The sequence below is a fragment of the Dermacentor andersoni genome, chromosome 5 (genome assembly GCF_023375885.2).
Source record: "Dermacentor andersoni chromosome 5, qqDerAnde1_hic_scaffold, whole genome shotgun sequence".
In the NCBI taxonomy this organism is placed as follows: domain Eukaryota; kingdom Metazoa; phylum Arthropoda; class Arachnida; order Ixodida; family Ixodidae; genus Dermacentor; species Dermacentor andersoni.
This window is the reverse complement of record NC_092818.1, coordinates 92666105-92810283: the sequence shown is the minus strand read 5'-3', so window position 1 is coordinate 92810283 and position 144179 is coordinate 92666105. Positions and strand designations below refer to the sequence as shown.

The 144179-nt window shown below is 47.7% G+C and overlaps 2 protein-coding genes, 1 long non-coding RNA gene and 1 pseudogene across 8 annotated transcripts; 1 reads left to right on the top strand and 3 right to left on the bottom strand.

The window, feature by feature from the left end:
- Positions 1 to 2859: 2859 nt before the first annotated feature.
- Positions 2860 to 44209, bottom strand: LOC140218364 (uncharacterized). 2 transcript variants are annotated; one of them, XM_072288090.1, is made up of 6 exons: positions 44051 to 44209; positions 35912 to 36148; positions 34266 to 34305; positions 31259 to 31330; positions 17548 to 17619; positions 2860 to 3315 (listed from the first exon to the last, which is right to left on the bottom strand). In XM_072288090.1, exons 1-6 carry the CDS (start codon positions 44052 to 44054, stop codon positions 2898 to 2900), a joined length of 843 nt encoding a protein of 280 aa, XP_072144191.1. In that variant the 5' UTR covers positions 44055 to 44209; the 3' UTR covers positions 2860 to 2897. The 2 variants fall into 2 exon arrangements, with proteins under 2 accessions (XP_072144191.1, XP_072144192.1); XM_072288091.1 differs by lacking the exon at positions 17548 to 17619.
- On the bottom strand, positions 12478 to 16796 carry LOC140218363 (uncharacterized). The gene is made up of 2 exons (XR_011894641.1): positions 13532 to 16796; positions 12478 to 12749 (listed from the first exon to the last, which is right to left on the bottom strand). It is a non-coding gene; the product is annotated as an uncharacterized lncRNA (long non-coding RNA).
- Positions 44210 to 46319: 2110 nt separating the features above from the next.
- LOC140218490 (uncharacterized) lies at positions 46320 to 132855 on the top strand. 5 transcript variants are annotated; one of them, XM_072288222.1, is made up of 8 exons: positions 46320 to 46496; positions 56873 to 57106; positions 89785 to 89824; positions 90559 to 90603; positions 100306 to 100353; positions 112178 to 112470; positions 113198 to 113392; positions 132719 to 132855. In XM_072288222.1, exons 2-7 carry the CDS (start codon positions 56905 to 56907, stop codon positions 113386 to 113388), a joined length of 819 nt encoding a protein of 272 aa, XP_072144323.1. In that variant the 5' UTR covers positions 46320 to 46496; positions 56873 to 56904; the 3' UTR covers positions 113389 to 113392; positions 132719 to 132855. The 5 variants fall into 5 exon arrangements, with proteins under 5 accessions (XP_072144323.1, XP_072144321.1, XP_072144325.1 ...); XM_072288220.1 differs by having other exon boundaries at positions 46321 to 46496; positions 56870 to 57106; XM_072288221.1 differs by having other exon boundaries at positions 46493 to 46578; positions 56870 to 57106.
- Positions 78940 to 79631, bottom strand: LOC140218394 (uncharacterized; annotated as a pseudogene).
- Positions 132856 to 144179: the final 11324 nt, after the last annotated feature.

Sequence of the window (144179 nt, the reverse complement as noted above, 5' to 3'; positions counted from 1 at the left end):
AAGAAGCCGTAAAGAATGGACGCAGCCTCAAATCAGTGAGAAGGAAACTTGGCATAGCACGCACGAAGATGTATGCACTGAAAGATAAGCAGGCTAATATCATTAGCAATCTAGAAGATATAATAAGAGCAGCGGAGAAATTCTATACTGACCTGTATAGTACCTAGAGGACTCAGGAGAACGCTATTCGAAATAATAATGAACAGTATACAGGAACTCCTCCTATAACTAGAGATGAGGTCTGACGGGCCTTGCAAGGCATGGAACGGGGGAAAGCGGCAGGAGAGGATGGAATAACAGTCAAGTTATTCAAAGATGAAGGAGACATAATGCTAGGAAAACTGGCGGCTCTCTATACGAAGTGTCTATCGACTGCAAGGGTCCCAGAAAACTGGAAGTATGCAAGCATTATATTCATCCACAAAAAATGAAGACGTTAAAGAACTGAAAAATTATAGGCCCATTAGCTAACTCCCAGTATTGTATAAAATCTTTACCAAAATAATATCCAATAGAATAAGGGCAACACTAGACTTTAGTCAACCAAAGGAACAGGCTGGCTTCAGGAAGGTATACTCTACGATGGATCACATCCATGTCATTAATCAGGTTATCGAGAAATCCGCAAAGTACAATAAGCCTCTCTATATGGCTTTCATAGATTACGAAAAATCATTTGATTCAGTAGAGATACCAGCAGTCATAGAGGCATCGCGATATCAAGGAGTACAGACCGCTTACGTAAATACCCTGGAAAATATCTACAAAGATTCCACAGCCACGTTAATTCTACACAAGAAAAGTAGCAAGATACTTATAAGACAAGAGACAGAATCTCTCCAGTGGTACTCACTGCGTGCTTGGAAGAAGTAGTCAAGCTATTAAACTGGGAATGTTTAAGAGGAACGACCAACGATGAATACCTCAGCAACCTTCGGTTTGCCGATGACATTGTTCTCTTCAGCAACACTGCGGACGAGTTACAACAAATGATTGAGGACCTTAACAGGGAGAGTGTAAGAGTAGAGTTGAAGATTAGTACGCAGAAGACAAAGATAATGATAAATAACCGGGCAAGAGAACAAGAGTTCAAGATCGCAAGTCAGCCTATAGAGTCTGTGAAGGAGTACGTTTACCTTGGTCAACTAACCACAGGGAACCCTCACCATGGGAAGGAAATTCACAGAAGGATAAAAATGGGTTGGATCGCATAAGGCAGACATTGTGATCTCCTGACTGGGAGCTTACCGTTATCATTGAAAATGAACATATACAATCAGTGCATTTTACCGGTGCTGACATATGTGGCAGAGACTTGCATACTGACAAAGAAGCTTGAGAACAAGTTAAGGACCACGCAAAGAGCGCTGGAACGAAGAATGCTAGCCATACCTTTGAGAAACAGAAATAGAGCGGTTTGGATCAGAGAGCAAACGGGTATAGAAGATATTCTAATAGACATTAAGAGAAAAAAATGGCGCTGGGCAGGTCATGCAATGCGCAGATTAGATACGCGCTGGACCGTTAGGGGGACAGCATGGTTAGCAAGAAAAAGGAAGCGCAGTAGAGGAGGGCTAGGTGGTGCGATGAAATTAGGAAATTTGCGGGTGCTAGTTGGAATCGGTTGGTGCAGGACATGGGTAATTGGATATCGCAGGGAGAGGCCTTCGTCCTGCAGTGGACAAAATAGGCTGATGACGACGCATATAATGTTACTGCTTAATAATTTCAGCAAGTTTCAACTGTATGAAAGTTTTCTGCTTGGCTTCTTTGATGAACTACTTCCCTTATCACAGCAACGCAGTGTACCGGCCGGAGCTAATGGAGTGCGCGGAAAATGGCTCAAAATTCGAACGCCGCAATCGCCACGCCATGTGTGCCCGGACAGTTTTCATCGTTTGCATAAAAAAAATTAAGTAAGGCGTGGAGCAACCGCGCAAACTGAACTATTGACAAGAAAAGTACAGAGTTTTCGCTGTTTGTGCTTCTTAGTTCGACATCATGGCAAACTGCAGACGGTCCGTCGTCCCATTCTTTAAACATATGGGCGTGTGCTTCTGCGCTATAGGATTTGTTACCGGCAAAATATAGCAGTGCGGATCGTGCTTGGTATCCGAGCTGATTCCCAGCACGTTGTCCAGCACCCCGTTTATGTCGTCTACGTCACAGAAAGTAGCATGAGCACCATGTCGTAGATATCGGCCAAACTTTTTGTTTCATTCTATTGTGCGCTAAGGGGTGACAACTAAGTGAAACGCTCTCTTTAAAAAAAATTATGCGGATCCCACGCACTGTGGGAATCGACGTAAGAGAAGCTTTCTGCGCTGTTTACTTTGATTGACGATAATTAGCGGTGATGTTGACGGCGAATGTTCAATTTCTTCAGCGTTTAGTTCAACACGAGAGTGGTAAGTTGATGGTACAGGTTACTTTGCGTGCACCACTGCTGTTTGTCCACGTAGTACACAGAACACATAGCGAGACGTGTCTGCTTGAGGCGTTTTTGTTCGCAGCTGTTCATAACCTCCGAGAAGGCTAGTATTGTAACTGCCTCACACGGCAGATCTTATCGTGGCAGCAGTGTGAAACTTGAATGGAATTATGGGACTGGGATGCTACAGGGTAGAGAGCTAAGCCGCGGGTGCAGCGAAGACCAACATTGGTGCCGAGTTCCGCCCCACATGGGAGGTGAAATCGGGAAAATGGACCTTGGGTTTATATAGCCATTATGTTGGTTCCAAATATTTTTGCGGAGATCTATCTATTGAAATGCATCGCACTGCACTTATCAATTCTGTAAGTTTAAAAAGATTTGTTACAGGGCCGATCTTATGGCTACTGTTCGGCAAAGGTGGCAAATTTGCTGTCTCCGATGTTTATTTGCTCGCACCGTTCGATCATAGAATGACGCAATCGTCCTTGGGGGGTGGCTGACACATTCTTTCTATCCTTTCGGCGCTTTTCCGCTGTGCTTCGAGCATATCGGCAATACTTTTCTGGACCAACTCGGTCGTCTCCGAATTCATCTTGCGCGTCTCCGCCATGTTGAGTTGCACCGCACGCATCGCCTCTTGGTTCATCTTGGTCGCGGCCTCCGTGGTCTGCTGCATGGCCGCAATTGTCTCCCGCTGCATTCTTGCCTGGTCCGTAGTTTGCTTGGTCACCGTCGCCAGTGTGTCCTTGACCATCGAAGATGTCTGCACCATCGTATCCTTCACGCTTTCCAGGAAGTCCTTCTGCATTGTTTGCATATCCTTCATCAACTTCATGTTCTGCTCATTACCATCCTTCTGCATTTCTGCAAGCATCTTGAAACTGGAAAAGGCAGAAAAGAAAACGGATCGAGGCATGCTATGAGCTTTCATCCATACCTGGCCCACATAGGTTCATGCTCACATAAGCATCGTAAATGTAAGCCCACACTACCACATATGCCGGCAGTATAGCGAATTGCTGTATATGAAGATCAACGCCGGCAGGAACCGCAATGTCTTTAATTGTAAGAGTTCATTTAAATTACGAATAATTAAACTGCGCTCAGTTAACTTATTGATTTCAAAGCCAAAGCAGAACCATATGAAGATCCTCTATTGAACTTGCTTTTAGTTGTTAAGAATGCCTTTTACATTCGTACGAGGTATGTTAAGTGCTGGAATTCAAAATAAGGTTCAAGCACATGTAAAAGGTTTGTGCTAGGTCTTTTATGTAATATAATACAGCAACGCAAACACCGTTGGGTACCATCGGTGTATACGGGTACACGCCCGGCTGCTGTGATCTCCTTTGAGTCCGCTGTTGTAGCCGTGCTCTTTGCCGCGTGGAAACATAGTTACCGTTAAGTGGTGCTAGTGTGCTGCACTTGCGTCGCCCGCCGAGAGAGCCATCGGCCTTTTTATGTTATTTTTTCGTGTCCTAAAGGATGCCATATTGCAAATCAGTTCTGCAGCATCCCGCAAGGTGGAGGAAGTATCATGACAGGGAAAAAATTGTCATCCATCCTAATGTAGCACGAAGGTATAGAATGTACCTTTGTGCTACATTAGGGTAGATGACAATTTTTCTCTTTGAAAGGATGCCATGTATAGTAAAGGCAAGTCCGGACACACTAGGCCCACCTGACACCTACGCTAACATGACGACATCGATAATCGGCCGACTAATGTGTAGACTGTCGTTGAGAGGCATTCTGTCACATTCTGTCACAACGCCCCCACCGTGACCCACGACAACGAGTCGTCGCAGTGTGACAGGCTTTCGTAATGGCGACCGAACCAGTCTGCGGATTATCGTTCGGTCAGTCTCTGTGAAAGCGACCACAGAGCGAAAACAACACACCGACAACGCGATATTGTATATAATTATTCGTGCTCAAGATGAATTGAAATTTCCGAAGTTCAAGATCGCCAGCGCTTGCCAGCCGTCAGTGCCGAGATAGACCAGATGTCGAGTTTGTTTAGCGGAAGGCCTACCAACAGTCGACAAGTTCGTGCCCGTACACCCACTACGTGCGGGCATCGGTTCGGTCACGATAGGCCGATACGATGCTGATTTTGGTCTCCAGAATTCAATCTAGTTCAGTTCTGGCGAAAGCGATATTAAATGGACCGCTCTTCATTTTGTACGGTGTGTACATAAAGTGGCGACATGCCACGGAGAGCGAGAACCTGCTACCGAAATCAGGGGCGCGTGAATTTCAGGTCACCGCATCATAGTTTTCATTATATCTAAAGCGAGCGACAAGCGGTGATCGTATACCTGAAAATGTAAAGAAATTAGGCTCGTGCGCTGCTTTGATCGCTATTTGCACAACGTAGAAAGTTGTGGCACGATGAGTGGCCGCCGACTGCATTGCGCGTGATCTCCATGCATTTTTTCCTTGAATACACGAGTGTTGTGATGCATTAGCGTAGCCAGGGTTCGAGGAGGGGGGGGGGGGGTCGAAACCTCTCCCTCCAAATTTTCTGAAGAGCCCTCTTCGACCTTTCCAACGGGACAGAAAATTTCAAAAGGTGGGCTCCGAAAGAGTGACACGGACCAAAGGGAAACCTTGAATGTGAAAGCGGGGCGATGGCTGGTGGCGGTCCGAAGGTGGGGAGGGAGGTGTTTTCAAGGGGGCGATCCCCTCTTTCCTGCGCAGAACATTGCGGCCCCCCTCATGGCGCACCTCTCATTCCGGATCGTGTTAACCATAACTGCTGAGGGGGGATCAGCGCTAAAATTCCACACAGAGAGCGTGCATAAAACTTGGGGGCATTGTTGCTCTACACCAGGCCTTCGCGTCATCGAAGAGCTTCTCATTTCTGTTACTTGAAGGAATCGTCGACCACGCTGAGCAGAAGAAAATCATTCCGAAAATAATGGTACTTGGTTATCTATGATAGGCATAATAAGCACCCCCCCCCCCCTTTCTTTCTACTTCTGTTTCTTTCTCTTGCCTCTGACTTTTATTAAGCAAATAAACTTGAGCAGAGCTTGGTGTTAGGCTAGATTGTACACGCTGCTAAAAATGAGAACGGGGCAAGATATTTAGGGGACGCTTAAACTTCGCCTTAAAAGTGGAACGCGATAGCATTCAAAGATCCCTGACTGCTTCTCACGCTTCCCGCCAACTGGAGCGTATGTAACCGTAATGTTTACCGGAAAACGCTGGTCGCGAACGCTATGCTCGAAGGCGGGCTTTCTGGTATCTTGCGTGGGCCGCGATGCGACGCAGGCGAGCGCCAACTGGAGGTATTGCAAGGTACCGGGCGCGCTCCTCCGTGGCCCCCGAGACACCCGCGCGTTGGCGCGCGGAAATGGCAGACGCCACGGCTGGTTTGTGAATGCTAGAAACGCTCGAAAAGGGGTTTCTTTGAGTTTTCGCGCAACAGAATTATGTTTTCTCGTATAGTCAAATTACATTCCGAGAGCTATTATGTCTGTAGTATGTGAGCAAGTCATAGTTTACGATTTTTCTACGTATTTCAGTTTGAGAAATTCAATTGGTCCAGGAAATTCCATAGGTCCCATGGAGCGCCTGGGTATGGGAGCTTCCAAAATCTTTTCGCTTTAACGCTGTCCCACAGAATAAAGAGTCAACTTTAGAGAAGAGAAACTGTACCTTCCGCTGTGGTACGAAAATAAGCAGCGGCAGTGCATGGAACTTACTTAAGTGGACGTCATATGGCGCTGCTGAACCAGGAAGCGGAAGTGCGTTTTTTAAGAGCAAAATCCAATATGGCCGCTTTTCACCGGTACCGTACGCTGGTACTAAAGTGCAGTAGAATACTTTAGGTAGTAGAAAGAGCGGCGGTCAGCGCGCGAAGCTCTTCAAGTTAACACTACCAGGTGGCGCTAGCGGCGCCACCTGGTAGTATTAATTTGCTAGCCAGAAACCGACAGTAGCCAAGCAGCAGCAAGCATGGAAGCTTTCTTCTATTACTGCCGCATATATGCGTAGTACTCCCGATGCAAATGTATTTATTTGCTTATGAGCAAATTAATCGAAGTAATATGATTTTAGCAGGGCTAAGTTTTCGTCAGATTACCTTAGCTGAGCAGACGGTGCAGGGCACGAAATGCGCGAAGCTTCGCGTTTACTTCAGTAACCAGTAAGAATTCGCGCTGAACGGTGACGTCTGAGTAATTTTACTGGCGGGTTAGTACGAGCAGCTCTTGCGACAGGCAAACAGCACGTTCCGGGCGCTTCGCACTCCCGCCAGTTCTTATAACAGGCGCTCGCCTCTGCGGCACTAGCAGACAGCATCGCCAGTAATGCAGTGAAAACATCGGAATTGTGCCAATGTTAACTGCACCTATTATATGTTACTGATCTAAGGTCAATGCCAGGTGTTCTGCGCGTTTTTTGTTTTGGAGTACCCGGTACCTGGGGTCGCCGACCTCCCCTCTGGTGTTGAGATTTTGTCTTGCTTCTCAAACATGCAGGACAAAGCTATCACTTTATTTAGTTCTGAAGCAGATAAAGTCATAATTGAAGAAAAATCACTTTTACACACCAAATGTTTATTTAAAATCATTGGTTCAAGACAAGCGAAGTAGGTATAATCACAATACAATTTGTTCAAAGCTGGTGTTTGAAGACTGCTCACACGAAAGCGTCAAGTAACGAAATAAGGTTCCCTGAAAACAAGCAAACACGCTCATGTGCAGCGGCTTAGCTTTAGGTAGTTAGCGGTTTCACGTTTCTGGCACCTGGCGCGATTAAGAGCCTTTACAAAGAAGCGTAGACGTGTGGTCACATAGAAGGCAACCATTTGCGCTGTCAGCGACTCGGAATGCATGATTAACACATTCAAGGCTTTCTTACTGCTTTTTCTTTATCAGATTAATAATGTCCATGACACTGTCACGATCAAGCTCATGTAAGCTGAAGCAACTAGTGAAGAGGTCTTCCAGTTTACAGATGAACCGGAACAGGCGGCCATGAGGGTACAGGAGACCACCTTTTTTCTTCAGCCTCGTGTAGTCAGCAGCAGCCAGCAACTATACACTCTCCTTGCTCGTAAGCAGCAATGTGCGGCAATCTTCACACTTTGTTTTGAGAACAAACTTCCTTGCTACATATCCACAGACGTAAAAAACTAGTCTTGCATCAAGCTTGCCAACAACGCATGGGCCATGATCTGGAACAACATTATTGATGTCTTTGATGTATTACTCTGCAGCAGTTGCCATCTTCAATCAACCTTTCAATGAGGTCCTGCTTGCTCTGCTTACTAGGGCCTACTCAACCTGGCTTTAGGAGGGACGTCAGTACACCTGGCTCCGCATTCCCATTTGACACAGACTTGGCTAGCCCGTAGAAGCTTAGGCCTCTAACAGTTATTAGGAACTGTTGCGGTGTGAAATGACTGTTGCACCCTGATGATTGTCTTACGATGCCAAAGAGGTTTATGGCGTCTTGACTCAGCTTCGATCTCATTATATAATTGTAGCCAACATGTCTTGACAAATAATCAAGTACAGATAAAACACTAGACGCAGTAACTCGAAGCCCCACTGCTGTAGATGTGGACAGGAAGCCCCCTTGTCCCTTAGCATGAAGTTCCCACTCTGAGGTAGGCCAGGAAAGTTAGCAACTGGTCCTCAGCAACAGATCCAGACCGCAGGGCTTTGGCAGGGAACCGAGACGTCATAATTTCACCCAATCTCGAATCATTCTGCAGTACAAATGTATGATAAAACCATATGTAAAATACTGAAGACAATAATTTGTTTCACTAAACAGCATTGTATTCTCTTTGATCGCAGTCGACCAAAGAGGGCTTTCTTGCTTAGAAAACAAGTTCATCGAGAAAAGGACTAACCCAAAAAATGTGAGCACTGTCTCTAGGGTTCCCCAGTTTGCTTCAAGCTCGGCCTTGTAGAGGCGGGGGCCATTGAGGACAGTATCACTAAACAGCTGAAATGCATAATTTACCCTCATTTTCGCAAAATTATTCGAGTTGACGTGGCCGCTTCTGATCCCGGGCATAGCTTGAAGAGTAACATTAGTTCCATCGAGATTCAAGGCTTCTCGCATAGGCCGAAGCGACACCTGTAATACACATAAAATATATATTTCTTTCATGACAAATACTGTGCACATGACTGCACATATGGCTCAATGCTGCTTGCTCCGAGCCCTTAGGAAAAGAACAAAAATGGAAAGCTGCTATTACCTCGCCTGCTGGGGTGTTGAAGCTCGGCTTCAGGAGTCCATTCCTAAGGCATTTTACCAGATGAGGGAAGTCGGATACAAAATCAAGTGAGCAGCTGGGATCCACTGGATGCTGCACCTTGTCCCTATTGAACGTTGGAGTTGCCCGAATGCCCATGAGCGCCCACATCCTCCTATTCCATGCAGCGCCATCGCTGGTAATAAAATCAACAAATAGGCCTGCTTGTTCAGCAAGGATTACAGCCTCTGTCATGATTTTTCGCTAGTAGGCTTTCTTTCACATTACTGTGTGTAGCAAACACGGCGGTAATTTGTGTCCAACCGCCACACAAAGCACAAAGACAAATACCATCCCGTGGTCACACACTGCATGTTTGTCACTGTCTGGGGCAAAAGCACCCAAAGCAACGAACCCATCAATGTGGCCACCAGGCATCACAGAAAGGTTCTCTGAAAGTTTCATTTCGTCGACCAAGAGTCCTCCGTGTTTCTTGAAGACATACATTGAGCTCGTCTTCTCCTTTAGCACACTGAAAACCTTTCTGCTGAATCCAAATCCTGACCTGTGTTCCCTAGTGTAATTGCGTAGGGTGACTTTTGGTGGAAGAACAAGGATCTGCTGTTTGCGCATATCTTCATACAGCTTTGGCCCTTTCATTTTCATAATGATGCATTCCAGCATCCACTCCTTCGAGTAAACCATACCTTTCATGATTTTACGCTTTGCTGCTGCAAAAATGTGATGGGCTGCTTGCTTTTTGCTTAGGTAGCAGGCTTCCTATTTTTTTTTGAAAACTTCTTCAGTATTGCGACTGTTATGGCCCTGCATTCTGAGAATATGCTGCCTCAGCGTACAGACATGAGAGAAGGCGCTTTGTCTTTTGCCGGAAAAATTTCAGCAAACTTCGAAGGTTTTTCTTTCACTGGTGTTCGCATTTTTTACTCGGAATCTTCTTGCCTTGGGCCCTTTTCTGAGGTAGCGACATGCCAGACGGGCAGTACCTGTAATTTAAAGACATAGGATGTGAAAGATGCTACTTACAAAATCTTAGCGCTATGTGCTCTTTGCTACAATGTAGTTTCTGCAAATTATTGGTAAAGCAGGCCTTTGGTGGTGTAATTAACAGGCGCATTAGAAAAAGAAACCTTAAAACCAAAAATATGATCATAAAAAGTATATTTAAAAGTAAAGTCATCATAAAAGTGTAAATTACAAAAGTACAGCAAAAAAGTATAGTTTCGGCATGATAAGCTTCGATTAATGTACGTTATTTTTTACAACGATCTCCCTTGCTGATTAAAAGTAATTTCATTACAACCTATATTATCTCGAAAACCAAATCTAGCTGCTTACCTTTGTCAGTAACAGTCCCTGTACAGGACTTGCTGAACACACTATCTTGTACGAGGAGTACAGAAGCCTTCAGCCGGTCTGTAAGGTGTTTAGCCTAGTCGTTGGTGTACTGCTGTCGGTCCATCGCTCCTTTGCAAACAATGGCAAACTCTGTTTGGTGAAGAACTTCTCGAGCTTCTACCATGGACTTCAACTTCTTTCGCTTTTTTGCCATGAAAATAAGGGCGAGCGAAGACCCGTTTCCTGTCGTCTGAAATAAACACCAGCAGCTTCTCGTGCGCGACAAGAAATTGATTTCTGGTCACGGTATAGTTGTAGCGCACACAGCTCCCTCAAAATCGGGCACATTAAGTCTTGTCCACGTGCTCGGAAGGCTGAGTTTGTCAGCAATTTTCTGCAATGAAGCAGGCTCACTAGGCTCGTTCAAATTCGGGCTCACGCTCTCGTGTTGCACGTTTGTGCCGTGTTGACAGGAATCGTGAAAGTTATGCCTCGACAAGCGCACTTTCTTGGCCGGTGCCAGGTGCCACAGCACAGGCAGCTGGACGCTTTCTCTCTCGTCGTTTTTTGTTGAACTTGCTTGGAAAGGTAGGCCGGCAAGTCAGGCAGCAAGTTTGGGGCCGCATCAGCGGTCAGCCCAGGTTTGCCACGAGGAATCCTCACCTCTTTACCGTCGATTTTGTGCACATAATCCCGCACGATGAACGGCGTATCGAAATGTCTTTCGCACGCCGCCGACGTTTCCGAGAGTGGCTCGTCGCTGCGGTGCAAATTCCTCTCCCACTGCTTTCGTTGGGCTTCATCTTACGGGGCTCCAAACAGCGACTACGTCCGTCCGTTGAACTCAAGGAAACCAGGGTACCAGGTTTTACCACCTGGCGCGTAGCAGTGCGTGTCCGCTCTTTTGGTTTTTCTTCTCCATGACTGCATGCAAACCACTGTTTAAGCGTAGGACGCAATGCAGGAAAGTATCATCATCATCATCATCCTGGTTACGCCCACTGCAGGGCAAAGGCCTCTCCCATACTTCTCCAACTACCCCGGTCATGTACTAATTGTGGCCATGTCGTCCCTGCAAACTTCTTAATCTCACCCGCTCAACTAACTTTCTAACTTTCTGCCGCCCCCCTGCTACGCTTCCCTTCCCCTTGGAATCCAGTCCGTAACCCTTGATGACCATCGGTTATCTTCCCTCCTCATTACATGTCCTGCCCATGCCCATTTCTTTTTCTTGATTTCAACTAAGATATCAATAACTCGAGTTTGTTCCCTCACCCATTCTGCCCTTTTCTTATCCCTTAACGTTACACCTATCACTCTTCTTTCCATAGCTCGTTGCGTCGTCTTCAATTTAAGTAGAACCCTTTTAGTAAGCCTCCAGGTTTCTACCCCGCACGTGAGTACTGGTAAGACACAGCTGTTATATACTTTTCTCTTGGGGGATCATGGCAACCTGCTGTTCATGATCTGAGAATGCCTGCCAAACGCACCCCAGCCCATTCTAATTCTTCTGATTATTTCAGTCTCATGGTCCGGATACGCAGTCACTACCTGTCTTAAATAGATGTATTCCCTTACCACTTCCAGTGCCTCGCTACCTATCGTAAACTGCTGTTCTCTTCCGAGACTGTTAAACATTACTTTAGTTTTCTGCAGATTAATTTTTAGACCCACCCTTCGGCTTTGCCTCTCCAGGTCAGTGAGCATGCATTGCAGTTGGTCCCCTGAGTTACTAAGCAAGGCACTATCATCAGCGAATCGCAAGTTACTAAGGTATTCTCCATTAACTCTTATCCCCAATTCTTCCCAATCCAGGTCTCTGAATACCTCCTGTAAACACGCTGTGAATAGCATTGGAGAGATCGTATCTCCCTGCCTGACGCCTTTCTTTATTGGGATTTTATTGCTTTCTTTATGAGGGACTACGGTGGCTGTGGAGCAGCTATAGATATCCTTCAGTGTTTTTACATACGGCTCGTCTACACCCTGATTCCGCAATGCCTCCATGACTGCTGAGGTTTCGACTGAATCAAACGCTTTCTCGTAATCAATGAAAGCTATAGACGAGAAAACCATGGCCAGGCGGCGCTACTGCGCCTCCTGACAGCGCCCCAATGTGGAAACGCCAAGCAGCGCGGTCGCGTCGTGGCGCAGTCTCCGCTTTGTTTACATTGTGCCGTCCGCGCTTTTCTTCGCTGCTCGTTCTCACGGCGCTCCGTTTTCGACGGCGGCAGATCGCCTGCTTGCGCAACAGCGATGCAAGGATTGCCTTGCGGTTTCAAGAAGATTGCCGACGCCGACAGCTTTTTTTCGTGGCGGCAACCTCACGATAGGGGAGCGTCTGCTTCCAAACGTGTACGGCGTTGAACAAATTGTGGACGGTGATGCGAGAGTGAAAGCCAAGTGCGTGTCACAGGTGTCCGAGAAGATCGTAGACGACGTCGAGTTAGAGGTACGCACCATGTTCAGAAATTTAGCCACTTTTATTTCATTACAACATAAGTCACACTGGCAGCAGGAACCTCTGTTGTCATACTACTCGATGACTGCAGGTCCATTGGGCTGCTTCTTGACGGTTCCGTCAGTTCTCAAAGGCATGTTCTGGAGTCTGTTTCACACGTGTATTGCTGCTGCTCAAGAGCTGTGTCGCTGCAGTACGAAAGCACATGTCCCGGTGGTGCTGACTGCTGAGAAGACTGCTGTGATTGCCATTGGTCTGTTTGGCGCCGCTTCCATCTGCATCGCATATAAATGAAACAGTATGTGTGCCTATTTGTTGTGGGGATTAAATTACTCCCAATAATATGTTTGCAAAGGTAACGTTCCTGTGATTGTGTGCATATATTATTCTACAAGAGTGGTACCACTACAAGTTATGATACTTGCACACTTAGATACTTAGAAAGCATGAGCAAACAACAAACATAACGCGCACGTCTCGAGCGGCTGCTTTCCGATCTGCCGCTTCCCGACGCACGCGACGACCGCGGCTTGCATTAAATACGGTCTGCTACCACACAAAAGTAGCGCGCGGCCCCTTTCGTTACCTGCACAACTAGTAATTTAAGTTGCAGCGTTTGGAAAAGGGAAATAGTTCTCTTGAGCTCGTTCATGCCGATGGCGAGGGAAGGCACAGTGCAATCAAATAAATTCGGGGGTTCTAAGTGCCAAAGTCATGCCAAAACCACGAAATCATTATGAGGCCCGCTGTAATGGGGAGTCTCAAGAATAATTTTAACCTCTGGGGGTCCTTTAACGTGCACAAAAATCAAAGCACGCGGTAACAAGGGTGTTCTTGCATTTTGCCCCTATCGAAATGCGGCCGCCGTGGCTGGGAATCGAGCACGCGTCGTAGAGCTTAGCGGCGCAACACGCATGAATTTACCGCTAACAAACGGCGGATGCCACCACAATTCAACAACGCGACACGACTAAACAAACGGCCGTGCACTAAAAACAGGCACATGACTACTCCGCTTTCAAAATATTACACGCGAATGCGAAAGTATGAGACTTACTTGACTCGGCGCACTGCAGTTATCCATGCTTGTCGTCTGTCCTTCTCGTACCACTTCCCAGGAAATCTGTAGAACTTCACGGGCGGCATACGACCTTTCGTGTTTTCGAGGCTGCTGTGGCAATCAACAACACATCAGTATTGCGTGCCACCTTTCCTGGCTGATGAGGTCGCACTCGGCATCGCAAAAACCACGCGCACGAGCGCTCCCGCCGTACAGAACACGGGCGCGCGCTAGCGCAGCGACGACCCTCGAAACTTCCATCGGTCCGCTAGGGGAGCATTCGGCGCTGGTGCCGCGCGGGCAAACTTTAGGTTGCCTCGTCTATATATAAGGGTTGGTTATATTCCGCACATTTCTCTATCACCTGATTGATAGTGTGAATATGGTCTATTGTTGAGTAGCCTTTACGGAATCCTGCCTGGTCCTTTGCTTGACAGAAGTCTAAGGTGTTCCTGATTCTATTTGCAATTTCTATTTGCAGGAAAGTATAAGGTGTCGGAAAGACTGTAAAAGAGGCAGAAACAGCGTACGTGCACAACCTGACAGCAACCTACACGTGCTACTGCGGCACTGATCTCCTCGGTTTTTAGACGCCAGCGCCACGCGCGGCGGTTAACAGACATGGCAACAGCTCTCTCGTATGCCGCGCCGCGCTCTTTCCACTACCAAAAGTATTCTAGTACACTGTACTGGTTCGCGCCATGTTTGCCCTGCCAGCTATGCTGCCGCGAAGCTGATGCGTTCTAATTGCCAGGAGGCCAAAGAGCATCTACTGACGCCCATACAAACAAGCCACAAGTGAGTGAACAGAACGTGCAACTTTATTGGCAGAAGACAAGCAGTGTACATTCTCCTGCAATGCCAGAAATAAAATTTGCGTGTCGAGATACGCTGCAATCATTGGCGCGAGCTCGTAAACGGCTCACCGTCGTCGTCGCACATGGCGGTCTGGTAACGAGCCACAACCAGCAGCGCAAGTAGAATGGACGGAGTGTCCCACATGTTTGCAGCGGCAGTTGCCATTGAAGATGAGCAACTTGGATTGCGAAGCAATCGGGTGATGCAGGCATCTTCTGCCGCAGCCAACACCGCGACATGGACTACCCGGCATCTTAGCGTTAACTCCTTTCCAACCTGCACGTTTCTTTTATTTCGACGGCCGCCAATGTGTGGCTCACACTTGGTGTCCCGCGTTGTCTCAATATGGACAAGTCGCTTTCGTGGGCATTAACTTCGCCAACCATTTTTGCGGGCCTTTCCACCCATACGGCTATCAACTTCATACACTTCAAACCATGTAAGCACGTACGCTGGTCCCCGTTCGTGCCTAATCGCGGCCGAGAAAGGGAAGAGGCACAATTTGCCAATGGCTGCAGCAGGAAAGGGCGAACAGAGAGCACGAATCAGGCTGTGTGTAAATTGGGTGTCTATGTCGTTGTGCAGACTGCAGGAACAAATGCTTGCTTCGAGAGACTGCCTTCCAATGCAACTGACCAGGCTACCACATCCGAGAAGCATAACACCGCGACCATAACCAAGTGAGATAACAGCGAAGTTAAACAGCAGTCAAGCACCGCACAAGTCTCAGACAATACATTATACATTGGCTACGAATCATATGGCAGCAGTGAGCATTAACGTACACACGTCTCTTACGGTACATTCAGCCGCCTACTTACAGGCATTAGTGCTTCCCTTCGTCGCACGTGGTGGTCTGATTGGACAGAGTGTACGACCTGCTTGCACCAAAGTCGCCGTTAACGACGAAAAACTTGCATTGCGAAGCAATCGGGTGAAGCAGGCATCTGCAGCCGCAGCCTACACAGCGACATGGACTGCCAGGCATTTTAGCGTTGACTCCTTTCCAACCTGCACGTTTGTTTTCTTACGAGGGCCGATAATGTGTGGCTCACACTTGGCGTCCAACATTGTCTCAATATGGACAAGTAACTTTCGTGGATATCACAATGATCAGCCACTTTTGCGGGCCTTTTTACCCATGTGGCTATGAACTTCATATACATCGGACCATGTAAGCACGTATGCTGGTCTCCGTTCATGCTTAATCGCGGCCGAGAAAGGCCACAGTCACAGTTTGCCCATGGCTGCACAAGGAAAGGGTGAACGGGTAGCACGAATCACGGTGTGTGTAAATTGGGAGTCTGTGTCGCTGTGCGGACTGCAGGAGCAAGTGCTTACCTCGAGAGACTGCTTACCAACGACACTGACCAGGCCTACACATCCGAGAAACGTAACATGGCGACCACAACCAAGTGGGACAGCAAAACCAGATGCTGCAATCAATCACTTCAGTGTAGCTTGTGCAAAGACCCAGGCTATCGAGGAAAAAGAGCAATGATCAACGAGACTAGGAATACGGCAAATGAGAAACCTTTCATTCAGAAAAGAAGCCACTCTGCTCTGCAAGCACTGAAGGCTAAAAATATCAAGAAAATTAAAATGGTGCACAGCACACGGTGCGTAGGTTAATGAGGACACATGCCGACGCCCCATCAGCTATTTCAGGAGAGGAATTGTGCATAACAGCATACACTAGAAGATACTGCTACATATATGTTATGCTACTAGACAGTGACTGGTATTAAGTATCAGCGAAGAATCGGTTGACCTTTATGTTTGGATGAGGATGAATGATCTCTAACGAGAATGGGCAATTAAAAAGCTTGCATTTGTAGAAAAAAAACTACACTTGGCACAAATAAAATTGATATGTCCAGGAAGCTGATTAAGGGCAAACTGACGGAACTCTTTTGGCCAGGGTCGTCCGTGCTTGGTCAGAAGTTGCAGGCGCATCTGAACACGAAGAATTTCTAGAAAGTCCTTCTTAAGTTACCTGGATGACTCGGCCAAATGTCCGTGCTGGTGGAATGGTGGCTGAAGCTCTTTTCAGTCTTGACACAGTCCTCTGCAGACTTGATATCTCATCCAAATTCTTGTGCATGCGCTTCTTTGTTCGTGGTGTAAAAGCCTTACAAATCCGTTTAGCCCCTTCTAGCCTTGCCGAGGCTAGACGGGGCGAATGGAGAGTCTCGCTATGCAGTGGAGCTCGCCTTGTGAAATCATGAGTTCGTGGCACTGAAATATTTATATGTGGGCTATTAATCCGCCGATTTGAAAAATGTTTGCGGCAAAACACTCCCTTCCAGCGTATAACCAAAATTTGCTATGCGGCCTGGCGACGGGCCCTTTGAGCACTGGATGCACTATATAAAGCATCTGCTGCACAATTAAGTTAACCGTGTTTTCGGAACATAAAGCCCGCCACCCCAAAAAAGAAGAAAACCGTTGAAAAAACCATCTTTAAGGATCACCAAATCAGCTATGCTTTTCTTAACCCGCCGCACTGGCTGAACCGCTATGGTGTTTCGCTGCTGAGCGCAGTCCTGGGTTCGATTCCATTTCAATGTGGATGTATGAAAAAACGTTCGTGCACCATGCATTGGGTGCACGTTAAAGAACCTGAGGTAATCCAAGTTCATCCAGAGAAACAACACTTTCTACGCTCCACAGGGCTCCGCCCACGCAAAACACGGCACCGGAAATCTCGCACACTTCATTGCTTTGAGGTCAGAACAGAGGCCCGTATCTACTCGACGGTGCGCAGCAGCTTCATGGGCGCCGGTTCGCATGTACGACACACAAGGCAATACGCCTTACGCAATCATGTTTCTTAGGACGCCATACAGCATAACTATGAAGCGACGTACGCGTGTTGTCACGAAGTGATGCTCCTTGCCTTCTCGCACGTGCGCTTTCTCTGCAGTCAGGAGTCGCGCACGTAACAGTTCGAGCTCTCGGCGTCGAGGGAGCGCGCACTCGTCTTGCACTTTGCGCTATCATGCGGCAACACACCCTGAGAAGTGATGCGCACATATAGGGAGAAATAGGGAAGCTAACTTCGCGACAATATTCTGCGCGCTGTAGCGCCGCTCATATTGTGCATTGTGTTATGCGCCTCGGGGTTCGCGAAGCTTGGCAGATCTCTTACTCACATTTGGACCATGTCTTGGGACACGCCTCCGACGGTAGCAACGGTAGACGGCTGAGCAGCGGCTGCCGTGGGACTGAAATGGATTAAAATGAAGTGCCTTCGATTTACCTTATCTATTTTCATTGCTGTGCACCAGGGCTGCTACAGGGAGCGCGTGTTAATTCAAAAAAGTAAGACAGAAAGCAAGCACACAAAATGCAAGCGGAAATTGAAAAAAGAAAGAAAGCTAAGCAGTACAGATAGCGTACAAATTGCACAATGCATGTGACATATATACTACCTGCACAAACAGCACACGGCAGATGGAACTAATAGCAACTATATAACAAAGTAAAACGATGCATTTACAATATATAAACAGCTTTAACAGCATACAACATAAATCAGGGCCACAGAACCCCGACTTATACAAGTAGGAAATACAATTTTTTCCAAAACCCGCAATCAAATTTGCGCCTTCAAATACCTCTTTCTTTCCAGTCTTCTATTGTTCTAACTAGGAATGAGTGTTTGAATATGTCGGCGCTAGATATGTAAGGTTTGATAGCCAGGAGGTCACAAGTACAGATCGGGACTCATATTTAACCTGCCATTGTATAATTGATAAAACGATCTTAACCCCGCTATCTTTCATTGCGTAGCAAGTTTCGGTGCGCTGGCCCTGGCGAGCAACGTGCCGTAACATATCCCTCGCAAAGATTCCACTAGGGTACTGCCGGTAGAACCCATTTATTGCTACATTCCTCCGGCTAACCTCGTCCTCTTCTCTTCGTCATTACCCTGCTGATGACGTGGACCGCTACGCACTCCCTATCGGGTGTCCTGGCGCCCACGATGATAACACAGTAGCACGTTCCCAATTGAAGCCTGTTCACCTTTTCCACTGGGTCCTTGGTAGTATATTGTCTTCAGCAGTCCTTGTTGTCTAGCTGTCTTGATGACGTAGTAAGGTCCTGCAAACGGCGTTTTCGAATCCCGTTCGGAGCAGAATCAACGAATCTGGTTCAATCTCCGGCATCTTTGTGCAGTGTCTGCGGTCAAACTTATTTTTCACTGTCGCTCAATATTTTTTTCGCTTATGAGAAGTCTTGGGATGTTCCTTAAGATCTATTTGTTTCACTAAGCCGAATTCGTGGTCCGCTGACAGCCATGATATCGTTCCACATGCCGCACAATGTGGGCTGCATCCCAGGCCCGCGGTATATGATCTGTTGTGATGTACAACAGCGTCTTCTAAGGCGCATTTGCAGCCGCCTTTGAATCCTGGGTATAATCGTATAATCACTCGCTCTGCGAGGGAATTACCTTCCGGATGGTAAGGTGCTGGGAAGCGAAGAGTGATATTTCTTTTCTCAGCCCTAAGTCGCAGTTTTTCGCTTTTAAAGGCTGGGCCATTGCCTGTGACGACGACTCTGACGTTCTTGAAGTGTTCTTGTTCCAGTAATCATATCACGCAGTTTGCGTCCTCCTTTCTAGCTTTGGCGGCTACAAAACGCCTGCACTCGTCCACGGCGACAAGGAAGGGTTGGGTCCTTCTAACTCCCTCCCCTTACTTTTTATTTCAGCGAAATCAAGATGCACAACTTCGAAGGGGATATCGCAATGCTATGGCAAGACCATCCTGTTGCCTCTAGCTTGTACTTGGCTTTAAGAAGCTGACAGTGACGACAATTTTTCACATAATTTGTGATGTCTTCTTTCATGTTTTTCAAGTGAAACGCTGGGCTATATTATGGTACGTCTTCCAGAATCCGTCACGTCCTCCTGACTCTGGACTAGTGGGGTGAAGCTTCAGGACTGTTGGCACATTGGTATCCGGGACGTAAATTTTTCCATTCTTTACTTCCATTTCCTGCGTGCCTTCCCAAAGCTGCAACAGGTTTATGTTTCTAGTTGGTGTTTCATGCGGCTCGTGGAGTCGAGATAGAGCATCGGCATCTTGATGTTTCTGTCCCGGGCGATGTATGACGTCAAACCTGAATTGTTGCACTTCGCTGACCCATCGAGTAAGTCTGCCCTTCGGCTGCGATAGCTCTAACTGGTACGTCAACGCCTGGTTGTGTGTACACAGCTTGAAGTGGTTGCCTTCCAGGTAGCTTCTGAAGTATCGCAAGGCTAACACCACCGCCAGTGCTTCCGTCTCCGTAGTTGCGTAATTTTCTTCTGTCTTAGTCAAAGTGGAAGAGTAGTAACCTACCACCTTCGGCACCTTTCCTTGGTGCTTTGTAGCATCACGCTAGTATAGAGTATGGCGCCTACTCCATAATACGATGCGTCAATGTAGAGCTCAAAGGGCAGCTTGAAGTTGGGGAGCATTAATAAAGGGTCCTATGAAATTATGCGGATAAGCTAAGTGTAGCCATTCTTACCCTCTTCTGACCACATAAATGGTACGCCCTTTTGGGTCAGTGCGGTGAGGCATTTCGTTTTTCTGGCATAGGCTCTTCTGAATGCACGGAAATGGTCCGCCAGTCCCAAAAACACTCGGAGCGAATGAACATCATACGATTTCACCATTTTCTTGATGCGTTGAACACTCTCTTCCTTGGTGCTTTTCGGTTCACCGTTAAACACCCTTCCGAGGAAAACCACCTTATTGTAAAAAAAAAAACTCACTTTTCTTCATGTTAACTTTAGGTCGTGCGGTGCTTAGTGCCTCAGGTACGTCACACAAATGTTACTCGTGGTTTCCCCTTGTCCTGGAGTAGATAATGGTATCATCCACATATGCACTGCAAAATTGTCTAATGAATTTTCTCAGCGTTTCGTTCATTTTCTGGAACCACGACCCAGAATTCTTCCAGTCAAATGGTAACCGATTATACTCGTAGATGTCGAATGGTGTGACAAATGCCGTAAACTTCTTGTCTCTTCTTTCAGTGGTACTTGCCAGTGCCCCTTGCATAATTCTATAAGTGAAAACTATGCGCATCTTCCAATCTCGTCAATGATGTCATCTATCCTAGGCATCTGTATGGAAAAAGATCGGTCTGCTTGTTTATCATTCGGTAATCAGTGCACAGTCGGAATGATCAATCTTCCTTTGGTACAATGGTAATAGGGCAAGTAAAACAGGATGTGGATGGCCTAATGATCCCTGCTTCTAACATGCCTAGAAGTTTTTGTCTTAGCCATACTTTCTTTTCATGGCTAAGACTATACAGCTTCTTTCTGACGACTGTGCTGTCGCGCAACAAGAACGGCACCTCAGTCGTGGTTGTGGCTTCGGGATGTGGCCCAATGCAGATTAACTCGGGGAACTTCAGCGGCACGTCTTCTGCGCATGATGGCTTTCGTTCGTCGGGTTTTTCCGTCAAACACATATTTTGCTCAGGTATTTCACTAGTCACCTCGTCATTCCATAGTATGTTGATCTTCATATTCTTCATGTCAGGCAGTGGTAAAAGAAAGGCGAAGTTCACCGCTGACACGACGAGCGCTTCCATCTTGAACTTCTGACCTTCAAACTCAAGAGCTTCTGTTCACTTATGGTAATACCGAGATGACCCATCGTAGCTACACACACGAATTGGCTTTCCGGATATGATGCTGGATAATTCCACTATAGTTTCATTAATTAGGTTCACGGAAGCACCAGTGTCAATCAATGCTGACATGTTTCGGTTATTTACAAGCATCGGCATTGTCAGAACACCTGACTTAACCAGGAACACCGTTTCTTCAGCATATTGGCGAGATTCTGTGGTGCCTGGACTTTTGTAGGTATGGCTGATTATGAAGGACCGAGCCTTGCGTGGATTTGTCACTAGGTCTAGAGTTATGACTCATGACTCTTTTGATGGCACATTAATATCTGTCGTCATAACGTACGCCAGTGACTGAAACAGTTGGTCCATTGTGCTTGGCGGCCTAGCTAGAACTTATTTCTGGTGCTCTCTTGTCAAACCGTGTATGATGATGACGATAATTGACGATTCTGGAAGCTTCGGCTCGGCAGTACAAATAAAATGCCACTTTTCCAACTCATACTGTCTGATGTTTATTGCTTACTGTCTGTAGAATATGGCGTTATTCCAAAGTTCCTCGGTATTCTTTTTCAATGCTCGATAAAAAGCCTCCTTCCGCTCATTCCACGGTTCATTCAACTGTGAACTTAACCAAATATCGTACCATTTCCGTGCGTTGCCACACAAAAATGTCCGCATGTTCTGTATGTGATCCGCGTCACCCAACCATCGATTCGTGGGCAAGCATACACATAAAAATGAAGCCAGGTATATACACCGGACGAATTGCCATCATATATGTCTGGTTATAAGAACGGCTGTTCTCTCTTGTTTCCAGATCCTGACAGCATAACAAGAAGATCTACCAGCTGATGCTGTTGCTTCATCTGGCATTTCTGAAGGTCAAACAGTGCGTTAAAGACAGTTATATCACTGTGCGGCGGCGTTACAGCTAACTGAGTTTCATCAGTTAAGATGGGTCCTTTAAAACAAGTTTCAGACTCGTCTTGTTCATTGGAGTTAGGAACGGTACCTTTAGTGACGGTGTCGTCAGCCGTAAATCCGGAGGCACTTGGAACGCTCCATAGAACATCAGGTGTGGTGACATGTTCCAGTGGCACGGCATGTTCGTCACTTGCTTTGTAGCCTTCCATGGTGATTCGTTCTTCGTTGAACGCGACGTTGATCTTCGTCCCCACAGGCTCCTGTTTTCGACTGCGCCAATGTAAAGATTCAACTAGGGTACTGCCGGTAGAACCCGTTTATTGCTACATTCCTCCGGCTAACGTCGTCCTCTTCTTCTCTTCCTCAATACCCCGCTTGCGATGTCGATCGCCACATCGCCTAGTATTCCCTACTATTTAGAAAAAATTGACAGTCATTTTAGCATACGCCAAAGAGGGTGAAGGCATAAGCCTGCGCGCTCAAGAGATATTCATTAAATTATTGCCATTCTCCTTAATTACCTCTACGTAAATTAACTGTGCCTTAATTAACTTCGCCTTAACATCAAAGGGCGTGGGCTCGACTTCCACATAAGCTCGAGGGTTCGACTGCCACCGAAGGTCGTGGGTTCAAGTGCCTGAAATAAATCTATAAATGCCGCGCATGAGATGGCTCAGCTTCTTCGAATCAGGCATGTTGGAACCCGCGCGGCGAAACAAACGAGACATGTCCTCGGCAAACATGGAAACACTTTCGTTGGGTTTCTGAATGCGCAACTCGAGAAGGCGTTGTGCATTATCTCGGCGATCAGTGCTTCTGAAGGCATCAAGTAGCCGACGGCAAGATTCGTCCCACATTGTCAAATGTGCCTCGCGGTTTTGGAACCATGTCCTTGCGCTACATTCAAGAGCGAAGTACACATTGTAAAGCTTCTGGTGCGGACGCCGCTGATCGACCTTAGCTAAGCGTTCATACTGCTCCAGCCTGTCTTCGGCGTCTGCATACGTGTCACCGTGGAAGCTTGTCGGGACTAGATTGCTTTGAACATTCACCTGTGTTGGATTTGCAAGTGCTATTTCCTGAGTCGGTGGAGTCGCTGACGAAGTTCCTCGCAAGAGACCTAATTCCGGGCACAGACCTTGCAGGTGGTGGCTTGCGCGGTGCACATGTGTCTCGACGCGTGGATGATGTCTTGAAGGGCTAGATGCAGGGCTACTCGCAGGAGTCGTCCCTATCATTAGGCGACGATGCGATACCCAGCACGTCCACCAGTGCCACGGCTCACTTCAGACAAAAGTGGAGAGCGGTATTTAATCAAAACAATTAGAACAAGCGCTCAGTTCAGGCTTCTTCCTCTCTAGCACCTCGCTTGCACACTCAAGGTCGTCGTCTTTGTCGTCAGCGTGGCTGGGCCTAGGTAGCGCCGCGGCATTCACTGGTCTCGTGCGTAACCCGCCTACAACACTGGAAGAATTCATTACGGAAGCCACAGCAATCGAGCGGGCGCTCCCCCAGCGTTTCGGGCGATACGAACGCCTCACTAACGATGCGCCTGCAGGAGCCGCAGTACTGACAGTGACAGGCGAGACCTGGCTGCGTCAATTGATAAGAGACATTGTGCGCGAGGAAATTGCGAAGCAAACTGCGACACCGAAGGAGTTCGCTGTTGCTTCGATCGCTGAAGTTGACCGCCAAGAGATCTGGCGAGCATTTCCATTTCCTGAGCCACTCCCTGAACCACGCCCCGAGTCACGCTTTGAGCCACGCTCATACAGCTACGCAGACGCTGTCCGTCGCCCTATTTCTACCGTGCCAGTACAACAGTACCACTAGCAGCCATCTATGGCTGCCTGGATACAGGGGGAGCATTTCAGGCGACCTCAACTTCGCAGGACCGACGTATGGTGCACTGCTGATCGCCGACCATTGTGTTTTCACTGTGGCGAACTAAGGTACATGTATCGTTTTTGCTCTCATCGCCAGTGTGGCATCCAGGAAATGTCACCTGCCACCCCACGACAGTTTCCAGAGAGACATCCACGCTTCGACGAGAGTGTCACTTTGGAACAAGGCAGCTCAGCTAATCTACTGTCGCGCTCGCCGTCTCCGTTACGTTATTCTTCGCCGAACCGTCGCAGTGTCGCCGACGTGGTACGGGATTTGTACGCATACGCCCCTCACCAAAGTGTACAGCAAAATTGAGCTCTTTTTGGAGGCAGGACCAACTCATGAACACACAGAAGTCCGTGTACTGGGGCTTTTCAGTGATCAACATTGACGGTCGAACACTACCCTGGCCAAGCTCCGTAAGGTGGGGGACCAGGTGGGCCGCATGGTCCGCTGAGTTTCCAACAAACGCGGGGGGTTGCGGTGCAAAGACGCCTTGCGGCTGCCGCATGCATTCGTGACCAGTCGAATCTTGTATTCGACTCCTTACCTCCACCTTCGGAAACAAGACGAGGATGCACTCGAAGTCACCCTCCGCAAAATTATTAAGAGAGCCCTCGATCTCCCCTTGAACACCTCCAACCAGCGCCTCCTGGGTCTAGGCATGGTGAACACGTTCCGGGAGCTCCGAGAGGCTCACCTAATTAACCAATACACACGCCTCTCTAAGACACTGTCGGGTCGTCGCCTCCTTGCCCGACTACACATCCAACACACCACCCTTATCGAAGAGCTAGTACGACTCCCTTTCGAGTGGAGATGCGCCCTCCACGTACGCCCTCTTCCTGACAACATGACACGTGAGGAGCATAATGGTCGGCGCCAGGCGCGGGCGAAGCCCTGGGCCGCCGTTATGGGTCGAAACCCGGCACTTATTACGTCGACGCCTCTGGCCGCCATCCTGGGGGATGGTACACGGCCGCAGTCGTCCACCAGTCCAAAACAGTTAACGGGCTTACATTTCGCGCCCGCGACATAACTCATGCGGAGGAGGTCGCCATTTCACTGGCTGCTACCCACTCTGATTCCAAAACCAATTATCTCCGACTCGCGAGGGGCCTGTCGGAACGTCGAGCAAGGCTGGGCTCCATACTTAGCCTATACCGACTACTTCAAAGTTGCACCAACACCGGAGACCCCGCTCACCGGAACATAGTATGGGCTCCTGCTCATATGGGTCTCGAGGGGAATGAGGCTGCCGATGCCGCCACCCGCGCGCTCTCTCTCCGGGCTTCCTTTCTCGACCCCCTAGATCCGGATCTTGAATTCAATCCCGCGTATTCTTTTAAACACATTCTCCTGCATTATCAATCTGGCCATATCTTTTACCCTCGCCCGAGTAAAGGGCTATCTAAGACGGAGGAGCGGCTTCTACTCCGTCTCTATACGGACACTCTGCTGTGCCCGGTAGCACTCAAACATTTTGATCGTTCTTTCGCAGGCAGTTGTCCGCACTGTGCGGAGAAGTCTTCGGACATCTACCACATGGTGTAGGCCTGCCCATCTAACCCAGTTATTGCCCCTCACCCCAACCCCACTCGGGAGGACTGGGAGGCGACCCTGCTCGGCTGCTATGATCTGCAGGCCCAAAGGGCCTTGGTCGAGCGCGTCCGGGCAGCGGCCGTCGCCACTGGGGTCCTGTACTAGGGATTCCACCTAGTATTTTAAGGGCCGGGCCCTTAAGGAGCGGCCCATATGCGTACCTCCATGTGCTTCTCTTCTGAGAGCAATAAAAGTTTTTCACCACCACCACCACGTGGTACGAGGCCGCTCTCCAAGCCCACGGCGGGGAAACTGAAATCGGCGACCTCCGGGGGGGGGAGTAGGGGTTGCAAGTCGTCGAACCGCCGAAAATCCCCCATTACTGCTGAGAAACGAGCATAGCAACCCGGAGAAACGGAACGCCGACGAATTTGTGAGTGCCGACCTACTCTTAACGATTGATGGGCACGACGGGACAACTTTAGTTGATACTGGCGCAGACTTTTCGAGAATGAGTGAGCAGTTGGCAGAGCGGCTTAAGAAAGCCAAAATGCAGTGGACGGGCCCTTATATTAGAAATACCGGGGGCCGGATAATGACACCTACAGGAATATGTACTGCACGACTCCTGATAGGAAAAACAGCTTTTATGATTTTAAAATAGTGCTGCAGATCACTCATCATTGGAATGGACTTCTTGGGGGGGTACGGCGCCGTGGTTAACACACGGGACGGCGAAGGAAGGAAGGAAGGAAAAGCTTTAATGCTCTATTTACAGCTTTCAGCGGCTAACAGAGGTCTTCATGTTTTACCGACGTCTCCGTTGTCTTGAGTGGTCCGCGCCCCTATTCCAGAGCACCGCTGAGCCTGGCCACTTTGAGAGCGTGTTGCACCAATCCTTTTTGGATTGTGAGCACGCCGCTGGTGAGCAGGCCCTCCCACTGTTCCGCACTGGGTTCTTTTTCTTTGTGGAAAGAGAAGTTATTTCTGCACTCCCATGTGATGTGATCTAGTGTTGGGATGGCCCCACACCATGGGCATGTGCCCGTGTATTGACTGGGAAACATTTTATGTAGGATGTGTAAATTGGAGAATGTTCCTGTCTGCAGCCTTCGCCAGCCGACTGCTTCGTGTTGTGTTAAAGATGGCTGGGGTGGTGGATATATTATCCTTTTGCCTCGGTGATGATTTAGTATTTCCGCGTACGTTGGTTCCACCGTATCTCGGTTATCAAGGTTATCTCGGGACGGCGAGATAACCTTGTCAGCTAGTACGGATACGAGCCACGACGAAGAGCGCCAACGTACATCGTTACGTCTGCATATCACCACTATCATGCAGTTTTGTATCCGTCAATTGCGGAGAACAGTTTAACGAGGACGGTGTCGCCGAACAATTAATTGCACTTCTGTTCAATCAAGGCGTTACCATCGCTCAGGGTATTGCCAGCCTAATCGGTGGTCGAACAGAGGTACTACTGACAAATTTTACCAATGAACACCAGCACATCAGTAAAGGCACCGCTGTGGCATACTTTGACGACATTGACCACGTTCAACACTGCTTTGCTGTAAAAGAGGAATCAACCACCGATACGATGACACATGCACCCGTCGTCGACGTTGACACAGGTTTAGCGCCGAAACCGAAACAAAGGCTCAGGGAAATGCTTGACCATTTTAAGGACTGCTTCTCTACAACGTCCCGAGTGCGTCAAACACCACTGACAAAACACCGCGTCATTAAAGAGGAAACAATACCCATCCGACAGCATCCCTAGCGCATGGCTAAGAAAGAGCGTGAAGCAATACAGCAGCAAGTCAAGAAATTGCTAGAAGATGACGTCTTCCAGCCGTCAAAAAGCCGTTGGGCATCGCCCGTGGTACTCGTTGAGAAGGATGGTAGCCTGGGGTTTTGTATCGGTTATCGCAAGATCAATCGGGTGACGAAAAAAGATGTGTATCTCTTACCACGCATCGACGATTTCCTCGACAGGCTACGGCAGGCACGTTACTTCTCATCGATGGGCTTAAATAGTGGATATTGACAAATAGAGGTCGATGAGCGGTATCGCGAAAAGACTGTTCTTTTTTATGCCTGATGGGCTCTATGAATTCATAGTTCTCCCTTCTGGTTTGTGCTCCGCCCCAGCCACGTTCCAAAGGCTAATGGATACAGTTCTCTCAGACCTTAAGTGGAATACTTGCTTAGTGTACCTAGACGATGTGATTGTTTATTCTGCCACATTTGGTGAACATCTCAGACGGTTATGGTCAGTTCTTCAAGCCATACGATCCGCTGGGCTTGCCTTAAAACCTGAAAAGTGCCACTTTGGCTATGAAGAACTACAGTCTTTGGAGAACATTGTAAGTCACACAGCTGTCAGACCTGATCCTGAGAAAATCGCAGCCGTCGCAAAGTTTTCAAGGCCTACGGACAAGAAGGCAGTCAGACGCTTCCTGGGCCTGTGTGCCTATTTCCGGCGATTTGTTGCGGATTTTTCACGCATCGCCTCACCGCTCACCTGCCTAACCAGAGAAGAAGTTACGTTTGTGTGGGCCGACGAGCAGGAGGCGGAATTTAACGAGTTGCAGCACCGTCTACAAACTCCGCCTGTTCTTGCCCACTTTGACGTGGCTGCGCCGACAATGATCCACACCGATTCCAGCAACGTGGGTCTAGGCGCCGTCCTTGTTCAGCGGCAAGACGGCGCTGAGTGAGTCATCGCTTACGCGAGTAGAACACTGTCACGTGCCGAGTCGAACTACTCCACTACAGAGAAGGAATGCTTGGCTGTAGTATGGGCACTTACCAAGTTCCGTCCTAACATATACGGCCGCCCATTTCAAGTCATAAGTGATCACCATTCTCTCTGTTGGTTGACCAACATGAAAGATCCCATCTGCACGCTTGGCACGCTGGAGCCTACGGATTCAAGAGTACGACATGACAGTGGTCTATAAATCGGGAAGGCAGCACTTAGACGCTAACTGCCTTTCCAGATTGCCGATCGAGTCGTCAGGCGGAATCTGCAAGCTTTTTAAGAGTTGTTGACGCGGCCACAATCTCTCAACAGCAAGAGGACCAGGAGCTCGCTTCACTAATTAATTTTTTAGAAGGCCGCAGCACAAACAAGCCCGGATTGTTCTCAAGGGATCAGTCATCGTTCTGCATACGCAACAGTGTTCTTTTTAGGAGGAACTTCTCTTTAACAGGGAAGAGATATCGACTAGTCGTCCCTAAAGCTCTCCGCAATGAAAGCTTGCAGGCCTGCCACGATGAAGCTACCTCAGGCCACCTTGGCTGCACAAGAACACGGATCAAAGAGGAGTACTACTGGCCTCGGCTCGCAGCACACGTGAAGCGCTACGTTCAAACGTGCCTTGACTGTCAGCGACGAAAAGTCCCACCTACGAAACCTTCCGGACTGTTACATCCCGTTCCAGTGTCGGAAACACCGTTTGCACAAATTGGAATGGACCTGTTTGGGCCCATTCCCAGTATCTGCTGCCAGAAATAAAGGGATCATAGTTGCTACAGATTACCTCACGCGATATGTAGAAACCAAGGCACTTTCGAGCAGCACAGCAGCCGAGGCCGCACAGTTCTTCATCGAAAACATCGTCCTGAGGCACGGTGCTCCAGCGGTCATCGTAACAGACAGGGGAACCGCGTTCAAGGCTGAACGTTTCCGAACTGTACTCCCCCTTAGCGGCACGGCACACAGAAGGAAGACAGCCGCAAAGCACTCAACTTACGGAGCGCCTCAACAAGACTCTCGCTGATATGCTGTGCATGTATGCCGATGTGGAACACAAGAACTGCGACCAAATATTACCCTACGTAACGTTTGCTTATAATACGGCTCGGGAAGAAACAACAAGAATGACGCCATTCAGTCTCCTCCACGGTGGACGAGTGACTACAATGCTAGATGTTATGCTTTCTCATGATTACAGCGATTCCGGGACTAACGCTGCAGATTTTACAGAGCGCGCCGAAGTAGCAAGACAGCTCGCGCGCGTTCGCACAACTAGCCAGCAAGACCGTGATGCCTGACGTTACAATCAACACTATCGATGCGTCGTCTACCAGCCCGGCCAAGGAGTTTGGGTTTGGGCTCCAGTACGCCACCGAGGCCTCGCGAAGAAATTTTTACGCCGATACTTCGGACCATACAAGATTCGACGACGCCTTAGCGACGTCAACTACGAAGTCGTTCCCGACAGCCCATCCTGCTCGAGGCGCCATCAGGACCTGCCTGAGACTGTGCACGCGGTGCGCATGAAACCTTATTTTTATGAATGACATGGACACTCTCTGGTTGGCTGCACACCAGGTGCTACCTGCCGAGAATCGGAACGATGATCCTTCTCGAGGGGGGCAAATGCCGAGACGCTACCTGTGCCCAACCACGCTGGTGACGAAGACGACGATCTCGAGTGTGCAAGCGAGGTGCTAGGGACGAAGAAGCCAGTTGAAGCACACCGGACCGTGCAAAACCGCACTGCTCTAGCCATACCTCAAGGGAGTCATAGTCACTCCTGCCGTGTACCCGTACGTTGTTGCATTTCCTCACGTTGACATTTAGAGCACTGGGCAGAAATCACATTGCGTCAGCATGATCAACGGCCAACGCAATGCTCTTTTTATATTTAGACAGCCGGATTCCCCCGGTTCCTGCCTGTAGAAGCACACCGGAGGGCGCAAAGCCGCACTGCTCTTGTTCAGAGCTTCTTCTAATTGTATCTGTTAAATGCCGCTCCCCGCTCTTGTCTCAAGTGAGCCGTGATAATATATTAGCTCTGTCCTTTCTTTTTTCTCTCTGTATGTTGCGTGGTATCGGAGCCAACTGTGGAAGAAGACGACGACTAGACGGAGCAAGCGGAGAGTCTCGCTACGCAGTGGAGATCGCCTTGCGAAATCATGAGTTCGTGGCACTGAAATATTTATACATGGGCTATTAATCAGCCGATTTGAAAAACGTTTGCGGCAAAACACTTCCTAGAGGACACGTAAGAACTTCCAGCGTATAATCAATTTTTGCTATGGGGCCTGGTGACGGGCCCATTAAGCACTGGATGCACTAGATCAAGCATCTCCTGCGCAAGTTAATGTGTTATCGGAACATAAAGCCCGCCAGCTAAAAAAAAGTAAACCGCTGCAAAAATCACTTTAGCGCATAACAAAATCAGCTGCACTTTTCTTAAGCCTCCGCAGTGGCTGAATCGCTGTGGTGTTTCGCTGCTGAGCGCAGAGTCTTGGGTTCGATTCCATTTCAATGTGGATGTATGAAAAAACGTTCGCGCACCATGCATTGGGTGCACGTTAAAGAACCTGAGGTAATCCAAGTTCATCCAGAGAAACAACACTTTCTACGCTCCACAGGGCTCCGCCCACGCAAAACACGGCACCGGAAATCTCGCACACTTCATTGCTTTGAGGTCAGAACAGAGGCCCGCATCTAATCGACGGTGCGCAGCAGCTTCATGGGCGCCGGTTCGCATGTACGCCACACAAGGCAATATGCTTTACGCAATCAACTTTCTTAGGACGCCATACAGCATAACTATGAAGCGACGTACGCGTGTTGTCACGAAGTGATGCTCCTTTGCCATCTTGCACGTGCGCTTTCTCTGTAGTCAGGAGTCGCGCACGTAACAGTTCGAGCTCTCGGCGTCGAAGGAGCGCGCACTCGTCTTGCACTTTGCGCTATCATGCAACAACACAGGCTGAGAAGTGATGCGCATATATAGGGAGAAATAGGGAAGCTAACTTCGCGAGAGTATTCTGCGCGCTGTAGCGCCGCTCATTTTGTGCATTGTGTTATGCGCCGCGAGGTACGCGAAGCTTGGCAGATCTTTTACTCACATTTGGACCATGTCTTGGGACACACCTCCGACGGTGGCAACGGCAGACGGCTGAGCAGCGGCTGCCGTGGGACTGAAATGGATTAAAATGAAGTGCCTTCGATTTATCTTATCTATTTTCATTGCTGTGCACCAGGGCTGCTACAGGGAGTGTGTGTTAATAGAAAAGTAAGACAGAAAGCAAGTACACAATATACAAGCGGCAACTGAAAAAAGAAAAAGCTAAACAGTGCAGACAGCGTACAAATTCGATGGCGTTTTAGTTCTTTTTAATCTGGATGGACACTCTACGGTTATTATTCTTTGAAAAGATTTATTCAAACAGTAATTATATGGAAACTTCGGGCGTATTCCCGCCGTCATCATCTGTGTCGGCGTCGCTGTGATGTTCCTCATAAAGTCAAAGTTCTATACCACCGTGGCCGCGCGCCCTGTGCTGTAGGTGCATGAGTAAGCGTGCGAGGGTGAGCCGAGGACCGTAGCTTGATCTCACAAGCGCAAGGGAGGAAGCCAGGGAGAAAGCACGCCCTCTTCTACCACGTGTACCGCAACGGGGTTGAGAGGGCGGGCGGGGGGGGGGGGGGGGGGGGCATTCTACCAAGGTGCATGTACGCATGGTAGCGAAGCTCCCATAGCAGATCACACGTCCTGCAATGGCGCCTTGTGGAGGCACGGCAGTGCCATTTACATTTCGCGAGGCCTGCTTCTTGGTAAAAAATATACCGTTTTCCGTTGGAGGTTTGTTGTGCCACGACATCTACTGCACCAGCTTACTTCACATATCGCACACACAGAGCACACAACAGTACCAATGAAGCGTGAGTGAGAACATTTGTCAGAATATCGCCTTACAATCCAACACAAATACACATATGTGTATTACTAGCCCATATTCTATAACGACAGGCATTACACTGGTGAGCTTTAAGAATTTTGCATGAATTCACAGCAATGGGTTCACCCAGATTGTGAACTAAGTACGACATGCATATGTCCCTAATAGCAACATACATCTGTTTTTTTTTTTCGCTTTTTAGGTAAAGTCAACATTCCTCTGCAATATTTCACAAAAACCATACTTTAATCGTCACTTACACAGCAAGCGTGCCGCCTGTAGTTTTTCTTTAGTATACTGAAGACATAGGTAAAACATGTTATATTGTAAAAATGCGGTTAAAGAGTGGCTTTTGATGAAATATTATAAAGTTCATACTACATATACTGCCATTGCTTTTATGGCTACCCACTAGAGAGTTTTGACGACATTAAAGTGTTAAATACGGTAATACAGTCTCGGCATATATCTCAGCACGCATCGCCACGAAAGCCTGCACAGTTTCATACTCATAATTATTCGTATTTGGAGGCAAACGTATGTGCGAAAAGTACAGAGTCTAGGTGCGTTGACAGCTCATAGCTTCGTGTGCGCTGTGTTCTGACCCCTTCGCGTTTAAGCGAGAGGCAGCACGAAAGTCTTTTCACTCGCTGCTGCTGCCGCTCTTCCTCACGCCAGCGCGTTAACAGCGAGTGTCCGCGCTCATTGAGTGAGATGTGCTTGTTTTCCTGTGCGCGTGACACCATGCTTGTTAATTTATTTAGTAAGCGAATGTTTACCAGTTTATACAGCAGGTAAAATTATTTCTTTACTTCGTATAGCTCTCTACTAATTTGCTATCGCAATCGATGCTTCGTCTTTCGGGTGAAAGTTTGACTTTTACAGATCCCCTAATTAACTGGCATTGACGGTTACCAGCGCTTCAGTTCCTAGACATCCAGCTTGAGTTGTCAGACCAACACACACATTGGACGCATAAGCCTAGTACGAAGTAAGCCCTCGTTACCTTAAAATTCCGCCCATTCAAAACTGCTTAAAAGGAGCATTGTCAATTTCTGTCTAGGCAATGCCACAAAAAATGTGATAACATAAAACTTATATGAGCCTCAGTCTGGACGTTTGTCTGCAGCGGGGCTGCCGATGACCTTTCTATAGCAGAAGGGTTGCTGAAGAGGTATCCTACGGAGTGACACTCGGAATGCAGTAAATGAACAGGCATTGAATTTTCCCTGGAATATTATGTCAATCTTAGCGCATCGTGTTATCTACGTCGCCCTTATATTCTTGTCTGCTGGCGCTAAAATGTTATCCGAACTCCTCAATGTGTTTGTTCAGAAACGGGATAGCAGAACTGCGCAACAACGGCAGCTCTGCTGCACCCGAATCATGCAGACGAGTGTAAACTTATACCAGACTTCCTGAGAACTGCACGAAATGTTGCGTTTTACATTATTCGAATGAAACAAATATTCGAGTGCTTCCAACAGTGAACTCTAAAAATATACGAATCAAAGAGACTATTCGGTTTTTATTCGAATTTCAACACACCCCTGACAGCTGGTTTCTCGCGGTTAACCTATTATTTCCTCGTACAAGAAAACCAGCAAAATGTGCTTGTCTATAGCCTCCATGAGGACAGGTGAGCTGAAATGTATTTGCGAAGGGCATGTGATGGGCAAGGTAATCACAATTTATCGGACGGTCACGTCTTTAACGAAAAGCTTATTTGACAGGAGCCGTAGAACTCGAATTAATGGTTGCTACTCAGTGCATTCTCAATTATTTGCTGTCATTAAGACCTGTGTTGACAACTACGAGGCTGCGCTTTCAGAATCAAGCAGGCGTTCCACGGAAGTGCTTTTCAAAATTAAGCAAATGTCTCAGCTGACAATTTTATGTTAATTATTTCCAGCTGGTGTTTCGTTTTACCAGTCACTGCGCTTGCAACAATGAGATATGCATCCGGTCTTGCGTTTCAAGAGTGGTGTTTTAGAGCATGTTTCTCAAGTACGTTCGGCACCGCAGAGGCGGTCTTGATTCGAAGCCTTCTCAACGTGTCTTCCAAACATATAGCACTATAAAACTCTAGATCGAAACTTTCGGTCATAAATTCACCATGGCTCGCATGCACGTTACCTGCATGCACAAGGTTAGTAAAGAGCAAATCTCTCACCTCGTGACCGCATGGCACGGTGGGTTCTTTCTGATCAAGGCTGGTAACAGGAAAGCAAGAAAATACATATTCCAATCACCCTTTCATTCTTTCAACTCCATGAATAACAAACCGCAGTAATAAGCTCCCCCCCCCCCTCCTTCCGAAGACACACACACTCCTCAATGCATTAGGATGTATTTATATCATCTGGAACATCTTACGTGACGGCTGTCTAACGTGCCATTATACAACGTTTTGCCATGGTGGCACCGGCGTTACTATATCTTTTTGTGTTTTCAGGTGTCGTTCATCTAACTGCTTTGTTAAAGAGAAACTAAAGAGAAAAATAATTTCACTTGTATTAGTAATGTGCCCCTCCATACAATAGAAAAAAAAAACCTCTTACCCCGAGAATAGGATTTGTAAGCCAATAAAATTGCCGTACCAGGTCGCTGTGACTTTCTAGATTTTCACAGTGTATGGTAGGGCGTAGTTATTTATCTGTATAAGCGGACTACATTGTGTTCTAAAAGACTTAAGGACTGAACAACGCATGTTTAAGCCAGCAATGCTAAATGCATCTGCAAAACTACATTGAAGTCCGTGACGTCACGCACATGCATTGACGCTGGGATTACGGCGGGATTAAAACATTGGCTGTCATCTTTTCTTTCTCTAAACAATCCGCTGTCAGGAAAATAACAAAAAAAGAGTTATTAGGGTTACCTCATCAGTTTAAACTAATTGTTTCTATTTTGTCTCGTTTTAAGGGTTGTCTTCTTTGCCTGTCTTGCAATGAACGAATTAATAAAAGCAGCCCGTTTGCTAGCTCGTAACTGCTGTCTGTAGTAAAACGAACAAAACAAGCAACCACTAGAACACCAAAATTCGGCAGAGACGCCTAAGACTGCTTACGTGTGGGAATGAGAAAGCGGTGGTCCTTTTGGTGAAATATTTCTGTGGCGCAACTCTCACCTGCGTTCGAGCTGTGCCTCGGTAAGGCGAAATAAGTACACGCCAGGCGTTTAACGCGATCGCTTGCCCGTGAAGAGTTCATAACTCGAAGGACCGCTGAGCGGAGTTCAATTGGGCATTCGTGCTTTTTATTTTATACAATATTATATTTAAATAAAATCGTAGTGCCGCGCAAGATGGCTGACAAAATTGACTATCGTAAACAATGTAATAATTTCATTCAAGCTGCAAACCCGTATTTCACATTTAGCCGCTCCAGATATGCTTTATCGGATGCAGCTCAGTGAACTGTGATCCGATTTTGAGGCGCAGGAATGGACTTGTAGACTTCGTGGTAGAGTACATTGAAGTTTGCCCGAGTTTCGGGAATTTTTGCAATAACGATCCGGCCATGGATTACAGGTTTGGTTGCAAATCTATTTAGGATTCTGCTTTGTGTAATAAATGCAGCAAATTTCATGCAAATGACTTAAGCATTTCTACAATTACAAGCTCTATGCGTCTCCCGTGCATTTTAATAGGGCAATCGCAGGGAACCGTGAGCAAGAGAACGGCAAGTTCAACGCCACCGGTGAACCCCGTGGCCCAGGTTGACCTCCCCCTCCTCCACCTCTTCAGTTTTTATTTACGGAGTTCATGAGAAGAAAAAAGAAGAAATATTGCAGCTATAGCACGCATTGCCCACTTACCTTCCTTCCTAAAGTAGTCCAGCAGTGCGATCGCATTCTCGGCACCAACAATCGCCGAAACCTTGCTACCCTCTATCTTGTCGATGTCCGCTTCACTGGTGACGCCCGCTGATTTGATGTATCCCAGCAGAGAATTGAGCACGTCTTCAGTGATGTCCGGGATGACGACCCGCACTAGACCTATAAGGTCTTCAACAGTCCACGGTTTCGTCCCATTGTCAAGGTCATAAGCGGCAGCTGGAAAGCAGCAGGTAGAGCCAGATGTACCACTTGATAATGAACATTATCGAATATCACTACCTGCACTCAAGAATTCAAGCCAGAGGACACCGGCAGTGGCATAGAATTTTTTTCGTGGGAAGTGGGAGGACTAATATTTAAAAGGGGAGTGAGGGCGGGGACAGAAGGGTATTGTCGCAAGTCGTTTCCCACGCGCATAGGCGGCCGCTGTGGGTTTGTTATGATGATGATGATGATGATGATGATGATGATGATGATGATGAGCGTACTGCGGAAACAGCGCGGGCGGCAGTGGGCTACAACGCGCCCTCGGTTGTCAGTCGCCTGCGATGGCTGGTTCCGAACGCGCTGCAGCCGTCTTGTCGCCTCTGAATGCTGACAAGTGTATCTCCTTTATTGCGATGACATTTCAGACGACGGACATACAGCTTGGAGATAATGTAGTCAGAGCACCCTGCGGCGACGTGTGCTTCAACGGAGCTGAAGCGTCACCTGCTTCACTTCAATTTCAATGCATGCCTTTCAGTTGGCCAATGTTTTAAAGCGACAGCTTTAAGGGCCCCGTCCCGCAGAAGGCACAGCGTCGCCAGTGTTGACCGTGCGTTGAGCGTGAGCAAAAATTTTGTACCCATAACAGCGCGCCACCCGCCGCTTTTCTACCAATCACAGAGCGGCGTGCGCCGCGTGCTCCGCTCGGCTCCTTGCAGCACCGCCAGATGGCGTTAGCCTCCGCGCATCCGCGTAAGTATAAAGCTAGGGTGTATTACTCATATAGACCGTTAATCATTACACCAGAAATATACAGGTTAGCAATGCAGGCGATTAAATTAAACAACAAGCATGGCCAGAGAATAATGCTATATTGAGAGAACTTGAGAATGGCTTCAGAATTGGTAGGCGTCTGGATGATAACCGATTTGTACTTATTCAGTGTATTGAAATATCCAGAGAAGAAAAGGGAGCGCTATATGTGGCTTTTTAGACTTTACCAGAGCGTATGACAACGTACACCACAACATATTGTGGGATACGCTGTAAGGGCAAGGCTTAGTCAACGACTGTACGCAGGTTTTCAGGAAGATTTACCTAGAAGATACAGTTTGCGTTGATTGGGAAGGGATGAGGAGTGAGGAGAAAGTGAATCTCAACAAGGGACTGAGACAGGGGCGGCATCCATCCCCACTGCTGTTTATTATGTACATGGTAAGGACGGAAAGGGCACTAGAGGAAAGGTATATCACATTTAATCTTTCATAAGAACAGGTGGAATGGTGGTGGTAATAACTTTATTATACACAGGGGAGTTGCAGACAGGTGGGAACAATAGTAGAGCAGCAGCCTCAAGGTTTGTTTTATGCTGACGACATTGTGTTGCTCGCTTACAAGCAAAGGGATATACAATGTCTGGCTAATATATGTGCACAGTAAAGTGAGGTTAGGATCGAAATTCACGTTCAAAATCAGGTCTTATGGTATTCAATGAAAACAGTGATCAGACAGTGGCAATACAGAGCCAGGAGATACCACTGTTGAAAGGACACTAACACATTGGTTTATGAATAAACGAAGAAAATAGATATATAAGTAAGAAAACACGGGGAAAAAAATTCACCAGCAATTACGATACTTCCTAATGCGAAATTTGAGTGAACCCTTTATACGTGTTTTCATTTCACGATATATTGGCTGGCGCAGACTCATGTGGCACGTTGCAAACGGCGCGAAGTGTGGCGCGACTGCCTTGCTAATCTGGAGGTCACGGGAGCCAGCGCGTAGTGACGCGTGGGCGCGATTCATAGCAGCCGCCGCAGACAGACCTCCGCTCACGCAGTGCTTTGATTCCATGTGTATGACGTGCGCTACTCTGGCACCATATTGTTGCCATCATCACCGCACTACGGTTTTCTTCTCACAGTTCCGCGATACCCTCCTCCTCCGCTTTACACCCTATGGTTCCGCTGGACCCTCCTCTCCGCTTCGCTCCTCGCGTCCCTCATCCCCTGCTGCGCTCAGCTTTCGCTTTCATCCTTCGCTGTTCACTTGGTTACGCCGAGGCACAACGCCGACGTTCGCCGCAGGAACGGGCACCTAAGAGCTGCACTCTAAAACAGTAAAAGGAAAGGGGGAGAGAAATGCGGCCATAATGAAGCACAGAGCGCTATGGGGATACAATAGGTCTGAGCTGCTGCCGGGCATGTGGAAAGGTGTAATAGTTCCAAGACTTACACTTGGAAGTGAGATTGTTTGCTTCAAGTCAGGGGTACAATCAGGACTCGATGGCAACTAAAGGTCAGTGGGACGCCTCGTATTGGGCGCTCACGGGAAGATTACAAATGAAGCTGTACAAGGGGATATGGGCTGGACAAGTTTTGAAGTGAGGGAAGCTGAGAGTAAAATTGATTTTGAGGAACGACTGAGGAATATGGAAGAAAGTAAATGGGTTGTTAGAGTGTTCCGATATTTGTACAGGAAAAAGTTTTACTCACAGTGGAAGAAAAGAACTAGGAAGCGTATCAGCAAGTATGCGACCGGTATACTTAAGTAGCATGGCAACAAAGAAGGTCAAACGCAAAGTCAGAGAGGTCGAGATAATTTCATGGGTGGCGGCAATGGAAAAGAAACCTGCTATGAGTAACTACCTAAGAGAAAAAAAAACGAAATCAGGAAAGAAACAATTTATGTTAACTCAAAGGGAAGCTTTTTACTTTTCGATGAGAGACCAGGGTACCTTAGAACGCGTACTGGTAAAGCGAGGTACAACAAGCAAGAAGATTTGCTTGCTGCGGTTATGCTAGGGAAACGGTGGAACATATTTTATTAGAATGGCAAGATATCTGCCCAGCGGCAGGTTTAGGCTGCTCTGGCCTCCTTGAAGCGATTGGGTTCAGTGACAGCAGGGGTAAAGCAGTCGCGGAGAGACCACGACGTCGCAGCGGTCGCTGAGCGACGGAATGCGCTGTGTCACTACTGAAAATCACGCCATGTGAAACAGCCTTAGAAATCGCATTGCGACCCCTGCGACTGCACCGATTTTCGTCGTTCCAGTAGCACCATGTGAAACAGCCTTAAATCGTGAAATGCCTGCGTTTAGCGTCGCTGGTTATGCACGACAATCGCGCATTGATTCCACCGCGTTTTTCCACTGTTCAAAATTGTCCGACTTGGTTCCCGAGTACATCGGCAAAGTTCCTGTTAGGTCCGGTGTTGTCGTTATTTGCAGTGGAACGCTGGTACCACTGTCGTCCGACGTGCTGCATGCTGTTCCCAATTGCCTTTCGAGAAGTCGAGCCATCATCTGTAGCGTTGTATTGAGCATCGCGACCTCCATCGTTTCGCTCGAGTTCGGCATAGTTCCGCTTTCGTCGTGGTCCGTCCGCGTCGCCAAGCGAGTTGTAAAGGGACTGCCTTCGAAGTTAACTTGTGGCGTCGTAAGCTGCAGATCGTTGGAGCCGGGGCCTGTTTCGTCCATGACCAGTGTAGAGTTTTCACTTTACGGTGATCGTTTTCCATGCTGGTCGTCGTTGCTGGCTACACTCGCTGCGGCTCGCCTGGGTGGGGACAGCCTCGCCTTCTCGCTTCGTCTTCAGTTTCCCGTCCGCCTCAGGTTCGTTTTTGGAGTCCTCGTCGCCATGTCGGCTGTGTGTTCTGACGATGACACGCTTCAGTTAAAAAAAAAAAAAAGGGTTATTTATTCAAATGGAAAACTGGAACCTGGCGATGCCATATGCACTAGAGTCACTGGAAAAAATTTCAGAGTACCGCATTCGTTTTCCCCGCGCCGCCGACGCGTTTATTGGCCCAACCGTACCACGTGACCTTGGGGGAGCCATATACCTTCCGAGCGCCGGGCGGGCCGGCTGAGTTAGAGCGCAGGCAGCGCAGGTTCCCTACGTTTTTTGTGTTCTGATTGTCGCGCTCGCGTTTGATTGCAAGGAAATCATGCCTAGCTGCCGCGCCTTCGAATGCAGCAACCGAACTGAGTCTGGAAAGACTTTTTTCTAGATTCCGACCGGGAAAAATGACCGAGAGCGTCGTTCTGCGTGTTTACACAGAATCGGCCGGGAGAACTTCAAGCCTACAAAAAACACGCTGCGAGGTATAAGTACACCTTGCTTGTGCTTTTCGGCACTGTTTTAGAAGATATTTAAGCGAAGGAGTTCATTGCAGGGATTGTTCACGTCTTGCACGCTTGACGCGGGTACACGTGTACGCGTTTGTTGCTCAACACACGCGGTTATTCCGTGCTCGTGGTACGCGAAGGCACACTTGTCGCGCGAGAATTCCACGTCCTCACGTGCACCAGGTACTCGCATGATTTCTCCGCGCACGTGAGCGCGCTCTCGCCTGGAGTCACTCGACCTATATGGCACTTGTTTTTCGCAGATCGTGACGATCGCAGTCAATAAAAACATGGCCAATACGAGGCCCATGATACTTCCTTTTTTCCACTTATCCTTTGCTCATTTATACATACGCATTTCGAGCTTAAAACCAATGGCCACGTGATATTCACAACACAGGATTAAAATTTTGAGCTTGTAAGCCGAGGACCTGAAGTCAGCATACATATTATGTTTTATGTTGAAATGCTACGGTGCATACCCAAATAATGTTGTGCTTGATGCATAACAAGAAATACAAAACAAGAGAACACCCAGTAGCATTAGTTTCACTCTGTCAGTATGTATATGTTACCTAAACCGCTCTAAAAGCACAACAAGTTTATACATCGCCTGTATAACTTAGAAAAAAAAAGTGCTGCGTCACCAGCGGGCGTTCCTGCTTTTTTTTTTTTACACAGGCAGCAAATCTTGGCAGTCTAAGAAAACAGTCGTAAATAAGTTGAGAAGAGTAGCCGCTCATAAACGCGCTAGACAGCCGCGTTCATAAATCGCAATGTAGCAAACACTCGCTCATTATCAGTGTACAGAAGTACATATACGTTGCTGTAATCACGCAAATGGCTTATATTGGCCTTCCACAAGATTTAGTGCGCAAAATGGTTATTGAAGTTGGTTTTTTACGCCTGCTGTGCACAGATCGTCTTACGATCACCCCCAAACACCGGTGCGCACACGGCAGTCGCAGTGCGTCGTGCGTATACGGCGGACGAAGTCGCCCGGCAGAATCGAGAACGCGCGGTAGTCGTTTACAAACTAAATTAAATGTATCCGATTTAGCTTGTGAAATTATACAATGAACGTACGTGCCTGTGACACTGTCAGGTGTTAGTTTCGTCCTGCTTGGAAACATTTAATAGAAGCCGACGGCAGACCCCGAGGTTCACGCCCAAAAGCACAAGCTTGCCTCATTCCGGCTCGAAGTGACGAAATGTTTCCTTCGTAGCTCGCTCCGCAGAAGTGGAAAAAAAAAAAAAAAAAAAAAACGCGCGCATAAGCTCCCGATAGCAGCGCTAAGGTGCTGTCCACAATCGTAGCACAGTTTCAGCAGTAAACGCGATCGGCGTGCAAAACAACCACCGGCTGCATTACTTTGCACAAAATAAAATTTTATTTTCGTTCTTAGCAACCATTATCTCCGGGCAGAAAGTATTTGTACTTAAGTAAACACTCAACCCGATGTGTCACCGAATGTCAAGCTCTTCCAACACGGCGGCCATCCCGCGACGCAGTCGGCTTGGAAGGTATATGGCGGTGGCCGCTCAGTGTTGCCAGTGAAATCCCGACCTTTGCGGTACTCTGAAATTTTTTCCAGTGACTCTAATATGCACCGGTTCCACGCGTTCCTCCCGAATGGCTCCTGCGCCTCCTTCTGGCCACTCTCACAAGCCAGCATTAAATGGACTCCTTGATGCCAGGTGGCGCTAGTCGTCCGTAGATGACGCGGTCCCGCAGAATGGCCTACGGGATGCTTTGACACCACTCCGTGTTTGACACCTACCGAGCACAAATTCATGATCGCCGCCCATGTACACAAGCGTCCTACGACGCTAGGTGTCATGTTTCCGAGAGTATGTGCCCTCATCTTGAATTGGTGAGACCATATTTCTTCTTAGCGTCCGGTATTAAAAGTAATTTTTTTCTATTAACATTCTACTATCATCTGTTACTAGGAAGTTGATTAAAAATTATGAAAACAGTTATTATGGAAAAAAAAAGTTAAGAAGTAGCCAGTTTTTGCATATTCATTTATAATTAACATTATGTTATTTGTTCATTTTTCAGTAAATCAATTTTAAAGCTTTATAATCACCAGTGTTACTAGAAAGTTGATTGAAAATGAAGGAAATTTACACCTGTGCATGAAACAAGACAGTCTTGCACCAGCCATGTTCACTTAATAATTATAAGCTTATTTAACAATATTCATGCATGTTGCGTAACTTTAGTTATGTACCTGAAAAAACAATTATTTTTATTAACTTCCTATTGAACGGTGTTTCTAAGAAGTTAAAAAAAAGTAACGAACTTTCTTTTGACAAACGTTACTAAAAAGTAAAAGTCCATAGGATGTTACTAAAGTTGATAGGAAGTTGATAAAAGTTCTACAGAAAGTAAGGAAGCATTTTTGTATGGGTGACTTAAGGGAACCGTATACTCGGCAACAGCGATACATTGTTGTGCCAATAAAACGGGGACGGTTATACTTTCTAAGCACTGTTCGTAGATGCCGTGACTTCAAAAACAGCAATATGCCGGAATTACGATCGCAGCAGATGATATACAAGCAGCATTCATACGCAGAGAGAACAGGTCGCTCGAACGTGTTTTGCCAACTAGCGCCCACTTCGAGTTTGCGGCAGAAGGGAGGCGCACTTGTAGTGTCACGCTGTTTGCAAATATGGAGAGGTCTATTGTGATGCGCAGCTTAGCTTTTGCTAGCTTGTAATAAAAAAATATCTTATATCTCGTACTTAACTTTATATTGAGCCAGGAACCAGCCAGTTATAGGCGCTCGTTACAAGTACTACTGCACAAATGTTCTGCACATGTTCTCTTAATCATATATATATATATATTAATTGCTGGAGCAGAAGAATGGCAGTTGTGCCTCACTTGGTTGATGATTATTTGATTTCCGTGGCGCAAGGGCCAGTTCTCGCCAAACAGTGCGCCCACTAGATTCTCGCAGCAATTTGTTACTATTTTCGTTATGACTGGCGTTGTTGTTATGGTAACCAGGATCGACGCCAGTTTTCAGTCCGATGCATTCTTAGTCTAATGCGTGCACCTGATCTAATTAACGGACGCGTGCCTTCGTTTTTCATTAAACTCGTTCCTAAGTCCTGGTGCCTAGTAAGTCCTAGTTTTAAAATTTCAACACTGCTCACAGTACATCGAAAATAGAAATACAGCTTGACATTAATGACAACAATAATACTAAAAAATTGTTTTAGCAAAAATAATAAGAATAAATAAATAAATAAAAATCTCTATTTAGTTTGAACCAGAACAATCCACTCTTGCTTTACTGTCTTACTGGGATAATGAGTTCAAAGCGATAAGCTTGCACTGGATTTCGTTACTTATATTGTTGGCTCTTGGCGATTGTTGGAGGTGCTCACATATTCAATCTATGCACTGGCCCTCGAACCAACTAGGGTGTCCATGCAAATCACGTAGTTTTGTGGCCCGAACTGTTGAATGAATAACAGCAACCGCTGTAATGTAGACTAAAATAAAACCCCGCAGCTGAATAAATTAACAGGCCCATAGTTACGTTTTCGCTTACATTAAAAAGCGGACATCGAGACCGAACTTTAAAGTCCAAACGGATACTGTGGCCTGTGACAATCCTCGGGCCCGTACTTTGTTACCTTGTATTTTCCTCCCATTCTTCATTTCTTACCATGCGTAGCGTTGAGCGGTTTAAAGCAATCGCGAATGTCAACAAACGGCTTCGAACAGCTATAACAGGCGGTGAGAGGCATTTACTGACCCATTACTGATGCGATGCCCAGGAGCTCTTGAAGAGACAGCTAAGTGGACAATTCCGAAACCCTCTCGGCAATGGAATTCGACGGATACGACAAACTACGTCTTCGTCGCTAGGCGTCAAAACCCATTTGCCCAGCAAACCTCTTCGAGAACACTTGGCGTGCCTGCCAGTCTGGTGCCTACCACCCTCGCTCTCTTCGCTTTCCCCCATTTATCCGCGTTATTACTTCTCTAGACGCTGCTTTCATTGCGCAACGGGTTGCAAGGAGGGCGGGTGCATGCGTCAACCCATCACGTGACCCCTCAACTGCGCCAGCGCCTCCTCCATGACCTCCTCTATTTTTCCTGTAACCTGTTCAGTGCCTCCTCTAGGAGGCACTTGGCCTGTTGCGTCGCGCACATTTCCGTTGGGGACCCATCGTCGCTCTGTTGCTCTCATTGACCGCAGGGTGGCCCTATGCTATTACCCACCCCCGCGGTGGCGGCTGCGGCGCGCTGCAGCCGTTGCTAACCCGCGCATTGTCTTTATTTCTTTTTATTATTATTATCATTGTATCTTATTTGTTATAGCCTTCCGTGTGTGCGAGTCCTCCATATTACCGCATGATAGCATAGTGCGCAAAGAAGCGTTCAAAAATCTGTCGCATTATCTTGGAGCATCTGAAGTGCTCTGCTGATGGCGAGAGCCCGAGTTAGTTTAGCTCGGGTGCTCCTATCTAAATACATGTACAAGGAGAATTCGTTTTTCTCAGCAACCACTGCACCGAATTTGACGAGGTTTGTTGCATTTGAAAGAAAAACATAAAATCTAGTGACTGTTGGTTCTGAATTTTTGATTTAGCTCCTCAATTTTTTTATTAAAGATTGGCAAAAATCGAAAATTTTCAGAAAACGAAACTATCAATAACTTTAGGTTTTTTAGCTCACGAAAAAAGACGAGAGACAGAGGCACCGCACGGACTGGTTTCAGACCACATTGTTCTTTTTTTGCCTTGTAGTTAAGCACCTGATCCATAATTAATCTGGCTTTCGCACTGCCCTGGTTTGAGTCTGCGGCGACTTGAAGGAACTGTTCGACATTGAACGCTTTCTTTAGGCGTTGTAGCTCCTTTTTGTAAGCGTCCACGGTTGCCTGCAGCCTCAGATTCCGTGCCTTCCAGGTCCTTTCTTTTTCGCGCCGCTTCTTTCGTTCTAGGAACGTTGATACGGAGCTTCTTCATTCAGCTTGAGCGCAAAATAATCCTAAGGCATAGGCGCCTGGCCCGTCTACTGACTGCGCACCGGTTGGAAAAATGAAGTTCATGCATTTCTCGCTTTTTTATGCCAGAGAAGCAGTATCAGGCAGCTCATCGTTGCAGACTGGATATACTTTATCATGTGATCTGATCACTGGGCCATTTGGGCTCTGGCGCTTGAGCGGGCGTGAATGTTCACGCAAATTTCGAGTGTGTCTGACGACGATGCAGCGCAGGAATGCACTTCCGCAGCTGATACAGGCAGGCTGGCCGGCGTGGCCGCAGAGGAATCGCCCTTTTTTCGTGTGTAACGCTAGCACTCCTCACCTTAGGCTGCTCATTCTTCATGTAGGATGGATAGCGATGACCCGGCATTTTGCTTGAGCATGCGCCTATTCGTGTCGTGGCGAAAGTAACTTTCCATAAAATGAAGGCTCAATACGGACGAATAATCTGAATCTGAACTTGGCTCCCAGTTCTTTTTTGAGATAACTGGCAGCCATCGTTCCTGTAGCTCTTTCTCCGCTGCTATGTCGTGAAAGGACACCCCAGAGTCTTTCTTTCGCTGGCTCGACGTACAAACCAGTACACAACAGCAGCGAATACTGACGTGTAGAACATCACAGGAACATCACCGCTGCAGTAAACAGACGGACCTTCGCCTACCTCTGCCAGAAATCGGCGGGTTAAAACTGTCGTCTCCAAGTTGGCGGAGGCGGGAATTATGGCCCCGGTATGACTCATAATAACAGTTTATCCCAACGTTATTTTTTATTTCGTGCAGAGATTACTTCTTTTGTTGTCATTGCGAGAACATGTAATAACTTATGTTGTTCGTGCTCGCAGACGTCGCAAGCGCAGCGCGAAATGTCCGCAAATCGCCGGCGCGCGGGCGCGGAAGAACGAAGTCTGCAAACGGGTAAAACGGTGGAGCCGCCAAGCGGCATCTCGGCTCAATATCGAAACAGGAGAGGGCAAGGCTGACGCGGCGCTCACGCGACAGGCATAGTAAAGAAGGCACACAAAAAAAGGAGGCACTGGCCCTCGCCGCAAGCGTCGGGTCCGTCCTTGTTGTCGCTTGTAAAGGCGCAGCTTTCATTGCACAACGGGTTGCAACGAGTGCGGGCGCGTGCGAGTTTCCTTAACTGGGAGATTGCCACCGTCGCCGCAATTATCACTTCAGCGCAAGTTTCAGCTGCTCAAACGTTGCCGGTGAGTAGCGGCAAAGCGCTAGTGATCAAGTTTGCTGTACTGCTGTAGACTTTTCCTTCGCGCACGAGTTACTTGGCAAGTGGTGAGTAGCCACTTTCGGCGAGCTAATCCCATACCTGTCTCGATGCATGCGTGACAGAGGTTCCTGTGTTTATTTTCACTTTTCGGGTAGAGCTGCGACAACGTTGCGGATGTAGAGTGTAGTTGGCACTTCCCATAATGATTCTTTTTGCTCTTTCCCACAAACAGTGGAGGCGTACAAAGACAAAGTTCCTAATAATTGTTAAAAAAGTTTGATGCAGGCACTGTAAACACAAATTAGCCCATATGGGCGCTTTAACAGATGACAAGCCATTTTTCCTCCCCAGCCTAATATAAGTACTCCCACGAAAAGAAGTAAAATAAGCTAGTACCATTATTTTATCCCCGACCTCATTTCAAGGGGCATTGCGGTTGTAAAATGGGGGTTTTCAGAAAATAACGGTGGCGCACGGTAGATTGGGAGTGTTGAAATACGCCCATATCTGACACTAGCCAAATAGAGAAAAGACGAACTCCGTCGTGAGCAACAACGCTGTCAGATTCGAAATATCCCGCGCAATGCGTGTCCGCGCTGTTTTTCTGTTCGGAGTAGCCGCGCCTCGGCGCTGTAGAGGACGCCGAAAGTCGAAACTACGCGCGGAGGGGCACAGGACTTCCAAGCGCGCGCGCGCGCGTTTAAAACGACCAAGCAGCAGCCATTACCAGCAACGGCGCATTCTTATACCGTTGTTGATGTCTCGACTCACACTTTTGAACCCTCAAGACTCCACGGTGAGTGACTTTGAACGACCATTGCACGTTCTACGAGTGTGTATGTGTTCTCAGTGGGGAGAAGCGCTGGCATGACTTATTGAAGGCCTCAGTGCAACATGGCGCGACAGTTGGCCGTCCAGAACCATTTTGCACGATCACTGTGTTTATTCGAGCTTTGTCGTATTCGAGGTGACTTGAGTGCTTAGAGTGAAGCGAGAGTACGTAAAAATAATGATTTTAATGAAGGACTTGCCGCGTCTTTAATTGGATGGCTGTGAGCATGCGACACGTTCCCCGAAGCGCGAGCCGCTTCCAGGAAAGTTACGTGCAGTGTGAGGTGAGCTAAGCTTCGCCGCCTAAAGGCTGTTTCACATGCTGCGACTGGAACGACGAAAATTGGTGCAGTCGCACGCGTCGCAATGCGATTTTTAAAGGACCCATTTCACATAATTGCGATTTCAACAATGCGACTGGTGCGACGCCCAGGGTTGCTTACTGCCCGGTTTCGTGTCACACGTACGCTGCATAATCCTTCTATTGTAATGAATAAAACATTTACATTATAATATTATTGACTTTTCTTGATTAGGAGCAAATAATGTGCACGTTTAGTAATTTAAAGACGTGTTACTTAAGGTTTGTTTTGGAGTGCGCAACAGCCGTTTCTGAAGTTCAGTGCGACATGGCGCACGTAAACAGCTGTTCGCATGTGTTTCAGCGCTGTGTGTTGTCTCATCTGCCCTCTATGACCGTTTCGTTCTGCCTGCGCTACAACAATCTACAAGATGACCTATCGACAAGTTCATATAGCTACCCTCACCGCATATGCAGTATCCGGAATTCGGCTGCCACGAAGTCGTCGTGTCAACCCAACAAAATCCTCGCGCTACCCGTCCTCGGCGTCAGCTTCTGGAGAAATGATGTGTGTATATTGCTCGTGATTGCGCATATGCGGTGCCTGCACCTAGCCATATTCTTGGACTAAACGCAACAAGCACCTACCCGAAAGCCGACGTGTGCACCTAAACGAAGCTGCAAGTGTTCTGTGTGATTACTGAACGTGGAATGAAAGTTGTGTTGTGAAATTCAACCTTAGCGCTTAGCCTGGTTCGTCCATCGCCGTGCGTGTGCTGTGAATATATATATGGGAGTCCTCTCTGAATATTTCTAAAGGCGCAAAAGCCGACGCATCAAATGGTTTGTGCAGCTACCGTCACTTCTGTAGAAACCGGTGCGTTGTAACATAGCATTCTAAAAGATAAGGTTTTCGTCCACATTGTTGTCCTGTGTCTCGCGCTGGTAGTATACTCTGAACTTCTAACAAGAAGACCATATCACTACGCGCTATCCTTAATACAGGATCGTAGGCCCACGGCAGGCGCACTTGTCGTAGGGATTTTCAGCTTTCTGCTCAGCCTCGCACGCCGCTCAGGGTTAGCCTGTCTTGTGGAAATAAATATTATTATTATATTATTAATGTTATTAGATATTATGCTTTCTTCACTATAATTTATAGCAATCATCCAGATTTCTTAAGCTAGTCATGCATTTAACCTGTATTAGGTCAACATTGTTACGACATGCATATGGGAGCCATTTCAATCTAGATTGCTCAGCCAGAGAAAGTGCAAATGAAAGTCTAAATGTTTATTCCAATTTGGTATTCCCAAACAGATTATATTGTCAGAATTTTATGCCTGCTTGCATTGCCTGCAATTCAATGTTCAGAGCGGAAAAACCTGATTCCTTTTCTTGCTGTCGAAAGGCTGCTTCAATGTCGATAGCAAGCTATAATTATTCATTTCGAAAGTGTTAAGCAATGACTATATCTCTGAGTTTATCAATGAATTTTTGTTCCACGAACACAATTAAGTTTTCTTTCTCCGTCTCATTGACAGACATGTAATGGAACTGTTCATTTTCATAAGTATCAGGATGCAAATATTCTGAAATTTGTCCTGAGCATTTGTCTGCATGTTATAGTGTGCATGTTTGTATCAAGTTCTAGTGTTGCAGTCGCAGTGATCTACGTATATTTTTATATTGCAAAAAACAATTTTGTTCAACTTTGTTTTCAAATCTAAATGTGGCCATGCAGTAACGACCACATTAATAAGCAAAAAAATTGCAGATTCAGTGTACGTGTTGGAACCTATGCGAAGTGAAGTTTCTTTGGAATCTATGCGAAGTGAAGTTTCTGTCAAGTGGTCAATTAAATGCTGTTAAAGTAGCTGAAATATATACAATTTGTCTTATTTTCAACAATCCAACATGTCATGTTTGGCAAGGTTTGCTTATGCACCGCATAGGTGACAACCTTAATGTCATGTAATGCTTATGCACTGTTCACAAACCATACCGAAATGCAAACGGCAATTAATGTAGGTGTACACTGCGAGACATCAACAGTGACGTTGGTTGAACAAGGAATGGTGCGAGATATATGCAGATGAATGAATGACATGTGCTTATGTACTTATTTATTTATATACCTCGCAAGCTGCAAGGTCAGAGTATTAGGCGAGGGGGCGAAGTAGTTACAAAAAAAGGAGGGCGCAACATTAAGGAAAAAAAACCCATAAAAAAGCAGCACGAATACAATGCACAAACTAGCCCAACGTGTTTCACTGGCACAACATTACACAACATTTAACAAAAAATAACAGAAAAAATTACTGCCCATGGACGCTGTACAGATGGTAAACCAGCGAAGTTGTAATGTGCGTCCCCGGTCTTTATCACTGGGTTAATTCCGACGGTTTATTCAAGTCTTTCTATATTATTGGTTATGTATATGTTTCTTAATGAGGTTACGCACACGTTTGGCTTGGGTTTATCATATTGTTTATTTGGAATGCTACACATTGCGCTTCGCAAGATTACCATCATGTAAAGCGCAATCAATGGTTCGTTGTGTTAATCCAGCGGGTCCATTAAAGTCTTTCTCAATTATGTTACGCATTTGTGCTTTGTAATGTGTTATTCATAGTATTTATGACTCGGTTATGCACTGTAGTTACCGAGAGACACACCGGGGCTGCACATTTAATTAAATACAGGGACACATTTTTAAACCTATTGGGAAATCGGAGAGAGACTGCTGCACGCGCGCTTTGCTGCTAGAGAGAAACGACGCCCCTATCGGTGTAGCCAATGGCACACCACACATTTGCTGCAAGATAATTGCGACATCATAAATTTGTCTTAACCCCGTCCCCCTGTGTGTCCCTTCCCTGCAGTAATACGTAGATAAATGTATATGTTTTAAATGCATAAGCATTTCTATGTCTACCCAACTAGAAATTTCTCCGTCTATCATGGAAGACGAATAATGGCTCACACCCCCCTAGACAATGGCTCATACCCCTACACTAGGGTTTTTTTGTGATTGGACCACAAGTGTTTCTCCTAGGTATATACGGCTTCACTGTAAAAAGAATGAACACCTTTCTGCTAGAGACCAAGACGATCATCAGGCATACTAAGAAATGAAAGTTTATTGAACACGCCGATTAAAGGCTGGTTGACAAGCAATAAATCGATGTTACACAAAATGCAGAAGAAAAAACTGACGTGTGTCAATACAGATCCCAACAGGTAACGCGTCCATCTCTTAAAGTGCAACAGAGGCGATGCTGACACAAGATTCTCCCAGTGGCTTTGCATCTACAGCTTCCATAATTTCTCTAGGCAGCCTATCTCCACAGAATGATAGCTTTTCCTCTGCAATGCACTCTAGACATCTGAACGTGGATTGTAGAGGAAGAAGCTAGCATTCTGTGCAGATCAGCTGCCTAGAGAAATTATGGAAGCTGTAGATCTAAAAATGCCGGGAGACTTGTCAGCATAGCCTCAGTTAGAAATGGATGCATTTCCTGTCCGGAAACACACAAATTTTTGCTTCTCCTTTTTGTGTATGTTTGTTTTATTGCTTGTCAGCCAGCATTTATTCGGTGCGTGCATTAACCTTTTGGTTGTTAGATCATCTCGGCTTTCTTGTTCGCCCTACGTGTTCTCTGGTGCCGTTTGCAGCCAGGCTACTTATTTTTTTAGACTGCAACAAGTCACTGTAATGGCCCTTATGATGCTTCTGTGTTCCTTATAAAATCTTTTATTTGGCCTATGTAGCAAGAATGTATAGTGTAAAACAGTAAAAACAGGGTACGCTAACTTCTAATTAAAAGGATTATTGTGAAAATGCAGTGATTTATAAAGATTACCAGAAAGTAGTGCAGCAATAAAACCTGATAAAAACTAATGCTTGATGACACCAAACATAAAAACGGGAAAGGGATAAAATACATGAAAATATACAGGTCCAGGAAAAAAAATGTGATCACCAAATGCGCATGTGGCTATCTTCCAAGAAACTTGTTTTTTTTTTTTCAATGGCATAGAACTGCCAACTATAGTAACGGGCATGTTTACAGTGTACAGTGTTAATGTTTAAATCCAGATAATTGTCTTACTGGGGCAAAAATGTGCTTTATTTTGGGTCAGAAAGTGAATATATTCTATTTGCTACATTTGGTGTCCAATAAATTTTCTTCTCTATCAGTGTGTGTCTCGTGCATTTTTCCTTTCACAAGTAGCAGCTGCACTCGAAGGCGTTTGCTGGCCTCGGAGGCACTGCCGATAACTAGCATTTTCGTGAGGACGACTGTATGACAGCGCAATCTTTGCTAGAAGGGGCTCTGTGCTCAGTGAAAGGGAAAAATGTCGAAGGGCGGCGACGGGTTCATTCACCATTGGACCACGTGTGCTCGTCACTTGGTCAATTCAGCGGTGGCCATGTACCGTCGATTGGGACACGTGTGGCGAGCACGCGGGGAAATGCTTCGTGGCGGGATGCCGCGCCTACGCAGTGGCAGACGGAATACCGGGCGCGTATTTAGAATTGCTTGTAGATACAGCGGGGCGTGCCACTTTTGACGGAGCTCGACGTTTCTGCGCAGGCGCGAGTAAGAGCGGGCGCGAGAGAGAAAATCTGGGGTCTTGCTCCCTTGAATATATGACTCAGCCTAGGCACTACGGAGGAGGTTTGTTAGAGCGCGTTGTATTCCTTTTTCCCCTAGACATGCCGGCATTGCGGAGTACAGTCGAGTTGGTTTATACGCTCCGCCTCTGGCTGCCCGCGCAGTGAGGCAGTGCGCGCGGACGCCGCTTGGTGATCGCTGTGTCTGAAGGGACAATGTTCTGACTGGTGTTTTATAAGTCGCGGGTAGCTATTTTCGTCGCGACGATAGGTTGGATTTTTTACAAGCACAGCTCCAGGAGGGCACATGTAACCGGCAAACGGAGGCCTCAGGAGAGCACCTGAGGTTATATTAAAGCAGGCGGTGCAGGATCTCCGGGGCACCCAAGAGGTAGCGGGGGGATCAAAGCTGGAAGCCGGGCGGCCCGAGGGTTGGGGCCGCAGAGGCCGAAGCGTGCATACCGGGCCTAGGTGTCGGACGCCGGCGTTCGCTCCGAGCAGGCACAACGCCTGCTTGGGTGGCAGCTCACGGACGGCCGAGTTCCCTTGAGCCTTGACCCCAGCGTCCGATACTACGGCCTGCGGTGTTCCGTTTGGTGCTGTGTAACCGCGTCACCTCCGGCAAAAAGCATTTCGCTACGTGCTTGCCGCTCATAAACTGAAATGCCTTTAATTCCTTCACAAAACTCCCATTGTACCTCCCAGTCAAATTGGGGTGAAGTGGGCATATTGCGGTATTCCCGTTGGGTGCCGAAATAATGCCCTCGTCAATGGGAGTTTTATCGTACGCCCTTTCAATTGGAGCAAAAACACGTACAGAAGAGAATGTGCTAGAGGACAAGCGCAAAGCGCCCATCTGGGTGTTTTTCCGTTTACAGAGATAGGACGGCATTAGGACGGATAAATGAGGCATTCGGCAAAATAAGAAAAGCTTGGTGGCGCCACCCACCGCCCCGTTTCAAGGGGTACGCTCATAGCATCCATCCATTCTTTATTCGTTTATGCCATATAGTGTCATACAATAATGAGAGAACTCTGGCGCTAGCGTCTACGGGAGCTGCAAGCGGGGAGGTTCAGCCAGCATGGCAATGATGGGTAGTACACGTATTAACAAAATGCACCCCGAAGACACCCCCACCAAATGGGAAACACACACGTTATAGCGCCTCGCGAAAGGACGCACCATACGCTCTGTCTGGTCCTCTCTCTCCACCTTGCCTGAATGGCTACACTATCGAAGCCGTGCTCCGTTACGAGGCGGTAAACTTGGCTTTGCCGCTCTTGGCACTAAGCACCCGGACGTTGAGTGTTGCGATATTTATCGATCTCTCAAAGGACTACATAATGACGAGTGACACCAGACCGAGCCTACGGCGCTGCCTTTAAAGGCCTTGCCTTGGCGCAGCAAAAGACGTACTAGACGATAGAGCACTGCACGGGCCTGATTTTTCGGCCCGGACCCGTCCCGGGCCCGCTTTATGAAGCCCGAGCCCAACCCAGGCCCGTGATACCAAGCCTGGCACGGGCCCAAACGCCCAAGCCTAGCCCGGGCACGGCCCGGGCCCATGGTTCCAAGACCGGCCCCGGCCCGGGCCCGTGGTTGCAAGCCCGGGCCTGGCCAGGGCCCGGGCGTTATTACTAAAGTTAGCCAGGTTCTCTATCGCTTCGTACTGAGTTAGCACGGACTTGATCATTGCGAGCTTCGAATTCCACCACGTGCATATCTCCTGGCACACACCGTGTGGTAGCTGGCTCGTCAGTCCGCTCTGTTTTAAAAAAGTCACGACAACCTTCACTTTTTGCAGTTGTTCCAAAAGGTCGGGCAGTTCCTGATCGAGGTACCTGTCATCAAACGCGTTCTGAAGAACGGTGTTCAAGACGTGAGCACAGCAGTTCATTCTGGTATATGGACGCAGCGCGCTAATTATGTTGGCACCTTGGTCTGTCACGAACACCACATTGCTTAACATGCCTTCATCAATCCCCAACTTCGCGCTCCTTCCTACAACCCCTTTGCGGTTGTTCTCTCCAGCTTTTCTTTCGGGGGGTAAGTCCCTAGTGAACAAAACAAGGCTCCTCAGCTCCGATTTCACACTCGCGTAATGCGCCGTTCCAGTGATATAGGCTGCTTTTTTGTAGTCGTCGGTCCCCATGTCAAGGGTCATCGAGCAGCGACCTTCCTTCATCGCAGGCTGGATCTCGGGCATCACCGCTTCTCGGAGTTCGTTTGCAACTTCGGATACCCTGCGAGACACCGTCGTAGGATGCGGAATCACGGTCCTCGCGGATATGCTCCCGTACTTGGCACCGATAGCAATCGGTTCATCGGCAACTTTTAGGAATCCGTCGTCGCAAACAACGTCAAATGGCCGCATATCTTTTGCGCACCACTTCACGCAAGCAGTCGTCAAATTCCCCGGCTTCTCGGTGAAAAATGAAGTAATGGCAGCGATGTCATCTGCAGCCTTGCACTTGTGGCGGTTCAGGTGCGACGTTCCTGTCTTCCCGCCATCATATGCGAAGAAAGCTTTGCAGCTTTTGCACTGCACATGCCCTACTGGTGATAGGGTGTGCACGTCAACAACTTCCAGGAAATGTTTCCAAACCTGGCTTTTCTTAACTTGCTTGGACACAAGCTTTAGCTTCCCGGCAGCGAGCTTATTTCTCAATACAGCTGCATTCTTCATGGTGCCACGTGTACAGGAGAAAAATTACGAACTATATAACGCCGGTAACCAACACATTAAAAGCATCAGCGCGGTCTGACGAGCTACTACAGGACAGGCAAAGCCTTTTTCCCCGCACTTTTTCAGTAGATGGTGAAATTGGCCCCACGTTACGCACGAAGCAGTTCCTCGCAGGAGGTTCCTTACGGGTGAGCCGCGCTCAGCGTATGCTCCGCCGAGCCGGCTGTCGCCTAGCAACTGAGGCCGTCTCTTAGGCGCTTCTTCCTTCGCGCGCCTCTTATTTCTGCTCACGTGTGAGAAGTTAGCATAATCTATTCCTTTCCGTGAATTCTACCAACATCTCTCCTGTAGTGTTCCTAGAATATATGCCATAGTTTTCGATTGCTGGTTCCCCAGCCATTTTCCCCCTCTTTTGCATTAAAATCGTTCATGACTACATTGCACGGAGTTTGAACTTTTCTCATCGCTAACTCGACATCTTCATAAAGCTGCTATATTTCTTTAGCATGATGACTGAAGGTTGGAGCGTAGGCTTGTACTATATTCTATACTTCCTATTCAGCTTTATTACGACGATGGCTACGCTCTCATTAATGTTGTGGAATTCATCCGTGCTACCCGCTAGGTCCTTATGTATTAGAAATCCTACCCCGTATTACCTGTCTTCTAGAACACCTCTGTAGCAGAGTACACGGCCGTTGGTCAGCACTGTAGAAGCCTCGCCAGCTTTTCTAACCTCACCAAGACCAATAATATCCGAGGCAAGGCCTGGTAATTCCTCAAAGAGCCCTGGTAAGCTGCCCTCACTACAGAGAGTACGCATGTTGAACTTTGCCAGACTCAGTTCCCATGGCGAGCAGTCTGCGATCGTCGAAATCTGATCTGTGAGTCAAGCGCGTCGACTTTAATACATGACTCCTCGAAGGTTCCAGCTTAATCGCGGGTGCTCACATACCTTCCAGAAAATACAGCACTACTCGCAGCACGCATACTATCTGATTACATTAAGTTCCGCGAGAAAATACTACAGAAAAGCAACGATAACGTTCGAGTAAGTTCCAAATAATGCAGGCATGTCTCGCGCTGAGCGATAACTGTAACTTGTTAGCGGGTGAAATGCTGTCTCCGGAACAAGGATAAATAAGAACAGGTATTAATATATTATGATTCCATGACGCAGAGAATGGTCACGTGTGGGCAGAACATCGGGATGTTTTGTCATTCTGTTCGGCTTGTTTGTTGACTTACTATGCTGCTGCATCATTCCGTACAGCGAGTCAGTACTCCTCTCAATGTTCCTATACGAGGTACTGAAAGAGGTCCTCACCTGTTGCGCAGCGCAGTGTAGCAGTTGTAATTTGAAAGGAGTGCTGCTACTCATAACGGAGCCAGTACTTCTTTCAGTACTGCTTTAAGATGGTTTAGGTGACGGCGATCGATGTAATTCGGGAAATGTTCACATAGAGCACACACCAAGCGGTTTGGCACAACCGGTTTTTCTTGAAGCAGTTGTACAGTTCTCGTGGCATTACCTTAAGGTAACGGACGCTTCAACATTGCTTCACTGTTCTATTCTATACCCCAAACAATTATACAGATTCTTTATTATCGCCAGTTGAAGCACAATGGCGCAAGCTATGCCATCTTTGTCCCATGCTTAAGAGGAAGCACCATTGTGAGAAAACCCGTCGGCACTATAAATAGTTCCTTCGAAGGTATTCCTGGTTTACGATGGCAATGCTCTTTTAATGGTTTACTATAATTTCGGAACTTCCTGCTCGTTGCTGGTTCACATATACAAACTAAATGCAGCAGTTTCGCTTCAAGGCGTGTGTGATGGAAGCTTCCGTCAATTCGTTGGTGCGCGAGCTAGTGCAGTACTTGATGCATGTGCTCTTTGTCCGTTCCGTGTGCAGCAGCATCCCTTCCTGCGAAAAGGCCGTCGGAGCGAATGGCGGCCAACAACAAGGACCTAGTCGCCGCGATCAAAGTTGCCCTGCCCTGCATCACCGATGACCGCATGCTATTCCTGATGCAAGAACTTGGAGCCAAGGGCGTGCGATGCAAGGCGGATATGAAGAAATTGCAGGCCGTCGACCTTGTCAATGCACTGGGGACAAATGACGCCAAGAGACTTGTTGCATTTTTTAGGAGTAAGTGTTAACAAGACTATTTTTAAATAACAAATCAGTTTGGTGGAAGCCCGCAAAGCGGGGAAAGGCTCATGAAAGTTGTCATCCACCCGACGGTAGCTTGAAACTACAAACTCTAAGCGTTTCTGAAGAAAGGAAGCTTCGCATTTGAAGAAAACTGCGCCCACGTCCGGCGTGAAACCCGGGACTTACGCTTTACCGGTGTGGTCGCTCTACCATGTAACCTAACCAAGAGGCTAGCAGATCGCAGCCTGAGGGAGAATAAATCGAGAACTTGAAGCATAAGGACAGTGATCATGACATGGCTTTGTAGGTTCACGCTAAAGTCGAGTGGATGACGATTTCTTCCTTTATAACTATCTCGTTAGTTTGTGTTACAAATGTACGACGAACACATTGCTGCATACTGTGCGCCAGATGGAAACATAGAAAACAGCATGCACCGTGTTAAGTGGAAATATTAATCATTATGGATGCTTCTTTTTATAAATTGTAAATTAAGGGAAGTCTGCCGACAAAGAAAGCCCGCTATGCCAATATCATTTGTAGGGAAAAAGAAAGAAAAGAAAGGTAATGAAAATACAGAACAGTCAAAAGTTTATAACGGCAAAATGCTAACAGAGCGCGTCCATGTACCACGGGGGAAACAAAGTACGTCGTGAGACCACGAGAAAAACACAAGTACCTTTGATCAGATCATGCGATCAGAGAAGACATTAGAATTTCACATTAACTACTGCTCACAGGCGATTTATGAATTCACTGTCTACGACAAATTCTCGTAGGACCTGTAGAGCTAATCTCTGACGGCATGTGTAGGGCCCAAACATGCGACAGCGTTAAGGGCCCCGCGTCGCAAAAAATGCGGTGTTGGCGTCGGATGTCGCTTGGCGAAAGATTTCTCCTAACCACAACCACGGAGGCCATCCGAGAGGCGCAGAGGCTTTACTGAAATAACTGATTTGTCGAAGTAACATGCGTCGGAGAAATCGTAAAGTACGATCCGTTTAATCTAATCTATCTAATCTGCAGACAGGATAGCATGGGGCTGTAATACGAGTATACGGGAAAACAGTTCTATTCCGCGGAAACTCGAACTGGTGTTGCGGCCTTTGCCGGACGCCGAGCACGACAACAACTTTTATTTCACGCAAGCTGCATATCCATATACAAAACACTCATGTGACAAGTGACGTCACGGACAGAACATTTCGCACATCGGGGTGAAAGCGCCCGATAACGCAGACATGGCACGTGGCATAGGCGCTATCAGCACATTTCCCCTTTTTCTTTAAGGATGCACCGGCATTTGCAACGAGACTTAGCAGCGCAGCCAACAAAAGATGAGCACTTATGGAAGCAACCAATGCTCAAAAGAAAATAACAATCAGTTATTGAACCCGTATCGGTCTGGCGGTCGGATATAACGGGCAAATCGCGTTCTGTATACAGGAGGGTCAGTTCGTGGCAAGGGAGTGCTAGATGGATCGGCAGATGCCTTGTTAGTAGCTGGATTACTTTCCCGTTCCATTTCTACCGGACTATCACATGCGTGCGGAAACTCATAGCTATTTCCTTCGTCCTTGCAGTCATTCTGCTCTGAATCAAAGCGAACCAGGAATTTCTCGTTTCTTGCTAGAACTACACCAGTGGAAGTTCTAACTACGTACGACCTCGGACGCTGTGCAAGACGGAAGACTCGCGCTTTCACTTTACAGCCTGTCACTCATACTTCCGCTCCCGGTTTGGGGACTGGCAGCGAATGAGCCATATGACGACTATTGAAGCACCTACGCTGCCGCTGTCGGATGGTTGCATGGTGATCTCTTAACTTCTTTAGACACCCTCTGGGGCAGAAGGCTCTTGGGAGGGGCAGGAACTGTTGTGCGTAGCCGCCTGCCCATCAAAAGCTCTGTAGGGCTTTTTTCAAGTGGCCCTGGGGTGTCCCTGTACGCTAGCAGCGCAAGATAGGGGTCCTTAGATTTTTCAATCAGCCGCCTAATTGTTTGGGCTATCCTTTCTACTTCCCCGTTTTCCTGGAGGTATCTGGGGCTAGCCATATCTGGGCAAGCCATAGTCACGAGCAAACGGCTAAAATTCCTGGGATACAAATTGTGTTCCATTATCCGACATAACCTCTGGTATACCATGTCTTGCAAATAAATTTTTGAGGTGCATAATGACAGTGACACTTTTTGTTGAAATTGCAAGGCTATCTAGAAAAATAATCTACGACCATCAAATACCACTTTCCCTCAATATGGCAGAGAAGAACGCCTAGCTTTTGCCAAGGACGCTGTGGACGCTGTCGAAATCATTGGTTCCCACTTTTGCTCCCTGTGCTCCGCGCATACAAGGCAATCGGTCACCAAAGCTCTCAGCTGACAACTCAACCCACGCCACCATACAAACTTTGGCTCGAGCTCTCCATTTTCAATCCCCTGGTGACACGTGTAAGCGCATCAAGACCTCTGCGAGTAATTTTTATGGGATCACCAGCCGCACACCTTTGAGTAGCATGCTTTCAGCGACTGTCAGCGTTGCTCTTTCCTGCCATATGGACGCAATACCATCGACAGCGACGAGAACTTTGGCCAGCCTTTCCGGCTAAATTTTACGAGAACATGACAGACTTTATCGGCTGCATGTTCAGCTTTGACTCGTTCAAAAAGGCTAGCCTCGACTGCATTTGACAAACAGCCAGAAACGAACTTGGCTACTTCGCCAACATTCAGCGCGTGAGCATCGATTTCTTTTCCATGAATCGGGGCTCTGGACAAAACATCAGCAGTAACGAGGCTCTTACCCGGGACATGCACAACCGCAGAGCCGAGTCACATGAGGCTCATGCGCACACGCTGAATACGAGGTGGCAGAAGATCTAAAGGTGAATTTCCCAACAATGTTACAAGTGGTTTGTGGTCGGTTTCAAACAAAATTTCAAGACCTTTGGTGTACCCTTCGAATCGTTCTGCCGCCAAAGTCATTGCCAATGCTTCCTTCTCAATCTGAGAGTACCTGGTTACGGCGGGTGTCAACGAGCGCGACGCAAATGCAACGGCTTTTTTCGCTGTTTGGTTTAACTTGCATCAGTACGGCCCCCCAAACCGAATGATGTCGCGTCAGCGGAAAGAATCGTAGGGTACACTGCGTCATAGTTAGCCATGACGCGTGTCGAACAGAAAGTTTTTAATGTACGACAGCGCTTGCTCTTGGGCTGGTCCCCCCGCCCATTCGGAACCCTTCAAAAGCAAGTGATGTAAAGGCGCCGTTTTCGAAGCCAAATCTGATATGAATCTTGCCAGATGATTAGCCATACCTAGCAGCCGTCGAACGTCAGATACGTTAGCTGGCGTTGCCGATTTTTTGATAGCACGAACTTTTTCAGGATCCGGCTTGATGCCATCTCGACTAAACACACAGCCAAGAAATTTTACCTCGGTTACCCCAAAAGAACACTTTTCTTTGTTTAGCGTAACGCCAGCACTTGCAAGACGATCTTACGATAAACGCAGGCGCACGTCATGTTGAGCCTTGTCGCTGCCAAAAATGAGCACATCATCCATCATGTTTATCACGCCTGGGATTATTTCAAGTATCTGCGACATTTTCTTCTGAGAGAACTCGGGTGATGACGTTATTCCAAACGGCAGTCTTTGAAAACAGTATCGCCCAGCTGGCGTTATGAACATAGTTAACAACTGGCTTTCGGGTGACAACGTAATTTGATAAAGGCCAGAGTTGGCACCTAACTTCGTATACACGGATGCCCCACTTAAAAGACCGAGGCTATCATCAACAGTCGGGATGACATAGCGCTTGCGAAGTACACTTTTTTAATTGCGTCAAGTCAACGCAAATACGAACCGCTCCAGATGGTTGGAGTACTGGCACAATTCCTGCACGCCGTTTTGTTGGTTCATCTGGGGCGCTATAACGTAAAGCTATGCCAAACTTTTCTATTCTAATTCTGTAATCAGCCCATCGCCATTTGTCAAAAACTTTTTTGAACCACCCCCACTTTGCCTGTCTCACGCGACGTCACGGAAACCGTGATAGCTCCCCATCTGATATGACGTGTACACACTGAGTATGCACGATTTGACTGAACAAAAGAAAAATAGTTATTTCTGATTCGACACCTTTACGTCATTAGGCCTTGGCTATTGGTCAAAACATTTCGGGCCGCACCCACTTCACCTGTCTGTCACGCGACGTCACAAAACTGCGAAAAATCACCGCGTCGAAGTGACGTGTACGCGTTAAAGACGCATTAACATGCCCAACAAAACTGAATTTTTTCTGAATAGTCGCAGGGTGCCTCGTTCCGAAAGGAATAAAAGATGGCTGCCACCGAATCTTCAGGCACTGGCTACGCGCACTTGCCGGAGAGCGTGAGTTTATTTGCGTAAAATGAAACTTTATGCGTGGCCATGTAACGATTACAAGCACTTCCAGCACGTTTACGGCGTCGCTCTGCCAACTCTTCTTTACTGAGGATGCGTTTTAGCGGCATTCTTAACCTGCCGTTGCATGCCGCCACGATTTTTCACCAGCCACTTGAAGCCAAGTAAGGGAATGCGGACCAATCGCAGACGCCGGCACTACCCTCTTCATCCGGTTATCGATTTTCAGTGAACTGGCTCGCCCCATCGAATCCCTCGCCACTTGGGAGTGCTTCTAGCCTCTTGTCAGCCAATTAGATGAGACAAGCCGCTGAGTGTAGGCGATGTTATTCGTTTTTAAAGCAAACAAAAGAGACCTCCTATAAACGAGGAGAGCGTTTGATTGGTCTGTTCGGAGAACCCTGCGGGTCACTGCCCGATGCTTGCGTCGGCGGTTACGCAAGACTTGACGTCAGGAGATTGCAATAAAAACGCATTGGAATAGTTTTACGTTATAGGGCCCGTACTTTGCGGATCACACCATCTTGCTCCATACGCTCGAGCTTCTATTTAAAGCGCGGGATACATCCAGCGGAAAACCGGCGTCCAGGCGACGAAATACGCCTGGCGGCGAACGCTCGGCCTCCGGCGTCCAAAAATTTGACTCCTGCTGGCTACCCGGTCCGATTGCAAAAACGCCGCCCGGCGAAAACCGCCGTCGGTAGTGGCGGGAGCGCCTCGCGCGCTCATCAGGCGTCGTGACGATCGATCTCCCTCTGACTTCCGGCAGCTGGTTGGTTTTTAACGCGACAGCGTTAAGGAGCTCGTGTCGCAGAAAAGCCGGTGTCGTCAGCGTCGGTGTTGGCGGCATTGGCCGTGAGCGATAAATCCCGGGAGGCACTTCATGAATAAAATGGCTGTGGCTTAGCTAAGGTTAAGCCCAGGATGCGAAGCATACTAGCCTTTATTTTAGTTGTTGAACCACTGTTTAGCCTGGTGAACCGCTGTTGCTTGGCTATATTTGGTTCGGCTAGACGAAGAAACAAGTCATGGGTTACTCTGCTTCGCCTTCAAGAGTGGAACGCGACAGCGTTCCCGTCGACCTGCCAAGGGGTGTAAGACAATGGGCTACGGCGCAGCGACTACGCGCCCCGCATTGGACGCGGTGAGCGTCGAGCAACGCAGCGTTCGGCGCGGCAACGAAATGTGCGCCTGAGCAAGCGACGCACGCCTGAGCCTTAGAAAGAGCTCGTTTCTAAGGCAACACCGCATTTACTAGAGGCGCTTTTGTACCGCTTTGAAGCATCGTACTCGTGGCTCAGTGGTAGCGTCTCCGTCTCACACTCCGGAGACCCTCGTTCGATTCCCACCCAGCCCATCTTGCAAGAGTTGAGCCAAAGCCACCTAGAAACAAGCGCAGCTGCTTATATACCGCCGCGACGCCGCGAGCGACGGCGCGAGTTGGAGCCCCGTTTCTCCTCTGTCGTGACGTCACGGTGTCACGTGGTCAGCCTTGAAGGCGACGCCGCGAGCGACGGCGCGAGTTGGAGCCCCGTTTCTCCTCTGTCGTGACGTCACGGTGTCACGTGGTATTGAAGGCGACACCGCCGCGCCTGAGGAGCTGGGTTGAGCTCTAGTAATATGCTTCGCATAAAAAATTGGAGGACGCTTAGGCTTCGCCTTCAAGAGTGGAACGCGACAGCGTTCCCGTCGACCCGCCAAGGGGTGTAAGACAATGGGCTACGGCGCAGCGACTACGCGCCCCGCATCGGACGCGGTGAGCGTCGAGCAAGGTCAGTGTCACTATTAAGCTGAAAGCAGGCGTCACCGCTGAAGACTTGCCCCACCAGCTGCGAGTGGCGGAAGATGTTGCGCTCGTGCACGTCCCTGGCAGAGCTCCCCTCTGCCTCCGATGCCGTGGCATCGGGCACATACGACGCGAGTGCCGTGTACCATGCTGTGGGCTTTGTCGTCGTTTCGGCCACGACGAGACCCAGTGCGTCCGAACCTATGCCACAGTGACAGGCCCGGCATTGAAGGAAGATGTCACAGATCACTTGATGGACGTGGTCGACGCAGTGGAAGCCGCAGGCGAAGGGAAAGAGAACCAGCCCTCGGTGTTAACGCCCCTGAAGAAGGCAACGACTGTTAATGAAGACAAGTCATCTGACGGCCGGAAAGACCCATGGTATGACACGGTGGAACCAACTAACTCAACAGAGGTCGAGGTAAAAGAGGCCAAAGATACGTGCACATCAACAGAAGTGACGACCGGCCAACAGCATGACACTGATGACACCGTGATGACAACGTCAAGTAGTGCACCTGCTAAGAGGCTTCACGAAGAGGCGGATGAGCAAGAGGAAAATGATCAAGAGACTGGGAATGACGAGCCTCCTCCGAAAGCTACCCCGGGACGCCGACCTGCGTTCAAGCCCAAGCCCGGCGTTCCAGCCAAACGCCGTTCTACAACCCAGACGCCTCCGCGTTAGCGGAGGCGTTCCTGGGTTAGAAAAATTGTTGGGGCCTGGGGTATGTGGGCAGGATGTGCGTCGGCCGTCGTCATTCGGCTATGAAGTCCAGAAAACCACGGTCCGCCTCCCTAGACCGTCGAGTCATCGCAGCAGATGTGAGACGGACGATGTGTGGTAATTGGTTTAGTTTCTCCTCCCGGTAAATGGTAGCTAATTTTTCGACTGGTCTTTGTGTCGCGACGTTGAACGTGCGTGGACTTAGCGGGCGTAGAAGGCAATGCCAAGTTAACCGTATTCTTATTGAAAATAATATTGACTTATTGGCCATTCAAGAAACAAAAATTGCAACTGATGAATGCACGGAGCAAATGGTTAACGTTTTCCGCCCTAGATATACCGTAAGTGTATGTCATGCGGCGGGTAGGTCTGGGGGCTGCCTTATTCTTTTGCGTAGCAGTATTGCTGTAGTTGAAGCCGTCACCTCATCCGAGGATGGTAGAATGGTCCTCTGCGATTTTACTTTTTCAGAGATGCCTTGGAGGGCTATATGTGTTTATGCTCCGAACGTAGCACGGCAGCGGGAAGTATTTTTTGGTGATATTCAGCAGTACTTGAATTGTGAAAGACATGTCATATTACTGGGTGATTTTAATTGTGTTTGCTTTCCAGAAGATAAATCTAAGTTGACTAGTGTTTGTGATAAAAGTGCATTGCTTTTAAGTTCGATTGTAAGGCAACAAGAGCTTGAAGACATTGGTTATGTGTTGTCAAGCGGAAATCATACCATGTATACGCACTATCAAGGTCAGTGTCATGGCAGGCTAGACAGAATTTATGCTCCGTTAACCTTTGTACCGTTATTTTCAAGTTATCAAGTGCTACATGTTAGTTTTAGCGATCATTGCCTCGTTATGTCAACCATAGGAAAGAAACAAAAACCATCGAAATTCAGCTGGGACTTATGGACGCTAAATGATAAGCTTTTGCAAGACGACGTTTTTCAAAAAGCAGTTCAAGAAAAGCTCGAAAATTTGCTCAGCATAACTACGTCAGCGTTCTTCATTGCAGAATGGGAACTCTTTAAAAGAGACGTTAAATTAACCGCGATTGAAAGAGCATGCGTAGTCTATCACAAAGAAAAAGTGCGTGAGAAGGAATTACACCTTAGGCTAAAATACATGCTCAGTGCAGAAAGCTCTTCGCCTGGCTTATTTTCGAAAGAAATCAAAGAAGTTAAGTCGGAACTTGAAGTCATGGATGAAGAAAAGTACAGGGGTGCGGTATTAAGGGCACGGGCGGAGAGTTTATGGATGGGGGAGACGCCTACCAAGCGAGCAATAAGTGACGAGAAGAAACACGCTGTTTCCAAAGAAATAACAGAAATAACTTATCAAGGGGAAGTCACTAGTGATGTTGCAATGATTGAGCACGCTTTTGAGTCTTATTATGAAAGTTTGATGGGGAAAAAGACATGTGATATCGAAAGGTATAGAACTGACTTCTTGCCATTAATGCCAACATTATCAGACGAGGTCTGTGAAGCGCTCGACAGACCAATAAGCCTTTCAGAAGTTGAGGATGCGATTGACGAACTTAGTCCCGGCAAGTCACCGGGGCCTGATGGTCTGGGAGGGGCTTTCTATAAGTGCTTTAACAGTGAAATAGCTGTAGCATTACATCGCGTGATAAGGGAGATGTACGAGAATAAGGAAGCACCTCCTTCTTTTCGCACATCGCACGTTATTTTAATTCCTAAAGCAAAAGATCCTGCGCGACTTATGGCGGTTGAAGCCTACAGACCAATAAGCTTGACGAATACGGACTACAAAGTTTACACTAAAGTACTGGTGCGACGATTGCAGACCGTTATAAAAAATTTGTGGGCCCCCATCAGACATGCGGTATCAAAGGCAGATCGATCTTTTCGAATATACATACTGCAAGGACCATACTGGAATGCTGCGATGAAAGAGAGGACAGAGTCGCTATGATACAAATTGACCTTGAAAAGGCTTTTGACAGAGTCGTACATGATGTCATATTTTTGCTCTTAGAACATGTTAAAGCCGGTGCAGTGATAACAGATGGAGTAAAAATGGTGTACAAAGATTGCACTGCAAAGTTTGTAATTAATAGGAAATTAGGCGCCAGTATAAAAGTGGAGTCATCAGTAAAACAAGGATGCTGTTTGTCACCTCTTTTATTTGCCTTGTATTTGGAGCCTTTCTGTTTGAAAATAATTAAAAGCAAATCTATTCGTGGGTTTATCTACGCAGGAATTGAGACTAGAGTTCTGGCTTATGCAGATGACGTGGCAATTTTTCGCCGTGATACAGAAAGCGTGAATAACACTATGAAAGAGGTTGTTTCTTTTTGCGCCGCAACTGGAAGTGTTGTCAGCTGGACTAAGTGCCTAGGTTTATGGCACGGCAGCTGGACACAGATACCCGAGCATTTTTGCAATATGAACTGGTGCGTTACCCCTGGAAAATATCTTGGGGTGCCATTACAACATTATCGTGACAGTGCCGCGTATTGGATCGAAGAAGTAAAAAGAGTTGAAGATCAGACAGAAAAGTGGGGCGGGCATAATTTTTCGATGTTTTCAAGAGCTAGTGTTTGCAATTTGTTTTTAGCTACAAAGGTGTATTATGTACTACAAGTGTTATGCATGGCAAGGATTTCGGTACAGAAACTTCACAGAGTGTTTGCAGTATATATATGGGGATCCACTTGGGAGAGAACTAGCCGGTGTAACTTGTTTCATTCGGTGAAGAATGGAGGACTAGGATTAACACATTTGTTTTTGAAACACATTGTTAGTAGGTTCCTTTTCTTAAGGGACCAAAGTGATATATTTCTGCGTACTGTTATTCAAGTGAGATTGAGTTCTTCTTTGCCTGAGTGGGTTGTCTCATCAATAAATGAACGTACTCGAACACCAACTGGCTTTCTGAGGGAAGTTGTTATGTCCTTTTCTTTATTGAAAGCGCATTTTTCGAATGAATATTATGCGAAGCATATTACTAGAGCTCAACCCAGCTCCTCAGGCGCGGCGGTGTCGCCTTCAATGACCCCATGCCATACCACGTGACACCGTGACGTCACGACAGAGGAGAAACGGGGCTCCAACTCGCGCCGTCGCTCGCGGCGTCGCCTTCAAGGCTGACCACGTGACACCGTGACGTCACGACAGAGGAGAAACGGGGCTCCAACTCGCGCCGTCGCTCGTGGCGTCGCGGCGGTATATAAGCAGCTGCGCTTGTTTCTAGGTGGCTTTGGCTCAACTCTTGCAAGATGGGCTGGGTGGGAATCGAACCAGGGTCTCCGGAGTGTGAGACGGAGACGCTACCACTGAGCCACGAGTACTTTTTTTTTCTTTATTGCCTGGCTGTGGTACATAGTTTCACAAGAGGCAACGCTCACCAAAACGAATACAAAAGTAGAATATACATTTTCTCTATGTGCACATATTACAAAGCATTGTGCTGGCTCAGTCTAATCAAAATTCGCGCAATGCTACCAACGGTTCTACTCTTGGGAGCCACTCCGGTGGTTCCGCTGCCGCTTTATGGATAGCGACAAACCAGTGCATGTTTTCCCTGAAATACATACGTGCAGGCTGCGCATCTTTATCGACATGGTATCCTGCCATTCTCGCGCGCCAAATACAATGGAGGCCCAAGAGCATAATTAAATCAAAAGGCACCCCATCCTCATTATCGATGTTAAAGTAGCGGATGCCATATGGGTCCAATGGAAATTCTTTCTTTAGTGTCCTCTGCAAAACATCCCAGAAGAACACGCCTTCCCAACAGTTTAAGAAAACATGATCTATTGTCTCTGGCTGCTTGCAAATTAAACAGTGCGTTCCCCACGGTAAATATACCCCTTTTTTCTCCAAAAACTTCTTAACTGGTAACGTTCCCGTGTGTAATTTGAAAAAGAAGGTTTTGGTTCCTGGCGGAACCTGCATTTTCTTTACTCTCTTTAAAACATCGCTGCTTGGGCCTCCACCGTACAAGGACCTGTACAATGGCACTGGGAAAAGAACGTCGCACAAAGGACAATACAGTTTCTTTTTGTTCACACCGGACAGGTAATCATTCGAGAAGCGCACTGAAAGAAATCGGACACTCGATACAACTTCTTTGTAAAACCCTCGAATACCTCCCGAAAACTCTTCGGTTGAACCACATACTCTGGCAGCCGTCTACTCAGCCTCATTTGACATACCGTGCGCAAGAAAGGGTCGGTTGCGTCCCTAAAGATCAAGAACCGGTTTACCAACTGCCGTACAAAGAGATGGCCCAATCCCAGCCCCCCGTCTTTTACCCGCCGGAACAAGTTGGTCCGGCTGCAGCGCTCCCATTCCGACGCCCAGACAAAGACGGCGAAAATTCTGTGTAGCTTCTGAACATTTGACCGTGAGCAGTGCAATGCTTGCATTACGTACCAAAGCTTGCTCATAAAGAAAAGGTTACAAACGGTGGCTCTGGCAAAAATAGAGAGATTAGTGCCTTTCCACTTCTCAGCACTCTCCCGTGTGTCTTTGACCTGCCCTTTCCAGTACTGCTCGCTATCGCGATAGGCATCTAGCGGGACGCCCAAGTACTTGCCTGGGGTCGTCACCCAATGCACGTTGGCAAAATGATCTGGCTTCGTTGGCCACGATCCATGCCAGAGCCCGAGGCACTTCGACCAGCTAACTCCACTACCAGTGACATGGCTAAATTTACAGACACATTTGACAGCCTCAATTATGCTCCCCTGATCCTCCGCAAAAACAGCCACATCATCTGCATAAGCCAGCAGCTTCACTTCAACTGCTTGAAGCTTAAATCCCGTAATTCTATTGTTTTCAATCAATCTCATACACAGGGTTTCAATGTAGATACAAAACAACAGAGGGCTGAGGGGGCAGCCCTGACGCACAGAACGTTGCAGCCTAATGGGAGCCCCCAAACTCTTATTCAGAATCAATCTGGTCGTGCAGTTACGGTACGCCAGGGTGACCCCCTCGCATATTACAGATCCGAGATTGGCATAGTCTAAAACAGCAAACAAGATTTCATGAGCGACGCAATCAAAAGCCTTCTCGAGGTCAAGCTGTAAGATGGCAATCCGACTATTAGAATCATCACAGCACTCAAGTACACTGCGCGCTTTGTGAATATTAGTAACAATAGTCCGGCCTTTAATCCCACATGTCTGGTGAGGCCCGACGATGTCCTGTATCACTGACTGCAATCTTCGTGCCAATATCTTCATAAAGATTTTATACTCGATATTCGTGAGTGCTATGGGACGATACGCCGTAACAGATCTTAATTTCACTGCATCATCAGTTTTAGGAATGAGTACTGTGTGTGACGACCCATAAGACGGAGGCAATGTTTTCCATTTGTAAGCTTCGTTAAAGATTACATTCAATACAGGGCTAATTTCGTGCTTAAATTCTTTATAAAAACCGGCGCTAAAGCCGTCTGGCCCAGGCGATTTTCCAGGGTTTAAGTTGTCTATGGCCTGTTCAACTTCGGATTCTGTTATCTCTAGTTCCAATCTTTGTTTTCTTTCGTCGTCCAGTCGGGGTATAGCACGCAAGAACTCATTCCCAAATGTGGTAGCGTCTACTTTGTGGTGGGAGAATAGCGCCTGGTAATGCTCATGAAAAGCTGCTTTGATGTCGCCTGTGTCTGTTGATAAGATCCCGCGCCATTCTATTCCGTCTATGTGGTTCCTTTCAGCGCGTGCTTTTTCTAACCCTAGCGCTCGTTTCGAAGGCGCTTCACCTGCAGCTGTGTCTTCAGCCCTTGCCCTCACCAGGGCTCCCCGATAGCGTTGCTCTTCAAGTTGCTCTAACTGTTGTTTCACTTTTCTTATGTCTTCTATCCATTTGCCCGGTGCCTGAGATTCCTGCCTGAGCAGTTGATGAAGAAGCGTCTTTAACTCAGTCTCTTTCTGTTTCTCAGCGAAACGAATACAGGTGGCCCTCTCTATTGCCTTTATTTTTAGGGTTTCCTTACTCAGCTCCCACTGTTGCCATACGTGAAGGTTATTACTGGGGTCTATTTTCCTTATTTCTTCTCTTACTGCTCGGTTAAACGGTTCATCCTGAAGAAGCTTGTTATTTAATTTCCACGTTTCCCATGAGAAAGCGCTACCTCGCTTTGGAATTCCTATGCAGCATTGAACCAAGCAATGGTCAGAAAAAGACACTGGCACTACCTCGTAACTGTTACACTGCGGAACGATGTCAACGGTCGCATAAATGCGGCCGAGCCGTGCGTGACGAGAGCCCTCAAACCGTGTGTACTTCACAGCACGCGCTCCTTCGAGGCACTCTGCCACATCCACAAGGTCCCAGTTCTCTACAATTCGCGACAATACTTCCGTGCTTTTGTCTCTAAACCCACGAACGCTTGTTTTATCCCGCGCACTGAGGACACAGTTGAAATCGCCCATTACTATGAGCTGTCTTCCCTTGCATAGACGCTCTTCAATGTGGTGAAAAAACTCAGCCCTTTCATCCACCTTATTGGGCGCGTACAAGCATAGAATACGCCACTCGTTGTTGTTGTACGAAAAATCGACGACAACACATCGGCCCGACACACACGAATAAATTGCGCGCACCTCTAGCCCCGGCAACTTCTTAACAAAAAGGACACAGCCAGCGGATGTGCCCACCGCATGACTGACTACGGCAGAAAACCTAGACGTGAAACGCCGCACCATAACGCCGGTCTCTTCTTCACCGTCAACTTTCGTCTCCTGCACGGCTAGCACATCAATGTCGTGCTCCGTTATAAGCCGGTAAAGCTGGCCTTGCTTTCTTTTCCCTGCCAGTCCTCGAACATTTAGAGTAGCGACTTTCAACGGACACGTTGGAGCCATTTTAACAATAGGAGAAGAGACCGGCAATATGGTGCTTACCTCTCGCGTCTAGCACGAGGCTAGACGCCGCCATCGCCGCCAGTGCGGTCCGGCGGAAGAACATGAGCGTGTCCTAGGGACTCCGAATTCCCGGCACGCTTGTCCACCGGAACGTTAGGGCGCGGCCGCAACGATGAACGGCGGCTTTGAGGCGCCTTTGCCGGGGGCTCCTCGGCTCCAGGCGTCGCCGTCTGGTCATCGTCGGCGCTGGTTTGGGCGTGGGAACGCTTCGCCGCAGCGGAGACGCTGGTCGGCGTGCGGGCACCACTCTTGTCCGGTTGCAGCTCGTTCGGACCCTTTGGCTCGACGACCTTGGGCTCCGGAGTGTTCTCCCCATCCTTTCCGGTTGTCTCATTTGACCTAGGCAAGTCATCCGCTGGTTGTTGGCTCGCTGAACCATCCCCAGTGAGGGCGTCGCCGCCGGTAGACGCTGACGAGTCGAGTGGCCCCGTCTGCTTGCGCGCCTCGTCCGTTCCCCTCGCTGCATCCTCGGCTTCAACGACGTCCATGAGTTCCGCGACCTCGTCCGTCTTTCCCAGCCCGGTAGCCGACGCGTAGGTACGGACGCAGTCAGCGTCCGCGTGTCCGTAGCGTCTGCACTTCGAGCACCTGGGCACCTTGCAGTCGCGGCGAACATGGCCCGTGCCATGGCAGCGCAGGCACTGGATCGGCCGCCCGGGTACCACCACAAGGGCCAACTCACCGGCGACTCGAACCTGGTGGGGCAGGTCGTCCACCTTCATTCCCGGCTTGAGCTTGAGCAGCACGGTTCTCGTGGTCGAGCCCTTCTCTCTCATGCCTTGGACGCGCCAACGCTCCCGCGTCACCTCGGTTACGTTCCCGAACGCCGCAAATGCAGTCCGGATGTCTTCATCTTGCACCCCGTGGAGCATCCAATGCAGGCGCAGTTTAACCTGCTGGTCCTCAGGGTCAATGACAATGCAGCGGCGGCCTTTAACTTGCAGCTCCTTGAAAGCAGCCAGTTTCCTTGTGGCTTCGGCGCTGTTGAACGTCACCGCCCACACATGGTTGATCTGGTACGCTCCCAACGCCACGACGTCGGGGAGCACACCAGCGTTGGCGAGGGCGTCTCGGAAATCTTCGACCCTGTAGGGCCTCACCCGCACGTCGCCGTGCAAGAACAACGTGTTTAAAACAACACGACCGGTGGGCAAAGTAGGCAGCACGATCTCATAGTCCTTTTCGTCTTCGACGCTGCTCCTGTTTCCTTGGCCGGCAAGGGCCGCAAACGCCGCTCCAGCGGAGCTCATGATCCTGCGTCCGTTCGCTAGCGCGTCGGGAAGTAGAATGACTGAGCCACGAGTACGATGCTTCAAAGCGGTACAAAAGCGCCTCTAGTGAATGCGGTGTTGCCTTAGAAACGAGCTGTTTCTAAGGCTCAGGCGTGCGTCGCTAGCTCAGGCGCACATTTCGTTGCCGCGCCGAACGCTGCGTTGCTCGACGCTTACCGCGTCCAATGCGGGGCGCGTAGTCGCTGCGCCGTAGCCCATTGTCTTACACCCCTTGGCGGGTCGACGGGAACGCTGTCGCGTTCCACTCTTGAAGGCGAAGCAGAGTAACGCATGACTTGTTTCTTCGTCTAGCCGAACCAAATATAGCCAAGCAACAGCAGATCACCAGGTGCAAACAGTGGTTCAACAACTAAAATAAAGGCTAGTATGCTTCGCATCCTGGGCTTAACCTTAGCTAAGCCACAGCCATTTTTTGACTTCAGTGACGCGTAAGAAACTTTATAGTGATCTGGTTGATGTTTTCTTGCCGCATCCTGTTCACCGTATGATGTATAACTTAGGACCTGAACGCAATGTGCTGAAACGCGTTAGAAAAATGCCGGTTAGATCCTCAGCGAAAACCTTCTTTTTTCAATTGCATTCGGGCACTCTCCTTGTGAAGCCATGGCTGCAAAGCAAGGGCTTCTTTGTTCCATGGTCTGTTAACTGCATCATATTGTTGCGTGTGGAAAGACACAGACAGAAGAGGCTATTTACAGGCTATTTACACTGGAGCCAGGCAACCAGGCTGACACTCGCTTGCGCCAAGCGCACCGACCAACTTCGTCGTCGTTCTCGCGGCGGCTCATTTCTTGAGCATCGCTTGAGCATATCGTAATACTACCCCCCGGCGGCAAAAGCACCGTCACGGTGCTGTTAAATATCCAAGGCGCGTGGAGAGTTGTAGGGCTTGAGTCGGGCGACGTGGACGATGTCCCTGGTTGTCACAGCGGAGGACGTAGTGGGCGTGGCTAAAACGATTTCATAGGTGACATCGGTCACTTTGCGGAGCACGCGATATGGGCCTGTGTAACAAGAAAGGAGTTTTTCACATAGGCCAACTTTACGCGAAGGTGACCAAAGCAACACGAGTCTGCCGGGCACAAAATGGACATCACGGTGACGGAGGTCGTAGCGTTGCTTCTGCTTGTCTTGGGACACTTGTAGACGACTGCGCGCAAGTTGGCGAGCGTGGTCAGCATGGGCGATTGCATCACGGGCATAAGCGCTAGTGGAAGCTGTGGCGGACGGAAGCACAGTGTCCAGTGGTAGCGTTGGTTCGCGGCCATACAAGAGGTAAAACGGGGAAACGCCAGCAGTTTCGAGACGGGAAGAGTTATATGCAAAGGTAATGTAAGGTAGAGCCAGGTCCCAGTCACGGTGGTCGTCGGAAACGTATTTGGATAGCATGTCTGTAAGGGTGCGGTTCAAGCGCTCAGTGAGGCCGTTCGTTTGGGGATGGTAGGAGGTGGTAAATTTGTGACGTATTGAGCAGGCACGCATGATGTCGTCGATGACTTTGGCCAAAAACGTACGGCCACGGTCTGTTAGCAATTGACGCGGAGCACCATGCATCAAAATAATATCATGTAGGAAGAAGTCCGCAACATCAGTTGCGCAACTGGTCGGAAGAGCACGGGTTACGGCGTAGCGGGTCGCGTAGTCCACCGCGACTGCAACCCACTTGTTTCCTGATGTAGATTCCGGAAACGGGCCAAGAAGGTCTAAGCCGACACGATGAAAGGGCTCGGCAGGAATGTCGAGCGGCTGCAGGTAACCAGCGGGGAGCTGGGAAGGCTTCTTGCGTCGTTGGCAAACTTCACAAGCGGCGACGTAACGTCGTACGGAACGGGCAAGACCAGGCCAGAAAAAACGGCGACGTACACGGTCATAGGTTCGAGATACGCCGAGATGTCCTGCCGTCGGTGCGTCGTGGAGCTCTTCTATAACGATGGAGCGGAGGTGTTTAGGTACTACAAGCAGGAACTCAGAGCCGTCCGGATGAAGGTTACGACGGTACAGAGTACCGTCGCGGAGGACGAAGAGGCGTAGAGTAGCGTCGGCCGGAGAGTGCTCAAAACGGTCGATGAGTGCTCTGATGTAGTCGTCACGGCGTTGCTCGTCGGCGAAATGAAGCAGCTGGGATACCGAGAATACGCAAGAAGCACTGGCAATATTAGAGGAGTCAGAGTCGTCAACAGGGTAACGCGACAAGCTGTCAGCGTCTTGGTGCAGGCGGCCACTCTTGTACACCACGGAATATGAAAATTCTTGTAGCCTCAAAGCCCAGCGACCAAGCCGACGTGTAGGATCTTTTAGCGAAGAGAGCCAGCAGAGAGCATGATGGTCAGTTACTACGGAAAAAGGGCGACCGTAAAGGTAAGGACGGAACTTCGCAACCGCCCAGACTACAGCAAGGCATTCTCGTTCCGTAATGGAATAGTTGCGCTCCGATGGTGTGAGGAGGCGGCTCGCATAAGCAATTACGCGATCCTGGCCACGCTGACGCTGGGCTAAGACGGCACCTACGCCATGACCGCTGGCATCTGTACGCAATTCCGTAGGGGCATCAGGGTCGAAGTGGGCGAGAATGGGTGGTGAGGAGAGAAGAGTAACGAGACGAGAGAAGGCGGCGGCTTCTGCAGTACCCCACGAGAATTGTACGCCTTTCGTCAAAAGATTAGTGAGAGGTCTAGCAATTGCCGCAAAATCTTGAATAAAACGACGAAAGTACGAGCATAGCCCTACAAAACTTCGAACGGCTGCGGCTGTCTTCGGAACCGGAAACTCTCTGACAGCGCGAGTTTTGTCGGGATCAGGCTGTACTCCGGAAGCATCAACGAGATGGCCCAGAAGAGTAATTTGCGGTGGCCAAAACGACATTTGGATGAGTTAAGTTGCAGCTTCGCCTTTCGAAATACATCAAGTATAGATGTGAGACGTTCAAGGTGAGTGTCGAACGTTGGCGAGAAGACGATGACGTCGTCGAGGTAGCAGAGGCATGTGGACCATTTGAAACCTTGGAGCAAGGAGTCCATCATATGCTCGAAGGTGGCAGGGGTGTTGCATAATCCAAACGGCATTACTTTAAATTGGTATAGGCCGTCAGGTGTGATGAACGCGGTTGTTTCCCGGTCCATATCGTCAACAGCAATCTGCCAGTACCCCGCACCTCCACCAGAATGTTGCGTGTGGAAAGACACAGACAGAAGAAGCTATTTACAGGCTATTTACACTGGAGCCAGGCAGCCAGGCTGACACTCGCTTGCGCCAAGCGCACCGACCAACTTCGTCGTCGTTCTCGCGGCGGCTCATTTCTTGAGCATCGCTTGAGCATATCGTAATAATATGTAAGAAACCTGAAACTATTGAGCACATCTTCTTGGATTGCCATGACTCAGTTTTCTTGTGGGATGTTCTCAAACGAACTCTGAAGAAAGACCTGCCGTTAAGTCCTTTCGGTATTCGTTTCTTACCGTATGCAGACACAGGGGGAGTGCCGGCTGACTTGATAATGCTTTTGTGTATGAGCAGCGTGTGGAAAACGCGTATGGATGTCAGGAATGCCCGCGTAGATGAAAGGTCTGCGAGGGAACACCTAAATGAAAGTCTTAGGTACACGCGTGATGTCCTCAAGCACATGATTGAACCGCCAGAGTGGTTTCTGGAGCTTGACACTTTGGCGTCTGTGATATCCTCTTTGAGTGCCTTTTAAATATGTACAGTCTGTCGAAGTGATGTAATATTATTTTTCTGCACCAAGTGACCTACTTTGTACGCGTTTGAGTGGTGTTGAAATCTAGGTAATAAAGAAAAAAAAAAACAAAAGAACTCGTGGCTCAGTGGTAACGTCTCCGTCTCACACTCCGGAGACCCTGGTTCGATTCCCACCCAGCCCATCTTGCATGTTGTTTTTTATTCATGAAGTGCCTGCTGGGATTTATCGCTCACGGCCAACGCCGCCGACACCGACGCCGACGACACCGGCTTTTCTGCGACACGAGCTCCTTAACGCTCTCGCGTTAGAAACAACTTGCAAGATGGGCTGGGTAGGAATGGAACCAGGGTCTCCGGAGGGTGAGACGGAGACGCTACCACTCAGCCACAAAATTTCTTTTTATTACCAGCTTGGCAAAAAAAAGTACAGTGTGGATATTACATGGCCATAAAAACAACTAGTCAATGCCGGACCAGTGTGGTATGATAAGCACTATGTAGGCTAGTCACTTTGTCCAAAGTACTTAGCCAATCAGGAGGATCACTCTGTGCACAGAAAAATTCGCGTATATATGACACACTTTCAATGAAGTATTCATGTGCTGGGGCCTGAACAATGCTCAGCCACGAGTTCGATGCTTCAAACAGGTACAAAAGCGCCTCTAGTGAATGCGGTGTTGCCTTAGAAACGAGCCGTTATACTGCGGTGTATATCGGTAATTATGAACATGTAACAGAAGTCGCAGTTACACGAGTAGCGAAGTGCGTTTCCGCTACATTTCTTCTGCGCTTTCCGCACATGCAGAGCCATCTTGCGGCAAACACAGAAGACCCCCTCCTCTCAATGTACGGCGCTGCCCCAACAGATGGCGCGCCACGCGCGCATTAGGGCTGTCCGTGGACCGGTGCGAGGCGCGTCGTTCGTGGCCCGGACTCCCTCTCCCCTGACGACGCTTCGCCGTGCTCCCTCACGGGTTGCAGAATCAAGCGTCCTTCCTTTCTTTAGATCACTATCTGTCTATCTCTATGCCCGTGCCGATCACGACGCTTGGCTGGCGTACATCGTTCCCCCCTCCGAGACACCGAGTTCTTTGGTTCGTTCCGCTTGCTCAGGCGTACGTTTCGTTGCCGCGCCGCACGCTGCGTTGCTCGACGCTCACCGCGTGATTGGTGGGTGCAAAGTCCGATGCGGGGCGCCTCGTAAGTGATCGCTGCGCCGTAGCGCATTGTCTTACATCCCTTGGCGGGTCGACGGGAACGCTGTCGCGTTCCACTCTTGAAGGCGAAGCTTAAGCGTCCCCCCAATTTTTGTTTATGTTTAGTTTTCTATAGGAGCGTCGTCGCGCTGTCCCGTTGAAGCGACGGAATGCGGGCGTTTGAGCTTGTTTGGCCGCGCTCTTTCGGGCTCTCTGCGAATAAAGGGAACACCGTTGCTCATTACAGCCGGATATTGAATGTTTAAGAGTACAAATTTGTGTAAAGTTATTTTCCTACAAACTTATGCGAGGTGCTCACGAAACAGATAATTACAAGTGTGCTGCAGTTTTTTTACCGACCCGATCTAAGGTTCCATGGCGCAAAATAATATGTGTATTGTACAGCTTTTCTTATTGTCTTTTCTTGTGTGTGTGGCGCCGCACATATGGATTCAGGTGTAGAGGTCGAAACGGTTTCCTGCTAGCGGCGTCCGAAGCTGTTTTCTTTTTTTCGCTGTCGGCACGCGTGCTCGCAAAGCGTGGTCTTGTGCTTCTTCGGCGAGAAACCACCCCTGCTCTGGTATCACCCCATGTCCCTTCTGCTCGAGTGACTTGAGGGAAAAGTGCGACGACAGATTATAGTTAGAAATCGAACACGCCTGGTCTTCTGGCTGCTGCAGTGCGGACCCAGGCGGCGCATTGAATGCCTAGGGCATCGAGAACGAGAGCCGCTGACAGGCCCATTTCACGCTAAATACCGATAATTATATCCTCTCCGGCTGCAGTATTAAACGCTTCTTGCTGGAGGAACCTTTAAAACAGGGACTGAAACTGAAGTAAACATGAATAACAACAATGTGCTTTTACACAAAGTAAACTAAAGTCACAGTGGGAAAACCACAAAACCTTCTACAATGCTTGCGCTCCGCGCTGCCACCACTCAACGTAGCCAGACGGCGCGAAGCCAGCCCGTTAAAACCCTTGCAGCTGAATGAAATGTGCAGAAATCCTTTGTAAGCGCCTCTATGAAACTTTTTTCCAAGTTGTTTAGTCATTAACGACGAATAAGACAATAAAAAGCCTATGTAGCATTCTTTTTCTAATCCAAAAACACATTCCTAGAGTCTGACAACGCGGACAAATGAGCGGCGAGCGGGCGACAGCGTTCGCCTGTTTTTCGCTGAATCTAAGCGATGCCAGCGAACCATCGGCGTCGTCCCGCCGCGTCTAATTGTGGCGGATGACGTTTGCCGTGAAAGTCCGCTCCATGTACACCGGGCTTAACTCGGCCACGCAAGGGTAAGGCTATGCGACGCGCAACATGAATTGCAAGCGGTATCGAGTTCGGCTTTAGTCTAATTTTGCATCCTCCTTTTATCACTCCTAGACCACTGAAAAAGTGCGGGTGGGAAGCTTCCACGGCTGTTGCGCGACTGACAGAGTCTGCGAACTTAACTTCCAGAGCCTCAAGCACTGGGAGACACAAACGTACGGAGCGTAATGGTGAGACCACGTACACGATTTGCTGGACAGTGTTTTGTTTCCACTGGATAGCGGCATGACACTTTCCCAGAACATTCAGTGGCTCATTCGACGGGCCTGTTAGGATTAAGTCGCACTAGTCTAGAATGGTAGGTAAACCGGAAAACGGCGAGGGCACAACAGAAACTTAGGCACCGGAATCTACTTTAGCGAACACCGTTAATGACGATGTGTTCATACCGAGAATTACAGTACTCCCCGTTCACCGCGCCAACAAAATGAGCCCCCTTGTCCACATGGAGAGATGAATGTTGTACCTTCTTTCGATCACGTGCAGCCTTTTTCCCACATTCAACTGCAATGTGTCCGGAACAACCGCAGTAGTTGCATTTCGCTGCTCTTGCTGGACACGAGGCTCTGGGGGGGCGCTCCTTGACCGCAGTTGGGGCATGACCCGGGGTGCCTTGTCGGTAGGACTGTGCTCAGGGGCGGCGACCTTGTATTCGAGGTGACGAGTTCTCTGACGAGCTGCCCGAATGGTGTCCTGAAGATTTCTTTCCGGGCTGCCCTTCTTTGCTGACCGCGTCAAGGTTGCTAGTCGCCGCTGCTAAGGATTCGTCGCCGGTTTCTCGCAGTTGCGGCTGTTGTCGCTGGACGGTCTCCTTTAAGCGCGCTTTTGCCAAAGCGCTGGCGAGAGTCAAATTGGCATCCACTTGAAGTGACTCAGAGAGCTTAGCATCCCTGAGGCCGACCACGAACCTGTCTCGAATCATGCGCTCTTTTTCCTTGTAGTCTAACCGGTTCGCCAACGTGTGCAACGCGGTAACGAATTGGTCGACTGACTCTCCAGGTTTTTGAATCCGACGGTGAAAGCATGCGCTCTCATAAAGAAGGTTCCTTACGGCGACGAAGTGAATGTCGAACTTCTTTCTGACGACTTCGTACTGCTTTTGTTCTTCGGGTAATGCAAAGGTCGAGAAGATTTCTCTTGCTTGCCTGCACATCGTATAGAGTCCGGACCTGCGCTTCTTCGCTCCGCTCATTTAGGCCCGAGACGATGCGGTTGTCATCAAAGAGTTGGATCCAAGAAGGCCATTAGGACGTCCGGTCGAAGTCGGACCTTGGCGGAGCTGGAACCGCGAACATGCCGTGAAAGGGCTTGACGGCGTTGTCTTATGACATGGCGCCGGCAGACGAAGTTAGGGCAACGACCCTCGAATGCAAGAAACTCCCACTTCGTGATGTTGCGGCCCTTGCGGGACGCCGAGCACGATAACAACAACCTTTATTTTACGCAAGCAGCATATCTATATAGAAAACACTCATGTGACAAGTGACATCATGAACAGACAACGTTTCACACATCTGGGCGAAAGCACCGGATAATGCAGACACATGACACGTGGCATAGGCGCTATCAGCACAAACCACTTTTCAGCATTTCCACCATTCATAGGGCGGCCATGGCCTCCAAGATTTGCGCGCGCCAGCTGGCGCGCACACGCGCGTCAACCTCGGAGGCCATGGAGCCGCATGCCCCTTTCCTTGCAACACCTGCAGGTAGCGCCTGTACAGAAACAACATTGCCATTGCTCAATTTGTAGGTGTAGTACCCACACCTGTCACGGTTATGAGGGAACTACGACAGGGATACCCTCTGTCCCCACTGCTTTATATATTCTGTATGTGGCCAACCTAGAACGCAAACTTCTCAGTAGTGTTCTCGGTTTCTAGCTAAAGCTTAGTAAAGTGGACGTAGATGAGAGGGGCAGATTACCTGGTCTCACCTTTGCTGATGACCTTGCGTTAATGGTAGAGTGCCCTCAGGACCTACAAGCGCTCATTAACATCTGTCAAGAGGAGATAACGCGTCACGGGCTGCGCTTTAACTGCAAGGAATCTGAAATAGTTCCCCTCGCGGGCCCAGGCATGGATGAGGACGTTACAACGCTATAGTAGAGGAGGCGCCGACAGCGCGCTCGGCATACAAATACTCGGGAGTGCAAATATCAAGTGGGTCGGAGCTCTGTGGCCACCAAGAGGACATCCTCCGCGAGAAGACACGTCAGCCGCGGTGCATCCTTCATCACCGATATCTGTGGGGATGCAACGGGTTTGTGATGGTTCGAGACCTATCGGAAATCGTTCACGTGCTGGCGCTGACGTTCGCAAATGCTGTGCTCTGCCTCTCGCCGCCCACGCGGTAGTGGCTGGAGCGACGCCAGCGAGACGTTGGTCGGATAGCTCTCGGCTGTCGTGGTGCGGTAGCCAACGAGGCTATACAGGGAGACTAGGCTCGCCGTGTTTTCAGGCTCAGGAGGTGGTCAGTAAAATCGCATACCGTGGCCGCCTGCTCGACATGCCTCGAGGGCGGCGGGCGCGGCGTGTATATATGTGATTACGTGTCAGCGACATGAATGTGCACACCGTGGTTGAGTTGCTTATACCACTAGAAAGTAAATACGGCCCCTTTCGCTCCCCTATCAGTGCTAGCTCACCAGCGGATTGGGTAAAACAGGGGCGGGAACAAGTGCAGGATGAAAAAGAAACACGTTGGATGCGTGATATTGCAGCGAAGTCGACGTTGGCTGTGTACCGATGTCATAAGAACAATATTGGTACGGTCCACCTATATGACAATTCCCTCGGGAGTAGGTTGTTCGTTGAAACAAGAGGTGGTGCGCTCCGCACTTGTGTGCGCATTCCAAGCATAAACAACGATGTGAATGATGTGCAGTGTCGGAGGTGCGGAAAGGAGGACGAAAACATTGAAGATGTGGTACTACGGTGTACTGGGCCATCTCTCGCGCACAGTTTATCCATGATCTTAGCTTCGAATAGACTAGTGGAGAGGACGGTACATGCGGTGCAGACAGAGCCGCGGTCGCGGAGACAAAGAGACGCCTCGAACGCCGGCGAGTGGCACTTGCGGATGGACCCCAATGACTGCCTATCAATGTAGCGTGTTTTCCCTTTTTCCTTTTCTTTTTTCGTTTTTTTTGTCCTTTTGGTGTTCTCCTCCTTACTTTTCCCTACCTGCACTTGCTTTGCTTGAATAGGTATAGGCGGTCGAGCGGGATCAACCGCCGTAGTTGCTTAGTGGCTATGGTGTTAGGCTGCTTAGTACGGGGTCCCAGGATGAAATCCCGGCCACGGTGGCCGCATTTCGATGGGGGCGAACTGCGGAAGCGCCTGTGTACTCAGATTTAGGTGCACGTTAAGGAACCCCAGGTAGTCATATTTCTGGACTCCCCTATTACGGTGTGCCTAATAATCAGAAACTTGTTTTTTTTTTTAATTTCTTTAGAGCGTCATCCTGGCGTGGGCGTGGTTGCTACGTCCTCCCGATACAAAGGGTTGGCCACACCACCACCATTAGCATCATCATCATCGTCATCATCATCATCAACGTGTGCCGTTTCTACCAGAAAGCTCGCCTGCGTGCATAGCGTTCGCCGCCAGCGTTTCCCGGTAAACATTACGGTTACTTAAGCTGCAGTTGCCGGGAAGCGTGATCATGGATCTTTGAATGCTATCGCGTTCCACTCTTAAAGGCGAAGCTTAAGCGCCCTCCCTTTTTTTTTCATAGAGTTCAGACTACTGGAAAATCTCGCTTGCTGCTGGCCGTGTTGTGGGCACTCGGCACGCTCTCAACCAGTGGGAAAAATTAAATATCGGGGAAAGTGGAATCTTTTGATCAACAAGGTTCACCGTTTGCGGTTAAAAAGAAAGCCGGAAAAAGATGGTCGATATTTTTTACTGAATTTTGGCTAGTCATTAATTTTGTATATTCTCCCTTCATCCATTTGTCTGACTTCATCGCAATGCGCAATGGAATCGGACATCTCGCCATTGCAATCCAAACGCCGTACATCCCTAGCGTAACCGTACGAAGACCTTCCAGAAGCCTTTTCTGCCTACATACGGCACAAGACCCGAACGAACTTCGCACCCACATCCCCATGTTAAAAGACTGCACCCAATTTAAAGCGCCCATGGAGAGCCATTACTTAACATGTTACTTGCGAACCGCTGCCTTCATTGCCCACCCCCTGTTCTGTTTTGTGTTCTTGTGTTAGTTTAAGCGCACGTGATTACTCCAGACGCCTTTCCTAGAGAAAGCGAAATGGACCTTTCGTCTGTCCGTAGTGGAGAGCGGAAACGGCACCACCTCGTCGGAGGCAACTTTTGCACTCGGCGATTGACGAAGAGTAGGGCGTCGCTCCTGTTGTGTTTACATATGGAGGTGGGGTGGAGCTTCGACGACGTGAGAAGACGGTCCGTGTGCGCGTGTGTGCGCGTGAAGGAGAGACGCTCTTTGGAGACCAAAGTGAGCGGACGTTGCGTCCTATGCTGCGGTGTTTTCTTTATTCAACTCTACTGCATAACCAGAATGTAAGTTTTCTTTTAACTTTTTTCTTGAAACTTACTTCTGTGTTATCAATCTTTCACATGGTGCCGAAACCCGGGAAAGGAGCATCGCAGCCGACAGCGGACTTGACTCTTTCGACTGCTCAGACGCAACGAACATCGAGATCTACCAGTGCTTCCATGGATAGACGCATGGATGAGCTTCAAGCGAAAAGGCGCGTTCGTCGCGGCCACAACTCGCGCATCATCAACGAGGCCGAGCCTGTCCTTTGAGAGGGAACCTCAAGCCAAGTTACCACCTTAATAGACCGATAGAAACAAGTAACGAGGAGCTGCGTAAGATAAATGAGAAGCTGGAACCACTGGTCCCTGAAGCGGAGTTTGAGGCTGAGTACGGCGAGGCAGTAAGATACCACGATGAGTTGACAGCCATGTTTGGTCGTCTGCAAGCAAAGCTGACCTCCCTTCAAGTGGACAACAGACCGGCTGAAACTGCGCCACAATCAAGTGATCACCAAAAGGGAAGAAACTATTCTCCGAGGTGACGGCGTGAAGTTGCCCAAGCTACGCTTGGAAACCTTCGGCTGTGAGTTGGCCAACTCGATGCCCTTTCCGGAGCAATTCCAAAAGGCTAGCCATAAGAACTCTCATCTCTTAATTTGTGAAAAGTTCCAGCACCTTCGCTTGTTGTTGCATGGACCAGCCCTAGTAGCGATAAAAAGCCTAGATGCCATTGAGGCTTGCTATAAAGATGCACTCGAAATTCTGCACTCGAAATTCTGCACAGACGCTTCGGCGAGAGAAGGCAAATCGAACAAGATCATCTCGCCAAGCTGCGAGCCTTACCCGCCGTTACTTCAGCGAGTGACCTACGTGGACTTCGAAAACTCTATGACCACGTTCAGGGGCATATACGCGGGCTGCGCAGTTGAGCCGTGAATGCTGCTACTTCTTCGATTGTGATGTGCGACATCATATTAGCGGCGCTGCCACACGACCTCGTAGTCGACTATAATAGAGAAGTTTGCCGTTCCAAGGGAACTGCACCTCGATGAAACTACGAAGATAAGGGTGGATTCGAGACGCCTGCACAGGCAGACACCACAGGGGTGATTGACAAGTTGACGAAGGTTCTTGAGTTCCTCCTAACCGAGGTAGAAAGCCGGGAAAGAAGTGCTACTGCTGAACATGCGCCGAAAAAGGCTCCGCCAATTCAAGAAAGGCAAGAGAAACGCCCGAGGATGCCGACCGCGGCGGTTCTCCACACTAAAATGGCGACAAAGGCGACGACCAAGTGTTTCTGTGGTTCGTCAGAGCACAGCACTGAACTTCGCACTACTCCTCTCGACATTCAAGAAAAAAAAAGAGCAGGCTGATGTCTGACATGCGATTCTTCCGCTGCACTATACGGGGTCACCGCGTACAAGACTGCCACAAAAGAGTCAGCTGCAGTACCTGTGGAGGGTGACATACGTCTTTTATGTGCAACACAAGACTCACAGGAGCTGCGGAACGGGAACTTCCAACTCTCGCTACAACCAATGTTTATACCTCTGCCACAGATTACAGCAATTCAGACGTTCTTTTGTAGACCTTTAGAGCATGCGTAATTGGTGTAACTAAGGCGGTTATGTAAGGGGAGTCGTAGATGGAGGCAGCCAAAGGACGTTCATCAGAGAGGATGTCTCAAAGACGTTCCAGCTACGTGAGTCTGGATTCACCACCCTGAAGCTCAGTACCTTTGGCGAACATCAAAGCAATGAACAAAGATGTCGCGTTGTGCAAGTGCGACTGCAGGCACAATACAGTGGCGAAGAAGTCATTATTAAGGCAGTCGAGGTGCCATTAATTTGCAAGGATATTCTGCATACACCGGTGGAGCATCATTTCATCCAAACAATAGAAGCTGAAAGGGCACCCATCGCTGTAAAGCTGCTGCTTCCAAGCATGTCTGCAATTCCAGGTGCGAGCCTTATAATTGGATCAGATCACATGTGGAAATTTGTCAGGAATGAGGTTGGGCATTGGAAGGATTCTCCAAGTTTCGTGGCTGTCAACACTGCATTTGGGTGGACCTTCCAAGGCCCGGTAAGCCCGACGAGTTCAGTCTTTGTTGCAGTTAACACTTGCGTTTTAAGGATAGAGACACGCATTCCAGACCACTTAGACTCACTTCTGCAAAACTTCTGGGAACTGGACGCTCTAGGCATAAAAGAGGAGAGCAACTCGAAGCTGCATGACCAAACAGTGCAGGATCAATTTGAACTTAGTATTACCTCATCTGAAGGCCGATATGAAGTAACTCTGCCTTGGAAGGTGCCTGTTGGTGAACTTCACAATAACAGTGATTTAGCAGAGAGACGGCTTCAGAGATTGACTGCACGTCTCAGGCGCGACGGAGAATTTCTGAGGAAATGCGACTCCGTTATGCGAGAGTACCTGCAGGAAGGTCATGCTGAGCGTGTATCTCTTTAGAAGTCGGATCACACGGTCATGTTTACTACATGCCTCATGAAGGAGTCAGACGCGAAGAATCCACGACAAAACTGTGAATTCTTTTTGACAGCTCAGTGCACATGCCAGGAAAGCTGTCACTTAACGACCAGCTGGAGAAAGGGCCTCAACTTATTGCAGATTTAGCTCGAATTTTGCTTTGCTTTCGAGTGCATAATGTGGCACTCAGCGCTGACATAGAAAATAAATTTTCGCGAATTCCTGTGCAGCCAAAGGACAGAAACGTACTGAGGTTCCTTTGGTACGAAAAAACACCAAGTGACGCTCACGCACTTCCAAAGGTGGAAGAATGGTGAATGAGAAGGGTACCCTTTGGTACGTCTACCAGCCTATATCTACTCAATGCGACAATACTTTACCACCTGGAGTAGCAAGAGAATGAGCGCTAACATGTTGCTGACATCTTGAAAGAGTCTTTCTATGTCGACGATTTAATTACCAGGGAATCGTCAGTGAATGAGGCTGCAGAAATATGTAGAGTTCCAAGGCAATCATGGCAGATGCAGGCATGAAGTTGCATAAATGGGCCACAAGTTCTGCAAAACTACGAGGCTTATTGGAGGACAAGGACATTATAGAACGTTGTGGCAGGATACATAAGGTTCTGGGTCTGCACTGGAGACCAGAAAATGATCTCCTTTCCATCCCTACAGAAAGTGTTTTCAGCGCCGTCAGAGGCAGTATCAGCACCAAGCGTATGATACTGTAAGCATCCGCCAGGATTTTTGACCCGGTTGGAATCGTCAGTCCGTTCGTCATCCGAGCAAAAATATTCTCTCAGCGTTTGTGAGAAAGAGCGGTTGACTGGGATTCACCACTGCCGGATGATTTGGAGAAAACATGGAAGATATGGTGCGATGAACTGCTTGACCTTCATCGACTCACTTTTGAACGATGCATCACAGAGCAGGATGAGATAGGTCGCTTCGAAATGCACGTGTTCTGTGACGTGAGCCCAGAAGCGTATGGTGCATGCACCTACCTGCGAATGAGGGACGGCAATAATAGCTTTAACGTCGAGCTAATATGTGCCAAATCAAGAGTAGCACCGTTGAAGCGTCATTTGTTGCCTAGGCTGGAGCTAATGGCAGCTGTCAGAGGAGCACGTCTGGCAAACTATGTTTGTAAGCAAGCGGGCTTGTCTGCAGCAGTGTTTTTCTGGACAGGCTCCACTGTTGCACTGCACTGCATTCAGAGCCACGCTGACAAATGGAAGGCATTCGTAAAAAATTCGTGCATTCGTGCTCCTCAACAGTGGAATCATTGGCCTGGAAATGCAAATCCTGCAGATTGCCTCACGCGAGGCATGTCAGTTCAGAAACTGTCAGCGAACACATTCTGGCGGCACGGTCCTCCTTGGCTGTTCAAAGACAGCCAAGAATGGTCACTTGAGATAAATAAAGAGACTGCGCGAACGACTGAAGTAGAACAAGAGAAAGGGAAAGAAAAAATGGAGCTGCAAGTGTCCTCGGTTTCGGAAGGGAAACCATCATAGACATAATGAAGTATAGCCGGTTGTCGAGGCTTCTTCGTGTCACTGCTTGATTCTTTCGATTCCTTAGAAAGACGAAAGGTTAAATCCTTGGTGGTGGTCTCAGCGCCGAATAACTCAATCATGCAAAGAATTATTGGATTAAGACTGTCCAAGAAGGCACTTACGGAGCTGAAAGGCAAAACTTGATTGAAAACAGAGCTGTATATCAGCAGTCAGAGATATATGCTTTGAGTCCCTTCATTGACAATGACGGACTTCTGCGTGTTGGTGGAAGATTACAGCATGCCAAAGAGGAAGAAAAGGTCAAGCATCCCGTGCTATTACCCCGTGCACACGCATTCACTAAACTCATTGTGAGAGACTGACATCTGACTGTAATGCACTGTGGTGTTCAGGACACTGTGACCGAAGTAAGAGGGAACTTTTGGATTCCAAGATCACGTCAAGTCGCAAAACAGGTCATTCGAACATGCAATGGGTGTATAAGAGAGAGGCTACGACCAGCTAATGCACCGACAGCGCCGCTTCCCCCTGACAGAACCTTTCCAGGTAATTGTTTTGAAGTTGGGTTTGACTTCGCAGGTCCTCTTTTCACAAAGGGAAAACGAAACGAAGAAAAGATATACATTGCGTTATTCACCTGCGCCGTGACTCGTGCTATTCATTTGGAGCTCGTATCGGACCTCTCCGCAGAGAAACTCCAGCTGGCCTTCCATCGTTTTACAGAGCGTCATGGATTACCTTCAGTTGTCTACATGTGCAATGCTTTAACATTTAAGAAAACGTCGAAGGGCATTTTGCAATTATTCAACTCAATGAAGAGAGTAGAATTTACTAGTTACTGTGCGGAGCATCAGATACAATAGTAATGCATTGTTGAGAAGGCAGCACGGTGGGGAGGCTTTTGGGAGCGTTTAGCAAAAAGCGTCGAAGTTTGTCTTCGGCGTGTACTGGGAAACGCACATCTCAGCTTTGAAGAGTTGACGACAATGCTCAGCGAAGTTGAGGCCATCAATAATCCACGCCCCCTGGCCTTCCTGCACTCATTACCAGACGAAGGAACTGCCTTGTCACCGTCGCACTTTCTCACGGGCAAAAGATTGTTAGCGCTTCTTGACGATCACCCGACCATTCCAACTGCAACTTCAGCCAAGGAAATTCTGCGAAGATGGAAACATTGCAAATGTCTAGCGTTGGTGGGGCGCACAACTCCGCCAGCAAAGAAAACAACTCGCTGAAGAAAGGCGATCTTGTCTTAGTTCATGACGAAAAACTACCTCGGCTCCTCTGGAAAAGAGCCGCTATTTCCGAGGTGCTCGCTAGTCGAGACAGACACGTCCGAGCCTGCATAGTGCGGCTGCCAGACGGTAAACTTCGTTGGCCTGTGCAACTGTTAGATCCATTCGAACTCTGCAATAGAGGGGGGAAATGAGCACGCTCATTTTTAGGGGGCTGTGTGTTCTGTTTTGTGTTCTTGTCTTAGTTTAACCGCACGTGCGCACTCCAGAGGCCTTTCCCAGACAAAGCGAAAAGGACCCTTCGTCTGGCCGCAGTGGAGAGTGGAAACGGCACCACCTCGGCACCACCACGATGGAGGCAACCTTTGCCCTCGGCGATTGACGAAGAGCAGGGCGTCACTCCTGCTGTATTTACATTTGGAGGTGGGGTGGAGCTTCGACGACGAGAGAAGACGGTCCGTGTGCGCGTGTGTGCGCGTGTGTGTGTGAGGGGAAGACGCTTTTTGGAGACCGAAGAGAGCGGACGTTGAGTCCTATGCTGCGATGTATTCTTTATTCAACTCTACTGCATAAACAGAATATAAGTTTTCTTTCAACTTTTTTCTTCAAACTGAGTTCTGTGTTATCAGTCTTTCACACCCCTCATGTAATGTCCCTGTGGGATACTTGAGGCATGAATATGAGAAAAAATACGTCAGTAGGAAGCATTATTAACAAATGCTAATTCAAAAGATCTGCCAAACCTCAACCACTCTAAGTTATCAACGTCTAGAAGGTACGCCCTTATAAAACGTGTATGTGCATTTACGGCGCTTAGTCGTAACTTCTCTGCGGAAATCTGTGGTGTCCTGTGCGAAATGCACACCTCAAAAGACGGGGAAAAAAGAGACACGAGAGGAAAGAACGCTCTTTTTAAGCGTGTCTCTCCCTTCTTCCGCCCCTTGCGGTGTGCATTTGGCCTTGTACACTACAGAATTCAACTGCGGAACAACTAACCTGACAATGAGAACGTCCCTGCTGTGTTATTCCAGTGTCTTAAACCTGACTAAAATAGGAAACACATCGAGTGCATGATATAATGTCATCAAAAAGAAACACAAGCACATCAAGATTGGTCAGGGCAAATATAACCAAATAGATGAGAAATGTGAAATTTAAATACTCCGGTAACAGCTGTATATCGGAACAACCTAGCTTTCCTACAAGTTCATCAATAGTTACATCTTTAACTGTGAAATGTATAGAAACACTGCAATAATATATAAATGCACATACATCGAATCAGCTTTTTATATCATAATATGTATACGAGAGCTGCATACTGCAAGCGAAGCGCAAGAAAACAATGCATGTACGAGAAGATCAGGGCGCTTTCGGCACGTGTATATATTTGTGGCTTTTGCGTCTTTTCTGGCTTGGCAAACCTGAGCGGCATTATCGGCATTGAAGTGTAGTTGACTAATGCAGTTCCCCTTTATTATGTCTCCCCAAGTCGGCCTGCTCGGCTGCCGCATAGATAATTGTCTCTTGTTCTGAGGTGGCCGTTTAATGGTGTTTTGTATCTCTTCCCCGTTACAGCTCCGGGACTCTCAGATGAGATCCTCACCGATGGCGCCAGGTGAGGCCGAAACCTCGTGGTGTCCGTTCCCATGCCTTGGCGGACGATCTACCGTAGGATTTCCTAGTGATGGCTCGGCTGCTCTATACATGATAGAACCAGTGCAGGTGTACTGTAACCACACGAAATAACAACATAATCGTCTATGGCCTTTTCATGTTCACATAGTCGCTTAGAGTCGTATAATTAAATAAGTAACACTTGGTTAATTAGTTAATTTACTTATTTACTTACCTAGTTGTTACCTCTTCATATCCTGTTCAGGGCATTGCCGTACCATCTCAGCTAACCAGGAGCCTATGAGATCGAGGCAGAATCATTGTGCCTGTGCTTCTAGTTGTCGATGAATTAGACAAGAGCGCGTAACGTCACAGCCACCGAGTTTCCGCGGCGGATGGGCGCTCATCATCACGCCAGTGTCGCGCAGGGTATCCCCCGCGTATTCTTAGAACACCGCCGGCGAGGAGCACTATGTGAGTGGGTCCTTGCAGTCGGCTTCATTTATTCGAGGCGAAAATGTCAATTTATTTTTCTTAACTTGATATAGTCAGCGCTGTGCGTGCAACTCATTCTTCGTATGCATAACAGAGCTTTTGCTTACTCAGTAACAAACTGTGTGTAATGTAAATGTGTGTGTAATATCCGTAGGCCCATAAGGTGCAATAAATGAAACGAAAAATTCTTACTTCTGTCCTCCGTACATGCTTTATTCTCAACTTTTCTTTTATTTCAAGGTTTCTCGACACCAGGGAGCCTGCGGGAAGTGCAGAGATGAAAGCGTGAGTTGTGCTGCATCTTGAGACGCTCGAGACTGTTGGACTTCAGTTCTTATCATGAGTTCACGTAAGTCACATGACTTACCTGGGCTCCACTATCCAAGAATTTACGAGTGACGATGAGCTCAAACCCTGACCTAGCTCACTAAAGATACCCATTATTTCATCCACCTTGTTGGTAGAGTCGTCTTTGTTAATTAAAAAAAGAAAATCATCAACATATCTGAACGTCTTGATGGCTATCCCAGAAATGCACCGGTCTAATGCCTCATCCACCTGCTCCAAAAAAAATGCTACTCAGAACGGGAGCCACTCTAGATCCGATACAGATACCAGCCTTTTCTATGAAAAGTGAGTCATTCCATTTAATCGTTGTCAGCCTCAGGTAACATGACAAAAGTTCAAGGAAGCTTTCAACAGAAACACCACTATTTTGGACAAACCGAATTTCATCATTCTGCTCCGTAATGCATGCCTTGACACTGCACATTAATTGGTTGCAAGGCAAAGAATAAAAAAGACCATCTACGTCCACGCTCAAGAGGCAAACCTTCCTAGATTATTTGACGAGCGGTATTCGACAACGCTCTCAGAATTCGGGACAACCAGAGGGTCGGCCAGCTTTAGCGAGGCAATGTGGTCTTGTTGAAACGTGGAAACTTTGCTTTGCCAAGTGTTCCTTTCAGTTACGATGACCCGGAATGGTATTTCCGGTTCGTGGGTCTTCACAGAGAACACCTTTAACTGTCCCTGTTTTGCTTTCTTAACACGCTTGTGAAGGCCTTCTAGGCTTACAGCATCACGAAGTGCCACTGCCTTTTCCTTCACTTTGGCTACATTATCTTTCACTTCTTTAAAGTTCTTACCAATAGCCAAACTTGCCTTTTCCTGATAAGCCCCTTTATGTAACACCACAAAAGAACCTTCTTTGTCCGAAACAGCGACCCTTAACCCATTGCTCACTAAATAGTCCACAGTTTTATCCAACAGGTGGGCTTTATCGCGTTTAGTTTTAGTCCTGGCGCACGCCGGGGTCGACCAGGGACTTCACTTGGACTCCATCCAGCTCAACGTCTAATGTACTTCCAAGGGTAGGCAATGTGATCAGATCATTTGCAGACCGGGTCGTTGATGCAGTGTTACCTCCGGGAGCCGCACGGAATAATTTTCCTGTGGAACAAACGCGGGGGAAGAAGAGCGGCGGGCCTGCGGCGAACGAGACCGACGACATTAGGGGCGATGGTGACCGGCTGGTTCGGTAGGTCGCAGGTACGTTGTCGGTATTCGTAGATGAAGGATGCACGGAGAAACGGGAAGCACCTTGATCTGGACGGTCGGACTGGTAGCTCACACTAGGGGCGATGACCAACGACTGCGGGAATCACGAGCGATATGTCCAACACGCGAGCAATTGAAATAAATTGACCTATCGTCCAGTGTTCTCCATTCGGCCGGGTTACGATGGCGAGTTGTGAACGCTGAGAACGGAGAAGCGATAGTTGGGCGGGGCCGGTCCTGACTGATAGCGGCATCGCGAATGGGGCAGAGAGACGGGAGGCCTAAATTTGCCATCTCTTTTCTGACAACGGCCTGTATAAGCGACACTGAACATGCGTTGTCTGGACAATGCTAACGAGGAACGGCGGGAGACATGACTTCGAGTTGGCGACGAATTAACCGCGTCAAATTTTCTTGTCCAGACAGAGGAGGTTCACGTGGCTGTTACACGATGATGTCGAAGCTGTATTAGGTAGCCTGTTGAACTGCCGCGTAATGCGGCAACTCTTTCTCAGTCCGAAATTGCGACATTCTTTGATGATCGTGTCCACCGAGTCATAGTTCTTGCAGATAAGCAGGTTGAATGCGTCATATGCTATGACCTTCAAGATGTGGCCAATCTTGTCGGTCTCGTTAATGTCTTTGTCTGCTTTAGGACAGAGCGCGAGGACATCATGAATATATGCCACCTAAGATTCTGTTGACGTTTGGGCACGGGTCGATAGCTCCTTCTTCGCTGCCAGCTGATGGCCAAATGGCTTTCCAAAGAGGTGTAGAAGCTTTTGCTTGCAGACGTCCCAACTCGTTATGTTGTCTTCGTAGGTCTTGAACCATGTTAGCGCAGTGTCTCGGAGGTAGAATATCCTATTCGCTAACATTAGCGTTGAATCCCACCGATTATTTTCGCTTCCATGCTCGCACCAAGAAATCCAGTCTTCAAAGTCCGTACCATCGATGCCATTGAAGGTTCCTTGGTTTCGTGGCTGGGACAACACAATGAAGGTCAGAGTCTGCGGCACTGGAGGTGGGGGGTCGGTCATTGTGGCGCTTAGGCTGTTGATCATCGTGTCAGGGCTCACGTGGTGACTGCTGCAGAGCTTCGTGTTGGTATCCCGCACGTCCACCAAAATGTTGGGAGGTGGAGACAAGGACGAATGCTGTTTATGCAAGGTGAATGCTGCAGGCACCAGCTGACGCTAGAACATGATGATGATGATGATGTCCTTGATGAGATTGGCGCTTACCCACTCGCGGGGATTGGCCAAGAGTCGGGCAGACTTTGCTTATGTGTTCAGAAAATGGAGGTAAAAATCTAAAATTTTGTTACATGAATTTAGGCGAGGGAAAATCGAAACGGTTCAGTAGATTGTCATGCTACGTAGAGGAAAAAAATAATTATCTATAATATATCAATGAGGCAATAGAGGAGGAATGAATAGAATAATACGGTCATCAATGAAATCGGTTTGATTCAATAATAAATTTTTCTAAGGCGAAGCACACATTCCTGTGTGAGTGCCCAAGCACAGACGCTCCGAAAGACAGTAGTACCGGAGTGTTCAATGGCAGGCCAAGCTGTCGCACTGTAATTTCTAATGTCATTTTTCTCATGGAGGAGAAACGCCGGCATTTCAGTAGGTAGTGATCAATCGTCTCTAATGCATTGCAAAAATGGCACAATGGGGATATTGCCAGACCAGATCGGTGCATGTAAAAATTTAGAGATGGGACTCGACAACGTAGTCTCGTTAATGTAACTTCAGTTTGTCTTGTTTTGCAAAACTTCCTGCTCCAAGGGAATTGTAAGTGGCGTAGTTCCAAGGATGATTTGAGGTTCGATTGAGATGTTAAAAGGATGTATTTTCTGAACCTGGCGGACGTGATAAAGCCCATCGTTGGAAGAAGGGGAAGCACTGGGCCGCTGATAGAAGCCTTGGCCAAGCTGTCTGCCACCTCATTCATAAATATGCCTTTGTGCCCAGGTACCCATATCAATCGTAAACTTCTCAAATGACTTGGAGCCAGTGAGTACAAAGTTTTCAATATGTGTGTCTCTCGCCGGGAGCAGTAAGTGAGGTGCACAGCGACAAAGAATCTGTGATTATTACCGCCGTTGACCTGAAAGATTGTAGCTTTCGTAAAGCTAGGACAACAGCTAGGAATTCCGCTAGGTATATTGGAGTGAAGTCGGGAAGCCGAATAGAAAAAGACCAGTCCAATGATGATGAGAAGATTCCAACTCCTGCCTTTTCTTCACTCTGCGAAGCATCCGTTGCTATTATTACGTTAGTATGGAGTTGATTCAAGTGATCCTGGAGTAAGCCGTTAAGAATATGCGAAGGAAGCTGCTTTGCATTATTTGGGTATAGGTCATCATAAGTAATAACTAGTGAATTTGAGATGCTGTTTTCCGTGATTATATCATTTATATTTACGTCTAACGGGTTCAATAACGATTGCGATACAATGACATGTGGCGTGTGAAACCGTGGCCATCTGACTCCAAAAAATTGGACTCGTTGTTTGATGAAGATGGACTGGGATCTTCTTAGTGGGGATTCATAGAGCCTTATAAATGTTTGAACGGCAAGTATCTTAAATCTCATTTCAAGGGAAGGTAATCGTGCTTCCTTGTAGAGCACAGCGTTGGCTACAAACTTTGGTAGCCCCAGACATAAGCGAAGCGCTTCCCGTTCCAGCAAAACTAGTGGGCGTAGCTTGTAAGCCGCGGCGCCGGAGAATAACACACAACCGAACTCTAGTATAGGTCGAATATACATGCGGTAAATCATTATGAGTGTGTCTCTGCGCATGCCCTATCGATAATTACTTATCCTTCGTAATATCCCCATTGCACGAGAAGCTTTTGAAGTTATATGTTCAATATGCTGACGCCAATCAAGATTACCATCATAAATAATTCCAAGGTACTTGACCTTTTCCACTTGTGGGATAGTGGAGTGACGGTATGAAAGGGATATAGTAACTGGGTCTTGTAGGGGAAAGACAAGAACGGCACTCTTATTCACATTAAGGGACAAGCGAATATTGTCCAGCCATGCTTCTAGCTCGCATAAGTATTCCTGTAAGCATTCGTACAGTGACTGAATATCACTTGCTGATGCAAAAAACGCTATATCATCAGCGTAAACGTACGTGCTTACATTTTGATGATGAAGAATGGAGCTGAGTAGGATGTTAAACAGCAGCGGGGACAAAACTGCCCCTTGAGGAACCCCGCGTGTTTGTCTGAATTTTCCCCATGAAATTCCGCTTTGTGCACAGTAAAACTCCCTGCCCTGCAAGAACTCTGCAGTCCACGTCACGAAGTAGTCTGGCAATCCAATATCCTGCATCCTCTTTATTAATAAAGTGTATTCCACACTATCGTATGCTTTAGAAATGTCTAATGTGACTAGGGCAGCATATTGTTTTTGGTAACGAGCCAACTGAATTCGGCTTTCTAGGTCGATATGTGCGCACCAAATGGACATCTCTGGTCTAAATCCAATTTGGCAGGGGCTCAATAATTCTCTTGTGGTCACAAACTGAACCATACGTGCGGTTAATAATCTTTCTATTAATTTTACGACATTTGATGTTAGAGAAATAGGCCGAATATTGTCTAAGACATACCCTTTGGTTTGGTCTTTCAGCAGAGGAATCACCTTCGCAATTCTCCACACAGGAGAGAACCATGCATATTGCACTGAGTAATTTATGGTATCTAACAAGCCGTTGGGAGCGACTTCAAAGAGAAGTTTAATCATCTTGGTAGTGACCCCATCGGTACCTGGGGCTGCTGCTGGTAAACAGGAAACGGCTTGGGACAATTCTGCCATGGAAAACTCTTCGAAATTTTTTAAAGTGCCCTGTGCGTAAGGAGAGAAGGGAAGAGAGGTAGCGAAGCGGGTCTCTAACCCTTGCGCGATTGCATTTAGGGAGTCAGCTTTTTCACTTGTGATTAAAACTACCGACTCCCAGTTCAAGGGGCGTGCAATCATTTTTTGGGATCTTAAAAACCGAAATAATGCACGCTTATTATTTGCTCTCGAAAGGAATTCGAAATGTCGGACATTGTAATCGTCTTTTGCCTTACCTACCGTTCTTTTAAATGTTCCAGCAATAAATTTATAGTTTTTCCAGTTTTTCGGAGATTGGTTATGCATGAGTTGTTTCCATGCAGCCTTGCGTCGCTTGTAGTTCCGCGAGCAATCGTCATTCCACCAATTTGTAGCAGCAGTGCTTTTACATGCCTTTAACTGGAACTCTGATCTTTTGCGCGAAGTATCAATTATTGAGCAAATACCCTCGGCTTTCAATGGAGAATTTTCCATTGATTTGAAAGTAGTCCGCAAGCAATTTTTAAATGTACGGTAATCCACAAAAGAGTGGATTCGAGCCTGCACGGTGGACTGCGGACCTACCACTTCAAACACAACAGGCAAATGATCGCTTGTCGTCCCGACATTCACCGTTTCCCATGCGGATGTGGGAATACCTGGACCTGAAAATGTAAGATCCAGCACAGATCTGAAGTGTCCGCGAAGAAACGTAACTGATCCCGAATTTTGACACGAAAAGTTATTTGTGATTGCCCAGTCCCATAGACGCTTTCCGCACGGGTCTGTCCTGGATCCCCATGATACATGATGAGGGTTGAAGTCACCTGCCAAAATTATATCTTTACCGCATTTCGCTATAACCGAGTCCAGTGGGTGTGTATCCTGCACACCCGAGGGAAAGTATATATTGACTAATGAGAAAGGCCTACTGCCAGGGAGAGTAATTTCTACTGCTAAAATTTCACACTCTGGAGACATCAGCTGGAATGATATATTTACCCTGGGGCAAAACTTGCTTGAGACCATAATTAACAGTCCCCCACCTCTCGATGGGCGATCTAGGCGAAACGACCTAAAATTGCGCAGAGAAAATTGTTTTTCAGGGGATAACCAGGTTTCTTGCAGTAAAATTACATCTGGAGAAATTTGAGACGATAGAACGTTTAAATCTGTAGAAGCAGCGAATACTGATCTGCTGTTCCACTGCAATACCCTCATCTACCTTCCAGTGATGAGAGCACCACAGAGGCCACAGCCTCCTCCAATATATTACCTTTCGGGTTTACTTCAGGGAGGATTTTCTTGGATTTACTAACTGAGTCTGAAGTGGTAGCCTCAAGGGGAGAACACCTCCTTTTATGTGCCCTCACGTCAATTTCCATATTTGAGGTATCTGGATAATCAGGGTTGTCTGGGCTATTAGTTGCCTTGGTTGAGGTACCTGCGACAGACCTGACATGCTCTATATGGGTTGCGGACGCAATTGCTCCATTTTCCTGAGAGTGGGTTAAACAAGCATTCATATCAGAGCATGATGGCAGGGCAGTAACACTCGGTAATAATTTTTCTAACCTTGAGGTAACCAGTCCATTGAAGCATTCCGTGACGCTTTCTACTATGCGCTCCATAATTTTAGCCATAGACTTTTCAATAGCTTGTGCGATTACCACTGACAGGCTTCCATCAACGACAGCTTGGGTTCGTGCTGTCACACTCGCATAACCATGGGCTATTTTACCGCCGCAATTGCCTCTTGACGTGAGCAGCGCCTTTTGTCCATAACCTCCATTATTTGGACTTCTTGAGTTCTCGCAGGGCAGTTTGAGTAATCAGCTTTGTGGGCTCCACCGCAGAGGCAGCAAGCGTCTGACTCGGCCGAGCAATTACTAGCGGAATGGCTCCCGCCGCAGACGCAACAACGAAGGCTGGATTTGCAACCACCCATGCTGTGACCATAGCGCCAACAATTTCGACATTGTAATGGACGCGAGGCAAGCGGGTCCACTCTGAATATTAGAGGCCAGACTTTTATCTCTGTAGGGCAAGACGTACCTGCAAACGTGGCAATTACTGACTCAGTAGGGACGCGTGTATTGTCCACCATTCTGTTGCACCGGTAAACAGCAATTACTCCCGCCGCGGAGAGCTTTTCTAGGGTCTCTGTCGGGCTTAAGGAGGAGTCTACACCACGAACTATTCCCTTAGTGCAGGCAAGATGCGGGGGAATGAATGCACTCACTTGCATCGATCCAAATGATGAGCACTTAAGTAAGTCGTACACACACGCCTGGTCTGGCGAACGGCAAACAACCCCACCTCTGCCAAACTGTGGCACATCAGTGATGTGCAAGTAGTGATGCGTTGCCGCCTGAAGTTCCGCCTGCACTGCCTTCGGGTTGTTGAGCCGGATGGCTTCTCCATGCAGAGGCACCAGCGCCACAGGAATGCTGCTCACCCCACTACGAAAGAAAGCTTCAAGAGGCATTTTATCAGGTGGTAGCGAGGCCGACCAGGGCGGAGATCGCCCCGAGCCGTCCCCTGGAGAACATTTAGACATTTGTGGCTCTATCGCCGTAGCAGACAATGTAAATTTATCTTAAAACCCTGCTTGGTATCTACAAAGCTGGACTAAATCCGCCCGACACTTAGCCAAAACCCCGAAAGTTCACTGTTGCGATCCGAGCGACTCCGAGCGGGCACTGTCCCGCCCCTTCGCTTCGCTTCCTTCCCCTTCGCTTCCTCTTCTTAATGCCATGGTGGCCGAAGCCGAAGCGCCTCAGCAACAACAACACTTCTTCGTCATTGTCTCTTGTCTGCACGTCCTGTTCTGCATCGCGAAAATATGTTTGGTCGGCGTGCATTTTTTCTTTCACTATGTTAAAGACTTGCTCAAGCAATAAAAAAACGATTTACACTTCGTCATTTTTTTTTATATTCGTTAATTCGACATTTTCATAGTTCGACTTCAACTTCCGGCCCCGAAAGGGTCAAATTAACGGGAGTCTACTGTACAGGCATTCGAATAATCGATCTTACAAGCAAGACTTGAACGGCAGTTCATCTTGTTAACGGGTAGCAGAAGCCACTTGATAAAAAAAAGAAACCGGTGCATGACCTTTTTCGTAAAGTTTTCTATGCCCTTATCTGAGGGATGGTTACCATGATCAAATAGCGGTGACTGCTATCACACCGATGTGTCAGCAATGGCTCACTGAAAGGGTAACACATAATGGTGAAAGCAGCCAATTTTACGAAGTGGCAGCAAATGACAAGCAATTAAGTGTCCAGTCAACTTTTCCTGCCTACTGTATTTTCTATTGCAGCCTCACAGAAAAATACTTTGTCTAGCTTCGTTTTGTTTTAATTATTCTCAGCAACTCAGCACCACCAAGTAAATAACAGTCATTAACTTAGAAGAAGTAATTTATTGCAAATAACGCTTTAATCTCACATAAAGGTTTATATTTTACATATCGGACACCGCCGATAAGGAAACCACTGGGTCAGCGCAACGTGCGTGAACAAAAAGAATGAATGAAAAAAAAATGAAAGTAAAAATAAAATAAAGAAAAGAAAAGAAAGAAGCCATTTATAGCAGCTTTAAGCAGGTCCTAAGCTCTCACCTTCCATCTGATGTGCACTTGGTGTATATCGAGACGGAACTTTTTTTCACGCGATCGACAGCGCACTACATCCAGTTTTCCAAGTGTCAATAGTGAAGTGCGTAGTTTTTGTGCAGCCAAGAAAAATGAAAGAGCACCGCCAACATATACGACCAACTGCAATGTGCCACGTGTGGTGTCTGGTTTGTCATGCAGTACGCTATACAGCTGCGCGCTTCTTGCCTTTCGCTAGGTTTCACGATAGCCAAGCACTCCGCTGTTTTGCATTCGAACAACTGCTGACGTACAGTCGCGATCAATTTGAAGGTGATCGCTCGAGCTGCGACCGGCGGGCCTTCCAAGCAGCATAGCGGCCGATTTCGGAACTGCGAAGATAAAAATTGCGCTGCCTTCTACCCCTTTTACGCTCGTACAGGCTGCAACCGTCACCCCTAAGAATAACTCGCCACATTTTTGTGTTTGTTACCGTTTCATGGCAATGATGTGTGCGCGTCCCTGCCTCATGCATACATTGGCTAACAATGACGCCTTTGTGCAATAGATGATAAGGCAATCGAAATGAATTCGCAGGTTATCTCGTGAAGGGCGACGAAAAGCTGCCAATTTCTAGACGGGAGTGACACCTGCTCAGGGAACAGCAAAAGAGAAAGAGGGAAGCTATCTGATGTTTCCCTCTTGACTGACGGTGATGACGTAACGTGGCGCTGCTCCTAGTTTCGGTCGCCGTTCGAGCGATCACCTTCAAATTGATCGCGACTGTACGTGGGCCAATTTTCGGCTTCGACAATTCTGCTTACATTGCTTCGGCGTTTCTCTGTAGGGAAGCTCCCAGGCTAATGTGTGTTGTTATGTAGTGCAGCGATTTATGTCATGATCACTGAAGAATTTTCCTATTCCAAACCCGAGATGTCACTTATAACCGGTATCGTTTGTTTTGTCTCCACATTTCTATATTCCAGGATGTTTCAGAATGCAAGGGCACAGGTGGCGTCTGATCACCGAGAGCTGTAAGTTCCTTTACCTTTTGCAATATCTTGCTACCATTGGCGAATGAAGCGTTGTGCAGGGCGTACAAACAACAAGAACGAGCCGATCGGCATTGGGCGCGAAGTTGACTCCGCCCGACGCGGTGCAAAGAGCGCTTCAGCAGCCTTACCACGGGACGACCGTGCACAGTGCAGTGATGCGCGCTGCTGCGTCTTATTACAGAGTGAGTGCTACGTCGAGAGGGCATGGCGCTCATTCCCGCAAATTATAATATAGAGAACTAGGGCCTGTATCCGAGCTAGCTGGTGCGGCGACACATTAAGGCAGGTAATGCGCAAACAAAACACGGACAGCAAAAAGGATGAGGAAAAGCTGTTAAGAAAGAAAAGCCGTCTATATGCATTCATCATTCATAGCCACAGCGCATGCGCCAGGAAACATTAGATGTATGGGTAACTGACGAAACCATTGCGCATCGGGATGACGCCCGAGCCGCACACTCACCGGTAATAATGGCGCCCACGTGGAAAACAACGCCGTGACAACCATATGAAACAACACACAAAAAACTCAGTGGCTATGGTGTTGCGCTGCTGAGCACGAGGTCGCGGGATCGGATCCCGGCCACGGCGGCCGCCTTTCGATGGGGGCGAAATGCGAAAACACCCGTGTACTTAGATTTAGGTGCACGTTAAAGAACCCCAGGTGGTCGAAATTTCCGTAGTCCTCCACTACGGCGTGCCTCATAATCAGAAAGTGGTTTTGGCACGTAAAACCCCTTAATTTTTTTTTAACACACAAAAAACGACAACAAAAAACAGGTTGTAGCTGAAAAGAGGAGAATGTCAAAGCGGTAAAAACAGAAAAGAAATTATAATGCAAGAAGTGTGTAAAAAAGAAACTATAGCTGCCGGAAGCTCTAAAACGCTTCCTCGGGGAAAAGTTAAAACAGGTGGTAAAAGCTTATTAAAAAAACACCCGATGCACCAAAAAGACAGCTCATGCGTAAGAACTCTAGAAAGAGGAAAGAAATTGAGAAAACAAGGAAGAGTACAGCAAATTTTCTTTTCCTTTTATTGTCTGCTAGCTTCCACACCAGTTAAGGAGGGAAGGTGTTTAAGGTGCTCTTCGATGACTCGAGTGCACGGTGGCAGCGCGAAGGAAGAGCCGTTGTCCGGTAGAGAGACGCTTTATCCGAACGCCAAGGTGTCTGTCCGGCCAAATCCGAACCCCCGCTCTCTTCACACAGGCAAAACATGACTTTTTAAACCATCAGTTGCACAAAAAAGTCATAGACCGGCCAATCACACATGCGGGTTCACACCATTGCAACCCACAGCACCAAAACTTTCGTGATGGACGCGGCATTGGTCAAAACAGTGGCACCGTCTACAACACGCAAGGGAAAGGTTCACTGATAGACGCGTCTCATCTCACTCTCCCTTACGTCAGACGCCGAGTATTGGTCTTGATATACGCCGGCACCGGAGGCCAAGCTCGAGCTCGCGCATGTAACCATAAATTGCCCTTGTCATTACCCTTTCTCTAAGCCCGCGGGCTAAACATTTCCTCCAAACAGCTGCCACGCCAGCTGCGAGAATGTTCTCACGAAGCCACGGCTATTGATAAATCATGTGCTTGACAGTGCGCTAAGAAAACTCGGTCATCCCGGCCAGATGTGGGCCGGGTCGCTCGAACGCCCCGGACAACGTAAGTGGGACCCGATGACGATCCCACCCGAAAACATCCATTGGTCGCAGCCACCCGAGTCGTCGTAAAGATGCCGCCGCTTTCTAAAGGCATTCTCAAAAGTCGCGCCGCGGATGCCGAACAGGGACACTGAAACCAGGTGGCCGTGTGTCGCGTCGCCAAATTTTTGCGACTACGCTTCCCCGACTGGCGGCGAGGTCCACAAACAACCCTCAGAAGCAGTGGAGAATGTCAATGAGATATCTGGGAAGCCCGGGGGTGTCAAGCGGTAGCGTTGGCTTCAAGCACACTCCAACCTATCTTCAAGTTGGTATCCTCGAACACTTCCCATTCAGTTCGAACCGCCTTCGCATTTGTTCCGAGCGAGCGTGTGCATTTGGCGGCTCTTCCACGGCGCAAGCACTAAGCCGCATTTATTTCCATGCGTGGGTGTCTCCCGCGTCCCCTCTTCGCCGAGCCAACCCCCGTCCTTTCGTGTGCGGTAATTGGCCGATACAGCAGTGTGTGAAATCGTCCTGCGCTTTGCAGTATACTCATACACTGGGCCGTACAACAACCTCCCAAATGATTCCTACATTTAACCCATGGCCCTCAGTCCCTAGCACCTGCGGAGCATCTGACCAAGGCGGCAGTCAGACCTGTAACATAACAGAAGGTGCTAAGAATCTCTGGGTCCGGGCAGGCCGCCTATGGAAACTGACCCTGTCAACCTTTGATTGCCGAATTCTGTCGAGTGGGGCTGTAGCTTAGCAGGTTTCTTTGAATTACTGTCAGACATTGTTTCGGGTATCATCGGCCTTAGTGAGATTGGAAGAACTGGTAAGGCTCACACATTGTTAAATAACGGCCATGTCCTCTGCTATAGAGGTCTCTATGATAAGAAGGAATACGGGGTAGGATTCCTAATCCATAAAGACATAGTGAGCAACATTGACGAATTTTACAGCGTTAATGAGAGGGTTGCTGTAGTCGTAATCAAACTTAATAAGAGGTATAAATTAAAGGTAGTACAAGCCTACGCTCCAACATCCAGTCAAGATGATGAAGTAGACCAGTTTTATGAAGATGTTGAATTAGCTATGAGAAAAGTGCAAACTCAGTGTACGGTAGTAATGGGCGACTTCAATGCAAAAGTGGGCAGAAGCAGGCTTGTGAACTAGCAATTGGCAACTACTGCGTTGATTCTAGGAACGCTAGAGCAGAGATGCTGGAAAAATTTGCAGAAAGTAATAAGCTTCGAATAATGAACACCTTTTTCAGAAAGCGTAGCAACAGAAAGTGGACCTAGAAAATCCCTGATGGTAAAACAAGAAATGAAATGGATTTCATACCTTCTACTGATCCCAATATAGTGCAGGATTTAGAAGTGATAGGTAGGGTAAAGTGCAGTTATCATATGTTAGTGAGGGCTAGGATTCACCTCAATTCGAAGAGAGAAAGCGCAAAATTCGTCAAGAAGAAACAAGTCAACCTAGAGGCAGTAAGGGTAAAAGCAGACAAATTCAGGCTGGCACTTGCAAACAAATATGCAGCCTCAGAACAGAGAGATGAAGATGACATAGAGATCCTGAATGGAACCGTAACTAGGCTAGCTCCGGAGGCAGCATTTGAAGTGGGAGGCAAGGCAAAGCACAAAAGCAACCAGTACGCAAGCTCTCCCAAGTAACAAAGGACCTAATAAAGAAACGACAAAGAATAAAAGGGTCCAACTCAAGACGTTAGATAGAATTCGCGCAACTGCCATTAAGGGGAAAATAAGTGATATCCGAAACTATAGCGTGACAAAGACTGAAGAAGCCGTAAGAAATGGACGCATCCTGAAATCAGTGAGAAAGAAACTCGGCATAGGACAAACCAAGATGTATGCACTGCAAGATAAGCAGGGTAATATCATCAACAATCTCGAGGATATAGTAAAAGAAGCGGAAGAATTCTATACTGACATGTACAATACCCAGAGGAGTCAGGATACCTCCATTACAAACAGTAATAAACAGGACATAGATACTCCTATAACTATCGATGAGGTCAGAAGGGCCTTGCAAGACGTGAAACGAGGAAGAGAGGCAGGAGAAGATGGAATAACAGTCGATTTAATCAAAGATGGAGGAAACAATGCTTGGAAAACTGGCGACTATTTACACGAAGTGTCTATCGACTGAAAGGGTCCCAGAAAACTGGAAGAATGCAAAAATATTATTAATCCACAAAAAGGGAGACGTTTATGAGTTCAAAAATTATAGGCCCATAAGCTCACTCCCAGTATTATATAAAATATTTACCAAAATAATATCTAATACAATAAGAGCAACAGTTGACTTTTGTTAACCAAGGGAAAAGGCAGGTTTCAGGAAGGGATGCTCTACCAATGGATCGCATCCATGTCATTAATCAGGTAATCGAGAAATCCGCAGCGTATAATAAGCCCATGTGGCTTTCATAGATTACGAAAAAGGCATTTGATTCAGTAGAGATACCAGCAGTCATAGAGGCATTACGTAATGAAGGAGTACAGAAAGCTTACGTAAATACCTTGGAAAATATCTACAGAGGTCCCACAGCTACCTTAATTCTACGCAACAAAAGTAGGAAGATACCTATAAAGAAAGGGGTCAGACAGGGAGACAAAAGCTCTCCGATGCTATTCACTGCGTGCTTGAAAGAAGTACTCAAGCTAATAAACTGGGAAGGCTTAGGAGTGAAGGTCGATGGCGAATATCTCAGCAACCTTCGGTTTGCCGATGCCATTGTTCTATTCAGCAACCATCCAGACGAGTTAGAACAAATTATTGTAGACCTTAACAAAGAGAGTGTAATAGGGGGCTTGAAGATTAATATACAGAAGACAAAGATAATGATCACTAGCCGGGCAAGGGAAGAAGAGTTCAAGATCGCCAATCATGCTCTAGAGTGTGTGAAGGAGTACGTTTACCTAGGTCAATTAATCACAGGGGACCCTGATCATGAGAAGGAAAATCATTGAAGAATAAAAATGCGTTGGATCGCATACGGCAGATATTGTCATCTCCTGACTGGAAGCTTACCATTATCATTGAAAAGAAGGCGTACAATCAGTGAATTTTACCAGTGCTGACATATGGGGCAGACTTGGAGACCGACGAAGACGCTTGAGAACAAGTTAACGACCGCGCAAAGAGTGATGGAACGAAGATTGCTAGGCATAACGTTAAGAGACAGAAAGATAGCGGTTTGGATCAGAGAGCAAACGCGTATAGACGATATTTTGATTGACATCAAGAGAAAAACTGGAGCTGGGCAGGGCATTTAATGCGCCGGTTAGATAACCGTTGGACCATTGGGGTTGCAGAATGGGTACCAAGAGAAGGGAAACGCAGTCGAGGACGGCAGAAGACTAGGTGGAGCGATCAAATTAGGAAATTCGCGGACGCTAGTTGGAATTGGTTGACGCAGGGAGGGGTAATTGGATGTCGCAGGACCTTCGTTCTGCAGTGGACATGAAACAGGCTGATGATGATGAAGACAAGAGTGACACCAGCACCATGTGTCCCACACTCAGTAGTCAGAGAAGCTGCACTGGATCACTTAGTGTTGCAGATAATCTAGCTCTTTCCTTGAGATGGTGTCAGAAAGGGCTCACATGCAGCGTCGTGTGTTGAACAGCTGGGCGCTATATATATGTAGTTGCGTCAGCGCCTGCTGTGGGACGCTCTCGATGAAAGAGCTCGATTATCTACAACACCAAGGGATGCAGTGCACCACCTTCTCTGAGTGCTCGCTTCGTTTTCTTTTGTCACTTTCTTTCCTCCTTCTAGAGTTGTTTCTTACACATGCGCTGCCTTTTTGGTGCCTCAGATTTTTACAGTGTTTTACAATGTTTTTTTAACTTTTGCTTCCCCGAGGAGGCGTTTTAACGTTTCATGGCGCTAGTTTCTTTCTATACTATTTTGCATTGTTGTTTTTTTTTCTTTTCAGCACACTCCATTTTCAAGCTACAATCTCTTTTTTTTTTGTTGCCGTATCTTGCTTTTTGTTTTATGTTGTTGTCACGGTGTTGTTTTCCATGCGGCCGTTATTTCTATCCGTGAATGCGCGGATCGGCGGTCGCCTCGATCGGCAATGGTGTTGGTCAGTTGTCTACTCATGGAATGTTTTCTGACGGATGTGCTGTGGCTATGAATGATGAATGCATATTGCCACATCCTCTATGGTCGCCGCGGGTATGTGCAGGCGATGAAAACGACGCTGAAGTAGCGCACGATTAGAAAAACAGAGACGACAAGGACGTTACGTTGACTGTGCTGTTAAAGTGCTTTTACACGTCCTCGACACCGGCTTTCCCGACTCCTACTAGGCTGTGACACTGGTGGAGGTGCGGGGTAGGATTGCCTCATGCTCGGCACCACTTCGCGGAGCCATACATCGAACACGGAATCACCTGCCTTCGTCGAAACTCCTGTTCACCGGTACAGTCACCGCCTGCTAGGCCTGACGCCCGAGTTCAACACTTTGCAGGATCCTGCAGGAAAGCGTCTACCTACTTCAGCCATGGCTACTGCAACTCCATCGCAGGTGACGCTACAGAATCCTAAGATCCCAGAAAGTTTCCATGGTGACGGTTTTGAAGATGCCCATGATTGGCTGGAGCAATTTGAGCGTGTCGCCAGTTATAATGACTGGGGCTCCCAGCAAAAGCTGGCTAATGTCTATATTGCGCTTCAAGACAGCGCGCGAACGTGGTTTCTGAACCGGGAGAAAGTTTGACCACATGGGATGCCTTCCGCACCCACCTGCTAGAAACATTCACTAGTAGCGACAGAAGAGAACGCGCAGCTCCTGCTCGAATCGCGTATTCAAAACCAAACGAGAGCGTCGCCATGTTTGCAGAAGATATGACCCGCCTTTTCCGCAGAGCAGACGCTGAGATGGCCGAAGAAAAGAAGTTACGCTATCTCTTGCGCGGAGTGAAGGAGGAACTGTTTGCCGGACTCGTGAGGAACCCACCGACGACAGTGGCCGAATTTACCAAGGAGGCTACCGCTATAACACGGGCACTACAGCAACGGTACCGCCACTATGATCGAAAGAACTCACCGGTGAATGCTTCAATTCTACTTGAGAGCTGCGGCACGTCTCTGCGTGAAGTCATCCGAGAGATTGTGCCAGAGGAGATCCGGCAGCTCGGGATTTCCCCTATGACACCAGCTGTGGCTTCTGTCGCTGATATCGTTCGGGAGGAAGTTCAACAGGCCTTTTCGTCGCCCGACCGCCAGGCGGTGCCGCGACGATTAACCTACGCGGAAGCTGTCTGTCGTCCACCTCCCGCCACTTCGGTGCTGCTGACACCGTCAACCACTACGACGCAGCCATCACCGCCACCCCCGACGCCCTATTTTCGACAGTAACAGCCGCCGCCAGCTATGCTGTATCGCCGCCAGCCGATCGCTGCGCCTCGGTCTTACGGCGAATCCCCTGCCGGCTACCCGATTCGAAAGACCGATTTGTGGCGCACCGCTGACCGCCGGCCGCTATGCTTTCATTGCGGCGAAGCAGGACATGTTTACCGCGCGTGCCACTACCGCGCAGATGGGTATCCAAGGTTTCCCAACTGCAATTACCCTGTGTTTGATGCTGCACGTACCTGCGACGAAAATACTACAAACTCTCGGCCGGAAGATTCAGCGACGCCTCGATCGCGTTCCCCTTCTCCGGCTCGTTACACCACACCGACCAGTCGCTATTTTCCTGACGCCTCTAGGGGCAGGTCCCCTAGCCCGCGCCGGGGAAACTATAGAAGCAGCGACCTCCGGGGGGGAGGTTGCAAACCATGTAACTTTGCAAGAGCCCCCATCAGCAAGAACCGACGACTCTAATAAAACTCCGACGACTCTAACGACACCCCCTGTAACCGACGCCGTCAGCGCCGATCTTGCCGTTTGCATTGACGGCCACCAAGTGGCCGCTCTCGTCGATACTGGTTCCCATTTTTCGATTTTTCGATAATATGTCAAAAGCTGGCCGACAGGCTGAGAAAAGTGAAGATGCCGTGGACTGGGCCCAACATCAGAACTGCCGGCGGGCAGTTGATGACGCCTATTGGAAAATGCAGAGCCAGAATAGTAATCGCCGGCGCAACCTTCGTCGCCACCCTCGTCATTCTCTTTGAGTGCTGCAAGGAACTTATATTGGGGATGGATTTCTTGAGAGAGTACGGTGCAGTGATTAATGTCCGTGACCTCGTCGTCACATTTGCTACGAGCTCAGACGACGTCGACCCCGCGGAACACCAGCGACCCCGCTTACGTGTCGCCGACGACGACGTCACGCTTCCGCCGCGAAGCTGTTCCCTCGTACCTGTTATCTGCGACAACTTGAACACTGGGACTGGCGTCGCCCAACACATCGACGCACTGGTACTGAGTTAAGGTGTTTCCATCGCCAGGGCCGTAATTAACGCACACGATGGACGTGCTGAACTCCTGCTGACGGATTTTACCAGGGAACGTCGACACATTGTTAAAGGCACGGCTGTTGCTTACTTTGACGAATTTACCTTAGTACAAGACTGCCTCTCAGTGGAGCACGCGACGTCCACCGTGGCTATACCTGCCCCTGTGGTTGACATCAGTCCCACCTTGTCGCCCGTCAAACGCAACAGCCTTCTTGAGCTCATCGATGAGTTTAAGAGCTGCTTCTCATCAACGTCACGAGTCAGCCAGACGCCGCTCACTAAGCACCGTATTATCAGCGAAGCCGACGCCAGGCCAATTCGGCGGAATCCTTATCGTGTAGCGCGGAAAGAGCGCGAGGCAGTACAAACCCAAGTGAAAACGATGCTTGAGGACCGGGTTATTCGGCCATCTAAGAGTCCTTGGGCATCGCCTGTCGTATTGGTGAAAAAGAAGGGCGGCAACCTGCGCTTTTGCGTCGACTATCGAAAACTCAACCGCATCACAAAGAAAGACGTTTATCCGCTACCGCGTATCGACGATTAACTGGGCAGGCTACGAAACGCACGTTACTTTTCGTCGATGGACTTGAAAAGCGGCTACTGGCAAATAGAAGCTGATGAAAGAGACCGTAAGAAGACCGCTTTTGTGACGCCCGACGGACTTCAGTTCCCCTTCAGTTTGTGTTCTGCGCCAGCAACGTTTCAACGGCTAATGGACACGGTACTCTCAGGCCTGATATAGCAAACCTGTCTGGTGTACCTCGACGACGTGATTGTTTTCTCCGTCACATTAGAGGAACACTTACGGAGATTAAAGTCGGTCTTTGAAGCAATACGCTCAGCTGGTCTAACTTTAAAACCTGAAAAGTGCCATTTTGGCTTTGAAGAACTTCAATTTCTCGGTCACGTTGTTAGTCGTGAAGGTGTCCGACTTGACCCTGATAAAGTCTCTGCCGTTGCTAATTTCCCAACGCCATCAGATAAAAAGGCCGTGGGACGTTTTCTGGGCCTTTGCGCCTACTACCGACACTTTATTGCGAAGTTTTCACGCATCGCATGGTCATTAACACATCTCACCAGAGAAGATGTCCCCTTCGTGTGGGGCGAAGACCAGCAACGGGCATTTCACGACCTGCGGAAACGGCTGCAGACGCCTCCCGTGCTCGCACACTTTGATGACGGCGCTCCTACGATTCTTCATACCGACGCTAGTAATGTCGGCCTCGGCGCAGTGCTTGTACAGCGGCAGGACGGCACCGAAAGAGTGATTGCTTACGCCAGCAGGACGCTATCAAGGACAGAGGCTAACTATTCCACTACAGAAAAAGAATGCCTCGCACTAGTGTGGGCCGTCCTGAAATTTCGGCCATATTTGTATGGTCGGTGTTTCACCGCTGTCAATGATCATCATGCACTTTGCTGGCTGGCTAATTTAAAAGACCCAGCTGGTCGGCTTGCGCGCTGGAGTCTTCGGCTCCAAGAGTTAGACTTCACGGTTGTCTACAAATCAGGGAAACGACACACCGACGCCGACTGCCTTTCTCGGTCTCTTGTTGAGGCTGCAGTGCACGACGATGATGACGCGGCTTTTCTAGGCGTGGTAGATAGTGGTCGCCGTTTCACGCCACCAACGCGAGGACGCAGAACTGGTTCCTCTTTTCGATTACTTGGAGGGAAAAACAAGCAGCGTGCCGAGGTTATTCGCGAGAGGGCTGTCTTCGTTTTGCTTGCGCCACGACGTTCTCTATAAAAAGAAGTTTTCACCTAGTGGCAGCAGCTACTTACTCGTCATTCCCGCATCTTTTCGCGACGAAGTCCTACATGCCTGTCACAACGAGCCGACCACTGGTCACTTGGGTTACACCCGTACATTGGCAAGAATTATGCTAAAGTACTATTGGCAAGGACTTGCGTCCATCGTGAAACGTTACACACAGATATGCCTGGATTGCCAGCGCCGCAAAACCCGACCCGGCAAGCCACCTGGACTGCTGCATCCTGTACAGCTACCGCAAGCGCCGTTCGAACAAATTGGCATGGACCTGTTAGGTCCGTTTCCACTGTCTGCTGCCGGAAATAGGTGGATAATCGTGGTCACAGATTACCTTACTCGATACGCCGAAACAGGTGCTATCCAACATGGAACAGCAGCCGAAGCAGCGCGATTTTTCATCGAAGCCGTCGTCCTGAGGCATGGCGCTCTCCCGCAGTGGTCATAACAGACAGAGGATCTGCGTTCACGGCTGCGCTTCTGGACGCCGTTTTGCGACTAAGTGGTACCACTCACGGAAAGGCCACTGCTTATCATTCCCAAACCAATGGGCTGACAGAACGTTTGAATAAGACTCTGGCAGAGATGATGAGTATGTACATCGAAGTCGACCACGAGAAGTGGGACGAGGTTTTACCATACGTTTCATTTGCGTATAACACGGCTCGCCAAGAGACAACACGCGTGACGCATTTCAACCTTATTTACGGACGCGAAGTGACAACAATGTTGGACGCAATGCTGCCACACGAGTGCGGTGACGACGAGACTGGTGCCGAGGAGTTCACACAACGCGCAGACGAAGCCAGGCAGCTTTCGCGTTTCCGAATTCAAGAACAACAGGAATACGATGCCCGACACTACAATATTCGGCACAGACCCGTCACATACAACGTCGGTGACCAGGTGTGGATCTGCACTCCGATTCGTCGGCGGGGGCTGTCTAAGAAGCTCCTGCGAAGATACTTCGGCCCGTATACAGTTCTGCGCCGGATCAGCGATGTGAATTATGAAGTTGTCCCATACAGCCATAACTGCTCCAAACGCCAGCGGCATCTGCCCGTGGTTGTGCGCGTGCTTCGTATGAAGCCATACTTTTCCCCATGACCTCAACTTTCCACCGTCTGTGCACAGCCTTTGGACGTTGGTGCATCGGGACGATGCCTCCTTTTCAAAGGAGGGGCAAATGCCACATCCTCTATGGTCGCCGCGGGTATGTGCCAGGCGATGAAAACGACGCTGAAGTAGCGCGCGAGTAGAAAAACAGAGACGACAACGACGTCGCTTTGACTGTGTTGTTAAAGTGCTTTTACACGCCCTCGACACCGGCTTTCCCGTCTCCTACTAGGCTGTGACAGTATACACGGGTCATCTTGTGTGATAAATTTAGTTGGAAGTAGCGCTCTGTAGCACGAATGTCACCTCGTTCGTTGCTGCTGCCGCATTCACTCACGCCAGCGTTTTGACATCGAGTTTCCGCGGTCATCGAGCGAGACGTGCTCATATTTACGTGGGGGCGCGTGGCACCGCGCTTGTTAATTTATTTATTAAGCGAATGTTTGCAAGTTTACACGGCCGATAAAACTACTATCCTCACTTCGTATACCTGTCCACTAATTTCCTGTGGCAGTCGATGCTTCGCCTTTCGGGAGAAACTGCGGCTTTTTATATATCGGTGCTTCGCAACGCGCAATAATGTAACAACTTGCTAACGTTGTGAATATACTAGGATGCCAAGATGATTTTAAATTATTGGTGATAACAGCTTTTTTTATTATTTGAAAACGATTAGAAAAGTATTCGCTATTCCATTCAATTCAATTCTGGCACTCTTCAATTTTCCATTCGATTTTGTCTCAAAACCTAGTGTTCGCGCACCCCTAGAAATTTTTTCGATATTTAGAGTACAGCTGGAAGTGAATTTCGATTCCAGGGCCGCCACGCTGGACGTAGAGCAGGCGAAGAGGCAGGAAGTCCATGAAGCCACTATACATGACGTCAGCTTAAGCGCGTCGCGCCATGTCGAAGAGCATCGAGGCAAAATGAAGGAGCTGCAAGCAGAGTGGGTGGCCGCATCACGTGAACACGAGGAGAAGTTGCAGCGCATGCGCGAAGAATACAAGCTGCGCGCCCAGAAACGCGAGCAAGAGGAGCGTGAACACCTCGAGTACTTGGAACGGCTGCAGAGGGAGCGTGAACGGCAGCCCGTACGGCGCCTTGTGGCTGGTAAGCACACCGGCGGCGGCTGCTTATGGCACGGCCACGCGGGCCCTGTCTTGCAAGCGATCTGCGGTGGGGACAGAGTGCACCGAGTGCTGCCAGCTTCGTGTGCGCGGTGTTCTCGCCGCTTAGTTTGCGTTCAAGCGAGTGCCACCACGAAGGGCGATTCGCTCGCTGTTGCTGCCGCTATTCCTCACGCCAGCGTTTTGACCGAGAGGGTCCGCAGTAATAGAGTAAAATTCATGTGTTCATGTTTGCCTGTGCGCACGTGCCACCATGCTTGTTAGTTTAGACAGCAAGCGAATGTTTACAAGTTTATGCGGTCGGTACAACTAGTATCCCTACTTCGTATATCTCTAATAATTTGCTATGGCAATCGGTGCTTTGCTTTTTCGGCGAAAGCGCGATATCTTTTTTATCAGAAAGAAAGGTACATATTGTGTAAGTGACGCATCAGTGAGTTTGATTTGGAAATACATGATCTGGAAAGTGTTTGTTAGTTTTGGTAGTGTGAAGTGAGGTGCGATCACATGCGCCGTGCGTGCTTTATGAAAAAAAAAAAGATCTAGTGTATCGCTAAGGCGCAACCAAATGTGGCGCCAGTCAGAAGAAGGGGATTTGATGTGTTGAGGTGGAATCAGTCTCGACAGCCATCTTGTTTATGCATCGTTGCCTCCCTTGTAAATATTGTAAATACATCTTTATATGTGACTTCTTCAATGTAACAACTTAGTGAGAGGTGCGGGGTACCAACAAGAAACAACCGAGCTCCACAGTTGTCGTCACCTCGGACTGGACAACATGACGGACGAAACAGCACCCGACATGGCGTGGCCTACACACATCAACGCCTACAGCTCCGACGGAAGGAAAGTTCTGCGGCACCGACCACCTCGACCTGGAAGACTGGGTCGCCATGTATGAATGTGTAAGTGCCGACAACAAATGGAATCCGACGATTATTTTGGCTAACTTGGTCTGTGACAAGTTAGTGTTATGACAACCAGGAGAAAGAGCTTACCCATTGGACAATCAACGTCCTACAGATGTCCAGCGCAGATCCGAAACAGGACATTCGAAAGTACCTAGGACATATCTAAGAAGCCTGTGGATCATTCTTGGATGTCCAAGAATGATCCACCAAGAATGATGTCGAAGAATGATCCAACGAACGTCATAATGGGATATCCGGACGTCCAAGAGATGTTTAAATACGGATTATTTTTAGTGCAACATCCTGAGCACGTTTTAAGGAAATTTTTGTCAGGATGCAGGACGCTTCTGGGACATTCAGTTACAATCGTTCAAAGGACGTTTGGGGGCCACTTGGTTGTAGATTTAGGGTATCCGCAGGACGTCCTCATTGATTGTAAATTAACATAATAAGGACGTTCTTCATGATGTGCCCTAGGAGTGCGGCAGGACTGCTGCATTTTGCATATCATTAAAATGTAAGTTTGGCCTGGTATTGTGTTGGCTTGTGGGGAAATGATGTAAAGGAATTGCATCGCTCTTGAAGATCCATCCCAGCGGTCCCATAAGGCAACCAAATATTTTTGTCATGCAAAAGCTGAAGTACCACGAGACAGGCGAAGGAATACAGCCCGCCGCATCTCAAAGCACGGTAAAGAAGGCTGCAGTGCAGTTAAGCATTGCGCAAATAATTCTCTGCTACAGTCAGCGAATACATTACATACAACTTGATACAAATGCATTAATTGAAAACATATAGACATGCAAGCTATACTTCTTTTCTGCTAACGGGAACGAAGCTACAGAACCAAGTTCTGCAGGCTGCTGAATAATTTGACAGTCTCATTAAATATACAGCATTTATTTCAATAATATAATTTCAATAAGCAGTGCCGCCATCTTTTTTGTTTCCTCCACGGATGTTAGCCAACCCAGAACCCCATACGTGATCGCGCAGCGCCGCCATCTCTTTTGTTGACTTCACGGATGTTAGCCAGCCTAGGTACCTCCTGCGACACCATGCAGCGCCGCCATCTTTTTTGTTCCCTTCACGGATGTTCGCCAGCCAGATGCACCTCTACGAGACCATGCAGCGCTGCCATCTTTTAAGGCGAAAGCCTTTAGTTCATGCTCGTGGCCACGGCGGCGTCCGTTCGCACATGTCACACTCCGCTAGGGGGCGCTCGTGACGTCATCGGAGTAGAGTCACTGGAAAAAATTTCAGAGTACCGCATTCGTTTTCCCCGCGCCGCCGGCGCGTTCATTGGCCCAACCGTGCCACGTGACCTCTGGGGCGCCATACACCTTCCAAGCGCCGGGCGGGCCGGCTGAGTTAGAGCGCAGGCAGCGCAGGTTCCCTACGTTTTTTTGTGTTCCGATTGTCGCGCTCGCCTTTGGTTGCAAGGAAATCGTGCCTGGCTGCTGCGCCTTCGGATGCAGCAACCGAACTGGATCTGGAAAGACTTTTTTTTCTAGATTCCAGCCGGGAAAAATGACCGAGAGCGTCGTTCTGTGTGGTGACACAGAACCGGCCGGGAGAATTTCAAGCCTACAACAAACACCCGCGTGTGCGAGGTATAAGTATACCTTGCTTGTGCTTTTCGGCACTGTTTTAGAAGATACTTAAGCGAAGTGCACGCGGTGTTAGCGATGCTACGAAAATAGGAGTTCATTGTAGGGATCGTTCGCGTATTGCACGCTTGACGCGGGTACACGTGTACGCGTTTGTTGCTCAACACACGCGGTTATTCCGTGCTCGTGGCACGCGAAGGCACACTTGTCGCGCGAGAATTCCACGTCCTCACGTGCACCAGGTACTCGCATGATTTCTCCGCGCGCTCTCGCCTCGAGTCACTCGACCCATATCGCACTTGTTTTTTGCAGATCGTGACGATCGCAGTCAATAAAAACCTGGTCAATACGAGGCCCATGATATTTCCTTCTTTCCACTTATCCTTTGGTCATTTATACATACACATTTCGAGCTTGAGACCAATGGCCAGGTGGTATTCACAACACATGCTTCAAATTCTGAGCTTGTAAGCCGAGCACATGCAATAACTGAAGTCAGCATACATATTATGTTTTATGTTGAAATGCTACGGTACATACCCATATACTGTTGTGCTTGATGCATAACAAGAAATACAAAACAACAGAACACCCAGTAGCTTTAGTTTCACTCTGTCACTATGCATGTTACATAAAGCGCTCTGAAAGCACAAGAATTTTATACATCGCCCATGTAATTTAGAAAAAAAAAGCGCTGCGTCACCAGCCGGCGTTCCTGCTTTCTTTTTGCACAGGCAGCATATCTTGGCAGTCTAAGAAAACAGTCATAAATAAGTTAAGAGTAGCCGCTCATGGACGCTCTAGACAGCCGCGTTCATGAATTGCAATGTAGCAAACTCTCGCGCATTATCAGTGTACAGAAGTACATATACGTTGCTGTAATAGCGCAAATGACTCATATTGGCCTTCCACAAGATTTAGTGCGCAAAATGGTAATCGAAGTTGGTTTTCACGCCTGCTGCGCACATATCGTCTTATGATCACGGCCAAACACCGGTGCGCACACGGCAGTCGCAGTGTATCGTGTGTATACGGCGGACGAAGTCGCCGGGCAGAGTCGAGAACGCGCGGTATCCGATTACAAACTAAATAAATGTATCCGATTTAGCTTGTGAAATTATACAATGAACGTACGTGCCGATGACACTGTCAGGTGTTAGTTTCGTCCTGCTTGGAAACATTCAATAGAAGCCGACGGCGGTCCACGATGTTCATGCCCAAAAGCACAAGCTTGCCTCATTCCGGCTCGAAGTGACGAAATGTCTCCTACGTAGCTCGCTCCGCGGAAGGGAAAAGAAACGCGTGCATAAGCTCCCGATAGCAGCGCTAAGCTGCTGCCCACAATCGTAGCACAGTTCCAGCAGTAAACACGATCGGAGTGCAAAACAACCGCCGGCTGCATTACTTCGCACAAAATAACGTTTTCTTTTCGTTCTTAGCAACTATTATCTCCGGGCACAAAGTATTTGTACTTCATTAAACACTCAACCCGATGTGTCACTGAATATCAAGCTCTTCCAACACGGCGGCCTCCACGCGACGCAGTCGGCTTGGAAGGTATATGGCGGTGGCCGCTCAGTGTTGCCAGTCAAATCCCGACCTTTGCGGTACTCTGAAATTTTTTCCAGTGACTCTACATCGGAGTGGCGCGCAGTGCACATCCGCCCTGTAGATGGCGCCACCCTCGCGCTCCAAAACGGCGTCGGCAGACGCTCCTCGATAGGCTAGTCAGTCGAATGCCTCCGAAGCGCGCTTCCGTTTCTCCAGCAACCAAGCACGCTTGCGCTGTCGAACGGAAACGCAAATCGCGGCAGGCTCAGCGACAACATTAGAGTGAAAGGGAAGCGCTTCTTCCAGAGTCTCCCAGTACAAGGTTGAAAGCCAATAAACGGATGCGACTGAAGCGACTAAACCGGTCTCCTGGGACGAAGGCGGCGCCATCTTTTTTGTTCCCTTTACGGAGGTTAGACATCCCAGATAACCCCCCTACAAGACCAAGCAAATGCCTTATTCATAAGGTCCGTCAGGTAAGCTTCGTTGTAAAAGTATACTGCTGACTCGAAATAATTTAGTTGCTGTAGTTGCTACTTGCGGATCCCGTGACGCGTGCTCTTCGGAAAGAACGCCCAAGTACATAACTGTAGGCATTAGTTCAATATATTAACTTGCGAATTTCAATAGAACTTTGTCAGTTCTATGATTCCTGGATCTAAAACACTGATTTTTGAATTATGAAACAGCTTCTGAAAGAATTTTGAGTCGACCAAGGTTTCATTAGTAGTTCATTTGCTTTATGAAATATACCAGTGGGGACTGTCTCTGCAAATAATATAATGCTGTCATAAGCATAGATAGCAAGCTTAGCGGAGATGTCAATGTTAACGACATCATTTACGTATAAGCGACGCAATAAAATCCGGGGGGTGCTTCTGGCACTACTGATGTTGAAGATCTTATACCGGACGCATAGTTGTTGACAATAACTTTACGCTGTCGGTAATGAAGGTGAGATCGCATTCTTAAAATACAACGCCGAAGTCATATTGGCTGAAAATTTCAGTTAATGTGCCTGAGTAATAAAGTTGAATGCTTTCGAGTAATAAACGAAGGTACCCAATGCACACATCTCACATTCAAAGGCATCCGTTGTTATTTATGTGCCAAAAGCGCATGCTCTGTCGAGAGACGTTTGTGAAATCCAACCTGCGAGAGCGTTATTATGATAGGCTTATTCAGAAAAGAAGTTGTAGGAGTACGAATAAATTTTTCTGAAGTTTCGAAAATACCAGCAATATATATATATATATATATATATATATATATATATATATATATATATATATATATATATATATATATATATATATATATATATATATATATATATAGGTCTATAATGAGAAAGCACGTTCTTAACTCCATCTTTGTGCGGAACTACAACCTGTAACGTCTTTGGAAAAACTTCATGAGCTAGAATAGCATCGAAAGCGTGTTCAAGTACGCGTGTAATTGTGTCAAGAACACGTTTAATAGGACGGACTTGAAGTTCATCAGCGTCGCAGCAGCTACTGGTTCTTACGGATCTAAATACAATAGTTATTTCGCCTACATACTTCGCAACCAAAAATTGCACTTTCCTTCTGCCCAGGAATTGCTTGCGCTTTTGTTCATGCACCCGATTTGTGAGGGACAAGAAATAAGCATTAAAGCTATTTGCGAAGTCCGCCCCCTGAAGTTATACCGGTCTCACACGTACACTTTTGATCGGGATCGGGGCTGATCCGGATCAAATTTCTTGATCGCGATCAACAATGGTCGTTGCTACAAGGTCCAACGATTGGGAACGAGTTATTATCGTCTGCTGATCGTCAGAAATTCTCAGAACTGCATAATCTATCAGCTAAAAATTCAGATTTGCAAAATATTGTTAAATTTGAACAATAGTTCAATTTTACAGATTTTTAAACATTTTTATTGGAGGGTCAACAAGTTTGGAGGGTCAACATGGCCACAATTAGTACATGACCGGGGTAGTTGGAGAAGTATGGGAGAGGCCTTTGCCCTGCAGTGGGCGTAACCAGACTGATGATAATGATGATGATTGAGCTGGCTTCACTTTTCTTTAGCATGTTCAGAGTACTGCGCTAGAGGGCGCATACGTCAGCCTGCGATCGCGATCAAGGTGCCTGATCGCGATTCTCGGATCGCGATCGCCCAGATCCGGATCCCGCAGGATCGCGATCGCAAATGACCGTGTAGCGAACCCGATCTGGATCAAGCTCAATCCGTATCGGCCCCGATCGGGATCAGAATCGTACCTGTGACACCTGCATTATATTATCGTCTATGCAAATTTCCGCTATCAAGTATTCACCTCACTTCAGCCGTACATAAGGAACCTATTCAGTTGCTTCCGGACTAGGTGCAATTTTAGGTGCATAGTTAAATAGGTTGCCTAAATCTTTCGGCATTTCGCGCCGGATTAGGCTGCTGACCTTATTTCTTTGTTCATTTAATGTTTAAGAGATTCCTCGCTGTTAGTACTGATAACGCGTTAGTATAACTTGCTTCTATTGTGTACTAAAAAAAATTCTGGGCTTTAAATGTCAAAACCATGGTCTGATGAAGAACATTGAATTCTCGGGTTTTACGTGCAAGAACCACGATATGATTGTGAGGCACGTCGAAGCAGGGGACTCAACTTAATTTGGCCTACCTTGGTTGTTTACCGTCCACCGCGTGCACGGTACACGGGTGAATTTTACATTTCGCTGTCGCCAAAATGCATCCGCCGGGGCAGGCATTTGTTCACGCGACCTCGGGCTTAGAAACACACGCCACGGCCTCTAAGCCAGCACGGTATAGCTCCACGCATTTTTTCAGGCAGTTCTCCTTTATCCATGATTTCTTGCTAATGCGATAAGCTTTTAGAGCTCTGTGTTAAAAAAAAAAGGAAAATAGATACGTTGGTCATAGACAGGTTTGAACACATAAGAAAAGCAATCATAAGCTATTTCAAGATTTTTGATGTGATAAATATTCAATCAACTGTTCACATTTTTTTGCAGAAAACATTAAGGCTTGATTCAGTAATATCCCTTACGACTATATGAGCACTGTCCTTATTCCAAGCTGTGCATGTATTATGCTTGGCGAACAAAAATACGGGCCGGACTGATATGCGCGTTGTCTGCACCGGACAAGAGACCAGAATTATCAAGGTTTGTGAGAAAAAGTTCATTCAAAGTTGAGCAGTTATTCCCAATTCTCATGAGTACATTTGTTACGTTTGAAAAACCCTTGGACGGTTCTCCTGAATCCCTGTTCTTTCGCAGAAAAATTTGGCTGATGCACATTCAGGTCATCTGCGAGAAGCAATCTGAAGCGATGTCGTTAACCAATTTTGGTAATTGTCAGCGAAAGAAATGAAACGTGGAACACTTCCTGCCAGGGGCCCATAGAGAACACCAAAAGCAACTAAATCGCATTGTATACATTCAGCAATTCATAGTCGTCCGTATTGCAAGTATATAAGGTTCAGTCAGTCGGCAAGTTCGCTTTTTAAAAGCGAAGCGTTTCTTTGCGCACATCATCGCGTCTTCGTGATCGGGGAAGCTGCGCGGCTGTTCTGCCGCCGAACAGGTGAACCAGTCACAGCAGAGGAAGTGGCGCGCGTGACCGCCGCCGGGCTCTTTGCATCGCCACTAGCACAGCCGGTACAATTAGCATGCCAAAGAAAACGCGGAAACTATACAATTCAGTGACGGGTACAGACAAGTAAAGGTAATGTGAAACCCATCGTAGAGGTACCCAACCAAATAAATATGATCACACAATAACAGCGCTAGTAAGCTGCTGAGCGAAAACGCAACATACACTGACTATGGCAAGTACAAATGGCACAAATAACATTTTCGTGTGAAGCACATAAACAAACACACAAAGAAATCTCTATAGGCTAAACTGCAGTCTACAAATGGTGAGACAGAAGATATAAAAATTTGTTGCCTGATACTGCAGCAGACCTCGGTGCGCCGCGAATTGCACAGTGCGATAGTGCGCGGACAAAAAAGATTTCCGGTATGTAGTTGGAGTGTGTGCAAATTTTTTTTTTCATCTTGCAGGAGTGGTCGTTGCGTTTTTACAAGTGAGTTGGTGATTGCAGATATTTCTTTATGAAGTGCCGATCGATTCAATAAAATGGTTCTGATGATTATGACGCGAAAATGTTTTCGACATGTCGCGAGCTCATCGCAATTCAGGCTACGTTTATAGTTTGTAATGCTGCTTAGCATGGGATATTTTCTAGTGACGAAACGCGCCACGCGGTTTTAAATGGCTTCGATTCTGTTCATTAGTATTTGGGCATGTGGATCCCATATAGCACACGTGCATTCCAGTATAGGGCGGACGTTCGTTGAGTAGAGCAACTGCCTCACCGTAAATGGTGCATGCTTAAAGTTTATTTCAATAAAATTAAGAGCGCGCCCTGCCCTAAGTGTTATGTCATGAACGTGTTCATTCCAGGTTAGATTTGACGATAAAGTTGCACCCAAGTACGTTGCTTTGTTCACGTTTTCGATGTTTGGTTGCTTAGGCAAAAACAGAGTGCGAAGGGGTACACGTTCGCGGGTAAAGCTGATACGCTTACATTTGCTAATATTTAAGGGAATCTTCGATTTTTGGAGCCGGCAATAAATTAAATCCAAATCGTTTTGTAATGCTGACTCGGCCGAGTGATCTGCGCATTCCCTATATAAAGCACAATCATCTGTGTAAAGCTTACTTTGAGATGTGATGCCGGTACCTATGTCATTTATATAAATTAGAAACAAAAGCGGACCGTGGGCGGATCCCTGTGGTACTCCAGGCTTAACGGGCGCCATGGGTCATTCTACGCCATTTAATATTACCTTTTGTCTACGACCAGTTAAATTGTTGCGACTACAATAAAAAAAATGTTGTCGGATAAACGAAACAAGCACAGTTGTTTTATAGAGAAGACGATAGTGCAGTACTTTGTCGAAGGCTTTTTGGAAGTCAAGTAGTAAACATTCGATCTGTAAGCCCTTGTCGAATAAGATAAAGAGGTCGTGGGAAAATTCGGTTAGCTCAGTTACATAGGAATGTCCAGAGCGAAAATCACGCTTAGAATTACCAAGCTTATTATCCTGCAGGTGAAAAAATATTAGTGTATAGAACACGTTCAAGAGTCTTGCAACAAATACTAGTTCGGGATATTGGCCGTCGTGAAGAGTCGCTGTGTGAATGATTGCATGCGCGTGCATGCAAATCCAATACCCACAGGCACAGGAGGTAATCTTCGGTTGCATTGTAGGGAGTGCGGTTGTAACCCTATCTTCAGTGACGTTTCAATCTTGGCGAAGGCTAAGACTCCGCAGGAAAGAGAGCTGATTGAAGCCTATCGCATCTATAAACTTGGCCCCGAGAAGTGTGTAAGCGCGCCAAGAAAGAGCTTTCATTTCTTGATAACTGTAGACGTGTATAGATAAGGTGTTGACCGTGTTTTTGTTTTGTTGTGCCTGCGCATGTTCAGTACGGACTTGGGGGACGTAGTTTTCATCAATGTAGTTCAATTGTTAGTCCAGCCACCTTCCTGTCTCTTTGTCTATGTCTGCCTCTTGATTTTTTCTACTCTCAAGTTTGCTTGCATTCTCCTAGTATAACCATGTACCAACTAGCCCAACAAGCCACTCTCATGGAAAGTGCAAATCAGTAAGCGTTAAGATCTGCTTCAATAGCATTCACACTGCTCAGATAGACTAGCCGTAAGGCTGTAAGCGTCAAGAAACTGTCACAGTGCCGTTAAAGTGCATAATTTTTTTCTGAGTTATTCCATTCTTTTAAACAGATAAATCTTCCTAGGCTTTGGAACTGCTACATGCGGTGCTGGACTTGACAATAATGCGACGACGCATTCGTGGTCACCTATACCGGGCATTATATGAACTGAATGAAGAAGCAGACTAAGGGAGTTTGTGGACAAACGACCAAGTGGGGAAACAGTGTTTCCGTGAGAACGAGTAGGTAAATCAATAAACTGAAAAAGACCGTGAGAAGCAATGAAATCGAAAAGTGCATTGCACAATGATGTCTGCGAGGAAAGCACGAGTAACTTATTTGACCATTGCACTTCAGGTAAATTGAAATCACCGCCTATTGTGAAATAATCTCTTGATATCTTCAATAAAATGTCAGAAAGCACATGAGGAGTGGAAGAACTATTATCATGGTGTGGGCGATAAAATGACCGAATCGTGTAATTCTCATTTCTAAGGGCTACATTACGCCAGATGACTTCACATTTTGTATCACCAAAGTCAACTAAAAAGCTCGTAATAACTTGTTTTACAAGTCAGAACGCGTCTCTTCTATGCTTATTGAGGATAGTGCGTTACTGAGGATAGTGTTGTCTAATCAATATTCCGACCCGATTACCATATCGAAATCCAGGGAGCACAAAAGGGCTTCAAGTGCGTCGCTTTTATTTTTCATGCCACGGCAGTTGATATGTGTTGGTTTAATATTGACACGTCTACTTATCTTTATCGGGCGACCACGTTTCGCCGCCTAACAAATGTTATCGCACAGCGCGGGACGCGCTTGCATGTATCCGAAGTTTCTGGAAAGTTATCGATGCTTCTATCCGCTGTCTATTGTCGCCGAACCTTGTGTTATCTGATTTCATCGCCTGACGCGAATGGTGTAGAATTCTGTGGAAGGCACGCGGGTCCCAACGATTAGTCTGGAACATTCGACGACTGCTCTATAAAAGCCGACGCGCTTGACCCGCTGATCAGATTTTCGACGATCGCCAACTGTGTTCGCCGCTATCGTTGCGCTATAAGTGTAGCCTGTTTTGTGGGCACAGGTTCGCGCAATAAAATTTAGTTTAGTCGTTCACAGCGTTGCTACTGTGTTCTTCAACGTCACCACCACGTGACAATATTATCAGAACATGTTTCATGCCGTGGCGGAGGTTGACTATCATGGATGGATGGATGGAAAAGCTTTATGGAGGTCCATCGGAAGGTGCACTAGCACGCAGCGGGCCGCTCCCACGCCGGGACAGGAAGACCTAGCCTCTCTGTCACGTCGCTGACCCGTTGGACTGCCCATAGTTCGGCTTCAAAATCGGGACTGCGTAGGGCAGCCTCCCACTTGGACAACGTGAGGTCTTCGTCGCCCCGTAACGCTAGTCACCGCCAGAGGATGTGGTCAAAGTTGGCAGTCTGAGAAACGCATGCAAGTGTTTGACATTTGAATTTCGGGATAGATCCGGTGTAAGAGGGCGGGGCTGGTGTATGTCCCGACTTGCCATGAGTCTGAATATCAATGCCTGAGGTCTGTTCAATTTACTGTCGGCGGCGGATACTTCTGCCTCCCCAGATAAAATTACTTTGTGAGTTCGTTATGCGAGGCAGGAGGATCCCTATTGTCCGGAACCTCAGCGCCCTGCCACGCAATAGCTACGCGGTCGACGACTCCTCGCACAGCTCTCTAGACCGACTTGTTGAGGTTGGACTGGGCGTCCTTGATCTGTTTCATGTGAGCGGGGAAACAGAAGATCGTGTGTTACTTGATTTCCTTATCCCGTAGGATCCGCAAGACCATTTTTGAGGCGGTGCCCATGGCGAATGCTCGGACCGCCAATCTCGAGTCGTTGTACATCGTCGTTCTCCCGTCGTCCACCAGGGCAACGCTATTGCAGCCATTTCCGCAGCCTGGACCACCGTTGTCCGCATCGTCGAGGAGTTTGTGATTTTCCCTTCTTGATCGACGCTTTCTGTAGCGAACACTTTTCGTCACGGTACCGGGCTGCATCGACGACACAGCAACTCCGGGCGCGTGCGGCGGCCTCTTCCAAGAGGGCTTTCGTCATGGCCCTTCGTCTGCCCACGTTGTACTCGGGGTGGACATTCCGAGGAATGGGGGCAACGGTAAGGCGCTCTCTGTTCTCGAAGTATGCTGAAGAAGCTGGTCTCAATTTCCGTTGGGGGAACTGCAAGTTCTCTCAGGATGTTTCTTCCTGCGCTGGTGGGAGACAGTTTGCTAAACTGCGCCCTCTCCGCTATCTCTTCTAGCGTGTTGTGCATGCCACAGTGAGCAGTCGCTTCGACCTCGTGTACATTGGAAGCCAGAGGGTTCTCTTAAACGCCCATCTGATCAACGCGTTCAGCTTCTCCCGTTCCGACCTCTTCTAGTTGTGCATGGCCGCGACGTAGGTAAAGTGACAAATCACGAAAGCATGAATCAACCGAACGAGGTTGTCTTCGCTGAGTCCTTGCTGCTAGTTGGTAATCCTTCTTGTCAACCTGATGGTATTGTCCGTTTTTTGGCGAGATTCAGTACCGTCTAGTTATTGGAGCCGTTCGATTCGATCGTCATACCCAGAAACCGGAGAGAGTCCACCCTGGGGATGACACAGCCCTCACTGGTCCTTAGAATGATACCGATGTCTTCTACAGGCCTCCAACGTTTCGGTTTGGGGCCCCTGCGCTTGGGCCTATATAGTAGTAGCTCTGATTTCCGCGGCGAGCGTCGGAGGCCGGTCGGTCTCAGGTAGTCTTCTGTGACCTCGATGGTTTCTTAAAGCGCAGCCTCTAAACGTCCGTCGCTGCCACCGGCGCACCATATGGTGACGTCGTCTGTATATATCATGTGGTGAATGCCGTTGACCTCGGGGAGTTTCCTCGATAGACCGATCATGGCGATCCTGAAGAGTGTCGGGGATATGGCTGACCCCTGTGGCGTTCCTATAAAACCAAGCCTAACCGAGTCTGACGCGAGTTCTTCCACTTGGAGGATGGCTTCTCTGTCCGTCAGGAAAGATCTTGTGAAGTCATGAAAGTGTTTACCAAAACCAAGGCTCGAGATCGTTCGAAGACAAGGAAATGGAGGATGTTGTCGAAGGCTTTCTCCAAGTCCAGGCGAAGTATGGCTCGCGTGTGTCTCGTGCGGCGATCGATGGCCTGATCCTTGATAAACCTCATGGCGTATTGCGTCGAAAGGCCCGCTCTGAAGCCTATCATGTTGTGGGGATAGACGTCCTTGTCTTCCAAATACCGGGAGACACTGTTGTGGCTTTCGTGCTCAGCGACCTTGCCTACACACTATGTGAGCGAAATGGGCCTGAGATTGACGAGAGTGGGCGGCTTGCCGGGCTGGGGAGTTAGGGTGGTGGTGGCCCTCTTCCACATTCCCGGAAATTTGCCTCTGCTCTACGCCTGATTCACGATCTCGGTCAGGTAATCTAGTGATTTGTCTTCCAGTTTCCTCAGGGCCTTGTTCGTGATCTTGTCCGGACCGGTGGTCGATCGGCCGTTTGAGTCGTGTGGGGCCCGTCTGACTTCCTCAACCCCAGACTCCGCGTTCATCTCCGGGTTGTTGGAGCCCCCGTAATCTTGAGGGGGTAGTCGCCCGGGTCGGAAACCACCACTAGGTACTTGCTAGCCAGCTTCCCTGGGCCTTCGTCGTCCGAGGATTCCTGCCTGGCAGCGTGCAAAATAAGTGCCACCGTGCTTCGTTGGTTCAACTTGGTACTCGGCTCGTCCAGCAAGTGCTTGAGGAGGTTCCAATATCTCACCACATATCTAATTGCAGACATCGTCCCACTGCTGTCTGGAGAGGGCCTTGCAATGCTCCTCTATTTTCTTGTTGACTTCGGCAATCTTTCGGCGCTTTCTGTTGAGACGCTGCCACTTCCACCAGGGACTGCTCGCCCTCGAGCAGGTGGATGAGCCTGCTATCCTTCTTGTCGGCCGGGAGATCTGTGCTAACTTCCTTGGTGGCGGCGGCGATATCTCATCCGATCTGTCCAGCCCAGCGTTCGAGATCAGGCTTCACCTCAACGTCTTCCGCATAATCCTCCCTAATCTTGCGAAACTTGTCCCAGTCGGTGACCCTGAAATTGCGCACTCTGCTCTGTAGTGTAGTGGACACTACCCAGGTCTATATAGAGGTTGGCGCACATAGCCTCCGCCGCTCCTTTGGTGAAGGTGAGGTCTGGAGTTGTATCTCTCCTGGCCGATGTACCGCATCTAGTAGGGAATGATGGGTCGATGACGAGCATCAGGTCCTGGTTGAGCACCTCTCTCCAAAAGTACTCCCCTTCGTGGCTGCCGTACGGGTAGCCCCAGGTGTAAAAAAGAGCGTTAAAGCCGCCTGCAATGACGAAGAGGGAGTTCCTGTCAGGCTGCGCCGCCTTGGAGACGAAAGTCCTGAATCGCTGTTTCAGGTCCTTTGGGCTGCTGCAGACGTTCAAGATGAAGGGGCTCCCCCAGCTGGCGGGTCTGGGAAGGATATCAATTATGATGTATTCGATCTTGCTCAACATCATTTCGAGGTCGTGCGTGACGTGTGTCAGCTTCTTGTTTATCAGGACAGCGACGCCTCTTCCTACCTCATGCTTCGTGACGGACTGGTAACCTGGTTAGCGCGACGCTTTCGGTTTGTGTTTTTCGCAGGAGGACAACGTGCGGTTTCTCCGCGTGTGAGCGATTAAATTGCTGCAAGGAGGTTGACTATGAGGCTGGAAAAAATCCGTGCCTCCATTGTCGACTAGGTTCTTGTTGTTGTTGTTGTTGAACCACAGTATGAGAAATGGGGTCATAAATGTTGTAACTTCTTTAGTGAAGAGCTTGCCAAATCTTAGTTTAGATACTGAGTTCTGCTTATTATATTTTTTGGGAAGACAATGAGCGTTCGGCACGTTTGTCGAACTGAGCGAGAAAAATTCTCGCGGAAGGAAAAATTCGTTGCCTTCAGCTTGTAGCAAGATACTAAAATAGCTTCTCTGATCTTAAACCGAGCGAAGCGCGCTATTATTGAGCGGTTTTATTCTGCCGAAAGGAACCGAGTCGGTGGGCGCGGTCGACATTCGCGGATCGAGCGAAATAAGTATTTCCGAACAGAACGTGATAACGGTTTCCTCTGCTTGCTTCCATGTTTCAGAAGGACTATCTCGGAAACCGAAAAGAGGAGATTATTCCTTCTAACTCTATTCTGCACATCGTAGGTGCAAGCATTTAGTGCCGTTATTTCATCAGTAGGGGTACAGCGGGTCCACTCGCTGCAGATTGCTAAAGGTTGGTTTTGTTTCAAAGACCACACCCTTTTCGAAAGGCTTTGCATTTTTTGTTCCGCAAGTTGATGCCGGTTGCGCGTGTCAGCTAGGCCAGACAAAATAGTGTCCTGCCCTCACTTGAGTCTCTGGAAGATACCAGAGAATTCTAGCGCTTCAGTTTGGCATGTAACATATGAAACCCGGCCTTCACTCGACATCGCCTGAGAGGATTAAAAGTAGTTGCGACAAAAGAATATTACACACTGCTCTCGTACATAAATATACAGATCGATATAGCCACCTTTGAACGTCATAGGGGCACGACACTGTACTCAAACACCGGTCTGAAGTTCTAGTGCAGGAGTAGTTTAAATAACCAACCTGGACGAAACCTGGTCGTCGTGTCGCATGTTGTGCCGAATGGTGTCATTTATCCTACATGCGAAAAGAAAACATGCAACAGAAGGGCCCCGGACTGATGTATGAGGACTCAGTAGTGCTACCATAGGACAATGCAAGATGTTTTTGCATAGTTGCAAGATACTTGTGAACACTTGTGAATATCTGTGGAAACGCAGCGACAAGTCTCTAGGCTTTAGGTTTATCACAGAGGAATCGGGATCATCAGACGAGTAACTACCGGATGTCAGTTCAACAGCAAGTCATACCCATAGCCAAGCACTCTAAATACCTCGGCGCGTACATAAACAGAGAAAAGACTTCCTTTACCACCCGCGAAGATAATCTGAAAATAAAGAGGAAGCGTAATGCACCAATAGAGAGAGAGAAGGGAGCAAGCAAAGACAGGGAGGTTAACCAGACTGAGTCCAGCTTGCTGCCCTACACTTTGGGAGGGGCAGTGAAATAAAGAGAGTGAGAGCGAGGGGGGAGGATATATGAGTTTATAGACCTCTTCAACGGGCGAGAAGGAAAGGGCACGCGGCGAGCCGTTCCAACACCCTCTAGAGAACTTAAGGCCTTCTGGCTGACCCTCTCCCCTTGAGCGACGTCACGCACAAGAGGCCAACATAGAAGTTCCGTGCAGCGTGCTACGAAGCTACGAGCGGCGCACCAGTTTTGAAAATGAAGCGCGAAAGATATACAATGGTTAACCCCGGCTATTCGGAGAAGACCGAGGGGACGAAAGCGGCGACAACAATTCAATTAGTTCCAGGAGCCCTGCCGCTCCTTGAATAGCTTCGGGGTTAAACAAGTCCCGGCATGCTCGGCCATGCTATTGCATGCTTCCGAACGCACATTTTTTTCTAGACGTGACCAGTGCATGTAGTCTCAACACTTGTGCTGTGCTTGCGATTGTGTGTACCGCGAGTCTTCATTGCCCCGGAATGTGGAGTGCCATGCCAAGATATGCCTATTAAGTGCTGCGTGCCCAATTGCCGGAGCAATTACATGTACAAATCAAGGCAGGAAAATAATGTCTTCAAGTTTCCGCAAGATGAAGAAGCCCAGAGTGCCTGGATTAGGGTGCTACCACGTGCAGACTTCATTGTATTAGCGCACTCCAGGGTAAGATGTTCAGAACTTCTTTAAATAGTTACTTTTGAAAAATACGGAAAGTTAATTGCTCAATTACAGCAAGTGCATTTACAGAAAGTGATGATTCCTCAGAGTTCGACGCCTGCGAGGATAGACATAAATCTGAATTTGTGTTAAGGCACCTTTTGTAGGGTAGGGCGAATATTTTATTGAAGAACTACTGCTGCAAGATGAATGACAAAATATTGGATGACAATGCTAAGGCAAGGAAGAGAAAAGCTGAAACTCTGCGCAATAAGGCAGCTGTTTTCGTGTAAATAGCTGAAAATGTTTTTGTATCCCATTTCTAAACTCATTTGAGTTGTTGTAAATTAGTGGACTGCGGTAATTAGGGCGTCGAAAGCGAAATTATTCGTTTGACCATAATCTAGATTGTAACAAATACATGTGTCCCCAATAAGATTGCTCATACGCAATTGTGAAGCTAATCGAGTGCATTCCATTCGTCATTGCCGTGCCGTAAAAACCACAAGTACAAAATACGGAAGGAGAGGTTTTTATGGATTCAATTTACATGAAGTAATAGGTATGAAATATGGGGTATAATGAATAATAATTCACAAAAAACGTACATTACAAAGACGACAAAGCGCGATGCTACAAAAGCTTCTGGCATCAATACATGCACAAGCTTTACAAAGCTGTTTTGTATCTGTGCCTCTAAATAAATGCTTTGTAAGGTGCCTGCTGCTCATTCCGCAGTTTCGACTGAAGAAAACGTGTGGAGTCGTCAATAAAAGCATACGGCTGCTAGGTGAACCAAGCCGCGATCCCTTCACTGAACCCGTATCCCCGAGCGTACCGATGGCCTCTTCCCCGTGACGTCACTCGCCGAGCACTCCGGCCTTCTAGTCTAGGAGGTGTTGGCCGTTCCCCCTCTCTGGCTTGTGCGATCCGGCGCGGCGCTGCTTGAAAGTATTGCTTTCGCGTGCTGCGGAACGGTTTGGAGATGTTTTAGCTCGTACTTTGTGAAATTTACGCAATATCCGTTCATACAAAGTCGTCGGGGAGCCAGTGTGTAGCCTTTCGGTGCGTCGGTAACTACAATATGCGGAAATGTCTCTTGGGGGCACTAACATGTGACGCCCATCATCAGCCGTGGTGTAAGTGTTGTGAACTATTTCGGGTGTATCGGTTTTAATTCAGTGAAGAGGACCTGCGGCTGTGTATTGCCAGGAAATAAAATATCTGCTCAATATCTGATCGCTTGGCGTAGGAACGAAAACATAAGCGCGCATGCTCGTGTGAGGCCAGCCTAATGAAAACCCGAAACAGCTGAGCGCTAGGCGCTCTGAAATATTTGTGATGCACCGGGATTATTCTCACGCATATCAAGTATAGACCTTAAATCGCTATGATATGTCTATGCTAGCCTCCCGTATGAGGCGGTTATCGAGATGGTCCAACGCGAAGTGCTTCAAAACAGGAGGCTCACCGTCCCTGAACTTGTTGCTCAGATTCCTGGGAGTACTTACGGTACAGTGGAAAGAGCTTGGACTGAAAAATTGAGGTATCACAAGTGTTGTGCTTGATGGGTACCGCAGCTGTTGACATCAGACTACAAGGAGAAACGCCTTGACTGTGCTCGCCAGTTTCTTCACTAGTGTAAGGAAAGTAAGAAAGGATTGTTCAACTCCATTGTTACGCAAGACGAAACGTACTAGGTGCTTCAATTGACTCCCGTAACGAAACAAAAATCCAAACAATTGTGTCACCCAGAGTCACCAGTCGCAAAGAAGTTCAAACAAACTCCTTCGGTTGGCAAAGTCATGGCCAGTGTTGTTTGGGATCCTAAGCGGACACTGCTGATCTATTTCATGGAACGTGGCACAAAAATCAACACAGAGAGTTATTGTGTAACACTAAGAAAACTCAGGCGAGCTATCCAGAACCGACGCCGAGGGCGAGTCACGTCTCCTGTCACACCCAGGAACATTTCACAAACTTTGAGTGAACTGTCATGCCCCACCCACCGTACAATCCCGCGCCTGCTGATTATCACTTGCTCCCCAAGTTAAAGGAACATTTGAGTGGCCAACGCTTTCGGAGCGACGATGAAGTCAAAGAAGAGGTGAAACGCTTCCTCATCGCGTTGGCGGCGTTCTACGACATAGGGATACAGAGACTGGAGCACCGTCTACAAGAATGCATAGAAAAAAGATGGCGATTATGTAGAAGAATAGAGCAAAGTTTCATCTTTCCAATGATGTAAATTTCTATGAGAATAAACAATGTTGTGTATTTCTAAAATTGATGGGAACCTTATTTCTGGATCAACCCTCGTAAAAGATTGATGTCGCATGCTTGGACCATGCGCTGTACAGAGCAACGATATCTGTAATCCAGCACCTACCACTGCTTCGGGCGCTTGCGCAGTTCGTACACGGTCGCTTTGCTCGATAAGTATAATTCACACTGTAAGGTATACTGTTGTTACTAACCAAAACTTTTAAATTCACGGGTGCAAACTATGTCCACCGAACCAAGTAATCACGCAATGTAATCTACAGCTAACAGTTTGAACACATTTCAAAGTATAACAGTGGAACTTCTACCGCTAGAACTTAACCCCAAGTTCGGTTGGCCAGTTGGCTTTGGGCGCCCATGGTAAAACCACAAATCAGGCAGTGCAGGGTGACATGGGTTTGGCCTCTTTCGAAGTCAGAGCAGTGCAAAGCAAAATCAGTTTTGAAGAAAGACTGAGGAATATGAATCAAAATAAATTGGGTGGCTAAAGTGCACAACTATCTCTACCTGAAACGCGCGGACCCAGACGGAGGAAAAGGTCAAGAAAGTTGGCAAACACGTACACCGTAATTAAAAGTGTTAATAGACAACAAGGAGTCACCAGAAAGAATGAGAGAGAAATAGAGACAGTGAATTGGATGCAAACAACGGAAACAAAAAAGACCATGGAGATTTGACAAGAATGGGAAGCGAGAAATCGGCGGCGGCGCACTCGATAAAACTGTCTGCAGCTGAGCGGTCTTTCTTAGGCTAATGAAATGCGTGGGCAACCGGTCAAGCCAGTAAGAATCCAGAGATGGCTGTCCGTCTGGTACCTGCATGGCCTTTAAAGAAAGCATTACAGCAGAGGAAATCATAATTTAGCGATTTACAGCGTTAAAAATACATCATTTGATTATAAACAAACAACGTGCGCAAGAGAGGTTTAATTTTGAATTGTATAAGCAAAGAAACCTTTTAAAAATGCGTAACTCGTGAGAGGAGTATCGCTAATTCTCAGGGTGTTGTTTTTTCTTGACACTTGATGTGGCGCCCTAATCTACATTTCACTGCTTATTCCTGTCTTATAGGGATAAATATAGTAAGAAAAACCACATCACACTACGTCGATTCTCCCGTGAACGCGAGAATTCAAAAGCTTCAGTAAAACAGCGGAATCGCGTCAAAATGAAGCTGAACGACCACGTATAGACGCGAGCACCATTAGAAAAATGTTATCTGGTTGTTTCTTGACAGTAGTTCGTGCAGTGAGACCTTGCTGCCTTTCCTCATTTATTCATGGAAAGTCGCTGCCTTTCTTATATTTTTTTTTCAACTCAGGAGCTGTGGGTGCCGTTGTGAAAGTGTTCACTGGAAGCACGACTGGAGGCTCAAGCGGTCCAGCGAACTTTTAGCAGGACTTCAGCGGCGCTCCTCGCTCAGCAAAATAAATGGGCTGCTCAGTGGCTCAACAGTGACGTCCTATTCTACATTTGTCCAATTATTATCCGTGTGAAGTTCTGCTTAGTTTCAGCACGTTGTTTCTATGTCGGTTGCGAATCATAGAATAAATGAAGATCCCATGATCAAGAGGCTGAAAAGACATCTAACGACTGCTAAGGCTTCTAAAACGGCTGCTAAAAGACGCTCAGCGGCAGCTGCAATACGCGACACTACAAAAAAATACTTATACACTCAATGAACGCATATAATTGATGTGAATAGCTGAACAAAAGCACCACAGCTGAAGTCGGGCAGCGGCAGCAGCTCGCGCAGGCGCATACGCTCGAGAAGCGGAGTCTTGATACGCGTCGTCTGCTACGGCGGCGCGCGCTGGATGCATAGTCGGGAAGCGTGCTTCTGTGAGGGGCGCTGCACCGATTTCATCGTTACTGCGGGAACTGAGCCGATACTCTTTACTAAGCGTTGTGCGACGCTAACCTCCGAGCCTTCATTGGCGATAATGGAGTTGTACAAGCTTCTCTTGACAACATGCTTCGTCTGTTCTTTCAACAGGTCAGGGTACTGAGTGCGTGCACGTATATTTCTTCACTGTGTGTGCTACCGTAATAGGCAGCGTCAAGAAACAGACGCCAAAATGTGCGCGCAACGTGCTCAGTCTTTATTTGACACTATAGGAAAACAGATCACTTAACAATAATAACTATGGGCGTGAAACGCTATGAAGCATGCGGATACTAATAAAGGAATGTTTTAGGTTAAGACAGCGAGCTGGAAGTGATTCTTCTCGAGAAAATTTATTTACACTAGACAGACCCTGCCCGCCGGCAGAGAAACGCACGCGTCACGCTCCGAACTTCACTATATCGTTACGTGCCCAGCAGCAGCGATGACAGCGCCCACTCCGGAGTGCAGTGGGGTGTAGAGTGACTTGGTCAGCGATATGTTCATTCGCAGCACGTCCCACTTGCTGACGATGGTGGACCAAAGCCTATCCTCGGACAACCCACGGAGAGGACGGCGCGCCAGCGCGATAGTTGCAATGAGCCCCAGACATTTTCAATGATGTTGAGGTCCGGGGACTGGGCCGGCCACTCCAGGACAGTGACGCCGCCCTCTTAGAGAACTTGCGCAACACAAGCAGTGTGGATCGGCGACCTATCGTGTTGGAATACATAGTCGCCTTCCGCGGTAACGGGCCGTCCAGAACGCGTGCGGAATCAGTACGTCGTCTATGATTGCCCCGTACCTTTCGGGGATGAACTTGCCTTCGAGGCGCATCGGTGGGCGTCGCACAACGCTTAGTAAAGAACGTCGGCTCAGTTCCCGCAGTAACGATGAAATCGGGGGACTTCGCACGCTTCCCGCAAATGCGGCCAGCACGCGCCGCCCTAGCTGACGATGCGGTTCAAGACCCCGCCCCTCGAGCGTCTGAGCCTGCGCGAGCTGCTGCCGCCGCCGGACTGAAGCGCTCGCCGCATCGCAATGCAATTCGCTCCGAGTTTTCTTCTAAGTGTGAAACAGCCTGTACATAAGCGCCGACTCGCCTATCTTGCAATGCGTTTCGCGCGGCCAACTAATGTTCCAGCGATAAGAGGCGCCCAGCCAGTATTCCGCCGTGCTCTCTGCCTCCGCTCAGCTCATTTCTTCTTCGTCGGTTTCCAATGTACTCTCCTCCCTTTGTTCCTTCCCTAGTTGTGTGCGGCAAATATTCGCGTCGTGCGGCGGTCACGTCGAGAGACGAACTTCTCCAGGGCCTCCTCCGGCTATCAAAATATTAAGGGGCCGGATGGCGTGATTTCGGCTGTCGTCGCCGCTTCAGCGGCATAGAGTCACATAGTAAACGACAAGAATTGACACTCGAGCCGTTTCGCGGCCGAGCGATGGAACTTCGCCGATTCCGTTAGGTGGCAGAGCACATCAAGAAACATGACTGTGGCTGGCAGCTTGACAGGCGGCACGACCCAACGCGTGCGAAGCCTAGTCGGGCCCCATCGCCGGTCTCTTTCTGTGAAATGCTACCGAAGGATCGTTGTTGGGTTCTTCTGCCAGCGCTTGGCATTACTGCTTCGTCACCGTTTCATGGTAAGGCCACAGGAAATTCTTTTCCACGTTGTTAAAGACTTATTCTCTTCGTATTTCGTTATGTCACTGTTAGCCGCATGAACGAGTGACGGCGGCCTTGAAGCCATAAACAGCTGCTGCGGTTTTGCCACGCAGACTTTCAAGAGAACAGACTGGTGGGCTAGTTGGTACTGCATAACATGAGAAAAAGCACAAAAAAAAACGAGGACAAGAAAAGGAAGCGAAGACACAGTGCTATTAACTGAATTTTCATTGCGCATGGTTGCCACAGCAGGAAGCGAAGACACAGCGCTACTAACAATTGAATTTTGATTGCACAGTGTTACCACATATATACACGTCTTCGTTTCCTTCTCTTGTCGTCGAGTTTCTTTCGCAGCAAATCCCCTCAGTCATTTGGACACGACTACAAAAATTAGGGAAAAAAGATGACATGAATATTGCAATACGCTGTCTCCCCTCACACCAGTTCCACGAGTATGATGACTATTAGTGCATTAAGCGGCTCTGTTGTTCAAACACAACATTTCGTGCTCTCACAATAGCCAAGAATACTTCAAAATTAGTGATTGCTAAGGAATTCTGCAAAGTTATAACTAGAACAAACATATATATATTACTAGTGCTGAGTTTCAATGTTCGGTTTAAATGGCAAAACAAAAAGTTCTTCCCTGTTTTCAGCCGCAGCATGTACATTGACTGCGAATTCTCTATGATGGAGCTAAAATGTGCGCTTGTGTCTTGTAAGTCAAAGACTGTTGCAGGTCCAGATTTCATTACTTACGGTATGTTGCAAAACATGGGACCTAATGCTCGATTGGCACTTTTGAACTTACTCAATGACTTGCGGAAAAAGGACCGTATCCCTGACTCTTGGAAAACTACACGTGTGATACCTATATTGAAGCCTGGTAAAATACCTATTTCTCTTGAATCTTTTCTTCCTGTGAGTCTGACGAGCTGTTTATGCAAGGTCATGGAGAAAATGATTGACACTAGGCTGTAATGGTGGTGCGAGCAAACAGAAGCATTTCCCGATCACATGACAGGATTTCGAAGGCGATGATGCACCGTGGATGAAATTCTGGATATCGTTATGTATTTTGAACTGGAACGATGTAGGGGAAATGTCACAATAGCAGTTTTTTAGACATTAGAAGAGCCTCCGACACAGTCAGCCATGCACATATACTATGTGGCCTGCTAGAACTGGGAGTTTACTCATACAAGTGATATTTATTCATACAAGTGAAGGAAAAAGTTCCTCGCATAATATTATTCAAGGAGTCCCACCAAGGCAGTGTATTAAGTCCGTTTCTCTTTAATTGTGTGATGGAGGATTTGCCGCGGAAATTTCCACCTGCACTACACTACTCTATATATGCGGATGGTGTTTGCATTTGGGCCTCTGGCTCATATACCAGCCTTGTTCAATCAAATTTGCAGGAAGGCTTAAGCATTGTGGACAAATTCTCAAAGGAAATGGCAATGGAAATTTCTTACAGTAAGACGGCTGTGTTGTCTTTCACCAGAGGGCATCTGAAGGATTTTCAGCTGTGCCTTGAGGGACAACCTTTAGATATAGTGAAACAACACAAATTTGTGGGGTTATACTAGACAGGCAACTTTCTTGGAATTCTAAAATTAAACCCTCGAAGAACAAATAAACTCATTAATACATGTTCTTCGCCGTGTAGCAGGCACGACAAGGGGAGGGTCGGTTTCATCCTTACTGAAAGTACATAATGCACTTATAAAGCGAAAGATAACATATTATTCCTCTGTTTTGCGTGGAATCTCCCGTTCATGTGAAGAGATACTCCAACGATTAATAGCTAAGAGCTAGGAACGATTAATAGCCAGTGCAGAGGCACGTCATCCACCATTTCCTTTTATGAGGATGGTTGAAACCTGTAGAAACTAATTTCGCGTACCAGTGCAGCAAAAAAGGCACCCACTAGCATGTGCACTAATTGAGAGAGACAGGGCGAACATTAATTTGGTGATTCAGGTGCACAAAGATCTAGTATCACATCACGAATTTTGGTTCTCAGATATCTCTTACCCTCCATAGCTCCAATAATCGAACTTTCGGTTGAGGGAATTATTCGTAAACGCCATATGTTTATGCTAGCAGCACAACAACTGGCATTATACCAAATATACGTTCGATACCCTGGCTATATTCAAGCGCATATAAATGGTTCTTGCCAAACAAATTCTTCTACAGCTGCCTTTGTCATTCCAGAATGGAACCAAATACAAACATCTAAACTATCTCACACGGCGTCACCAACAACTGCAGAACTTTTTGCAATATTGCCTTTACTACGCTATAAAAATGCAATGCAAGAAGGCGAACAATGGGTCATTCTTTACGACCCGCAGGCAGCTTTGTCTTCACTTCATAGTGACCAGCAATTCACAAAACATGATGTTAGTTAACGAGATACTTATGGAACTCAGAGAAGCAAGTGAAGAAAATCGCACAGAAACGCTCCAGTGGATACCTGGCTACTATCCCTGGGAATGTTGCAGCAGGCAAAGCAGCTGGATAAGCGCATGTTAATAACGCCACACATAGTCTCCCTCTAACACAAGGCGAATTGCGCAGCATACTCAGACGGATATCAGCCCATGGTTGCAAAGTGACATGGTTTGATCAGAACACGAAATCTTCCGATTTATTTCATATTGACTCATCGCTTCAATTCAAAATCCCGTTCACATTAAATGCAACCAGACCTTTTGAAACGCTGATTCACTGTCTGCGTCTAGGTACCGCGTGACAAAACACTTTCTACATAAAATTTCAAGAGCTGATAGCGCGAAATGCACTTGTGACCACGCTGATGAAGATGTGCAGCATCTTCTGCTAGAATGTTCGGGACACGATATACACAGGCAACGCTTAGTACTTGATTTAGTGGCCTTAGATCGCAGGCACTTCAACCTCAGGAAGATCCTTGGCCAACATACTCCTTGCAAAGACGAGCGTTACTGGCTCATCAAAGATTTCTAGAAGCGAGCGATATTCTTGGAAAGTATTGAATTGAGTGTTTAAATGTGATAGCGCATTGTTTAATCCGTGATTTCTTATGTGCCTTTATTTTAGTCTAGCTAAGTGACCGGACTTTGTGTTTTGTGCACAGATGTTACTGGATTCTGTGTGGCACTAATCTACTTATGTTACTCGACTTTGTTTTTTTATGATTTGGAGTTGTCTTTCAGTTATAGTGTTACATTAGTGTACTTATGTTACCGGTATTTGGGTTATGATTTCACTATTTTTGTTACGATTTATTCTATTTTTTATCCCTGTGTGAAAAGGAGTAGCCGGCGATAATTAAAGGCGACATCTCCTACATACCATATAATAAAAAAGGAAAAACCAGTATGCGTGATATTAGGCAAGCATGGTTCCCCATTGTTCACTGTCTCATTAAAACGTCTTTCAAGCCAAAACGAACGGGTTCTCAGGCAGTTACCCCAGGGACTGGAAAGTGGGTAACGTGTTACAAATATTCAATTTTGGTGATACTTACTCATTACGCCACCAATTACAGATCCATATCGTTATCCAGTATCCCATGTAAATGTTTGAACCTGTCGTATATACTAATTTGGCTAAATTCCTTGAAAATCATTCGTTTTCTTTTTCCCTCTTCAGCATGGTTTTCGTAAATCACTTTCGTGTGAGACACTGCTCATTTCCTTTACCCACGACTTATTTGATGCATTGGACAAGGGACTTTTCATTGAATGTATATTCTTAGATGTTCAGAAAGCATTCGATCTTGTTACTCACCAACTACTTTGTTTAAGGCTTAGCAAACTGAATGTTGCCCCTAACAGTCTTTTATGGACCGAAAGTTCTTTTGCGTAATAGAACTCAATTCGTCGCTGAAGATAACGGTTATTCGTCACAATGTTCTTTTATCTCAGGCGTGCCCCAAGGTTCGGTGCTGGGGCCGTTATTCCTAATATATATTAATGATCTGCCAAATTCTATTAGCTCTACAATCTGTTCTTGATGTGGAGATATTAATTTGTAACCTTTGGGCTTCTATATTTACCGCACTTTCAAATTTTCGAAAATTCTTTTAACAATATTCATGCCTAAATAAACATTCCGCTTCCAACAGTCACTAGAATTTACCCTTCTCTCTCAAATCCAGCAAATTGCATTAAAATTTGTCCAGGGGTTATCTCAGAAAAGCGTTTCAGCGTTTTACATCTGCTTGAATAATCAGCACACGAGTTGAGCCCGAGTTAAAGCTTCCTCTTAACGGCTTCCCTGTAAAAGGAAAATAATGATAAAGAAACACGCCTCAGCCGTCAATATCGCCGCTGCAGATTTCGTCACAATAGCACCGTCACCATTGGCATGGCTCCGTGAGCAGCAACCAAGCTGTTCAGTTTCGTTATCTTCCTTCCCTCGGCGGCAGCGCATTGTCTTGATGCCAGCGACGCCAAAATCTGCACCATCATTGCGTGATGCATCGCTTCTGCGACCAAGCAAGGTTTCGGCGGCGCACGGTCGCTGCTGCACTGACACTAAAATTTTGAAGTGCTTTCCTTCCAAAAAACAGTGTGTATAAATATCGAAAGCGGGCTGGCCACAAGGAACATGCTCACGGGGCCATAGTCTTGGAGACAGCATCACAAAAGGCTAGGTGCAGTCAGGTTGACCTTACAGATTTGCAAGGGGTGACTGACTGGCTAGTTGCTTCATTATCACAGAAAGAACAGCGCTTCAAGTTGTTGGCGCAGTTTGTGTGTGATTCCTCCTTTGTGTGCCGTCTTGAAGTGCTGTTCTTTCTGTGACTTTACAGGTGTTCTTTTTCTGCGTCAGTTCCGCTTTCCAAGAGCGTTTACTTACAAAATTTTTGTTCGCATGGCTCTTACAGAAGCATGTTCAATCGAAATTTGTTCACTCGGCTGCATAACCTCGAGGACGGGCTCAAGCTGCTCATTTTCTTTAGCCACGTAAGATCAATTACTGAAAATTTATTTAACGTAGCTTGGTAATTACCACACAACTTCTCAACTTACTACGAATCCAGAGGTTACCAGTCTGAACACTCGAATGATAAAATGATGTCACCAATGCTTGTATTGGTTTAATAGTTTTCTTTGGTGCAGTTAAAAGCAGCCGGCATATTGGTGGTGCTGTAGGCTTCTTATAAAGTAAGTGTGAAAGCTTGGACAGATTATCTTGTCACAAATCAACTTCATGAGCTTAAGCACATGTGCCCGACCGTGCACTTCCACCTTTACAACCGATTTTACTACATTATACACGAAGCATCTTAGCGCTACGGTACATCACACAAGGTGTGCGAGAACGTTGTGCGCGCTCCCGCTTAGATTTCTGAGCGTTGGAGGCATGAGGCTCGGTTTCCTGTCACCATAATGAATAAAAACAGCTGCCTGTGGGAAACCATTGGGTACATTTTCAGTACTTTGTAACAAATGGATCAGCACGAACATGTACGTTAGAACGAAAAGTACTGAAGTATTAGGATAAAAGTTTCGCTGCGTGTATTTTGGCTTTCTAATGGATTTAAAGAGAAAATACTGTGTTTACGCGGCAATTAATGCTGACATGAAATGTGAGCTCCGACACAGTACCCGTGGTGCAATTGGCCCCTAGACTACAGGGCTGCATTGAACAAAGAAATGCTGGTTTCATAAATACTAGTAAATACCAGTGTTTAGCTCTTGATTTTTCTGTATGTCGGCGCCACTGTGCAGTCTTGGGGCCCTTTTTACCCCGAGCACTATGTTTCACCTAATATTGAAAGCAACTTTATTCTTTTCTTTTTTTTTTGGGGGGGGGGGAGATTTTTTTTTTTAGCGTCTAACCACTGTTCGGAAGTTATCGGTTAGCTCAAGACGGGCCTGCATGTGTTCCTAATATCCAGTATGTTGTCACAGATTCAATAGCGAAAGAGCGTTATCTTATCAGATTGCGCACGTGAAGGTTACTGGCATACATTCTCCATCTCATTTGAGTACCCGAGATTGTACTGCAATCTGCGGGCATTCCAACCTTATGAACCGATGCCTTGAACCGTACACGTCAGATTTAGAGGAAGCACTACTATGCGCGCAGGCCATCGTTGTGCTTTGAGTGTTTTCCAGCGCAAGCTCACCTTATAATGACTTATATTCGGGACTCACTCGTTTGGAAGTGTTTTGTTCTTCACATCACTACAACGTGAGAGTATAGACGTGCTCCATCTTCATTGAGTGAATACTGCGAAACGGACTGGGACTCTTCTTGCGTATGCGTTTACACGTTCACCGCAACAGTTTATTTTTCATAACTTACATTGTAATTTAGGAGGCTGTAAAAGACAGCAGCCTTATGTAAGCAGGAGGTCTTAACAACCCATAAAATTAAAATGCTTATTACTTGGCTTTCCTCTCATGGTAAGGAATTTTAATAAAGATGTCCTTATGATAATTCAAAGCCTATCCACTTGACAACTTTCATCTGAGTTTCCCTTTGCAAGCTGATGCCGACTTACAGGTGGTTCGGATCGGGGGCCCTAGACATATGTCCAACCGTCAAACAATGAGTTATTCCGAATGTTTCATTTCAGGAAGGCGTCTTACCCTACTGCCTTTCATTCCCATCCGCAAACACGCAGAAGACGAAAGGGCTGCGTGAAGGGCGTCGTTAGCCCAAATGAACGAGCTGCCGTAACTCACCTCGCCTATATCGCTGTCATTTAGGCTTAGATAAGAAATATATATTTTAAATCGAGGCATCAGGAATCCGAAAAGAGCTGCCCGCGACCAGCCCACCTAGGTTTCTTTCATTTCGTACTTCATCCCAGCGGCTAATAGTAGCTCACGGAGCAGAGCGCTAAGTGTGGAAGTGGCAGAGAAGGTGCTCCATACTGTCTCGTCACCCACCGAAAATTGCCACGTCACGCTGCTGGCCATTCCTAGAAAATTGTATATGTGACGCCCAGCCATTTGCAACACAACGTTGTTTTGCGATAGGAGAGGCCAGCTGAGAGACAGGGTGGTTAGGAGATGAAGACACGCTATTTTCTACAGCAACTTAAGGAAGGATGAATGAATGAATGAATGAATGCCTTCATTTATTGAGAAAAAGGAGGAGCAGTCATCAGTGGAAGCACGTCTAAGCACATTGTGATAGAAGCCAGGCCCAAAGAGAGTGAAAGCTGGAGCCCGGGTGGCAGGCGAAGTCGCAGTTTAGGGTCGAGATAATATAAACGAGAGTTGGTCGAACCAGTTGAATTCCAGTGTAGATGTCTGATGTGGCGAGTAAATGATTGGAGTCACCGCCCAGCATCCATCCTTTGCGGTAGTATAAGCACCCGCCATTCTTGGTAACAAACGTTTACTGAAAACCAATCTTGGCAATTACTTATTCATCAGCCATACCTCGCTGCGTATTGCTTAGTTGCAGGGTCTGTGCATTACTACTGCGCTGTTGCGACAAGTTACGACCATACCATGACGCTTGCGGTTGCGGTTGCCATACTCCTGACTCATATCATTGCGGGAATACTATAAACATGGGTTTACTGCACAAGTTAGAGAACAGACATTTTAGAACAGCGTTTCTGGCCTTACATACGATCAACGCAAGCACCATTGCAGCATGCTACGGCGAGCGTCCCTTCATGACAGAGACGCGAACGCAAACACAAGAACGTGTTAGAAGACAGGGTGCCGTCTTGGGCCTGGTGCCAAACATATCCAAGCCAACAACATGTTAACAATCATGCTGTTGTTTCTATGAAAAGAGGTTATATATTTAACCTTCCGGAATGACAGCCCAATCCGCCACCTACGGGAGCGCTTGAAGCCGCCGGCGGTCATATTATTAGAGCAAAAGGAGCGCGGCTACAGTGCGTGACCGCGGTATACGCGTGGCGCTCCCTGTGCTTGCTGTTCTGAGATGAACAATAAAATTAGACCCCTTTAAGAAGTATATCAGTACCCAGTTGTGTGTCGCTTGACGTTGTGTGTCGTTGACGTGCTGTCGTGCAGCCGTCAGCACGCTTAACCCGAACGCTCCACAGCGTGGCCGGACCGGCTTGGACTGACGCCAGCGCCGCGAAGTGTTGTGCTCTGTTAACTCGGTATGTTTGTGGCGGCTTGCGATAGCGGGAGCACAGCTCGATTTGACCGCTCATCTTGTCTTTTGCTTGTGTCTAACCGGCGGCGAGAGTGCGCTCACTTGACATGTCCGTTTCGCTCGTGGCTGCGGTCTCACGCGCGTCCAGAAAACACGTTGCCGTTTTCGTGTATCGGCAAAGCGAAATGGTGGGCGACAGCTCGCGCGCCTTTCGGGTTTGGCCTCTAAGCTGGCGCTTTGAGGAAATGATAAATGGGAAAAGGAGAGCAAATGCAGGGTTGTGGCGTTCGCAAAGGTTGGACAATAAACAAATCTGCGATTCCAGTGGCATAGTTGTTCATGTTCATTTCTTATATTCTCGAGCGCATTGGAGTGCTCTCGCAGGCTAGTGTCTAGCTTCCTGTTTAGCCCACGATGCACTGAAGATCTAGTGTCAGGGCGTAAGAGCTGCGCGTGTCCTGAGCAAGAAAGACGCATGGATGCGATTCAAACTAAATTTTCATGTCTAGTTATTGGCGAAAACCGCCAAGTGGCATCTTGTCGGATAAGAAACTGGCTTTTTAGGTAACCAGAAAGACTCCTGCCATAGATGCAATGTACCAAAAGGTAGCATCTTATAGCTTAGAACTGCACATAAGGACGCCGCCGTCGCATCTTGGTGACTTAAACAGCGGGTTCCCGATCTTATTCACAGTGTCATGCTTGACACTTTACAATGCGCGTATCCTATATGGTTTTTTCGCTAGTTTTCAAAAAGGCAAACTGCAGTTAATATTTTAAATGGCTGTATGTTCTTATGGGAAAAGATTCGGCAGAGGCAGTCATGACTGCTTACATATGGGAATGCGAAAACATGTCATTTAGAGAAGACATAGCGCTTTGGTTGCGGTTTGCGAATTCAGTTCATTAAACGCGATGCATTTCTTGGCGAACATTTGCCACTTCGATAGTATCTATCTATCTATCTGTCTGTCTGTCTGTCTGTCTGTCTGTCTGTCTGTCTGTCTGTCTGTCTGTCTGTCTGTCTGTCTGTCTGTCTGTCTGTCTGTCTGTCTGTCTGTCTGTCTGTCTGTCTGTCTGTCTGTCTGTCTGTCTGTCTGTCTGTCTGTCTGTCTGTCTGTCTGTCTGTCT

Bases quoted from the DNA above. Each gene is read 5' to 3' on its own strand.
- LOC140218490 (XM_072288222.1), top strand. From the start codon at position 56,905: ATGGCGGCCAACAACAAGGACCTAGTCGCCGCGATCAAAGTTGCCCTG. The intron at 100,354-112,177 runs GTAAGTTCCTTT...TTTCGATTCCAG, and splicing joins GCGTCTGATCACCGAGAGCT to GGCCGCCACGCTGGACGTAG. The intron at 112,471-113,197 runs GTAAGCACACCG...GTAACAACTTAG, and splicing joins CGTACGGCGCCTTGTGGCTG to TGAGAGGTGCGGGGTACCAA.
- LOC140218364 (XM_072288090.1), bottom strand. The intron at 31,331-34,265 runs GTGAGAGATTTG...AATCCATTTCAG, and splicing joins CCGTGCCATGCGGTCACGAG to TCCCACGGCAGCCGCTGCTC. The intron at 3,316-17,547 runs GTGAGTAAGAGA...TGCCTTTTCCAG, and splicing joins TCCCAAGACATGGTCCAAAT to TTTCAAGATGCTTGCAGAAA.